The sequence below is a fragment of the Pseudopipra pipra genome, chromosome 9 (assembly GCF_036250125.1).
Source record: "Pseudopipra pipra isolate bDixPip1 chromosome 9, bDixPip1.hap1, whole genome shotgun sequence".
NCBI lineage: Eukaryota > Metazoa > Chordata > Aves > Passeriformes > Pipridae > Pseudopipra > Pseudopipra pipra.
Window position 1 is genome coordinate 19,319,488 of NC_087557.1, and position 142,317 is coordinate 19,461,804.

At 44.8% G+C, this 142,317-nt stretch overlaps 5 protein-coding genes and 1 long non-coding RNA gene across 16 annotated transcripts in view; 2 read left to right on the forward strand and 4 right to left on the reverse strand.

Annotated features, from left to right (window-relative positions):
- Positions 1-467: 467 nt before the first annotated feature.
- Positions 468-21,747, reverse strand: PGM1 (phosphoglucomutase 1). 2 transcript variants are annotated; one of them, XM_064664985.1, is made up of 11 exons: positions 21,431-21,747; positions 10,634-10,796; positions 10,251-10,397; positions 9,094-9,219; positions 8,074-8,264; positions 7,547-7,701; positions 7,004-7,119; positions 3,634-3,769; positions 1,945-2,128; positions 1,468-1,602; positions 468-711 (listed from the first exon to the last, which is right to left on the reverse strand). In XM_064664985.1, the coding sequence occupies exons 1-11, from the start codon at positions 21,674-21,676 to the stop codon at positions 622-624; spliced, it is 1,689 nt and encodes a 562-aa protein (XP_064521055.1). In that variant the 5' UTR covers positions 21,677-21,747; the 3' UTR covers positions 468-621. The 2 variants fall into 2 exon arrangements, with proteins under 2 accessions (XP_064521055.1, XP_064521054.1); XM_064664984.1 differs by lacking the exon at positions 21,431-21,747 and adding an exon at positions 13,180-13,527.
- A 777-nt stretch (positions 21,748-22,524) lies between these two features.
- EFCAB7 (EF-hand calcium binding domain 7) lies at positions 22,525-42,593 on the reverse strand. 4 transcript variants are annotated; one of them, XM_064664982.1, is made up of 17 exons: positions 42,500-42,593; positions 42,178-42,252; positions 39,951-40,138; positions 37,313-37,524; positions 37,110-37,196; positions 36,433-36,622; positions 35,655-35,779; positions 32,416-32,557; positions 31,307-31,416; positions 30,454-30,611; positions 30,115-30,248; positions 28,539-28,687; positions 26,681-26,890; positions 25,495-25,602; positions 24,405-24,470; positions 23,610-23,678; positions 22,525-22,976 (listed from the first exon to the last, which is right to left on the reverse strand). In XM_064664982.1, the coding sequence occupies exons 3-16, from the start codon at positions 40,135-40,137 to the stop codon at positions 23,670-23,672; spliced, it is 1,887 nt and encodes a 628-aa protein (XP_064521052.1). In that variant the 5' UTR covers position 40,138; positions 42,178-42,252; positions 42,500-42,593; the 3' UTR covers positions 22,525-22,976; positions 23,610-23,669. The 4 variants fall into 4 exon arrangements, with proteins under 4 accessions (XP_064521052.1, XP_064521051.1, XP_064521050.1 ...); XM_064664981.1 differs by having other exon boundaries at positions 24,174-24,470; XM_064664980.1 differs by lacking the exons at positions 22,525-22,976; positions 23,610-23,678 and having other exon boundaries at positions 23,726-24,470.
- On the forward strand, positions 42,578-65,861 carry ITGB3BP (integrin subunit beta 3 binding protein). Of its 7 annotated transcripts, none has more exons than XM_064664991.1 (9): positions 42,578-42,675; positions 46,680-46,722; positions 49,231-49,369; positions 52,034-52,106; positions 53,353-53,431; positions 54,189-54,282; positions 55,872-55,931; positions 62,424-62,559; positions 63,670-65,861. In XM_064664991.1, exons 1-8 carry the CDS (start codon positions 42,671-42,673, stop codon positions 62,546-62,548), a joined length of 618 nt encoding a protein of 205 aa, XP_064521061.1. In that variant the 5' UTR covers positions 42,578-42,670; the 3' UTR covers positions 62,549-62,559; positions 63,670-65,861. The 7 variants fall into 7 exon arrangements, with proteins under 7 accessions (XP_064521061.1, XP_064521062.1, XP_064521059.1 ...); XM_064664992.1 differs by having other exon boundaries at positions 52,037-52,106; XM_064664989.1 differs by lacking the exon at positions 42,578-42,675 and adding an exon at positions 43,151-43,801.
- Positions 65,862-66,391: 530 nt separating this feature from the next.
- ALG6 (ALG6 alpha-1,3-glucosyltransferase) lies at positions 66,392-84,037 on the reverse strand. The gene is made up of 15 exons (XM_064664994.1): positions 83,949-84,037; positions 81,649-81,760; positions 79,361-79,445; positions 77,503-77,592; positions 76,722-76,810; positions 74,873-74,955; positions 74,148-74,212; positions 72,076-72,261; positions 71,705-71,840; positions 69,619-69,704; positions 69,136-69,220; positions 67,983-68,053; positions 67,625-67,693; positions 67,030-67,228; positions 66,392-66,878 (listed from the first exon to the last, which is right to left on the reverse strand). Exons 2-15 carry the CDS (start codon positions 81,728-81,730, stop codon positions 66,681-66,683), a joined length of 1,524 nt encoding a protein of 507 aa, XP_064521064.1. The 5' UTR covers positions 81,731-81,760; positions 83,949-84,037; the 3' UTR covers positions 66,392-66,680.
- A 7,405-nt stretch (positions 84,038-91,442) lies between these two features.
- On the reverse strand, positions 91,443-93,697 carry FOXD3 (forkhead box D3). The gene has a single exon (XM_064664996.1). It carries the CDS (start codon positions 93,132-93,134, stop codon positions 91,923-91,925), a length of 1,212 nt encoding a protein of 403 aa, XP_064521066.1. The 5' UTR covers positions 93,135-93,697; the 3' UTR covers positions 91,443-91,922.
- Positions 93,698-120,083: 26,386 nt separating this feature from the next.
- Positions 120,084-142,317, forward strand: part of LOC135418559 (uncharacterized) — a 128,261-nt gene continuing 106,027 nt past the window's right edge. The window contains exons 1-3 of the long non-coding RNA XR_010432520.1: positions 120,084-120,300; positions 120,768-120,890; positions 124,210-124,250. This is a non-coding gene — a long non-coding RNA (uncharacterized LOC135418559). The remainder of the gene's footprint in view (positions 120,301-120,767; positions 120,891-124,209; positions 124,251-142,317) is intronic.

Genomic DNA, 142,317 nt, shown 5'->3' on the forward strand with positions numbered 1-142,317 from the left:
GCCAAACAAGCTCATCAAAACCATCTATTCGGGAGCTGCAATGTGGGCAAATAAAAGAGCCCTGAGCAGTGACTGTGGCCCATCACTTTAATACCCTGCAATGCTCATTTCTGCATGGAGGGTTTGTTGGGGGGTTTCTCACACAGAAGGCAAATGGAGATTCATTTTCATAACTGGTGTTTAAAAGGGAAAATCCACCTGAGTGAAAAATACTCAGCTTTAATACACAGCCATGGCTGATTAAAAGACTGTGTATTACCAAAAAGTATTTGTGCTTCTTTTCCAGGAAAGTTTTCACTACAGGAAAAAAAACTCTGAATATTGAAAAATGTAGACTTTTTGTTATTCCTAGTGGCCTTTGTTTATGGAAAAGCCAAGAGTCCATGTGCTGACCCAAAGGATGTCTAACGAGCACCACACACAACCCACGGGGACACAGAGAAGCAGCACAGCAACAGAACACGGGGTGCTGAGGGCTGGGGTTTATTATTGTCTATCCTTAGCAGCAAAACAGTGTTCTTAATTACAAGGATAAAATGAACATTCCTCTCTCAGTGACAGGTGGGACAAGGGGAGGTGGGCTGACCTCCTTCCCCGCGTGCATCCAGCGGCGGTGCCGCTCTATGTGATGACGGTGGGCCCGGTGCGGCCGGTCCGCTCGTGGAGCTGGGAGAGCTTCAGTGCAATGGAGATGAGAGGGGCCAACATCACCTGCAGGGAGGAGAGAGATGGCTCAGAACTACTGCAGCACATGGAGCTCTCACATGCCATGTCCAGCCTTCCCTTGTGGGCACCTGGGCTCAGCCCAAGACACCCAAAACTCAGCTCTGCTGACCAAAGGACTAGTTTGGTCTCACATGAGCTGTGGGACCAGTGAGAGGGATGCAGTGCTCAGAGAGGAATCCCAAGCTCAGCTCCAATGTTGCTGCTGCCACCCTCGCTGTGCCGTATCCCAAACTCTGTTGCACGATGGCAGAGGACAGGGAAATCCTGAGGTCAGTTTGTTCCTCTCAGAATGTGGGATTCTTAGTCTATTTGTCAATAGTGGCACAGCAAGTTGTGCACAAAGAGCTCACAGAGTGTTTACTGGTGAATATAGAATCACAGAATCTGCTGAGCTGGAAGGGACCCATCAGGATCATCAGTCCAACTCCTGGCCCTGCACAGACACCCCAACAATCCCCCCTGTCCCTGGGAGTATCATCCAAACACTCCCTGAGCTCTGGCAGCCTTGGTGCTGTGACCACTGCCCTGGGGAGCCTGTTCAGTGCCCAACCACCCTCTGGGGGAAGAATCTTTTCCTGATATCCATCCTCAACCTAAATATAAGAGGAGGAATCTTTTCCTCCCGTGCCTACAAGAGCACAGCAGCGTTTTTAAGCTGTAAAGAACACATATTGAACTCACTACAGAACAGGTCAGTGCCACCTTAAGTACAGCTGCATCCAGCTGGGATTCCACACCCACCTGTGGATCCTGATGGATCTTCTGTGCATCCTTCTCATAGCTGTCGATGTAGAGCCGCACGGTGGCTCCAGCGCTGCCGGTGCCGCTCAGCCGGAAGATGATCCGAGAGCCATCGGAGAAGATGAGCCGCAAGCCCTGGGCAGGGAGGAGAGAGGGAAGAGCCTCTCAGCTCTTGGGTATCCGAGGTATTTTCCATGAGAGCCAGTGTGGCTATGCCCAACCTGCACCATCCCTGTGCTCCTCCTCTTCAGGGAGCCACAGAAGGCTCTTTTGTTACTCTCTCCCCATTCCCACAGGGATTACTGTCCCTCCTACCCCACGCTGCAGAACTTGCCAGAGCTCCTGAACACAAAGCATGTTGCTGCTGGGAGGTTCCTACCTCAGCACATGCCTGGAAACAAGAGCCGCCACACACAACATTCCCAACCCATTGCTATTCCATAAAAATAGACACAAAGAAACCACTCCTGTGCCCACCTGGTTTTTGGAGACACTTCCATCCACAGGGTCGTTGTACTCAAAGTTATCAGCCTTCTCCACCGTGTAGGCCTTGTCCCCACACGACAGCTTCTTCCCCACGAAGGAGCGGTCGAACATCACCGCCTCCAAATCCTTCATCATTTTGTTGGCTGCGTCTGCATCCACCTCCTCATAGTCATACCTGCACCAGGCACCACCACAGGTCAGGGAGGGGAGGGTGCAGTGGGCACTGGTGGTTTGGGATGCCCTTTTTGACCTCTGCCTTCTGCCCTGAGGATCTCCTCTGCTCCCACACTGCAGGGGAGCACGGGAAGAAAAGGCACATAAAAAGCACCAGAACAGGTTGCCCAGAGAAGCTGTGGCTGCCCCATCCCTGGAAGTGTCCAAGGCCAGGTTGGATGGGGCTTGGAGCAACCTGGGCTAGTGGAAGGTGTCCCTGCCCATGGCAGGGGGTACAATGAGATGAGCTTTATGGTCTCTCTCAACCCAAACCAGTCTGGGATTCTGTGAAAAGAGAGGAGGGTCTGTGTGCAGCACTACAGCTCCATCCAACACAGACTCCTGGGATACACTGCAGCAGCTGGTGTCAGGAGATGGAAGCACAAAGTGCTGTCTCACACTGGGTGTGTTACAGATCCAGGGCCAGGCTCCAACTCCTGCCAGGAATTTGCTGTAATTCTGCCGACAGCATCTCAGCAGGCCCCTGACAGACACAGCTGAACACCCTCGTCTGCATCCCCTGCAACTGTGACTGCACCAGGACAACATCCCACTGCCAGCTTTGAGAGACAGCAGAGAGTGGCTGGAGCACAGAAGGGATCCTAGACTCTTTATGCCGAGTGCCAGTGGGATTTGTGCCACTTTATTTGCCAGCCCAGCTCTGCACTGAGTGTGCTCTGCAGACACCTTGAGTGCTAAAAGGCTGCCTTTTTATCCCAGACTTTGGCATTTCCCCCCAGGTCTCCATGCCTCAGGTGTGTGCTGCCTTTGTGGTGTGGGGAGAAAAAGAAGGAAGAAGAAAAAAATAAAAAGGAAAAGGCAAATTCTTTCATTTGGCAATTTGAGAGGGAATTTTCATGTAGGTCTTCCAAGCTGAAAGATTTCTGCCTAATGCTTTCACTCCAGGTGATATTCCCACCTCTGCTTGTGTGCAGGCTGGTTCTCACTCCTTCCCTTTCCATCTTCCATGTGTACTGCAGCTTAAATTAGAGTATTTTGGGACTGGACAGAAATTCATCCAGGTAAGTAACAGCCTGGGAGCTGGGCATTCCACAAGATACTGCTGTCACTGAAGGTATCACAAATTCACTGCTGATTTGGGCTCTCAAGAGCCCAACATACTGAACTGATGGCAAAAAAGACTTGAAAGGAAAAAATAATTTAAAAAAAACATTCTTTGCATGTATAAAATGTACAGCCTGGGCAGACTTTAATACCAGATTTATGTCTAGAATAACAACCCTAAGCTGGACACGGTGAAGGGTTCTAGTGAGTCCCATTCTGTGTAACCCAGGTGTGTTACAAACTGCTCGGGGAGTTTTAAATTACTGTGAGAGAAGCAGCAAGTGCCCCGGGGCAGGAGCAGCCCCACGGTGACACACCAGTGCCATCAGTGCTTTGGCTCTGACCTGGAGGGTTGGACACGGGACAGAAGGAAGTGTGAGGTGTTGGAAGCACTTTTCCCACCTGGTAAAGTAGTTCCTGCCGTACTTCTGCCAGTGGTCCTTCATGATGTCCTCCACGCTCTGCTTGCGGGTGGCCAGGATGGACAGCCAGGCCAGCACAGCCCACAGCCCGTCCTTCTCCCGGATGTGGTCGGAGCCTGTGGAGGGAACAGCACAAACACAGCTCCCACTCCTTTCACCTACCTTGTCTCCTCTCCTGCATCCATCTGGCAGCACTACAGGCTCCCAAATGGAAGGCATTCCCACAGCTCCATCCGGGCTGCATCATTAGAACGGGGCAGGATATCATCTGCTTTCAGCTACAGCCCAAGTAAAACATTCGGCCCCTTTCAACACACACACTCTCATTGTTCACAGATCCTCAACTCTGTTCCCAAGGAAGGAACGGGGAATGCACAGTAAAAAGGTCATCAAATAAAAAAAAAGGCAAATGCAGAGGAGCAGCTCAGGAAGAACATCAAGCTCCTGAGCAGCTGCCACGTTCTGTCTGCCAAGCAGCACACTGGGATCAGCACAAATCCTGGCCCAGCACCAGGACAAATGTCAGCCCTCCTGGGGAACCAAACCCCAGCAACTCTGGAATTAGCCCAGAACGGGGAGAGGAGCAGCAGGTCAGAGAGCACTGGCCATGGGGCTGGAAAATAGCAGGGCAAGGAGAGACTCCATCCACCTGTGGAGACCAGGAGAGCTCCCACACACCAGGCACAGAGAGGCTGGAAAAACCCTCTTTTGGATAGAGGAGGATTCACAGAACCACAGGACAGTTCAGGTTGGATGGGACCACAATGGGTCATCTGGTTTGACCTCCCTGCTCCAGCAGGGTCACCCCAGAGCACATGGCACAGGGTTGCATCCAGGTTTTTCACTATCTCCAGTAAGGGAGACTCTGCACCTTCTCTGGACAACCTGTTCAGTGCTTGGTCACCACACAGGGAAAAAGTTCTCCCTCATGTCCAGGTGGAAGTTCCTGTGCCTGTTTGTGCCTGTTGCCTCTCATTCCTGATTCCACCAAAGCTGGCACTGCACAGAGAGCAGGAAGCCACCGGAGCCCAGCTCAGCCTTGCTCTGGGAGCACAGCAGGGGGCTGGGAACACACAGGAAATCTGAGAGGGGCTGGACCTTACACAGCACCCTGAGCACCCAAATGAAATGGGATCAAATGGCCCAGAACACCCCCAACCCACCCTCAGGGCTCCTGCCTCGTCAGCTCATGCTATGCTCCACAGCTGCAAAGTTCTCGCCTTTCCACTCTGGAAAACATCCAAACAGGTATTAATGAATCCCAAGGAGCTAATGCAGAGAGCACTCCAGAGCTGCCATGTCACCCTCTCCAGGAGTGCCAGAGTGGGGATCCTCTGGGAAAGGGCTGGGGGCAGGGTATGGGTTAGGTGGAGCTTTGCACAAATCCCACTATTGTGGACGCAGCGATAAATTATCCCCGTGGTCCCTGAGGGAGGAGAGAGCTGGGCAGAGGTGATGGAGAGGAATGCTAAATAAACACCAGTCCCATGTGATGTATCAGCTTATGGCTGGAATAAAATACCCAAGGAAGCAAGCAGGAATTCTGTCATGTTGCATTACTCTAATTGCTCCTGGACTCCAGTCCCACCAGGTCACAGTTTGGTTCAATTTTTACTGGATCTATTTGGCTGCTCCTTCATCTCTCTCCCCTTCAACACTCACATTATGTCCAGCTCCAAACAACTCCTCATTAACTTCCTATCAGCCAACCTTCCTCACCCCTTTTCATTCCTTTTTCATTCCTAAGTGCATTTGCCAGGTGGACAAACACCCTTTGCACTGTGGGGGGAGCCCAGCACTCCCGGGCCCTTTCTGTCCCCCCAAACTGCTGCAGCCCTCAGCCACTTGGATTTGATGCTGTCTGGCCAAAATCCCAAACCTCTCCCTCAGCCCCTGCTGCAAATGGAATCAGTCACTTTTATTTGGGATGGAGTCACTTCCCTGCTGGGGGATGGAGAGAAACTGGGAGCTTGTTGCTCATACAACAGTTTTAGAGAGCTGCTCATCCCAGACCACATCCCATCAGCAGCTCCAGGAAGGTGGACAAGCATTTGCTGGTTTTTGGTTTGATTTATTTCCTGAAGCACCAGCGCCCTCTCATTAGCCAAGGTCCAGGATATAAACTCAGCACATGCTGAAATCACTCAGGCACTCCAAAATCTTTACTCACAATTTCCTTCAATATTTCTTTACAGAGATACCACGTTTCCTGAAATTCCCCTTTCCTTCCAACCTGAGGCCAAATCCAGTGTATCAGAATAGCATATGATTGCAAAAATATTGCCACTGAGGACTGCTCAGCCCCACAGCCCCCTGCTTTCACCCAGAGCCTGGGATCCCCTTCCTCAGGCACAGGGAAGCTGGGGGAATCCTTTCCTGTCAAGCTGTGCACCCCAGCTCCACAAAGCACTTCACCTCAGGCATTTGGGGATTTAAGGCACCCATGCACAGGTTAAGAGGTGGTTAAATGAAAAACACACAAGGTTTGAGGGTGAAATCATCCACCCTAAATTCCCTCAAGACCCTGTGCCTTGCATATCCCACCAGAGGTCCTTAGGGAAAACAAGATCTCAAAAGAATTCAGACCAGGTAAAACTCAGCCTTTGTGCAGGAATTAGGTGCCTTTTCCACTGTCAGGATGTTAATACCATGTGGTAGATGCCATGGGAGAGCTCAGAAACTGCTGAGGTCTCCCAGGAATTCTGAGTGTCCTGCACATGCTGCTCCAATGTGGAGCAAAACCTGCTCCCTTCAACTTCCCTGCACAAATAACAGTTCTGTGTCACGTGCACACCCCTAGAAATTCCTTGTGATGTTCACTTTGTTTCTCAGTAACCCAATAACTTGCTTAGACTGTTCAAAGGCAAGTGTTAATTTAAACTTTATAAATCATACCTTGTTTTCAGAACAGGAAAATGAGGGCCCTATTAAGCTCAGAGATTTAATAGTGACCTGAAACCTTCCCTAATAAAACTCCATGCTCCAAACCATATTTCTTTCCAGAAATGAAAACATTTAGAAGGCTTTCCTGGCCACCAAGAGTTGAAAAATACATTTAACATTGCACTTAATCCCCACAGACTCAGTGACCGGACTAGTAAAGAGGCCCTCAAACTTCCTGCATATCTCCACGTGCCTTCCTGAAGGACTGAGGGAGAACTGGCTCCTGCCTCACAAAACCTTCAGCACTGGTTTTTTCCACACTGATTCTTCCAAGCCTTTTTTCATATTTTATTATTTTAGAAGCATTAACAACTACAGATGAAAGAGAAATCCCAAGCTATAAAGAATAAAGAACTAACAGGAGGAACTAACACCATCCTGGGTGATCCCAGGAATTGCTGACTTACCAGTTCCAAAACTTTCCTCTCCACACAGAGACAGTTTGTTTGCATCCATCAGGTTTCCAAAGAACTTCCAGCCTGTTGGAGTCTCATACAGAGCGATCTTTGTAGCCTGGGCCACCCTGCAAAGGTAAGAAGGCCAAGTCACATCCCAGCTGGATTCCTGGTGCTCCCATGTGAGATGCTGCAGTATCAGCCTCTCCCTTGGGGTGACACTGCAGGCAGGGAATGCCACTGCTTTGGGGGTTTATCCTCTATTTTATCCCAGTGTAACATTTGGAAAATGGGTGAGATGTGCATTTAAAGAACAGATACAAACACACAGTTCTTCTAAAGCAACTTTAAGTTATGGATCTCCAAACATTTAACAAATTAGCACTATAAAATTTAAGGGAAAAAAAAGGGTGGGAAGGTCATTTGTTTGGACTTAGCTGTAGAGAAGAGAAAGAGCCAAGAGCACAGCCCAGCTCTGCTCCCCACTACAGAGATGTGTTAAATCCCAAGAAAGACACAGGGATCCCTTCCCCCTCCCACCTGAACAGCTGGTACCTGTCGAGGGCCCCGCTGGTGGGCATGCTCCGGGCAAATCCACGGACTCCAGTCTGCTGGAAGTACGGGATGCAGAGAATGTTGGCAGCGATGACGGCCACGGAGTCGGAGGGGTTCACGAAGAAGCCGTGTTTTCCCAGGATCATGTTGCGATCCTGAGGAGGACAAGAGGGGAACAGCTCTGCTCCCTGCTCAGCACAAGAGCTGCTCATAAACCCAACAGCTCCCAGGGATTTTCTGACTGCACTGGAATAAAAGCAGAGCTTTGAAACACCGGGATAGTGTTTCACCTTCCTGCTGGTTTTTCACAGCCTTTAAAGTTACTTAAATGCAGTTTGGGTTTCTTTATTGACACAGTAGCCAACTATTGCCCAGGTGACAAAATGCAGCAAGTGGTTCACTTCCATTCAAGACTACAGAGGGAGAGAAAAGAGCTTTGCCTTTGTCCTCTGCTTAAAATCAGCTGAGCATCAGTCTCCCACAGCTGATTAGAAGGCCAAAAAGTGACCAGAGATCAGCTCATTTACCCCATCTCCATCAAAGGCAGCTCCAAAGTCATACTCTCCCGTCTTCATGGTCTGGACCAGGTCGGCAGCGTAGGTTAAGTTGGGGTCAGGGTGGTGGCCCCCAAAGTCCTCCAGTGGGGTGCAGTTCACAGCTGAGTTTGCTGGGGCTCCCAGCTCCTCACACAGGATCTTTTTCACATAAGGGCCCACAACTGTCACAGCAAACATAGAGAGAAACAAGTTGTCTCTGCCCTTGGTCAGCTTTGCACCAGCCACATCACCACCCACCCCTGGGCTGCTCAGGCTGGGTCAGTTTGTGTGGGCTGGGGTCCTAAAGCACAGGAGCTCCCATAGGATGGTCAGTTTGTGTGGGCTGAGGTCCTAAAGCACAGGAGCTCCCATAGGATGGTCAGTTCGTGTGGTTTATGGTACTGAAGCACAGGAGCTCCATAGATCTCGAGACAAGAGGAACAAGGTGCCAAGAAAGCCAGGGTGCTCCCAATGACATCTGTGAAAGGGACTCACAAGTCTGGCCCATATATTAAATTATATAAATCAGTCTAATGGTCTCATTTTTGTACTCAAACCTCTAGGGGCACATCTTTGCCTAATTGCTGTGACCCCCATGGGACACTGACTGATGTGAAGTCAGGGCAGCTTTGATCACAGCTTCGTCCTCTGTCTCTCAAGTGCTGACTGACACATGTGAGCCCTCCAGCACACCCCAAACTCCACCAATACCTCTGCCCCGGGGCAATTCCCAAGCCCAAACATTTCACAGAACCCTAGAATGGTTTGTCTTGGAAGGGATCTCAAAGTTATCATCTCATTCCAACCCCCAAAATACAATATTTGACAAAAGAAAATAACATAAGGCATAAAAAGTTTGCTTGCAAGAAGAAAAATCCAGGATGCTACAAAACAAAAATCAAACTTACAAGTGATGGATACAAATTCCAGTAAAATCCCTCTCTCTGAAGGAGGTGGGAAAGCCCCTGGGACACCCAGCTCCCTAAAATGCCCCAAGCCCACCCGGGGTACCTCCATGCATGGCATCGATGCGGATCTTGAGGTGGTTTTTCCCTGAAAGCAGCTCCTTTAATGCACTGAAGTCAAAGATATTCCTCAGCATGTTGGCATAAGCTTCCACAGAGTCCACAATTTCCACTGGAAAAGAAAAGGGAGCAGAGAGCAACTCTCAGAGTCTGAAATCTTTGTTACAAAGTCCTTGTTGCTGTGCTGAGCATCCTCAGAGCACACGGCCAGGGCTCAGCACAAAGCCTTCCACATCCCACAGGATCAGCTGATAAAGATGGGAATAATGGTGTCAAATTAAGAATTTAATTACAGGTTCTCACTGCTAATCAGGTCACAGACAAATGGACCAACAAAATCCTTAAGGAAAATTCTGTTCCCAGCTATGACTCCCAAGAGGCTCAGTCCCACTTCTCTTGCCTGGAGAGAGGGATTAAGGGAAAAGGGGAATATATATATATATATATATATATAAAATCAGATCTTTAATTCCACCAAAGTCAATGGGAATTGTGAACTTAATAGTTCAAAAAAGCTGCACCTTTGCAGCCAACAGGCAATATAAAAACCCCATTAACATAACAATCCCACTACATAAATGGGGACTGAGAGAAACACCAACTTCTATCATCTTTTAATTTATTTTTTAATCAGCACAAGTCACCAGGAGATGGTAAAAAAATACTTTCAGTGTTTTTTCCAAAGTCTTTTTTTAATGCATTTTCATATTTTAGTGCTGACTGACAGAAATCACATATGAAATATAACAGTTTTCCCACTCACGGGGAGAGCTTTTATTTGTGAAACCATGGAAAAAATCAGTTACAAGATTAAGCACTATATTTTTAATTGAGAAAATGCAGTGTAACTGCAGAGGTGTCTGTTTTCAAGTACAAGTTTGCTTTGCAGACAAAACAGCCTTTGATTTTAGAGAAATTTGATGGATCGAGATTTTCCCACTGAAGTGGAAACTTTTGTAGAAACTGATCTACACAAGGTAAGATGCAGGGCAAACAAAAAAAAAATAAATAAATATCAGGATGCAGGAGCAATGTCTTTCTTGGATTATCCAATGGATGAGAAAGAGGGATCAGAATGGCCATGTCTGTCCTCAGACAAACCAAATTTCCTTGTCCTTTCCAAAAGGAAGAACACTTGTTTACCTGTAAAGGGTTTAAATTTGTTCTCCAAGTCAAACTGCTGCTTCCCAATGGTGCTCAAATCCACCTGGAGATCTGGGCAGATGGCATACTCCTCAATTTTCTTGCTGATTTGGAAAATTTTATCCGTGATGGCTTCAGGAGCAGGACCTGGGAGAGAAAATGGCCAAGGGGGAAGATGGTAAAAGAGGGATGTACTTCAGGAGTTCAGGAAAGACCCAGGGCTGGGAATCCCAGAGTTTGAGCATCCAGGTTTGCTCTGTTTAGGGAAACCCACTGCTCAGGGCACTGGATCTCTGTGATATTAAAGCAGAAGTTGGGTTCCTTGGGGTCAACATGAGAAACAACCAAACAAATTAAGCAAATCAGGGGCCAAGGGCCCTCACCTCCATTGGCAATGTTGAATTTGATGCCAAAGTCCCCGCTGGGCCCCCCAGGGTTGTGGCTGGCTGTCAGAATGATGCCCCCAATGGCCTTGATCTTCCGGATGATGCAGGACACGGCCGGGGTGGACAGGATCCCGTTCTGCCCGATGACCAAGCGCCCGATCTGGGGATGGAACAGCAAAACAAACTCCTGTGAGGCCCAAATCACAAATCCACCAAACCCCAAATGCCAGCAACAGGTAAACCAGAGCCCTGGAGGTGCGTGGATGGCAGAGGCACCCTTGTTCCTGGGAGGCCTCCAAGCTCTCCATGGTGCATCCAACCCCACGCTGTTGTGCCTTTGGAGCATTTTCCTTCAGGAATGCTGCAGCTCAGCTGGACATGGTGCACTGGAGGGCTGAGCTCTCCAGTTGTCCCTGTTTTTATGTTGTTTAGTTGTCTCTAAACAACACCAAAAACCAACCAACCCCTCTGGCTGTGGCCTCGAATTTTGGTTTCCAAACACACAATGGGACGGAGAGAAGGCAAAACAGCACAAAAATTGGACATCACGGCTGCTCCCATGGGACCAGCTGCAGGTTCTTCCAGTGAGTAACACACCTCCTTCCCATAAATTCAGTAAGCTCACTGAGATTGCATCCAGAGCAATGTGCTGAGCAATACAATCAGAATCCAGTTGCTGGAGTCCACGCAATAAAGTGGAGGATGAATTTCCCTGACAGAACACACTCCTCAACACAGCCCCCAAATGAGGTGACAGAGATTTAAAAACACACCAGAGTCTGCATCAGCTGAGATCAGAGAGAGAACAGAAAGAGAAAAGAGGAGGGATTCCATTCAAACACAAGATAAAGCAGGGATCAGGAGGAGTGTTCCCGACTTCAGGCCTGCGGTGGGAGCTGGGCCAAGGGCACGGGATGAGTGTGATTCCGGGCCCCTGGCACTGTCAGGTGCTAAGCCCCAGCCTCCTGCCCATCAGTTAGTGCATGGTACAGCTGTCAGAGACCAGCTGCTCAAAGATCTGCACTTCCAGCAAATAATGAGCATAAATATGAAACAGCAGTTTAGGACCCCAAGGTGAGGCCCTGCTCATGGGGGGAGCTCGTGGGACAGCAGCTCATGGTGGAGCCCTCCTGGGTTTTCATTTGAAGTGGCCCAACCTACACAGGGTTTGCTTTTCCCCATTCTCAGCCAAAGCCAGCTCTGCTTGATCTGTGCTTTAGTCACCAGCACACCTTGTCCTGTGCTTTATTCCGGCCTCCAAATTTTGCTCCTCCAGTTTCCCCAAAAACTCATGGGACCTCCAGGAAGCTCCTCTGCAAAACTTCACCTCTTGTTCCCCAGTTTCCCTTTGAGGGTCACATTCTGCAGCACCCCTGTGCTCTGCAGCAGCTCAAGGGATGCTGCAGAGGACTGGCAAAACAAGGGATTTTCCCTCCCACACCAGACAGGAGAGCTCCTGGTCCTCCCCACACACCTGAACTGCAGCTTTTCCTCCCCACAGTGAGGAAGGAAAGGAAGAAACACTTGTCTCCATACGAGCTGCTCTCTGATTTAGGGCCCTCCTTGGCTTCCAGAGGTTTTCAGCTGTCATTCCCCACCCATCCAATGCTCAATCCGTTGTGGTAACCACTGGAAAAGGTTGCTCATGGCAACAATGTGCTGAAAAATTTACACTTAATCCTTTTGGATTCTCTGGAATTTCTTCTGAGAAAAACCTAAGACTGGAGAAACACCTGGAATTCTCAAAACAGACCCACTTGGTGCAGCAATTTTGGGTTACAGCCCCTCAGAGCAATCCAGGCAACATTTCCACCCTGGTTTTACTGAGAGCCCACTAAGATGCACACAGGAAATAAAGAACACCTAAAATTCCCAAGATCCAGGTCTCTCGGAATAACAAGAGATCCAGGACAGACAGCAGAGCCTTTTCTTCTTAAAAAGCAAAAGAAAACAGATACAAAACCCCAAAGCCCAAGAGCCTTGCAGTGCATAAATCATGATCCACCACAAACAGACAAGCCTGTCCTGCTTCCAAAACACAGAATTCCAGCACAACTGAGATCCACATAAAGGTTGCCACTCACTTCCTCACCCTCATCTCAATTTTCAAAGGCTCCTGGAGTATTTATCACAACTTATATATGGTGAGAAAGAAACAACCATGTTTTACCTTTTCCTTTGCCACTCTGGTGGCTCTCCTTGTAACTTCATTTCTTAACAATATCAAGGGGTTATATTCTCATGGAAAGGCTACAAAATCCAAGTGCCAGCAGCCTGGGGCTGTCAAACCCCAAACCAAGAACACACAAACACCAAGCAGTATTTATTTTCCATTCTCCAGGTGTATTCTCTACCCAACTGCATCACTTAGAGTGAAATCAGTCATTTCTGTACTAGCAAACTGGTTTTCCATTAAAAACTTAACTCCTACAGTTGAATAAAGCCTTTGGGGAAATTAAATCTCAGAGTGACTAATTTATTAAGGTTTCCTGCATTTATCAGCCACACACCGACAGGAATTTAGGGATTTAACATTTACCAACCCCGTTGGCAGCAGCCATTTGGACAATCAGTTCCACTGCAGACTTATTGAGGTACCTCCCATCACCTCCAACGACCAGAGAAGATCCCTGGCGGTCTCTCAGGTCTATGGAAAAAAAGATACTCTGCAAGAAGTTCTGCAAATAGTTCGTCTTGGATTCAAAATAAAAGGTCTTCTTCCGTAATCCGCTGGTTCCCGGTTTCTGGTCATTGTAAGGGGCTGTTGGCACAGTTAGCACTGGCAGAGGAGCGTCTTCCATGTTCTTTTTTCATACAAATGCATTTAAAAAGCAAAATATGCCAAAATTAGTCCCCAGCCTTGGCCCACCTATTAGACAGGAGTTCAGGGAAGCCGCTGGACACCCAAAAATAGCCCCTTGACCCTTGAGCTGCCGCTGGTTTCTGTAACTGAAGACGCTTTCCCGCACTTGCTGGGGAGGATCAATGTCCCGGAGAACACACAATTCCACGCTGCTGGGAAAGGGTTTCTGTCTTCTTTACCATCTGCTGGTTCCCACAGGCACAGCTCCTGGCCATTCCCGAGCCCAGCAGTGTCAATCCATGTGGTTCTCCCTCAGGGAAGGGACAACAGGGAGGCGGGAGCAGCTCAGCTCCCGCTCGGGTGTTTTTGCCAGCCCAGCAGATCCACAGGGCAGTGCCAGGCCAGGCCAGCAGGCTGGGTCCCTGGGAGGCAACGTTCCAGAGGGATCCTGCTGGAGTTATTTAGCAAAGTCTGGTGAGTTAAAGGTCACTCTTAAAATGGAAGGGAGCGGATCCGTTACCTCCCGTTTGCTCACGCAGCTCCTGCCCTGACAACCCAACTTCTCCCTCCTCAAACACAGGGATGTTATCCACCAGGAACAGTGGGAAAAACCCAGAGAAGCTGAAAAGCTACAGGAGCAATAGGTTCAATTGAACACCCCCAGAAAATGTCAGTGAGATTAAAACCACAAAAAACCATCAAATGTTTTGGAAAACTGCATCCAGCAAAGATACTCATTTGGGAGCAGCTTAAACATGTCCAGGAGAGACTCAGACACCAAGAAACTCCTAAAGTCCCCACCCCTGGAAGTGTCCAAGGCCAGGCTGGATGGGAAAGGAGCACCCTGGTCTAGTGGGAGGTGTCCCTGCCCATGGCAGGGGTGGGATAAGGTGGGCTTTAAGGTCCCTCCCAACCCGAACTACGCTATGATTCTAAATCAGACTTTCCTCCAAACCGCTTCAGTAACACTCAGAGCCCTCTGTCTGAGCTGCTGGAAACAATGTATGGATGTTACTGGAGCAGTTAAAGCACAGACACTTTGTAACAACTCCATCTGTCCCTTATGACTGCCGGGGACAGGAGGTGTGTACTCAGCTGAACAGGGAGAATTCACAAGGGTGCTCGGAGACTCTTTCCTGAGGTGCCGAGTCTGTCATTGCTCCAGCCATTGATATATTTTCTTCCAACAGGTAAAGGGATCATAGAATCATAGAGGTTGGAAAAGCCCTCTGAGGTCACTGAGTCCAACCAGTCACCCAGACCCCACTAACCCATGGCCCCCAGATCCTGTTTTATGCATCACTACATTAAAATCCAGTTGCATAATTTGTATGAGCTGACACATCTTTTACACCCACAACGAGATTTCCTGGGATACAGAAACAACTGGGTTGTGTTTTATCCATCCTGAGACTCCCTTAATTCCTAGGCACAGGTTTCCCTCTAGTGGCACAGAAACCACAATCCAGCTCCCAAAATTACACCTGGCAGCAAAAGGCCTAAGCGAGCTCTTTCCCTTCTTATTCTCAAGATAAACTTGGTGCCCTGTGAAATGTCGTGGCATTAAGTGACAGGAGGAGGCACGGGCCACCTCCCAGCTCCTGTGACTGCACGTGGAATTACTGGCAGGGAAAAGGCCTATGAAAGGTTGGAATTTGTGTGTGCAATAAAGTACATGTGGACTGGACAGAGGAATCAAATTAGATTAAGCTGGAGAGGAGGGTGTTGGCCATTAGTGAAATGTTTGTGTACATAAAGTAAAACACATTCTGTCAAATGAAATATAAAATAGTGCATAGAAAGCTTAGGGACAAGAACAGCATAACAACAACCCTGGTTTTGAGGTGCTCACTTGCTCCCAGGGCTTTCCTGAAACATCTGCATCACTGCTGGGATAATCTAAATCACCACTAAGTGGCCAAGCAGGACTGGTCAGGGGTTGGGCATCACAGGCTGCCACAGGATTCAGAGGTAGAAAAGGTCACCAAAGGTTGATGCTGAGCACCTTTGGACTGAGGCAGGGTCATTAAATCCATGATCTGGGAGGCTTTGCTGGGATGGCTGTGATCATTACAGATCACTCACAGCTGGAAAGGAATTCAGGAATTCAGCAGGTCATCAGCTCCCTCCCCAGAACTGGATCAAATACACCCCAAAAGTTGATATAACTTGTTCTTGAAATCTTTTTCTCCAGGTAATGCCAGTGCATCACCAGCCTTGCAGCTGGAATTGTTTCCCTACAATCTGCTGGACATCTTCCTTGCAGTGGTTTAAGTCCTCCTGAGCTGACACAGCAAACAAATCATAATCCTCTTCCTGACAACTCCTCACACGCTTGAAGTCCTTTGGCTATAGACTCTGAGTGTCCTTTCTGCTACAGCAAACAACCCCAATCCCCTGGGCTTTTCCTTGTGGGCATGTTTCCCGGGTCTCTTGTTCCTGATGGAATTTAGGGATTGGTGAGGGCATCTCCCCCTCCCACTGCAGGCCAGGACATTTGTTAGCTTGGGTCCTTTTCCTGACCTGTACTTCAGACACACAAGAACTGAGTGAAAATAAATAACTAACTGCTCCACTCAGAGGGCAGATAAAGCCCAGGTACCCTCTGTGGGGCTGTGTTCAGCTGCAATTCTTCTTTTCCAGCTTTGCAGGAATTTCTGACAACAACTAGCTGCTGACAGGCATCATCTCCTTACACCCTTTTTCTGTGCTTAGTCCAAAAGACACAGAGTACAAAATCCCAGGCAGCAAATGGAGTAAAATCACTTCACACTTATTTGGTGACTTTCCTTTAGGACAGAATCCCATTCCCCTGACTCCTGCCCTCTGAAAAGCACAGTTCCCTGCACTGTCCATGCACTTTGGCCATAAGAGGGTGCCAAGAGCCCTGAAAAACCCCATTGACCAGCTGCCAAAACCTGGCACTGAGGACAACTCTGGTCCAGGCAGCCACTGTTGTGACATTTGGCAATGCCAGGACAACTGGAGCCCAAGTCAAATAAACAGACTGCAAGCCTGTTAATCATACAAGGAGTGCTGCTCCAACCGCACTGCACTTTGTCTCTATCAAGAGTTAATTAAAAAGCCAGGTTTGGAAGCTGCTGCAGAGATTATGGAGAGGCAAAAAACTATCTGGCACCATCTGCACAGCACATCCACACGAATCACTCCAGAATTAAGAGACACTGTTCTGTTCCTGCCCTGCATCCCAGTTAAAATGAGCAGACAAACTGGGTGGCACAGAAGGGGCCCAGCAGGGCTGGGAACGAAACCCCCATGTCCAGGTTTGTCCCAGGGAAGTCCACAGTAGTGACCAGGACTGAGAAACTTTGTGTTCAAAGGTCAGCCCTTCAAAGCACACCCAAAGCTGCATATTATTTCCAGTGTCCTGCCCCTGCACCAGGGAAAGGGCAGGGATTCCAGCTGGTTTGCCTCAAGCAGACCCAGGAATGCTCCAGGATTTCTGGCCCCAGCCTACTGATTTACAGCACCTATCCCTGAATCCTCTTAAAAACCTGAACCCCAAAAAAATCCCCTTAGGCAGGGATGACCCTACACAAACCATTCTCCTTAAAGGTTTTCCCAGGTAGAGATTATTTGACCTTCCCAAGGCAACACACTCCTTTCCTTAGCCTTAAGATCCCAAAATGCCTCTCAACATTTGATCTTATAATTCTTGCCCTGTCCCCATGAGGTCAGAGAATGATGTCACTTTGTTCCCTGCAGCCTCTCTGTGCTTCCCCATCCCTTGGCTCAGGTCATTCCCTCCTCACTGGCCCCACCTGTCCCTCCTCATAGAATCCCAGAATGGTTTGGGTTGGAAGGGACATTAAAGCTCATCTCATTCCAACCCCTCCAATGGACAGGGACATTATCCCAAGTTGCATCCAACCTGGCTTTGGACACTTCCAGGGATGGGGCAGCCACAGCTTCTCTGGGCAACCTGTGCCAGGCCCTCCCCACCCTCACAGGGAGAAACTCCTTCCCCCCAGAATGACCTCAGGCCATTCCTGTTGGTGTCTCCCCCAACCACACTGGATCCTCTCTGAGGGTGGTGCCCCAGGTCAGGACTTAAGTTCCTGGTGCGACTTTATTTCCTGGGTTTCATTTACACAGCCTGACCTTAAAATCTAGAAATGATGTTTTTCTGGATAACTGGATGATCCTGCCACCAGTCTTTGTCCTCTGCTCATCAGATCTGCTGCTTAGTGTGTTACTCTGCATCTTGTGCTATGAATATATAGTATGTACATATTACATTTCTTAGGACTTCTGCATTCTTCACACTTTTTACTGATATTTATGTTATTTATGTTTATTTTTAAAATATGTTCCAGCTCATCATTTGAAACATTAATCCATATATTGGCTAACTCAGACCCATGACAGGGTGGGCAGGACCCCCGACAGTGCATTCCTAGATCCCGATGAGCTTGGCCTTGGCATCACACACATGGAGAGTAGCTCTCCAGCCCAATTCCCATCCCAAACTTTGCCTTGACCAAGAGAAGGCTTTAGGCTCCATCCTGCTGCCCTGCCAGCCCAGCCACAGCTGAGGTGTCTGGTTATACAGAGTCATTGTCCCAGAGATTACAGCTAAATCCCTGTAGGATGAATTTCAACTCTGCCTGCTGGATTTGCAGAGATTAACTGCAAAGCACCTTAGCTCTGTCTCTGAGCTGGAGTTTCATTAGTGTAGAGTTTAAAATTCCAAAGAGGCACTGAAACTGGACAACCTGACACTGCCTTAATCACCTTCCACTATAAACTGGCATAAGCCAATTAACTTTACAGGCAGAAAGAGGCTAAGCTGGTGTAACAGCAGCCTGCAACCTGTAAGAGCTGCTGCAGCATTGGCTGCCTCCTAAAATCCACCATCATCTGCAGCCAGGAAATATCTGCAGTTCGTATTTATTTCCCTACTTCACATATCACACCTCAGTTCCCCCTTCTGCTTCTGAGAAAAACAGGAACATTGGAAAGCCCAGAAATTGAGGCTTTTCTTACCGGCTTGTAGGATCCAGCATCGCTGCATCTAGTTCTGGTACACAGGGATTGCTTTTGGGAATAACTTTCTGTATGATCACTTTATTTTGATATTTTTAACACCAGGAAAGATCTCAATAGGAACTGGAGGCTATGGCAGAACAACACAAAGGGAGCTCCAAAAGTAGAGCAGTGGCAAGTAAAGAGCATTTAAACACTTGGTTTCCCTGGATAACTGAGTGGGGAAAAAGGTAAAGAGCAGCCAAGCCAGGAAACCAAACTTCCTAGGGTAGAGAGCAGCATTTCTAATAAAATCCCTGTGTCCTGCAGCTGTAAAACAAAGCCAGGCAGCATTTAGCATGCAAAGCACTGCCTGGCATTCAAAACACCTTCCAGCTACTTTGCAGCACTTGGAAAACTGTTTAGTTAAGAAGGAACCAAGGGCACAGTAAATTTGTGGAATAGCAGGTGACAATGTCAGTGAATCAGCCTGGTGCTGGTTATATGATCAGATCTGGATTTACAGCTTCAGTTCTGTCATTTTTGGTTGTTTTTGAAATAAAGCTGTTGCACTGCCATCATTCTACTGACATGTAATGCTCCAACAGGAGTTTTCAAGCTTTTATTCATGTAATTAAGAGTCAGACTCACTATGTGGGAATCACATCCAGGGAACCTGGCACACAGACCAAAACAGAGCAGGGAGGCAACGCTGGATGCCAAACCCAACAACCTCTGTTGCAATTTACTTATATAAATGCAAACTTAAAAACAAGATAAACATTCCTTAATTCTACAACTCCAAACTGAGTTGCCAGTAAAATATAACTACTTAGTTACATATTAACCACTCCAGTTAGAGACAAAACTAAAACTCAGTTTAGCATCCTTTCTTTTTACTTGTAAAACTAACAATCATCAACTGTGGCCCTCAGGTCTGTCCTGTGTTTCCAGAGGATCATTCAGCCAAGTCTTAAGACCACATGGTTTTAAAGTATTCATCCAATCACCTCTTAATCCCTAGGACCAGAAATGCAGTTTTCCAGCACTCGTTTTCTCTGTATTTCTCAGCATTTCTCACACTGAGTCCTTCCCTGAGTCCTGGCTGCTGGAATCAGGAGATCTCCAAGAGCCCCAGCACTCAGACAAAACCAAAGGCTCCAGGAATGAGTCTCCATGTGCTGTTCCCTGTTCTATTGGACACTTTCTTACCAGTTAACAGCAGTTGTCCACCCTTCTCTTTGAAAGGCTGGCAACTTCCAGTTACTTCACATTTACTATGAAGAAACAGGATTTTCATAGATTCTTCCTTAACTACACTGTGGTAACCACTAGGAACTAATATTTACAGTTACAGGGAAAAACCACAAAGCAACCATCCCTTAACCATTCCAAAACAGGAAGGCAAGCACTAAAAAGATGTATTAAAATTTTATTAAAAACTACTATTTTCAGTCACCTCATTTCTTGAGGTTTTGCCCTTCTTAAATTTGGCAATACTTGCACTGCCTTATACCAAATGTAGCCAATAACTGTACATCAAGTTTTCAGTAGCTCTTTACTCTGTAGAGCACCCCTCTGTACCTCCTCTGGTTACTTATTCAGGCTTTACCTGCTGTCCCTTTATTAACCCACATATTCTTCCACATGTGTTCTTCCTCCACCTCCCATTTTCCCTGCCTTTTGAGCAAATTCTCTCCCAGCAATTTGAATTCATGTGGACAAAATGCTCCAAGGCAAACTGCTGTTGGCAAGGGCACCCCTTGGGACCCACTGCAGCTCTGGCAGCGAGCTCAGCTCTGCACGTACGTGAGTGTCTGCACACCCTCCCAGAACACCTCCTCACAGCCCAGCATGGCTCTGCCTCCAGGCCTTTCCTTACTCCTGGGATGGAGCTGAGGTGCAGATGATGGAGAACTCGGTGCTTGGAAAGCTGCCACATCCCGCCAGGCCCCGGCTGCACATCCAGAAACCTGCACAAACACTTTATCCCAGGGAACAAGTTTCCCATTCTGCTTATTCACAGTGATCCATAGGGATCCTGTCTGTGTGTGCTGTCGGGCATGAAAGCTGCATGTTCCAACTCCAACCCCTTCCTAGAACAGATAAATATACCAGTGTCTGCTGCTTTTCCATCAGGGAAGGCTGCACTATCCATCACTTCCAGAGGTGCACAGAGCAAGGCTGGTGCTGCTCAGGGAGGCTGGAATAGGGAACCACACATCACAAAAAAGCAGATTTCTACATAGCTTAAAACCCTTCCAAATAAACCAGTTATTTGCTTTCTTTGTGCCCTAAGAAGGCAGAGATCTCAAATTGCTAATTCTTTTCGTAAGTAGTCAGATCTTTAAGGTCATTGAGGCACTGGGAAGCTGAAATAGGGAACTCTAAGGTTTTACCCTATGTCCAACCCAGAGCACCAAGCATCCTTAGCCCACTCCCTCCTTCGTGGTCCATGAGGAAGAATGTTTGCTGCTGATGTTGGTGTCCCAAGAGAAGGGGATATTTTTCATTTGGAAAACACAAAATGTAGGAAAAAGCCTCCCTTTACAAACTCGGCTCCAGTGCAGCTCTCCCTGCCAACATCCCGGTCCCCGCCGGGCTTCCCTCGGGCTCCCCAAGTGACAGGACCAAGATGAAGCAACAGGGATGAAACTCCAGCACGGAGACACATCCCAGTGTCGTGGAAGGGAACGCCGCTCCCCTCCCAAACCTCACCACCTGCACGCTGTGCACTGGTTTGTGTTTCAGCTGGAAAACCCCCCGACGGCCCGAAGGAAGAAGGAATATGAGGAAAGTGGTGTTTGCCTCCTCCCTGGCCAATGTCCGCTCGCTCCCGCACGTCCCGCAAGGGGGGAAAGGCTGCCGGGGGGGTTCTCCTGCCTGCACCGCGAGCTGTGCCCACGGCAGCCTCGTCAGCTCATCTGTCACTCACCGAGTTACTTCCACGCCGCGGACACGCAAAGCGCCAGCGATTTCCGGGATCCCAGATCCCGGATCCTTACCCCGTTGGCGGCGGCGATGCGGACGATGAGCTGGATGGCGTCCCTCATGTAGAAGCGGCCGTCGCCCCCCACCACGAGCGTGGCTTCCTGGCGCTCTGCGGGCGGCACCGTGGCCAGGATGCTCTGGATGAAGTTCTCGGTGTAGTGGGCATTGCTCTGGAACACCGTGACCCGCTTGCGCAGCCCGCTGGTGCCCGGCTTCTGGTCGCCGTAGGGCTTGGTCTTCACGGTCTCGATCCGCACCATGGCCGGCGCCGGGAGAGTTCCGGGAGCCAGGGGGGCACCGGGCCGGACCGGCCCCGCCGCCAGCACCGCCCCGAGACCGCCCCTTAAAGGCACCACCCGCGCGGCCGCCCGGGCACACAGTGGAGAGAAGCCACAGCATCCTGCCCTGCCCTGCCCTGCCCTGCTGTGTCCTGTCCTGCTCCCAGAGGGTGCGGGTGCCGCGCTGCAGAGCTCTGGGTGTGCAGAGAGGAGCACTGAGCTCCCCTGTCCTGCCACAGCACTGAGCACCTCCGTGGGTGGGTGCTCTGCTTGGGCCAGGTGTCATGAATCACGGAATGGTTTAGGTTGGAAAAGATCTCTAAGGTGATGGAGTTCAACTGTTCCCCCAGCACTGCCAAGGCCACCACTAACCCATGTCCCCAAGTGCCACATCCACAGGGTTTTTAAATCCCTCCAGGGATGGGCATTTCACCATGGCCTCGGGCAGCCCCTTCCAAAGCCTAATCATCCTTTCTGTGAAGAAATTCTTCCTGATGTCCCACCTAACCCCCCCAGCACAACTTGAGATCATTTCCTCTTGTCCTGTCCCTTGTTCCCTTAGAGCAGAGCCCGACCCTCACCTGGCTCCACCCTCCTCTCAGGGAGTTGCAGAGAGTGAGAAGGTCCCCCCTGAGCCTCCTTTTCTCCAGCCTGAGCCCCCCCAGCTGCTCCTGGTGCTCCAGACCCTCCATGTCCCTACAGCTACCAGCAGGATGTCACCACAGGCCCTACAGGCAGGCCCTGGCCTCAACTGACCACCCCACGCAACCAGGACCCCCCCAAATACCCCCAGAAAGTTGGCCAGGGAAGGTCAGTGCTAGCAAACCCACGAAGCTGAACTTTGTTATTATAGCACCAGTTCTCAAAAGTAAGGTAATTCCAGAAATTAAAATTACAGGTGTTACAGACACTTTTTCTCTCAAATGTCTCCCCTTGAAGAAAATAAGCTGGTACCTATGTTCAGCCTTGAAAAGAGAAGCTGGAATGTTTTTCTGTCTTGGTGGCACCTGGACTTGAAGCAAACTGGAAAATAATCTGTAGATTCTGAGATCTCTATTCTCATCTCCTCCAGGGCAGGAAAGGCAGAGCCTGCCATGGAGAGCTTGCTCATGTTCCCCCTTTAAAATCTGGGTAATTAAACCCTTCCTAGCAGCAAGAGGATCAGAACATAAATGAGGTTCCCCTGTTGCTGTGCCATGTTTTTTACCTGCAGCAAAACCAAGTCTTTCCTGTGCAGTGATTTCTCCACTAAGCTCTTCCTTCAGCCTTAACCATTCCTTTCCTAAAATGCAGAGAGAGTTGCATATGAATTCCTACCACATCTAAAAAGACTGATTTGACAAACAAGAGAAATGCAAATAATGGGCTGCTCACTTCCTAGTGTCTGTTCTACAGAGAATGTGTCTCATTATTTCCTAACTCCTCCTTAGACACGTAGCTGGGAACTTCTGATTTACCCACACCTTGCCTGAGGCAGCATTTCAAGAACTCAGGCAGAGCTAGAAATCACCAAATATTTGTGTGGCCTCAACTTCTACTTCTTTTAGACAGTTCTGAAAATGAAAACCACATCTACTGTACTCGCTATGGGGAAAAAATGGAAAACTAAAGGATTACCAGGAAACCTGCCCTAGCACCAAGTGTGTAAATCAGAGCCCAGCTCTCCTTTTGGCACTGACATTTACTTGCCCAGTGTAAGATTACAGCAGAGGAACAGCAGAGTGCAGGAGTTATGGCAGATAAAAATAGCTTTGCAACACTCCTCGCTGCCCTTACACATGAGGTCACGTACATTTAACAGCTATTTTAAACTCAGACACTTTTTAAGCATCCAGTGGGCAGGGTCATCCTTTTTTTTCCCCACATTAACAGACATTTAGAGGAACCAGAAAAGTAAGATTAATATTTTTAGTACCTCAAAGCTGGTTTTCTTTGCTGTTGCAGCCTAAACTTGGTGCACTTCAGTCTCCTTATTTCAGCTACCCTGGAAATAATTAATTGTTGTTAACAGTCAAGAGCCCAAGACAAACCTTCATTTTCCTCACATGGTAATATTTCTTTACTGCATACAAAAAGGCAGACTTTATTTTACATAAAAGAGTACAAAATTAGGCAGTCATTACAGAAAAAGTGCAAGATGAGTATTATCAATGAGGGGAAAAAAGGAGAAAGAGGCAAAATAAAATCTTGAGCCTCATCCCTTTATCCTTCTCACACCAAAACCACGTCAGTGTTTAATTAGGAACCCACCAGACTCATTCACCAAAGTAAGTTTTTCCTCACTGAAGTAGTTCCAGCCTGTGCTGGGACTACAGTACATGTTATAGAAAATTACAGCATATTTAGGGAAACCAGCCTTTATAAAACACTATTATATTACAGCTGTCAGTTGTATTTCTACTGAACAGCACTAATTTTTATTGTGCCTCAGTGTTTTCATACCAATAATTTATTCTGTCAAGGATTTTACACACTTAACACTTATTCCATCCTAATCTATCACTGTACGTGTTTCTTCACAGCCTTTAGCAGAAATAAGTGATATCAGAAATATGTGATTCATTGGCTTTAACAAATCAAACTCTGCAGAGCACAAATGTATGGCAGCTTTTTGAGAAGGACGAGATTATAAATTGTCTGGAAGCTGCCAAAAACCACTCCTGGTTTGGTGTGACTGTTCCCAACTCTGTAACCAGAAGGTTTAACGGACAAGGGAGTGCACACAGTTATAAACCCACTCCTCCTGCTCGTTCAGGGGCACCACGTGCTGACAGACCTGGACAGGAGAGAGAAAACAGGTGAAACAGCTGGGTTTGGAGAACTGTCACCTCAGGTGCTGTGTAAGCAAAATGAACTGTTTCAGTGCTTGCACCACTAAATGATGAACATTCCTCATCCATATTGACGGCTGATAGGCAAAAATTACCATGGAATTTAATTACACGGCAGCAAAACATTCACAGGGCCACTGAACCCAGTACTGAATGAAGCCTAAATTACAACTAAAAAACACCTTAGAGGACCAACCTATGGATATCTAAAGTGTCAGCAGCAGTATTAGAATAGGCCCCAGCCCTGCCTGTGTCACGGGACTGTGCTGTTTACAATGGGTTTGAATCCACATGGGAAAGCTGGGAAACATAAAATAGCTTGGAAGCCTCTTCTTTTAAACAAAGGGACTGTACTTATAGAATAATAAAACCAGGATCTTATTCATAAATAAATGAAGGAAAACATCATCTGCATTTGTAATGCATTTTCACATTCTATCCCTTAGAACTCTCATTTAGAATTTTCACTACAGCCTGCCCAGCTCTGCAAGAAGGATCAGGAGATCAAAATGCCTCGTGGCTAAACATCCTTAAGCCAAGTTTAACAGAAGCAGCTGTCTGCAAATCACACTGTGCAGAAGGACTGCAATGCATTTATTGCTCTTTCTGGTTAGTGCATGCTTGGTCTGTCCCTCACAGGTATCAATGTCTCTGATTAAAATTTGCTAAAGTGAAAAATAAAAAGAAAACACAGCCTTAGAAAAGGATTATTAAAACTATTAGTAAATGGTAATGTATTGGATGGACAACTGAGACAGGCCCAAGTATGAAAAACTGAACTGTTATGGACTTTTATAACAAAACATCAAGAACTACATCTGATCTGCACTGGTCATGAAGATGCCACTCTCCACATGCTCCTTCTCATGATAAAAGATCTACAAAAGAAAACTATAAAGATGTCATATGATTTTCTTATTGCTTAGATTTTAAGTTGACTGAGCAATAAAAATTAAAAAAACCCCTTACCATCATGGATTTTGGTGCCACTTCTACAGCAAAAACTGTAAGTCCCCTGTTATTTAGGCAGTTCTTACTCTGCTCATTGTTGACATGAATAATCACTTTGTTTTCAGACTGTAAGTGAAAAAACATGAGGGAACCCATTAGTTTTCTGGTTAACTGTCTATTCTTCCTGTAAGGACTACACATCCCTCTGGCCTCCTCTGACTTTGCTATTTTACAGGACAGAAATGCTTTAAGGATACTTTTTGAAGAGTAACAGTTTCAAATGTACCTTTGCACCAACAGAGCCCAGATCTACTGCCAGAAATTGAAGACTCACTGAAATACCAGAGAGCATCCAGCTGTCTGAGTGCAGACCTCACCTCCTTCTCTGACATATTCCCAAACATATAAATAACTCTGGAACATCTACCCTAAAGGGCACATCTAAACCCAGAGTTCAGGGAGCCTAATATTAGTCCTCTAAGCCATTCCCTTTTGCATGTCTCTCCCTTTTAAAAATATACTTCTTGCTGTGATCTTTTCAGATTTAAAGCATCTTAAGTTCAGCATCTTACTGAGCTGTGTTTATTTACTCACAGTTCCTGGTACAAATGAGACTGAGAAGGAACAGCAGGTTCATTATGTTCTATGCAGAAAGGTTTAAAATCTCTGCTTCTCACCAACCACTTCTGCTTGCATTTACAATTCTTAGCTTGGATTAGTAATAATCTTGTCAGACTAACCAGTTAATAATTCATCCATAACACAATCAATGCAAATCACTGCTCTTTGACTTTCTTGTGGACACCGAAAATGCTAAATAGTGTAAATGCTGTACTCTTTGAACTTTCTGTGATTTTATTTCCTGTTCTTAGTGTTTGTTTTCTCATATTATGATGATATTGTGTCTCCAATTATTATCAAAATACTGAAAAATTGGAATGTGAACACAAAAATATTCAGATTCTATATGATATTTAGAACCGGTTGCCTCATTTTAATAAACTGTCCTTTCTGACACTGATGTTTAGAAGTCCGAGTCATATGTCAAAAGCAGCACATCAGGCACTGGGGTGTTTTTTTTATGAAATAGATACCAAAATGTGATATCAGAAAATGTAATTCTCAAATATGACAAACAGGAGGGAGGAAGAACTGTAACAATAGACATTCCCACAAAGTACCCCACAGAGGTCTCATGCCATACCTTATTTTCAATAACAGAAGTGATTCTCCTGCCTGATTTGTAGGTGTGCACCACAGTGTTCTCAGAGCCATCCAGTACTTTGGGCTCTCCTTTATTCACCACGGCCCTGCAAACAGCCCTGCTGAGCTGGGAGCCCCCTGCCTCCAGACACATGGCTTTAATTCGGGGTTTGCATCTCTCTGCATAGATGTCAATGACAAAGGGACAGGCCTGCAATGGAAAATAGGGGGGTTATCATCACCTGAGCTGTAGCTTTCCCCCTCACATTTTCATCCACAGCTCCTCAGTATTTTCATATCTGCTCTGAAGTAGAATTACCCAAATACACGTATGTCCCTGAATATCAAATATGCCAAACCTGAGAGCCGTGGCAGTATTTTAGAGGACAAATGACATTTTTCATGCCAGCCACAGTACACTCAATATCTAGTTTGGTGCCTTCAGCTCCAACACAGGAAACCCTTCCTTGGATAGCAAAATGCACAGGAATTAAGATGAAGTACAAATGTATTCCAGTGTCTGAAACAACCCTGACTCCTTTCCCTGTCACACTGTTGCTATTTGTGCCACTTCCCACAGATTTAATACACCTGCCCTGTTGCATCAAGCAATGTTACTCCTGGTGTAACAACCAGGAGTTTGCATTTTTTCAGATACAGTAACAGCACCTCAGTTCCTTCCAAATGCCTGCTGGAATCCACCAGGATTTCTCAAGTTCTGCCTTTAATTTGTTAGAGGCTCAATGCTCCCAAAACACCACTCTTGAATTGTTTGAAATCAAGGAATTAAAGTGTTAAGTGATAGACACAAGTTAACAGATGGAGATATTTAGATTAATGTTGTCCTTTGGAAAGCAAAGGCTGGAGCCATAAACCACAGCTGGTGTAAGGCACAAAACACCTGCCTGAAATTCCCAACTGGATAAAAACCTCCCCAAAATCCTCTTTCTTGGAGGATTGCTCCCTCTCGCGGCTGAAATGCAGAAAAACAGCTTTGCAGGGGCTCTGCCAACCACAGCTCGGAGGAAAAGGAGAAACTGCTCATCGTGAAATCACTCACCAGGATGCCAAGATTTTCACTGAGAGCTGGTATCTCTCATACTGACTGTTTTGGGGTCTGCATATATTTGTTTCACACAGATATTTTAAATATTTAATTATCTGTATATTTAATGTTTTCTTTAAGTTTTCATACATTTTTTCCTCTTCATTAAAAAGATCCTCTTTCTTGAGCGAGAACTATTAACACCAAAATTATTTCTGTAAAAATAAATTTAAAAAACGAAATAAAATAATAAAATAAAATATCTAAGTGTATATACACTTTAGAAAAAAATCCCTGGGCCTGTAAGTAAACAGTGTGTCACCCAAAGCCTCTTCATTAAAATTTTATGTTGAACACATTCAGACACTGTTGTGAAAGGCAACAATAACAGAAATAGTCATGTCTGAAAATTAGGAATTCTGAATCATGTGGAAAAAAACGATCCATTTTTGTTGTGGTTTGGGCCAGGAAAGTGGCTTTTTTAAGGAGAGCAAGTGCTGCATTTTCTGAGTTTGCTGAGAGGTCACAGTTTACCATCACTGTCTTATCACATCTCACCAGCAAGGGCAATGAACTCTTTCAATGGGTATAATCCAAAATTTCTTCCTCTACAACCCACAAAATCCTGTCTTTCTCTAAAGCAAAAAGAAAACTTCCTCTTTCAGCAATCCAAGTGCTATCCTAGGAAGCAGTGTAAATCCTGAATTCACCATGTTTGGAGTGGATCCCTGAGCTGCTGGAATCAGTTCATGGCAGACCCAAACAGTGCTGCAGTTAAACATGAGCAGTTGGTTTTGCTTTGTGTCCCTCATACCTCTGTCATTTCTAAGGCCTTGTTGTAGCCCAGGGACAACAGAGTGACCCAGAGGTCACTGGGATCCCCTTCCCGGTCCATGGCTTCCATGAGATTCAAATCCAGGAATCCTTGTCTCGTGAGTTCATTCTTCTTCATCTCAAAATTCTCTGTTTAAAGGAAATAGAAAGTATTCCTCAAAAGCCTGTTCTCTCTGCAAACACCCTTTATCCTTCCAAAGCCAACGTTTAAAAGATGGAGCCATTTTGCAACCTCGGGCTCTCCAATATTCTTTGGGAAGGACTGTCCTTGACCAGGCATGTGCTCTTTGCAGAGCTTCCCTGTGGATTTGGGATAATACCTAGAAACAGCTGGTCCCTTGGATAACCTGAAACACAAACAGTTCATATTGATTTTTTTCTTTATGCTAAAACTTTGTGGTTGAGTTTTGCAGAAAGGGGTATTTTAGGAACAGGAAATGAAAGTCAGCTGGAACCAGCACCCTTAGTGCTTGAGGTCCTTGATATGGAAATGATTTACTTAGTTCCTAAAAAGCAATAAAACTCCAGTAATCCTAACACCCCTCTCTAGGGAGAATATCATAGATATCACTCTAATGTCAGCAAACACATAATGGAAATGTCCTTGTGACAGAGAGTTTTAAAAATGGTTTTCTCATCTTCATAACAATGCTAAATCTTTACTATATATTATTAAAAAGGGATTACCAATTTAATAAATCTATCCAAGGGTACAGCTGCTGTAATAAATGGCTTGAACTTTGGTATCAGGATTTATGATATTTGTCTGAACCCTTTCAACTGATTAATGACCTGGTAAAACATTCACCAGATTCTCCTCTTTCCTCCCTTATTTATTGACACACATTTACCCCTCCTACTTGTGTGGAGATAAGTGCAGAGGCATCACCTGACAGAGTCCAAGTGTGGAAAAGTACAGGGATGAAACAGAGGAGAAAGTTAGAGAAAAGGATTTTATATGAGTTTTCCATCAATTAGGAAAAAATCCAATACCTTGGAGTGTTTTGGGGAGAAATGATGAGAAGGATTTGCCAGATCTAAAGTATCTCAGCCAGCATGTCACAGCCTACAAAGGAATTATGTCAAACATGACATGGGCTGATACACAGTGAGACACTGGCAATCCACAGCAACTCTGGATGCCATTTTATAGCACCACACACACTACTGAAATGAACCTCTCAACCCTTTGTGAGATAGGAAAGCAGCCCCAGCCTAATCTGCACAAAGGACAGGGATTAAACAAATACCTGTTACCGTTTCATTCACCACGGGATCCAGGATTAGAAAACCTGTAGTTTTTGGCAGCTACAAAACAATTAGGAATGGGAAGAACTTTCTCAGCAGAAGGTCAGTGGCACACACACCAGAATGAAGCAAAACAAAGGACAGGAGACTGGAAAAGGAAAAAAGAAAACAAAAGGAGAAGAGAACAACATCCACATGTGTTCTTGGAATAGGCTACAAAATACTCAGCTCTTCTATACTATACACGTACAACCTGGAAGTAGATTGATGGCCCTAATTAGTTTAATTAAGTACAGCAATGAACTTACCTTTACACACAGCCCATGCTTCCTCATCACACTTCTCTCCACTAGTTCTCAGCTCAAAGAAGTTGTATTCCTCCAGACTCAGGAGGCCATTCCCATCCAAATCTATTGTTTCAAATATATCCAATAAAGCAGCTCTGAAAGATTAAAAAAGGCAAAACTATTTCCAAAGGCTTCTGTTTGCTTTACTGGCTCATAATATTGTCAGGAACTGTTCAGTCCATTTGAGAATATCCTGTATAAAGAACACTTTAGGAAGATACAGCTTTCAAAAAGCCGCACTTTAGCTGGAGCACACCCTCTTAGAAAGTTTGGGAATTCCTGTTTGGGAATATGACTCACCTGAAGTCTTTGGTGAGAGCCAGCTCTCCATCTTCATCCCTATACACCAGTTTTGCTTCTCCAGTAACTTGTGTTCTCCCCTTCCTCAGCCTGCAGCCTGTTGTGAACGGGAGCAGCCAGTAATTCCCAGATCCAAGCTCCCCTTTCCAGCCAAACATCTGCTCTTGGAGGAACACAGGCAAGTTTGTCACTCACTTCTCAAATGATGCCTTCCTTTATTACCAGTAATATCCATACAAAAGTGATTAATCACTTGAAAACACTGGTAATGCTGGGTGCTTTCCTTAGAGATGCCATTTTAAAGATAAAAACACCTAGTGAATCTCTTACAATAAGATTTAAAGAAAACATACAGGACCAGAGATGAGGGGAGAAGGCAGAACTGAGTTAATGCTGGCATTTCTCCTCCCTTACTTCTGTCAGAGGATAAGAATATCCTGTGCTCTGTGAAGTTCAAAATTACATGTGGAAGGAGAAAGAAAATTAGAGGAAATTTTAACACATTTTGCCTTTGAAATTTTGGGTTTGAAGGCGCAGGAATAAAGTGAGTTTCTGAGAGTATCTGTAAATGTAACCAGCAACTCAGCAATACTTGCCAACATATCACACAATAACGTGGTTCTCACAAGAATTCCATTAAACTTCCATACATGTGGAATTGTGATTCTGTTACATCTTACTTTGCACAAGTGCTGTCAGTTTTGAAAGGGAACATGCATGGACAATGTGCTGCTTCTCTCTAATCTGACTAGCACAGCTTGAATTCCTTCCAATCACATGGGACTCACCCATATAATATCAACATACACACTAAATAACAAACAACCAGAACTGGAACACAACAATATCTGACCTCTTTGTTTTGTACTTCAGTAAAGCTCACAAGCTGTAGATTCTCTTGGGTTTCATTCTCCTTCAGAATAAATAAAGCTGTATCCACTGACAACCAGTGACAAGATCTTCCTAAAAAGAAAAGTATTCCACACATAAATGCTTAATGATGGCACAAAAGTGGTTTTCCTTGGACCTCAAAATAGATATATTCATGGTATTTATAATGTTGATCCCTGTTAGTGTAAAATGGAAATTAAGAATCCATTATATGATATTGGGATTTCCTTCCTATTTAGGCCAATCAGAGAAATTGTTCCAAGCCTTGTGATTGTCTTACAGATAATTATTCCTATTAATAGTTCTATCATTAGGAAGTATTGATAGAATAGCTCTATTATTAAGAGTCAAGAATACCAAAGAGTGGTTACACACCACACAAATTTGTTCAAAATGTGAAGACATTTTTCTCCTAAAAAGGTCATTGCTCTGCTGACATGGATCCTTTCCTTACACACCAGCATTGTGCCTTCCTCTCCACAAGAAAACACAGAGATAGTTCTATACACAGGACAATAATATTGGGCAAAAGTAGAATGTTTTTATACAAAAGATGAGGGTTTTTTTGGTTACAGACAATGTCTGGACAATCCTGCAGCAGAACCGTCTAAGGTACAGGTACAAAGGGTGCCATAAAAAACCCCAAAGTTCTGAGCAGAGCACCAAGACATCCTCGAATCTGTTAAATTACTCCAATCTGTCAGATTCACATCCCTTTTTCTCACTGAAGTCTGTTGATCAGCTTCCCATTTCAGCCAGGCAGTAACTGGAAAACGACTATTTTCCATCAATTATTTGCAGTGAAGTTTTTATTACCAGCTTCAGTCAGAATCAATCACCAACCTGTAGCACAACAGATGAGTCTAAACCAACTTTGGAATCTCATGGCTCCTGTTTTACAGGATTAGAAGAGAAATAATCTTCTTGGAGAGAAAACAATTCCAATGCAGCAACAAGACAAAGCCCCTTAGTAAACCACAAAGTGTTTGGAAAGCACTGACTGATCCCAGGTGGATCTAATGGTGGCTTTCACTCTTTTGAAGAGCAAAAATGAAATAAAAATACACTCACCTTCTACCTGGGGAACATTTAAAGGCTTGATGGTGACACAAACTGAGGACCTCTGAGGGAAGTGCACCCTGTACTTGTGACTGATGATTTCACCATCTTCTTCCAAGTAGAAGCAGCCTTTGGATTGTGCACACTGCCATTCCTGGGAACCCAGCGAGTATTAGATTTTATCTCTGATCAGGATAAAAGCACCTTCTCTGAAATATTGATTTTATTATTTAATAAATCCTGCACAAAATACACAAGATACAGCACTGACACCCTATTTTAAAAACAAGAATTATCTCAAATAGTCCTTTTTGTAGTCAATTTTTATTGCTTCGCTTGTGAAAATGCCTCAAAAACAGATTCCCCCAATGCTCAAACAGATAAAATCAAATTTGAATTGCCAGTGAATTCATGAAATTCTCTGAACTGTGTGATTTACCACCAAAAGGCTGGAATTTTGCTACATCCCTCAGGCCAACCAAGCAAGGAACACAACTGATTAGCTGAGCAATGAGGGATTATTTGCTCAGATAAATCACAAACACAAGTACTGGTCAAACAATGTGAATTTTCTTGACTTCTGTCAAAGCTGTTGGAAAGGCAAACTGAAAAGTGCTGTGTTTGTGAATAATAATAATGTTTCTAGAGATACCATGATTTTGCTGAAACAGCCCCGTGCTTCAATTATTTATTTTTTCTGAACAGCAGCTCCCAATTTTCAATTTCAAATATCATTAGAATGATACTTCTTTGGCAAAGAAAAAAAAAAAGATATAAAATAAATACAGACACACTGTATGCCTTGAGGAATGTGAGACATCCTTGATTTGCCTTCCCTGGTTTGGATTAATGGGTACTCAGGGACTCATGGATCTAAGAGCCTTAAGTTTTGCCACTGACTATTGTGGGAACAGGATCAGCTCCTCTATTCTAAACACCTGTCATTCATTCATTTTACATAGCTGGAAACTATCTTAATCTCAACTTATTTATTGTTATGTTCCTCCAAGATGTTGATCTAAAGGCAACAAGTATTTCATCCTTAAAACATGACACAGCTGAGGTAAGTGGGTGTTTGCTCATTTAGTCTCCCAGTTTAATACCTGACAGAACTGCTGGACAAAAAGTTGATCAAAGCTTTAGGAAATCAAATCCTGAACTGTTATTCTTGCAGAGAGCATAAGGTGGTGCTAAGTGCCCTAAATTATCCATGTCAAATTACAAATAGGCAAATTTGGGAAGATAAAAGATGATTTTCTGGTTTGATTTTACTATGTCACTTCAAAGCATAACAGAAGCTGTCAAATAACAGCCAAAGTGGGAAATGTTTGTGTTAGAAATGTTGATTGTATAGAAATTTAGGCACTACCTGCTGCTGGTCACTGCTACTGCAATTTAAGTTACTACTGAAATTGTCCACACACCGGTGCAGAATTCCAAATGAAAAACAGTGTTTGTGACAGGAATTGTTCCTGAGATTAAAGCAAAGAGCTCCATTTGCAGGACATGATCCACTCTCTTTTTTTCCTGATGTCTTTCAATCTTGACTAAAACCAACACCAAGAACACTCTGCAGAAATTTAACATCTCCATCAGTCTTTTCATGAACTGGGATTCAGCTGCAGTTGAAGCCCAACAGGTCAACACAATGTTTATGCACATCTGTAACTGGCTCGTTTTTTTCTCCCCAAATTTATTGATATGGCTTTGAACACATCCCAAAACTCCACTGAGAAAAAGAAAACACATGGAAGAATGCACTAGGAACACATTCCATGGTTTTTTAATTCAGACATTTACCGTATTTTCACTTCCAGTGTTCTCCTCTGTCAGAAATGTTACACTGGTTTTGGTCCAACTTCCTCATGGCAAGATTTTCTTACTGCCCCAAAACCACAGGTGAACAGCAGAGAAAAATAAATACATGTTTCTGAATAGAAGATGACTAAGAAGAATTTTTGGGTGCTACATTCTGATCCACACCACAGATGAATCCCTGGGTATTTATTTATTCACTGATTCTGACAGAGTTTGCATTGTGCAAAATAGAGTTTATAAAAATTAACAGTTCTAGTTCTACCTTTTCATGTTTATTGATTGGTTGCAGGCTTTGTATGATGCTAATCAATACTAACTGATATCTGCAGCTGCTTTGGTTTTTTCAGTCAGTTCTTACTGGCTTGTGCAAAGAAAGAAGAATCCAATCTCAGCTGAGTGTGTGCTGCTTTTGTACCCCACACATCAGGCTTGAACAAGGTGAAATTGCAGGTTAAATTGCATGGAGGTCCAGATACCAAAACAGACTGCAAAAAATTCCTCTGAGATGATGTTTTTAAATTTTCATATAGAACAAATGTCACTGTATAGCAATGTGGAAGATATAAAGGACTTCAGAGTTCAATAACAAATCCAGAGTTGTTATTTGAAACAAAAATGTAGCTCCTGAGAACAATCAGTTCAGTTTTCCAGCAGCAGTTACACTGTGTGGTCATAACCATTTTTTCCCTTTTATACAGGAGTCTCAAGGTGCACATTTTTAATGTATCTGAGCAGTTTCCAGTTAATGCTTTATATTTCTGCAGCTATTATTTTCTGGTGAAAGAAAACTAGTAAAGGTTCAGTCAGGAAAGGGAAAACAAAGAAAAAAGATCAATATTAACACTCTACAAATATTGACTTAGCAAAGTGACTTTGTTGTCTCTCTCCCACAGGAATTTATATTGAATGAGTGATTTATTCAAAAGAAAATACTGATAGAACATATTAGTTTAACTAAAAATCAATATTTTCAGGCTATAGCATATATTTAGAAAGTAATGCCCAACAAACTGAATATGCTCCCAGATCTGTTATTTATTTCCAATTACCTTTCATGTAAAGGTTTATGATACACAATCTTTCAGACTACTTAAGCATTTAAAGTTCTCACCAACCTAATAAATTATTAAACTTTAAATTTCTCAAGAAGTCATTAAAACGTTTTCTCCAACAGTGGTTTCATTTATAAAAAAACACACTTGGTTCTATTAAACCTTCACACCTGAAAAATTATTTTCAATAACTAGATGTCAGCAAAACCAACAGTATATAAAAATGTTAATAATAACACATATCAAACTCTCAGTAGTTTATAGCTGCCCTTGACAAACTATTAATAAAACATAAGAAGTCATTTTTCTCTGATTTTTAGCTTATTTAAAATGCAATAACATGTGTGCCTAGAGGAAAACAGCATAATTTCAGTGTGATACCTTCATTGTGTCGGGCTCAATTAGCTTTGTGCTCCTGTTGCTGCTGGAACCCACACTGACAGCGGGGCAAGTGGAAGCTCTGCCACTATGGGCTGATGAGGGCCTTGAAGGAGCTCTGCTGTCAGCTACAAACACAGATATTTAGTTACAATTACATTATTTCAACCCCCTCCTAGTGCTATTTATCATAAACCTGGTGTTTGTAAGCACACAGACAAACTGAGTCCCTTCATCACTGGTTTGTCAGAATGGTTTTTTGCCCAGAATTGAAGCGACTGCAACCAGCACAAATTCCATGCAATATTCCATACACTGCACCTCTGCAGTCTGTGGTCTTTTTCCAGTTTGGGAAGGTTTTAAAGAATCTTTGTAACTCCTGGAAGAACATTAAACTCCCCTATTGATTGTGCTGGAAGAGCAGCCTCGATAATTGAAACAAACACACATTTTATTGATAAATGTTTAAGGTTTCATCTCTGATCTGGGAAGGAAATAAATAACTTGTCTATGTTGCAACATCTGAGCATTCATTTTCTCTCTTCCCTCTGGGCTGTGTCACATGACAGCCAACAGAATTCACTCTTAGGAATCTGAGAGCTTATTCTTAGCAATTTGAGAACATATTCTGCTGAGATACTTATGTGATTGTCACTGTAGAAATTACACTAATCAATAACATCCTCACTAATCTGAGAAAAATTCAACAAAAACTCAACTGCTCATTGACCCAGAGCTTCACCTCCAACAGAAGAAAACTCCCAATGTGAAATACAAACACCTTTTGGTAGTTTGTGATCAGTTTTCTTGGAGATTCTGGGCGATGGTTTTGGCACTGGCAGTGGGATCCCTTCCGAGGAATTTTCAGCCTGATTCCCAAACTGCTGCTGCCTCAACCTACTGTCAACTTCCAGCCTCTCCCGGGCAGTCCTGCAGCTCTGCTCCCTGGTGCTCAGGTACAACTCACAAAACTGCAAGGAAAGAAAGGGAATCTGGTAAGTGAAACATTCTTTCTCATGGTTTTAAGGAGTAAAATTAACATCAATAAGGAAAGGACAGGTCAGCAGATGTGACGCATTTTCTATTCAAGCACAATTTTAATTTTCCTGACTCAGAACAACCACTCCAGTAACACAGTAAAGTGGAGCCATTCAACAAGGAGGTCCAAATATTGAATAAAAATTAAGTTTGCCTTTCAACCCAACAGATGATTTATATTTCTTTCTAGAAATCTGAAGACAGAATCCTTTGTTAAAAATCATATTAGTTTTCCTCCTATGAAACTATACTTATGCACAAATCTTTGTGAGCTGTTTATCCAGTTCACAATTTAGTCCCAGGCAATTTGGGATCCTGGGTAAGATCATCAGTAGACACATGGAGGTGGTGATATTGTGTTTGATCGAGTCAGTAACACCAAGTCAGTAACACAAAACCAAGGATCTCTGTTTGCCATACCTTGCTGTAATCAAGTTTGCCACTGCAGTTAAAATCAGCCTGTTTAGTAATTGCATTCACTTCATCCCAAGTCATTTTATCACCTCTCTGCAATAAAAAAAACAAACCAATCATTCTTATACTGTAGCATAGTTTTACCATCTCATTTCCAAAATCTCTACTAATGGTTAAAGATGGATAATTGAGTTTCCACTGCTACTTACTGTTGTAAGGATTTTATAGAGTTCATCATGTAGAATATATCCAGTTTTATCTGTGTCTATTTTTCCAAATGCTTCGAGCAGCTCAGTTTTTGTAACTGGCTTTTCTTGTTTTAAAATAGCACAAAAATCATCAAAATTCAGTGCAGTTGTTTGTGAAGTCCAATATTTATTAATGGTCTTCTGAGATGGATTTCTTCCAGCCTGTTGAAGTACTGAACAATATAACACAATATTAACTATATATTCCAGCTGTCAGTAAAGGAGTTTTCTCAAAACATTCTTGAATCATTTTCCATGTTCAGACCTTTTTTTTAAGCCAAATCACTCCAAGGGAAAAGTGGGTCTAAAGGACAGTCTTGGGTATAGTCTCAATCAAAATATGCACAAATTCAAAGACAAGTCTTCCCAAGTGACAAGTGTAAAATTCAGCCTATATCCTGTGCCTTAATATCAATAGCACATTATTTGTAAACCTGCACATTATTAGATCCTGTTTTACTAAAATCTGTCTTTCCACTTAGTTTGCCAAAAACTGAGATCTAGTGTAGAATTTATCTTAAACAATATTTTCTGTCCCATCTACACATTCAAGCTCATCAGTTCAAATTACACAACATGAAAGGAAAAATGATACCAACAGATACACATTAAAGCCAACAGCCAATCCCACACATGCAACCAGTGCCTTGGATCTCACACCTGGCATTCTTCAACATTAATTTCCCAGATCTAGTTTGCCTCTTCCAAGTCTTCACTGCAAACATCCTTTCATCAGTCCTCAGTGTGATGAAGGTATGATGTTAAATTGAAATTAAACTCAAATGAACAGTCTGTGTGAATCCAGAGGGATGCCTCTGTATCTTGCCATATAATCAAGTCTTTTAGGGAAGCACAAGAGATCCTTCATCTCCACCTGGGCTGACATTTGATTTTGAGCCAGCTGAGCACTGACCAGGCCTGTGCTGAGAACTGCCCAGGACCATCTGTGAAACGAGGTGGTGGCATCGTTACAATGCTCGGTGGGCAACTGTGTCACCATCAAAACAAACAAACAAAACCAGACACCTTTGTTGCTAATCTGCAGCTGAATGCCAAGGACTAAATAAAGATTTCTGCCCTGTCACCTCTGCAGGCAGCGCCAGGAGGACACAGCACAGTTTATATCTTCATCTGTGCCACGCTTGGGCACAAAGCAATTGTTTGGAGATTGCAGAGTCAAGGTCAGCCAAGGAAGGGCAGTCACTCTGTGTGGTTGTTTCTGTGGATAGCAGAGTTCCCTGGAATGTCAGCACAGCAAAGTATTTACTTACATTTAACAGATTATCCTTCTAATGTACAACTCTGTGTTTCTATATATCCAGGGAGATTAGCACTTGTCATACCGTACCTGCCTCCCAAGTCTGCATTTGTGAAAATTCAATTAGCCTGCACCTTTTATTTATATTTCTTTATGGACTGATTCTGCTAAATAACCTCAGTATTATTACAATGCACAGGAAATGAAGCTGCCACTTGTGAATAAGCAAAACTCCTAGTAATAAAATGTCACAGGGCCAATCTCTAAGTTCAATACTTGACAGTTTAGAGTATCAGCCAAACATCATGTAGCAAGAGATGTCTAAACATTAGCACATTTGAGAAATGCCAGAATTAAGATGCAATATAATTCTATAATTCTCAATGCTTACAAATTCTAACACAAGTTCTTAAATATTTCTGAAAAGACTGGGAGTCTGAGCGACTAATTGCCCTCTCAAAGTTAACCTTGAAACCAAAATGCCCAAACACTTGCTATGGAGCCGAGTGGCACGTGGATAGAGATGAAAGCCAAAGCATATATTAAAGAGATGACACTTGTTCACACCACCCCTACCTTAAAATCCAGATTATCCTAAGCTATCATTAGGATGTTATAAAGGCACTTTTATTACAGCTGAGGAAGCCTGGAGAGCACTAAGTCACATGCTGTAAGAATGTGCCTGCTGATGGGTAGGATTTCATGTACTGCTGTAGGGAAAGAAACTCCAACCAGTGTAACACACAAGTACAGTCAGATTCTACCAACAGCTTTATTTAGTGCAGCTGAAGCAGCCAGAGAGATTTCTTTCCTGCTGTACTGCTGACAGGAACAACTTTGACACAAATACAGTCTGGATTAAAAAATGAAAACTTTTAATTTCATTCTATGGAAGCATCCTAACTCAGCAGGAGTGGAAATACAGAGTAAGAATTCCTATGGAATACCAGTTATGGTGATTTTCTGTGCCAGGGCAATTGCCCAACCTAAACTGAACTGAGAGCACTCACACTGGTGATTTACAGAAAAAAAGTTCTGTCTGATATTCCCACTTCCATGAGTCATCCAACACCCAGCAACAAAGATTAAGGATTTGAGGAAAATGAAAAACTTTGAGGAACAGCAGTTCCTATAAACTTCGAAAAATCACTATGTGATATTTTACAACAGGAAAATGTCTTCAAAGATATTGAAATCTGAACCTTATCCAAAACTACTGTGAATTCCTTAAAACTATTACTGAGCCTATGCACTGGGATGCTCTCAGTGCTGAACTGCTTGTACACCACCCACTGTCCCCATCCCACACAACAGGTACAGGGAAAAGGATCAAATCATTACCTAGGCTGAGCTGTTCTCTGGATCTGATATTTTCCAAGCTGCTTTTCAGAACAGTCAGATAAGCTGCTCTGCAGTTCATGTAGAAGTTTGCTTCTTCTGTATGCTGGGACTTCTTCCCTTGGGAATATTCCGCCTGTGTGGCTTTCTGAGCGGAGAGGGAAGCGTTATTCCTGGGACTGCTGGCCATCCTGGGAAGGGCACAATTACAGTTAGAATTTGTTACCATTTCCCTGTTTGTCCTATGAAACACAGACTGGCACCAGTTATCCTAACATTCAGGTGATATCCTTCCCATTGCCTAAATCTGGGATGGGAATAACTGTCTACACTTGTAGGTAGCACCATGAGATCCACAAAAAAAAAAAAAAAAGCTTGAGCTCTACTTATTAACTCACAACTTATTCTTCATTGGCAGTAAAAAAGTTTAATTTTATGGTATTTTATTTTAATTTCAGACATCTGACATTACAATTATTATCTAATGTATGTTAGATAATAGAAATATTATATAATCATGTTTTTTGAAAGCATAAAAACACCTTCTCACGTTATCTGTGAAACAAGCCATTGCTATCCATGCTTTCTCTTCTTGCAGTTGTAACTCAATAAAACATATGGATAAAAGCAAAACTGGTCAAAGCCGTCACCCTCAGTCTTTCAAATATGCCAAGTCAAGCACACAGTTCTACTTCTAAGAGTTATCCAAATATAAATAATAAAAACAGATGTGCATAAAACTTTAAGAATATGCATAAAACTTTGAGCAACTTAGACTATATAATTGTTAATGAATTGAAAAAACCATGAAACTCGCTTTTTTCCTCAATTATTAAAGCAGTTCCAAGCAGTAACTGATGCTGTTTGCTCACCAATGGCCAGTAAATGGTAACAGCAGCTTTCTGCTTTTTCCAAGGGTGATTAAGGTTTTTAGAAGGCCACCACAGAGGGCCACTAAATCCTGTTTTGCTGTTGCTCTAACAGCCTCTCGTATTATTTTACCCAATGTTGACTTCAGAAAATATATTCCAGTATAATAAATGGAATATCTCAAGTTCAGCAACAAGACAACGACATCAGAGGGTCCCCTTCAGGACTCATTGGATTTTGACTCGGGAGGCCTAAATCACTTGCACCTTGGTGAGTTATACAGGGCTTTTACACTTGGGAAAGGAAGATAATAATCTCTTCTCATGGATGAAGTACCCTATTTGTAATACCCAGCCTGCCTGCCTGACACTTTAATATTACACAGGCACTAGAAAGACCCCACAGGGACCCCCTGCCACAGTCTGGCTCCTGCAAACGGGTATCACTATAATAAAGCACCAGTGTTACACACACAAAATGGAACTGGGGGGAAAGTCAAGAAGGAAAAGAAGAATAAATGTTAATTTTCCAGTAACTAGTTTGTAAAATGCGAACTCTCGTTTGTGCTCCTTGGACTTCCCATTGCTGAGATATTTCCTGTGTGGGCCACAGTTCTGCCAAGAAGTGCTACCAATCCACTGAGGGAAATCCAGGGAGCAATGGCTCAGTGACAGCACTGCCAGCAGCCCCATGGCTTGTGCTGGGACATTTTTACTGGATAAATGACACTTTAGACAAAATAGGTGGAGGGGAGCATTCTGGGCCAGGCTTTTAAACTGGGAGAGAGTAGGTTTAGATGGGATATTGGGATGAAATTGTTCCCTGTGAGGGTAGTGAGGCCCTGGCACAGGTTTCCCAGAGAAGCTGTGGCTGTCCCATTCCTGGAAGTGTTCCAGGCCAGGTTGGATGGGGCTTGGAGCAACCTGAGATAGTGGAAGGTGTCCCTGCCCATGGCAGGAGGTGGAATGGGATGGGTTTTAGGGTCCCTCCCAACCCAAACCAGTCCGTGATTCTATAGAACAGGAAGATGACACAAGAACTACTACCTTTGATTTTTGGTCGTATGATTCTAAGAGATAAAAAACATCTTCCAAACAGGAATTTAGTCACTGAATCACAGAACCCCAGAATCGCTGAGGTTGGAAAAGCCCTCCCAGCCCACCGTGTCCAACCTGTGCCCGATCCCCACCGTGTCACCCAGCTCAAAGCACCTGAGTGCCACGTCCAGTCCTTCCTTGGACACCTCCAGGGATGGGGACTCCACCACCTCCCTGGGAAGCCCCTTCCAATGCCTGAACACCCTTTAGGTGAAGAAATTATTCCAAATACACAAAGTCAGACCCCTCACGACAACACTGACCTTCAGGACCGAGGCTCATCCATAGAGCACGCACGCCTGCACTGGGAAGCTTCGCCCTGCTCCGGCCTCGCCCACCTGAAAAGAGGAAACTTTTACCTCATGGATCTCGTCACCTCCCTCACGGGTGGGCGCAGCCCCTTTCAAGGACTAAATTTACTCCCCACCGTAGAAAACATTACAGTCCCCTTCCCCCAGCGCATCTGAGGGGAACCAACAATCCTCCCTCCCTCCGCCCCCCCCCCCGGCGACCTCTGAGGGGACCCCTGAGGTGCGTTTGGCCGCCCCGAACCTCCCGCCCGAAGCTCCCCGGCCCGGCTCGTACCGCGCACGGCGGGGCCCGACGAGCCCAACTCGGCCCCGGCCTGGGCCCCGCAGCCCTGAGGGGCTCCCCCGCCCTGCTCCGGCCCGGCCCGCCCTCGGCGCCGTTTCCAGCCGGCGGCGTTTGGCGGGAGCACGGCGGGAGCTGCGAGAAGGCGGCGGGAGCGGCGGCGGGATGTCGTGGGTATCGAGGGGCGAGCGGAGCCTTTCTGCTCCCCTTTCCGCTCCGCTTTCCTCCCTTTTCCCTCTGCTCCCCTTTCCTCCTCTCTTCCTCTTCTTCCCTCTCCCCTTTCCCTCCGCTCCCCTCCCCTCACGGCGGCGGGGCGGATCCCGAGGGCGGGAAGCCGTGAGGGGAGCGCGGCTCCCGCCGAGCGGCGGCTCCCGAGCCCCTTCCCTGAGGGGAAAAGTGCGCCGAGGGTCGTCCGGGAGAGGGGAGGAGCGGCCGGGGACAGGGCGGGATTTGTTTCCAGAGGAAAACAGGGACCGGGGAATGCTTTCGATGGCGGTTCCCCTGGCGGGGTTGGGTGGGTGATGTTGCTGTGGGTGATGTTGCTGTGGGTGATGTTGCTGTGGGTGATGTTGCTGTGGGTGATGGTGATGTTGCTGTGGGTGATGGTGATGTTGCTGTGGGTGATACTCTCTGTGTTCTCTATTTCCGAAGGGGGCCGGGGTGACTCCTTTCAGTGGGGCCCAGCGACAGGACAAGGAGCAATGATCTTAGACGAAAACACAGAGAGTTTCACCTCAACACGAGGAAGAACAACTTCGCACTGAGGGTGGCAGAGCATAGGAACAGCTGCCCAGGCAGGGCATTGGAATCTCCCTCTCTGGTGACATTCCAAACCCACCTGGACTCGTTCCTGTGTCACCTGCTCCAGTTCTGGAATATCACCAGTGAGGGAGACTCCACACCTTCTCTGGGCAATCCCAATGCTCGGTTGCTGCACAAGAAAGAGTTTCTTCCACATGTTCAGGTGGAATTTCCTGGGCATCAGTTTCTGCCCGTTGCCTCTTGTCCCATTGCTGGGCACCCCCGAACAGAGCCTGGTCCATCCTCTGACCCCTCCCTTGAAGGGATTGGCAAAAAGCAGGTTTTAATATGGATTTATGAAAGTGTGACTTTAACAGAGTTCAGCAGCAAGGTTCACTCTATTACTGCATAGATGAAACATACACAAGAAAATAGGATCAGAATCCCTTTAGGATGATTTACATGGAGACGGGATGCAGAAGGGTCAGGTGTGCAAAGGATTTGGATACAAAAGATGCAGGTGCAAAAGGTGTTACCAACTTCAACAGCAGGAAGGTGAGGCCATAAGATCCGTGATGCCTCCATATAGGCTTGGGATATTATCCCAGTTTATAACTCCTTATGGATTTCAAAGGTAAATGTTAGAGCTACCAGAGGTTCCAACCTCTGCCAGTCCTGACCATGGGATTTGTAGTAGTCATGGCAGGATACAAAGGAAATACAAAGGAAATTTAACAATACACAAATTTTGATTTTTTTTTTGTTTGTTTATTGAAGTTGGCTTCTCTCACACTGAGTTTCACCACCATTTAAGCTGAACACAGGAAATTATAGGATTTTTTTCTGCTTTTCCAATTGAAAAGACATTTTCCCTGGCACTTTTGAAGGTGGAGCAATATGTAAAGAGCAGAGAGGTGCTTTGTTTTTTTCTCCAGTAAAAGTAGAACCTGAAGAGGAAGCAAACTGAAGTGGCCTCAAAATGCACTACAATAACCTCTAGGGCATTTTTAATGAAATAATATGATCAAATCCCTGATTCTTTATGGTTTTTTTGTGCATTAACCTTGGACATGGCTGTTGCTGTTGCATTCATTCATAAATTATAAAGGAGAGGAAGTGAAGTTCTTTAACCTGTTAAATATTATGGGCAAAATAATCATTTCAGGTTGGACAGCTGGCTGGAAACACGTGCTGTCATGCTCTGCATGGTCAAGAAAATAAATTAAGTCTAGTCAGGCTACAATTCAAGGGTAGAAAACTCAGACTGAGTTGTTAAATACTGTCACCTCATGTACCTCATCTTTCCGTCCCCTTTTCTTGTTCACAGTCTGACATTTGGTTCTGCACTGGAGCCAAAGTGAGGCTTTTCCAGCCATATAAAAAAGATAACCCAAACTAGAACGGCTGCTCTTCGTGTTGTTCCCTAAAATACTTCAGGAATTTTGTTTGCATGTATTGGTTCCTCACCTTTTGGAAGATCAGAGGGAAGACAGTTTGGCCAACAGGGTTTTCGTGTTGGGTGTGGGGATGAATTTGGTTTCAGAGTCCAAGGCAGGGAGCACAAATTTTAAATGATTTTGATGTAACTTCTCACATTATGGCATTGAAAAGACAAACATTAAAAACACAGCCACAAGCAGACAAGGCTGCTGTGTAGGATGGATTGGGAAACACAAGGAAAGGCTGTCTAAAGCTAAAATTGTGTCTTCCAATGTAATATTCCAGCCCTTTCCAATGTTTAAGTGCTTAGAATGAGGCTCCATCTTTGCCCCCATAATCTGGGGAGTTTGCAGGGGTTTTGGAGGCCAGCAGAGAGAAATTTGGGCTTCTCCGTTCCTGTCCACAATATTTGAGAGACTCCAAAGAACATACCATTGATCAGTCCACAACTTTCCCCCTAAGAAATTTTTCTCAATGTTTGTAATTTAATGGGATTTTCATTTAGTTTCTCATTTCTCTTCATCCTACAGCTGTGCTGAGTCCAGAGCCTGCTTTTTACTTTGCCTTTCAGTCATAAAATCTTCCATCATCACATGCCTTGGTACAACATGCAAATGCACTGGCCCCCAGAGCATCCTCTCCATTAATAAATAGGATATTTCCCTGCTGCCATGGGCTGGAAGGTGGAATGGAGTCAGGATTCCTTCAATATGGGTTTCTCTTTAAAAAAGAAATACATTGTAAAGAATTCCATCAAACTGTTACAGCTTTCACTGCCCCTTGGCCAGAATTTCATAGGCTTTTTTAATTTTAATGTTACCTGTTCCTTTGGCATTTTTAAGACAGAACGTTCTCTTCCCCTTTTTGAAATGGAGATGGCTGTAAAACAGTTTTCATGTAAGACCCTTACCTGAGTTACATATCAAAGATGTGCTTCCATTCCTATTGTCTTTAATTTACAGCAGCATAAATTTAAAAAGGGTATGTTTGGAATGAGGTCATCTTAATTCCTTACAAGGCAAAACGTTCTTTTCCAAGATGAAAACTGAACCAAGTTCTTGAAATATGATGTATATTGCAAATCCTGTTTAATTCAATATAATATATACATTTCTTGGGGACTGTTCTTACACAGATTTTTTTGTTTCTTGTTGTTTTATATCGTGGTTTAGACCAAGATTTAGGAACGTGCTTAAACACTTTCAGTTGTCTGTGGGAAAAATAGTCTTAATTTATGTTGACCTTTCTTTCCTTGGAGCATTTAGCCTGCCTTCAATAAAATTTTGATGACTGCTCTTTAGCAGACAGCTGTACCATATAAAGTATTATAAATATTCAGCTTTCCCCTTCCAGTGTTGCCATTAACAGCTGGGCATCCAGTTCAGCAGAGCAGATTTTGCAGAGAGAGCTTGGCATGTTCCTGAATCAGGAGAAGGAAGAAGGGAAGCAAATAGTTTCTTATGGTTTGGGGACCTGTAAAGACATAGAGCATCTGTTCCCCTGTTAAGTCATAGTCTGGCAGCACTGAATCATGTTAAGAGCTAAAATGATGGGAAAAACTACTTTTTTCTCCTTGGCTGTACCTGTATTTTAAATGGCTTTATGCATTATTTCAACTAATGGCAAAATCCTTTCAACCCTTGCTCACAAGGTATGTAAAAGAAAAGGCTTTTGTGGGTTTTTTGGTGTTTATATCTTGGGGAAAAAGCAAATACTCAGTGTGATTTCGCTTCAATGTCTTGATTTTTATCTCTATTATAAAATGGAGAATCAGGTTTTCTTATGCAAACACTTTATCCTTCTAAACAAACAATGTTCTTGGTACACAGTATTTTAATCAGTTAATAGATTTGCTTTGGATGACATTTGTTTTCCTGTGTAAATGTGAAACACAACAAAGGAAACTGTCTTTAAAAATATCAATTATAGATGTTTCTAAAAGAAATCTTTGTGTCTAGATACCATAAAACTTGTCCCTATTTTTCTCTTGCAGAGTTAAGAGAGCATTAAAGTTGGACACTGTCAAAAAAGATAATGTGAGTATTTTTTGGTGTATGGAACCATCTGTTTATATGTATCTATCTATCTATCTGTTTATATTTATATGTGTGTGTTTCTATAGATGTATATATATATTTATATGTGTATGTATCTGTGTGCAAAAATTATGTGTGTATAAACGTGCTGTTTCATTAGAGCTGCATTTATATTGTTACAGATTGGCTGTTGTCTGGGAGAATCCTAAGGCACAAAATTACTGCTGACAAATATTATAGTATAAAATTGATAGTATTTCATTTGTCACAGAACTGCCTGGTGTTAAGTAATGTACCTCTGCATGAATCACTTGAAAAATATGCACATTGTTATTGCCATCACTATTTACCCAAGAGCTGAATGAGTTAATATCCTTGGTGAAATAATTTATTAAAAATTAGCTCCATTATCCTGGGGAGCAAATGCTCTGCCCTGTAATTGGACATGGAACAATATGGAATTATGGCAATGCTGGAATCTGCATATTACAAACTGCAAAATTGAAATGAAAACATCAAAGGCATTTTCATGTCAGAGCTGTAATTACCTCCCTCAGCTAATCTGGCAGAATGAAACAATAAAGTACAAACAGTGCCATAAATTTCACCCCAGTTATCACAATGAAAATAAAATTGTACTGGTGCTATTATTTTTTGTAAATGCAGCTCCAGCGTCCTCCCAGTCCCAGCATGGTGGGACATATGTGGGTTTATTGTCTCTCCTACCACGGTGGGTGTTGCTGTAGAGGATTTTGGGAGGATGGCAGGCTTTAAAGGAAGGAAAATTTGGGAAAAGTACAGGGGGAAATAACTGCTCAGCAAACGAGCCCCCAGGAAATCTCCAGCTCTGTGCCATTGTGAAGAGATTTGCTCCTGTGCAGCACATCTTTGGAGGCCTCACTGGTGTTTAGCAAGGCAGAAATTCACAATTTTAAAAAATTTTTCTAGATATTTTTTTATAAATTTAAACAAAGGTGGCAAAATACCGCAGTGGCACTAAAAAAAAAATCATTAGCAATTTAATTAGCAGCTTAGTGTACCATTACCCAACTTGTTCTGCTCACAGTGCAGCTGTGAGTGTCATTGTGCATCTGTTTCTTAGGCTGTGGTAACATTTTTGTAGGTGAGTGGTCCAGCTGAAATTCCCTGGAATTCTTTTTCTGCCTTAAAGCAGATGAGCTAAAAGGAGTTATTGGATGGTTACCTGCATTCAGGTTTTGGGTAGCAAAAAGCTTCACAAAAGCCCATCTGAGTGATCAAAACTTTCAGTGGGAGCTCAGTGATGTGGGTTTACCCTGATTTTTAGTTCATACGGTGCCTCTAATGACATGTCAGAGATTTAAAGTGTGCCATAATTAAATAACTTCTTAGAAGGTAGGAAGGAACATGAAGTAGTAAACACACATTATTTGATTGAAGTATCTGTTTCATCTTTGCTGTTTCTACAGTTCATTCCCTATTTTTCAGGAGTCTGTCATTCCACCTCCTGGTTAAAATACCTATGAACTAAAGATCAAAAATCAGTGTTTTTAGATTTTGGAATGTTTGCATGATGTCATTAAAAAATTGCATAACTGGGGGAGAAATTCTTACTGCCAAATAAATACTGTCCTTGTAAGTACAGCAGTAACTTCCTCCAGGTAGTTGCTCACATGTGGATATGCTTATCCATATCCAGAGGTGGCTGCTGTTCAAGCAGGAAAAATATCCTGAAACTGTGAGCAGATTGGAGATTTGCTGACATGTAAGTGCCTAAATTGGCATTGATATTTAAATTAATATTTCATTTAAAGATCATTTGAAACATTTCTTTAACCTGCTTGGATGTGGGAAAACAGTGGCAACAGACTGAGCCTTTCCATCAGGTGTTGTGTCAGTACTGATAGACAAGAGCATAGATGGCTGATGTGAAATTATTTAGAGTATTTGAGACTAAAACAAGACAGAGGTGAGTGGGCAGCAAACTGAACATTTCAAAATGTGGTGCAAGTCACATTACTAATGACCAATACCAGTGCTGCCATTAGACATATTGAAATCCTAAACCAGACACAAAATTTGGGGTTTAAGGAACTTACTTGGGATTTTTTAAATTAACATTTGTGTAGATAATCATTAGAAATAACTATCTTTTGATGCAATTAAAATCTAAAAATAGTTGCTTATAGTTCTTACGTGTCTTAAATTCTTAATGCTGTAGGAAAAATAATATCAGGTTTAGGCTGCTTTAGAAAACCCAAACCAACCAACCAGGTGATACCTAAATCTCTGGAAAACACAGACTTTTTCTTTGTGGAAAAAGGAGCTTTTATTTTTTTAGAGTAAAACTAATATTAATGAGGAGGGGGAGTGATAGAGCAACCCACCACAACATACAACATGGGCTTCCAATTTATGGGAGTACATAAAGTTAGGAATTCCTGAGGAGAACCTCTTACCAGATGGTAAATGTTCAGAGAGATTTTATCAATGTTAATCTCGATATTTTTGTATTTTGCTGCATTTCAGCCATCTGATGCAACACCTCAGAAGGTCAGAAACAAAAATCTGAATTCTTACTCCCCAACAACAGGAACACGCCAGATGAGTCCCTTTTCATCCCCTGTGAGCCACAAGGAACAAAATCCCAGAAACACCCCAGCAAAAGGTTAGTTGAACATTCCCTCTTTCTTAATACAATATTTTCCTGATTATTGGCTTGATCTAGTAACTTGTCTCTCGTGTGCTATGTTTGTTTCCTTTTTCACCTTAAAAATTTTTAATGTCTTTTGGAAAAGCTGATGTTGACTTTTAAAGCTTGAATCTTTTCATTCTAAATCTTGGGAGTGTTTATGAAACAACTTGTTTATGAGGCAAGTTTTGCTTTCTGTTGCTCAGTATTAAAAATGTTTGGCTTTGACTCAGTAAAAAACTTCCACACTGGCATTTTTGTCAATAATTCCACTAATTCCCCTGGTTTGGCATGTTAGCAAAGTCCTTTTTTATTTTTCATGGTAAGGCACTTCAAGGCAATTTTTAATGAACATAATACTGAATGTCATTAGCTTTCAGAAAATATATACTTATTTTTATAATTATATTATTTCCAGTTCCCTTTAGGATTTACACCCCCTTAGTTCCACGGTCACAGTTTCTGGTGCAAGCTCCGAGTGCTCAAGAAGTGGGTTTTCAGTGGCCTGACGTGCTTTGATGGCTCTGTAGGTTGTGGGGGTGATCTCTCTAAGTGTCAGGGAGCCACAGGGAAGAAGTGATTGTGTGTCTCAACCAGTCATGGAAACCTCATGTATTGAAAGGACAGTCTTGCTTCCACAAAACTGGAGATTTACCAGCTGATATGTGTTTTATCTTTGTGGCCTTTTAGGAACTGTGTTGGGATTTGCAATGCAAGGCCTGCATTATGTACTTCCAGGTCTGGGATGGAGGCAGTAATCCTCTGTCTTTGTCTTGTGAGCAATTCCTCCTCTCAAACTAAGTGGCTTCTTCTTGATTCCTGAAAAGATGGTTATTTGGCATGGAGGGCATATCCATGCTCCCACTTCCTTCACATCCCAAAATCTTCAAGAGACATGTAATCAGCCCTTTAGGTACTGACTCCTGACATCTTAAAAGACTCTAAACAGTTTCTCTTTGGGATTATTTTCCTCTTCAACAAAGTTGCATTAAAACTGTGTCTTAAATGTTTCCACAAATACTCCTGGTTATGTGTTGCATTTTTTTCTTGGAATCCAAACTCACTGGTTTCCAACTTTCTTCTTGCTGTGAAAAGTAACTGTTCCAGTGAGCAGCTTCCTGACTGTTTATTAGGGAACTTATGTCCTTGGCATCTAAATTTATCTACTCTGTTTTCCTACAGAGAGAAAGGTATTTTCAAATATTTCCCGGGTCAGATTTCTCTGTCAGTCTCTGCTTTTATCAGCAGAAAGGAAATTTTATGTTTGAAGGCTTTAACTTCTATATCAAGATTTAGTAGTACTTGGTGGTAAATATGAATCTCTTCACCCTGTACAAAGAAACCTTTCCACGAGAAGAGTTGCCAGTAGTTGTTCTCCTTACCTTTGCAAAAGCTTTTAAAATTGCATATAATGATAGCAGTTAAAATTAAAAATCTGTAGCTCTCTAGATATGTTCTCTTGACTATCCTTATTACCTGCTTTAATGAACTGTTAATTTTCATGAGGACACACAAATGTTTAAATTACTACAACTTTTCAAACTTTCCCAGCCTCTCTGCACTTGAATCAGATAATGCCTTATCTCTCAGGTGAAAGTAGGATGGGGGCAAAATGTCTTGAATTAAAATGTATATTAGGATGTCAGTGGGAAAGGTGAACGTGTATTTCCAGCCTGATATTAAGGATGGACATAGGGGAACATTCCTTTTGCCTATAAAAAGCCTGATCACATGAGCAGAGCTGACATTTAGATGGATAATTACGCAGTAATGTAGCACTAACCAGCTCTTTTTTTCCTGTGTTCATATAGGTACAAAATGGTGTTATACAATTATTAAATCACAGGTTTCAGGGTGTCCTTTTAAACCCACAATCTCTGTTCTCCTTCTGAAAAAACACTTTTATTTTAAGAGCTGTGGTGCTTTAATAGATTCTAGATATCACCTTCGAGGTGTTACACTTAATTCAATATTCTTTTTTTCTGTGACCAATATGTAAGAAAACAACAGAACAAAAATTACTACAAAATTAAGTTCAAGTTCTATTGACTACTTAGATTTAAAATTGAGTCTCTGAGGGTCTTAACCTTCAGCTGCTGTACTGGAACAGCTTAAACTTGTATAGCACTTTGTCGTTCTGAGATATTTCTAAGTGTTTTACAAAATAAAAATTAAAAGTTGATTCATCCTTGAGTGCTGATACTTGTGTGTAATAATTCAAATTTAATAAGAAATCGAAGTGTTTAATGCTTAGTGTGGCCTCCCTTTTTTAGTCTGATGTCAGGAAGATTTATTACAGAGAGATGTGAAAAGCACCTCCTTCCACAGGGTGGGATCTGGGATTGCCAGAATTATCCCAACTTCCAGTTATTAATACTCTAATCCCAAGGTTTCCAGGAATATAAATGTAAAGTGAGTTGATGAGAGCTCAAGTTACAAAAGTGTAAATTGTAGTGAATTTAGTGTGGTTCATTCCAGAGGATCTGTCCTGCTTTCCAAGTGAGTTTGGGGGTTTTTTCCCCTCTTCCTAAAAGATCATTCTAAAATCAAGATTCATAGTAACACCTACTTCACCTGCTTCAAATAGAAAATATCTTATTTTTATCTTTATTGTTTCTTTTCTTCCTTCTGAACTCCGAGGAGGTGGGAGAGAGCAGAGCAATTCCCACACTGGATTATCCAGGAGAGGGCAGCCTCCAACAGAGCAGGATGGGTGAGTGCATCAAACGTGTTCACTTTGTCATGGGGGCAGTGATTTTTATTTCATATTTCACACAGAATTCAATTAATAGCCATTATTTTTAGTGCTTCTGATTGCACAGGATTAGATATTCAAAGGCACCGAATGGTTATAGGTGTAAATTAATGCAAAATCTTTTACAATTCTCGTCTTTTCTGTCACAATCTAATTTTAAGGTATAAATTTCCTGACATTAATGAACTTGGGGCAATCCCCAGTTAGTAAAGCACTTAAATAAACGTTTCAGGTGAGGTGTCTGATGGGCTGTTTTCCTAGATAGGCATTATTGAACTAAATGTCGTGTTTGAAGTTGTAGCTCTTCCTTTTGAACTCTCAATTGGGCTTTTTCCTTGTCATGGATGTTTCCCCCACCATGAGCTTGAAATTCCTTCCTTGTAGGACGGTGTTTTCTGAGTGATGGAGTTTGACAGAATTGTTTGGGTGACATGTTACGTAGTGAAAAATAAAATATTAAAATTATACCAGTGGCAAACTAAACTGACTAAAGGGCTTTTTTGGTGGTTCAGCAATTCCCTTGGGCAACTCATTTCTTGCTGACAGAACCCTGAACTACAGAACAATTGGAGTAATCAGAGCCGTCATTAACATGTAAATGTTTGCCTTCAGTAATTCAGTATATTTTTAAAAGCTTTGCAGAAGACCAGCAGTTACTGACCTGCCACTAAAAACATTTATAAACCAACACCTACACTTGATATTTATGTGAACTTCCAGACACTTGAGGTGGAAAATATATAGTCCAATACACTGCTATTATTGCTTTCTTTTCCCATATGGAAAGGTAGTTTTCTGCATTTCCATACTGTAGCTCTGTTCCTAAATCTGAGGGTTTTATGAGGATAATTCTCCCTTCTCTGAGAGGAAATAGTAAATAGATTATTTGATTTGCATCTTTAAATGGTTCAAAGAGAAAATACCCTAAACTATCATGGCAGGAATTTTTTTAATGTGCAAATCCTGAAGAAAATCCTCTGATACTGCTGAACCTGAGTTCCTATCCTTAAAATTAGGATATAGGGATTTTTGGTGGTTGGGATATGAATCCCAACCAAAGGCAGGTTGGTTTTGGTGTTACAGGTCACTGAGCTGCATCCAACCTGATTCCATTGGGAAGAAACTCTGGGAAACATTGCAAACATGGAATTTCAGTGAGTGGTGATTAGAGTAATTGGAATTGTTTTACTTTTTCTGGACCCAGGTTCCTGAAACTGCAGTCCCAAGTGAGAAGTTCATTGGCCAGAATTCTGAAAATAAGAGCAAATCTCACGAGCCTCCAGGTCTGCTTTACACTGATTTATCTTTTATCTGCTTTTAATACAGGATTTGAAATCAAAATTAAAATTTTATATGCAGCATTCAAATTTTAGGGAAGCAAATAAAAGACTTGAAGCCAGGCAGGTTTGACTTAGAAATCCAGAAAATGCAAAAAACCTCAGAACTTAGAAAAATTTTTTAAACTAGAAGAATTGCTTTTCCAAGTCCACCATTTTTAATTTGTATCACTCCTCCTTTTGTTCACAGATAAAAACATAGGTAGTTCTCAACTGTTATTTATAACTTGAAATATGAATTATTACTACATAGATTTTTGTGTCCTTAAAAGTGAAATATCCCTTTTTGATGAAGTGATGGTACTATTTAATTTACCACTAATATGTCATCATTTAATAGTTTGTTTAATGCATGTTAAAATGCAAATCACTCTTCTGTTTTATTCCCATTTTGTTTCATTTTTAATAAATGTAGCAGAAGGTTCATTGCTCTATATCAATAGCTGGGAAATAATTCAGTGTACTCAGAGTGCTGTAGTGATTTATTTTATATGATCTGACAAGGTTTTATTTACTAAAAAAAAGGCTTACGTTAATTTAAAATATTAATTTATTTGTTAGAATTTATTTGAAATATTTTAATTGAAATGTTTATTTGTGAGCAATTTCCAAAAGTTCGTTCTTTCAGGTGTTTTTGATAAGTTGTAGACAACTAGTAGTTTGGGAATGGGATTTACCAGTGTCTTTAATTGTTGTTTTCCAGGCTTTGGAGGGCAGCAGAGAGCTGGAAAATATCCTCGGTGTCTCAGACTCCTCTCGTGCCCTGAGTGCTGAAGTGCAGAAAACCCAAACACTGCGTAAGGAGGGTTTCCAATCTGTTTATCCCCTTTCTAACCACTGAACAGGGATCACTCCAGATGGTTCCCGGTGTTATAATGGAGTGTCACAGCCCAGGATTCTGTTTGGGTCAAGAAAAATGCTTTATATCTCCTCGTGCATCCAACAGGGACATAAAAGACAGGCAGCCCCGTGTCCTGCCTTTCCAACTGAATGGGGAGGGAAAACTTGGAAAAGCAACACCTTTTCTCATGTAAATAGTTAGATACTTAGTGGGTACTTAGCTGGGAATTAGGATAAACGTTTGCACTTGGATTGCTTTGCTTGTCTTCTCTTCTTCCGAGGAAATTGGTTTGTTTGTTTGCCTGGCAGGAGGATTAGGCTGATTGTAGATTTCCAGGCTTTAAAAATCGCTATTCATGTGTCTTTAAATGATGGACATTCCAGATGCTTATTGTGTTGGGATAAGGGCGCTTCCCAGATGGCACATCTGTAATACTTTGCCAAAGGAACCCGAAAAGCTGAAGTTTTTTCACTTATATGTGTCCATTTTTAGGAAACTCTTTATCCTTCCTCCAAGTCAGAGGTTCTGAAGTTCATTCCTCCTGCTCTTCCCAACCAGAAGGGGAGGATGTGATGGGGAAATAGTCTAATGAAAAAAAACAACCCAGTGTGGATATTTACAGGAGAAGACCAGAGATATTGGCTTCCAGGGATAAGAAATCAGGGTCACCTTTTCCAGGTCATTTACATTGTTCTTGGAGACTTCTCATGCCAGCCTCCAGCTGAGCAGGGAATATGAGCAATACCTGGATACAGCCAGTCCCTGTGTCCACTCTCCAGACAAACATGCAAAGGTGATAAAATAGTTTCTTAACCTGCACCAGAAATGCCAACAGACATCATTCTATAACCTGCCTCGTTGCTCTGTTTTCTGCCAAGTGTAAAAACACTGGAACCAGCTATAGGGAAGCAAAACCTGGAACTGCTCTGTTTGCAGTTGGAAGCAGGTGGACAGTAAAGCCAACAGGTGCTAGTGAATTCTTCTTCCCAGAGCATTGGAATTTATGCACACAATTCCAGCAGCTGCTCTTGTTTAAATTACCATTTCTTTCCTGAGGTTTAAATTACCATTTCTTTCCTGAATACACCTCAGAAAAGAAATACACATCCTTTTGCATGTGTATACACTGCACTGTTCCCTCTGTAATGGCAGAGCCTTTCTTATACAGAAGGAAAATCCCTGGAAACAGTCGGTGTTCCCTTCCCTGCTCTGGATAGGACAGTCCAACAGCCCAGAGGAGAGCTCAGAACTGCTGCTGACATTCTCTGTCTGTCCACTCTTTCTGTCAGCTCCTTGGGAAGGAATCCTCTTTTCCCCATCTCTCAATTAGGAACAAAGCACAGGAAACAATGGCAACAAAATGTGGTATGAGGCTGAAAGCACCACTTGTCAAAATTATCTGAATTTTGAAAACTTTTTGTTAATTTTTTAAAGCACAATTACATAGGTAAGGGCTTTTTTCCTTGAAGTGCATTGAAAGTGAAGAAGGCAGCAGAGGGATCATTTCCTTTGAAATCTCTGATTTGGGATTTATTTCTTCACTAGTGAGTCAAGCAGAAGAGCTGCAGCTGTTGAAAGCAAACCATAGAAAACTCCCTGCCCCAGGTGAGAAACTCCGTGTAACTCCCGTGTAACTCGTGTTTTGATTCCTTTTGGTTGATTCCTTCTTAGTTCTTTCCACTTGCAATAAGTTGGGTAACGTGGAGTTATAAAAAATTATGAGAATCAAATGTGTTTCCTCTGAAAACTTCCCACTACACAAATTTAGTATTTTCTGCTCTTTTCATTGTATTGGGTGTTTCTCCATGAAGTGGGTGGCATTTAATACCAGGTGGCCACTTTGGAGCCTTGGCAGGAAGGAGGGGACACACACAGGATTGGGGTTTTCTTTCACACACGGTAAAATCAACAACTTCCCCACTGATATTCTGATATTTCTGTTCTCTTCACACATTCTGTCTGAAAATACAGCAAAACCAGAATTTAAAGCAGTGATGGCATCTCTGCTGCTTCTTTTGTTTGGATCTGCTCAGGCCTAAATTCCCTCTGCTGTGGGGAATTCTCTTAAAGGAAAGAAAACTGCTTAAACTTAGGTTTCTTGGGCTCCAGTAGATTATCTCCAAATGTAAAGGAGTGACAACCCTTTGGAAGGAATTTGGCTCATTTGTGCAGTCTGCTCTTTCTGATTTACAGCTCCCTGTGTCCTCCTGTTCCAATGATCCTGGTGATGGGAATGCCATGGGCCAGTGCAGATTTAAACACTCGCTGCCTCCTTTGTGCCCTGCTCTTTAATACACATTTTTAGTTCCATCTTTGCTCTAAAAACCAGCCTCTAACACCAAACACATACCCAGTCTTGTTAGAGGAGAAATACTTTATGAAAGTGGGGTGGAAAATAGAATTCTGAGTTTAAGTTGACCAATTTTGATGTAGTTTCACTGTCAGTTTTGTTTTAACAAAGAATAAATTCAATTTTGCAATCTTGAAAATGCAGTTGTAGGAGAGGCAGAGAAGTGTGTGATCAAAGGAAAGCATTTGGAAATGTTTTCCTTTGCCTTTTAGTTTTGGATGTGGCTTTTTCAGAATTATTTTTAATTAGTTATGGCAAGGCTGAGAACTTATGACTGCTCAGTGGGTTGGTACCCAGGGAATGTCACATTATCATCACATGGTGAGGCATGAAATTTATTTACTTTACATAAACAACCTCCTCTTAAAACAACTCCATCCAGAACATTCCTGGCTCAATGGGCAGCCTTGTGTGGAGCTCAGTTTATCATTTTGGGTGACCAGCAGGAAAAAAGGGCAGCATTGTCTGGCCATGAGTGGAATTTACAGTAAACAAAATGTTTTGGAATAGAAAGTAAGCAAATGGTAAAACAACTGCCAAGAGATGAAATGGAGTCGGTGTGTCCCAGTCCCAACCATGCCCTGTGTATGCTGGGAATGGCTGTGTAGGTTGGGCTGTGCATATTTTAAAGGAAAGTTTAATAAATTGGGAGATTCCAAGAGTGAAGATAAGATTCCAAACAGGAAAGCTCTTTGGTTGGTTGTTACAAACTACACTAATACTTTGCTTCCCCAAACCAGTGACATAAATCATATCCGTGACTCCATCTGCTGTCCATGTGGGAAACAAGGGAGTGTTAGAGCAGATCAGATCTTGCAGTGTTGGGGAAAACTGTTTTCAGGCCACAATGAAATCCAAAATACTTTCTTTCCATGGTGTTGTTCATCCTGCCCAGCTCAGGGGGAAATACAGTCACCCCCCGAGTTTAGTTCTAAACATTCCCAACTTCTATCCTGGTTTTAGTACAAGGGACTGACTTTTGCACTCTTGGATCAGTAGTGGTGGCTTTCAAGGAGACTGGGTCAGGATCAACTGGACGGGTTTTCATTTAATGCCACTTGGAGTCACTACTGAAAGCAAAGCTGGAGAGATCAGGGATGAAGTAAAGCTGAGTTCCCGTTCACCAATCCAGTTTTTTGAAGACTGGATAGATGGGAAAACATAAATTCCATGGCAGAACTGCAACATACAGAAGCCTCCTTAATAAGCAGAGTTCCTTCTCCAGCCAGATAAAAAGGTAAAAATACAATGTTCCACTATTTATCCCAATTCATGTCAGTTTGAGTTTGGACTTTGGGTATCCTAGGACTAAACCCCTTGAGTCTGCTCTGCTGGTGGGTTGAAGGCAGTGAGGGTAAGTCACATTTACAATTTATTTTTTACATCATTCTCACATAAAGTAAAACAAATTTGTTGCTCTTCAGACATGCTTGGGGTCTGTCCCACCTATCCTTCCTCCTCCTCCTGCTCCTTTGGGATCTCCTGGGGAAAAGGGGAATACATCAGACTGCTGAGGTGAATTTTTCTGACTGTGAAACCTAAACTTAAAAAACATGGTTATTTTTCTCAGCCCAACTTTGGACTCACTTGCAGGGAAGAAATGTCATTATCCCTTTGCTGGGAAAAGTAAGTCTTGGGAACTTAAGTGAACTGAGTAGGTTCACAACTAAATTGATTCAGAAACTTGAGCTGCTTTCTAGTGTTCACATTGTGATTCAGATGCACAACAGCTCTAAAAGGAACAAAAATGATGCTGAAGGACTTGTTTTCAAACAGATTATTAGATGGAGACTTAGAGTTGTGTTTGCAAACATTGTTACTCAATGCTTAGGCCAGGTTTGGTGTTTTGCCTCTCATCCCAAATGTCTGCCCTGAGTTCACATCCCTGATGGTGCCATCTGTTCTCCTAACTTGTAATCCAATCCATGAGTTGTCCTCTTGGCCTGGTCAGAAAGGTTCTGAAACTAAAATAGGAATTGAATTAAAAAGTAATATTTTCTGAAAAAGCACACTCTAAAGCTTGATGTTCAACTGAGTTCAGCGAGCCCAGCCCCAGCCAGGCTGTGTAGGCAGAGATTAGGGAGAGGCTCAGCACACGTTCCAACTGGGAGATGATTCCTTGGAGCTGAAACCCTGTGAGTGTTGTGTCCTGTGTCTCTGGGACTCAGCTCCAAGAAATCAGAGCTTTGTGGTGCTGGAGGGATGTGGCCTCGTTCAGCTGCTCTTCCCTGGGGAAGGATATCTGAGTTGTGCTCCTGAGGCTTTTCCACCATCAACACAGAGCAAAGTTCTCTCTGTTCCTCACAAGTGTGGGATTGCCCCCAGAGGAGTGGGCTGCTTTGGATCCTGGGGATGAGAAACTGTTGTTGCTCAGGCTGAATTTGGCTGCACTCGTGCCTTGGTCTGTGCAGGTGGGTCTGGTTTAGTCTGGGACCAAGCAAGTCCCTCCCAGTCTAGAAAGGTAACAAAACCCACTCACCCAGTATCCAAAATCTGCAGTGGCAGCGCTTTTCCTAAGACAAGGAGGAGTCTTGTCCTGACAGAGGAGCTGGGGTGAGGTTTCCACTGCTCCTTCCCAGCAGGATTGGGAGCTGTTGGGTGCCCCCACCCCATAACAGTCCATATTTGAGAGTTCAGCCCGAGGTTTGAGGAGTCTCTCTGGGTGTGAGGAGGAGCTGGAAGGAAGGAGCAGGTTCCAGAGCTGCAGTGATGGAACATCCTGTACTATGCAGATAAAATATTAAGCCATTACCTGCTGTGGCAGATCCAGAAATGCACGTGAGACATATGAGTGTGGGTACATCCAGAACTGTCGCCCTGCATTTCAGATTTGGGTGGCAGCCCCATTTATTCAGAGATTTCCACTCATATTTACTCTCTATTTTCCTATTTACCTTCTTAGAGACACAACAGCTATTAATTTTTAATTCTAGTGGATCTAGTTGAGAGTATTAAGCTTAATGAAAAATTCAGAAGAATTGTAGTTCTTCCAACAGCTACATGTAGCAACTCCTACACGACAATAAATACTGCTTTGTCCCATGAATATAATTATTTTAAATAAAAAAGAAAAGAAACATTAGTTTGGACTCACTTAGTAGCAATTATATGTTTAAGAGGTGTAAATAACTTGCCATCCAGACATTACAAATATCCAGGTGCTCTGTATGTGCTGATGACAACAAAATTGAAAAGAAAGACTGTAATAATTCTGACTGGTTTTCTCTGCAGAAGATATTGATTATTTGTGTGTGGTGAGAGATTTGGAAAATTCAATTAAAGGAGTTGTGCAAAGGTTTCATAAATTTCCCGGGTACAGCGTGTACACAGACATTGCTGCCTATTAAATCAATGCAGCACTTCACAATATATTTTCTTTGAAACATAAAAATAAATAACATTTAAACAGTTCTGCTTACTACAGAAACAAATTTTATTTTCTGTGAAGCATTTAGTCATGTGCTATCACTGACTCATACACATTTGCCAGCTGTAACAAATTTTATAGACGTTTTCTCCAGAGACAGAGCTCATATACTATGAATTTTTAAATGAGCAAATGGTGAAGAAGGGATGTCAGCAATATAAAAATTGATCAGTTAAAAGATAAAAGCATAAGTAAAGAGATTTGTATGGTAGTCTTAATAGGTTTTATTAAATAAAAATACTATAAAAAGACAGTAATGAATAGACTGAAGGTTTTAACTGTGGTTGAGGTGGAGAAAAATTATTCTGGCACATTTAGTAGAAGATTGGTTTTATATCACTCGACAGGTGAACATTTTTTTTCTCTCTGCTTTTTAGATCTGTAAATGTTTTAGAGCAGTCAAACTTGGGGAAGAGTGGCAGGGGAACTAGGAGGGGGAAGGAAACTTGGGAAGATCCAGCCCTTTTAATGCTCTTGTGGGCCAGGAGGTGCCGTGTCCAAGGGCAGTGAGGGCTCTCCCAACCCTCCAGGAGCAGGGATGGGGTGATTCCAGCTCCTGCCTTACCCTGGGAACCCTAAAATTGGAGCTGAGGAGAGGAACAAGCTGGGCCTGCACCAGCCACCTCTTCTGCTGCAGCCCAGGTGCCTTCTGGCCCCTTCCACACGTCCCTTTTCCAGCTGCTCTGCTCACATCCATCCTCATCCAGGAGTTTTGTGAGTGTTCTCTTTGGTTTTATGTAGTTTGACTTATTCAGAAGCTCTGCATAGAAAGATATCGAGAGAGAGAGGGGTTGGGAGGGGTTGTCTGTGTTGTTGGGGTTTTTAAGAACAGCTCACTCTGAGGTGAGGCAGAGTTACATGGGATTTTGGGAAGGAATTCTTCCCTGTGAGGGTGGAGGCCCTGGCACAGGTTGCCCAGAGAAGCTGTGGCTGCCCCATCCCTGTAAGTGTCCAAGGCCAGGTTGGACAGGGCTTGGAGCAACCTGGGATAACAGATGTCCCTGCCCATGGCAGGGGGTGGAACTGGATGGCCTTTGAGGTCCCTTCCAACCCAACCCATTCTGGGATTCTGTGTTTGAAAAAAAAGCTGAGTTCATGATGTTTTATGTGAATCTGGGCAGCTTGTATTTTTTAGGACAGCTCAGTGTGGTGGCTGTGGCGTGTTTGGGTTCTCCACGTGCTGCACAGTCCAAATGCTGCAATCCATGATTGAAGGGAAATCAGTTCCATAAAGACTGAGTTAGGAATTGCATTTAGTACAAGTAAACCAGCTCATAATTCAGTCTGTTATTTTTTTCTGTTCCTTGTCATACAAGACTGGACAGTTTCCTGCTGGAAGCAATTGTGGTGTGGTTTTGCTGATAATTTGTGTGAACAAGTGGTGGTTATCAGGAATAATGCTGGAAGTGGGACCTGAGGCCAAGTTGGATTGGATGCCTTTTTATGGAGTGTGAGACCTGGCTTAGAACAGAGCCTGGGCTTGGTCTGGGTCAGCTGCTGGTGACGTTGCCAGCACCTCAAATCTGATCCATGGGCAGGTCTTGGTGTTACATCATGTCCTGGAACTGTGTGGGGAGAACTGAGGAGAACCTTCCCCAGCACCCCGTGGCTGGGGGGGTTTGGTGCCCCTCCCCAGCTGGGTTTCTGTGCACTGTAAGCTGCTCTGAACACCTGTCTGTTCTTCTTGGTGTGTTTATTACAGTTCTGAATTCTCTCCTCACCCTCGGTGGTGGTGGAATCAAAGCTCCTCGTGACACTCGGGATCCTGGGGGCAGAGCTGCTCATCTGCTGCAGGACCATTTGGCAGCCTTGGCACTCAGATGCACCTGCTTCCAGACCCTTTCCACGCATGTTCTCATTCCCTGAGTTCCTTTCTGCCCTTGCACTCTTCTCCTCTCCTTCTCCCAGCCACCTGCTCTGCCCTCATCCTGCCCTGCCCTCCTCGGCTGGGGGGCTCAGGTGCGGGGGCCTCCAGGGATGGTTGTTCCTCTCATGGAGTCCTTGGTTGGGTTCTGCTGAATATGGTCCTGATACATTTTTATTTATTCTTTTATTATTAATAGCAAAAAAGAAGCACCAGCTTCTAACACTTGTAGCACGTTCTGTTCTGCTTTGGTAATGTAACACTTGCACATCCACTCACAAGGGCAAGCTCTGAAATTACTGCTGAGACCCCATAACTGACTCCAAGGAAAAGGGCTCCTGGGTTTTAACCACTGCAGCAACTTACTTAACTTGTACTGGGGAGGGATTGTCACACATTCTGCCATAACACCCCTGTTTATCACACATCATGTTTATATTTGTTTCCCCTCCTCAGGGTACATCCAGACTGTTGGGAGCACCGAGTTCCTGAACTCACTCCTGGAACAAAGCAAGGAGCCCCTGGGCCTGCTCCCTGCCCTCCCCAGCACCCAGGCACTGGCCCAGAGACCAGGAATGTGACCAGGATACAGGTACTTGTTGTAAAGCATTTCCAGAGGGCTCTGGGATGTCCTGCAGGCACAGCTCAAGAGCCCAAGGGGATCAGTTTGTTCCTCCTTTGGCTCCTTGTCCTTGTGAGGGAAAAGCCCAGGTAGTGACAGACCTTGTCTGTCATCGTGTGTTACCTGAACAGGAGAAAACTGGTTTCATTAAGTCTAAAGATGAGAATACCCACAGATGATCTCAATTCCTGAACAGTGTGAGAACATTTCTCTTTGGGAAGCTGAAGTCTAATTCCCATAACTGAGGAGCATGGAAGCGCTGTATGGCCATAGGGCAGGGTTGAGCTCACACACCTGCACTTGGCTCCTCAATGAAGGAGGAGCAAAGTAACTGAGTAGCAAAAAGCCTTCTAAACCCTGCTTGACCACAATCTACCATTGCACTACTGCTTCCTGGCTGCTTATGCCAGACTTTTCTACTCCTTCCGAGCCAGTTCCCACTCCCAAGTCAGAGTCCTCGAGGGATGGCATCCCCAGCCCAGGAGAGCAGAGCCAGCATCCTCCTTTTTTCCAGTCAGCATAATTCCTGAGTCCTGCAGATGCAGAGTGGCCTTTCCATGGTACAGTAACACATTAAGTCTTACACTGGGTTATCAGCTTGTAGTAAAGTTGTGCTGGCAACTCCAAGGTTTCAGTTCACAGCTGGCTCAAAGTACTCAGGTCTACTGTGAGTTTATGTCCATGGACAGCAGAGTGTAGTCAGTGAGTATTTGCATAAGGCTTTGCACCTCATGCCCAAAAAATGACAATTTCCTGGTACTTTTTATCCCTTCCATGAGTGACCAGCTGTAAGGCCGTTTCTTATTGCTTAAAAAACCACAATTGTGGTGGCTAAATGATCTTTTAGCAATTATTCCTCAACTTTTTCTACAGAATGTCCTTAAACCATCCTAAAATGTTCCTGCAGTCCAGGGCAGACCAGCTGCTGCTCTGCATTGCATGGGGCTGTGTGTGTGTGTTTCTCACACAGTGAGGTTTGTCCTGGACATCAGACAGCCCTGAGCCTCCAAACACATCCCCTGAGTGATGATGCTGTTGTCTAATTGCTATTTATTTGAGCCATTCCTCATCTCCCCACAGGCATTATGTGAAAAATGCATTCCACATCACCCCAAACTTCTACATCTGCTGGACTGGACTTAAAAGGAGCGAAGAACTGAGTGTAAACCAATCTCCCCCCAGTCCCGGTGCGGGAGCGTCGCTGCCCAGGCAGGTGCAGTCACATAACATTCCTGGGGTCCATTTAAACTGAACAATGTGCACAACCACATCATCCCAATGGAAATAACCCACCATGCTGGGAGCTGGGGCTGCTGCTGCCGCCTGGGAAATCAACTGTAGGTTCTGCAGGTTCTTTTCTAACACGGGGTGGGCTCTAAAGCCAGAGGAAGCTTTGCAGTGCAAGGAATTATTCCATGTTTCAGCTGTTGAGAAACACTTTTCCTGTTGGTGCTGCCACACTTGGGAATGTTTGTCATCCACAACCAGGTTTCCTCTAAACTCAACCCAAGCCAAGGCCTCAGCTTCAAACTCAGCATTAACATACATGCTCTGGGAACATTTGCTTTTTAGGTCAACATTTTAGTTTAGTTTTGGTATTTAATGATGTAAGAGCAGAGTTGTTTTATATAAACCAGCTGCTTCTCTTTTTTCCACCCCTCCAGCCTAGGGAATCCCCAATATCCCAAATCCTTTCATTAGATTGGAAGAGTACAGTACAATGATCTATAACTTTCTTAAGTTCAACATAAACACCCACTTGAATGTCCTTTTTACTCCTGCAAAGTCCAGCTCCTCAAATAAACTGATTTTTATGACTAAAACTCTGAGCACTAAAATGATGAACATGTTCCACACGCTCAAGCTTTGGGAGTTTTTAGTTAATAAAAATGTTTTTGCACCTCACTACCTGTGCAGTCCAACTGGGAAAAACATTAGTAACTGGTGGAAGGGAATTGAGACAGTTTTTCTCCCTTCCACACCAGTCTCTGTCAGGCTCTCAGAGCTGTGGGTTGTTGTTCTGGGTGTAAGGGGCACCAGCCCGTTGCTCTGTAGCAGGAGGGGAGGACACTGAACCAGCGAGAGTTTATGTAACCTGACTGTAACCTCTGGAGCTGGAAATTAAATAATTATTGATCTGAGAAGAGCCTGGAACTGACTGTGCTGGTCTAAATCAAGCTGTTATGGGCAGTCTTGGGAGAACATAAAACTTGTACAGGAAATACCAGTGAAGGTGGTGATGGGCAATGAGTTACAGCATAACTTACACCATGGCAATTACTAAATCTGGTATTTAGTCATTTTTTAGGGAAATAAAGCTGTACATGAAGACTGTGCTGCACATGCCCCGCTCACATGCCTCAGCTATTTAGGCAGTTACTGTGGCTCTGACCTCCTGCTGTACCAGCTCTTGCCTCTGAAACAGCTGGGGCTGTTAAGAACCATTTCCAGTTCCACACAAGGTGGATCGGGTGACTCTCACTTTATCACCCCCCGAGGCCACCTCAAGGACAAAGAAAAGGGATACACTCAAAACTAATGTTTGGCTATGGGGGGAAGGACAGGCCTGGGCTCCTGCTGGACACACAGACCAGGCTCATTAAACCCTGAACTGCTTCTGCTTCCCTCCACCTTCATTTTCCTTGTCACCTTAGAGACCTCCAAGGCTGACAAACTTCAGGCAGCCTTTCCCCAGCCCTGCTGGGGGGGAGCCTGGTGGGTTTGGGATTTCACAGCCTCTGGAGACAAAGATTCCTATTTTTGTGTCCTGATACGCATCAATGCCACCCAGCCTACACTTCCAAAAAGAAAGGCTGTGCTGTGAGTTGCAGTCACCCCCACAGAAAATTCTGAATACTTGTGAAAATATTGAAGTTTGTTGGTTTGTAAGAATTTGCTGAACTGTGCTCACCTCCCATATCCTCAGAGTTACTACTCCAGAGCACCGTTTCCACTCTGTTGGAGCTGCCAGGAGCACAGTGTTGGCTCTGGGTACTTTTTCCACAACAAATAAGGCTGGAAAAACTGCATAAATACACTCAGCTCGGAGCCACTCCATTGACAGGGCTCATAACTGACACAGTTGGAAGTTCCCAGAACAGCTGATTCACACACTGACACTAATGGCAGTGACAGGCTGGAATGTGACAGCACAGCCAGGGCAGGGGGAAGCTTCTCAACAAGGATGGGGGGGCTTATTTTTAATATATACACATACATAGATACAGAAGAAAAACATAGACTGATTTCTAATTAAACCATACAACCCTAAATTGCTTTATGATTTATTTTCTTCCTCCATGCTTTGTTATGTTTATAATTACTCAATCAATATGCATTCTCTGAATTATTGGCAGTGGAGGCTGTGCTGCACCCAGGGAGAAATTGCAGAGTTGAGTTCAGTTTACGTCTGCAAATTGCTGTGCAAGGAGGGGGGTTGTTGTGGGTTTGGGGGTTTTTTCCCCCTCATACCTGGTTTCCAACTGCACTGCAGCACCTCAGCTTTTACTGCAGGAGAAACAAGAGGGTTTGGCTTTTCAGTCCTGTTGAAGAGAGAGCAGTTGAGTCCTAAGACTGCAGAGGTGTTAAAACCACTTAAAGCAGAGCTGCTGACCAACAGTGAAGGAAGAAATGTCACAGTGGAGGAAAGTTTGTGTCACAAAACAATTCAGCAACACCAATTCAGAGCTGCCAGTCCAGCGTTTTGACTTTACCTGCATGACTTCCTTATGCTTTTTATGCTGGGAAAGGAACAAACTCAATGCTACTTTTGCTAATACAGCAAATACAGGGTATTTTAGCATTAATTCAAAATTTGGTCCTTTATTAGGCATTTTAAGTTTACAAATGGTAACAAAAGTATGACACCTCTGAAGAAAACACACCAAATCATATTTCCAATGCTCTTCAACAGACTTCTCCTTTGAAACAGTCTTTGATTGTTTTGTGTTTGAATAAGCCAAACGTGTTTCCTGACTTTCCCTGGGTTCCAGCAGTTGTGTCCATCCCAAACAGGTTCCCCTGCAGCGCTGACAGCACTCACCAAACACACTCTGTTCTGCACAGTTCAGTCCTGGAGTTCCACAGGTAGATTAACTGATTTTCTTCTGGCTTTTGCTATTCTTGGAGTCCCAGAGTATCACAACATTAAAATACACCAGAAATAATAAGAAGTGTAAGCAGGAAACAATGGACACGGATATGGGGAATAAATCCGGGAGGCTCTGGGGAGGAGGCACTGCGGCACTCAGGAGAGACAGCACACCCATCAGGGACAGGGAAAGGAGGAACTGGAAGATAAGGAATGATGGATTAGGTGTTGGTGATGTAACACCTCAAACAGGTGAGCTGTTACTGCCTTGTTTGGGTGCTCTGTTACAGCCCCCCCTCCACTGACACTTCTGTGCTGCAACTCAGAGTTACAGCAATTAAATCACTTACCAGAATCCTGACAATCCTGGGAAAGGACTTAAACCAAGACACATATCCCTTCAGGGAAAGGGAGAATGCTTTGAGCTGCAGGTCCTCTGCTGAGGTCTTGTCCAGGATGGAGAAGGAGGCCAGGCAGGTGGCCAGGAATGCCGGCATGGTCACGGCGTAGGGCAGGAGCAGCCCGTCCCTCAGCAGGAGAGGCAACATGCTGGGAGCAGGATCATCCCAGCGTGAGGGCACAGATCCAGAGGTGTTCCAAAGAATGAGAAGAGGAAAACCAATAAATACATTTATCCTTACAGGAATTGGGGAAGAACATGGTGTTCAGAGAATCATAGAATGGTTTGGGTTGGGAGGGACCTTAAAGCTCTTCTTGTTCCACCCGCCTGCCACGGGCAGGGACACCTTCCACTGTCCCAAGCTGCTTCAACCTGGCCTTGGACACTTCTCTGGGCAACCCGTGCCAGGGCCTAACCACCCTCATAGGGAAGAATTTCTCCCCAGTATCCCATCTAACCCAAGTGGGAAGCCATTCCCCCTTGTCCTGTCCCTCCATCCCTTGTCCAAACTCCCTCTCCAACCATGTTAATAGTTTCCAACTCACCTGAAAGTTGATACGAGTAAAAACCACGTGGCCATAAAGGGGATTTCATTTATGATTAAGCAAACTGGGCTAGAACGAAAAGAGGAAAAACAGGGATCAGATCTTCCCTTGTCAAACACCCCTTCCAGGTCCATGTGGGACATGCACATGGAACAGCAGCACCAGTGACTGTCCCCTCAGCCAGAGTGACACAGGACAGACCAGCCAGGCTGTACTTCACACCTTCATTTCCAGGTTATTCAGAAAAGCAAATGTGCAGAGTGTTTAAAATTCAACATATTTGTAGGTTAAAGAGCAGCATGCAATAAGAGCTCAAGGAAAAGATCAAAATATATCCACAGGAATATAATTTACTTACACTGCCACCAGAAGAATGGATTTTTCATGGACTTGAAAGGAGAACAGGAAAAATGACAGGGCACAACTAACCTTAGGAAAGGAGATCAGAGCTGGATTAGTGTGTGACTGCAATGCAAAGCTCTGCTTTAGTGTCTCTGGCACAGACTCCACATGGAGGCAGGAGCTCAATGATCTGAGTTTTCTAATTAACTGCTGTATTTCCTCCAGTGCCATTTACAGGCACCAGAGCAGCTCCTGGAACCACCCACACGTGGGTGAAAACACTTGGTTTGAAAGTTGACCAGGATTAGTCAGAAAGCACTTCCTTCAGAGCTCTCACTCCTGCTCAGCTTCACCAAGAACATCTCCACCAAGGAAACACAATGTTCACCCACACAGGCACTGGAAAACCTCAGACATGGTAAGAATTGCCCACCCTTTTGACATAAAAATTTGCTCCTCATCATGAACAGTTAATACACCGGAGTAAATAAACTGGTTTGGATTTGTTTTTGCTCCCACCAAATAAAAAACACACTGAAAACAGCAACTAAATCTTAGAAAGTGTGACTTCTAGGCAGTGTTGTGATACACTCCCAAACATCGCTTACATAAATCAGAAACAGAAATTATCTTGTAACTCTCGAAACTTTTTAGCACCAGCTCCATAAAGTTTTTGATTTTTGCATAAGTCATGGCAATGTGCTTCAATTCAATGGTATGACTAAGGAAAGGCAAACATTTGGGATAATAGGATCATTTTATTTTCAAACCACTAATGAGCTCACAGTGTCCATTTGGGAACTTTTTAATTGAATTTCGCAGCCGATGCAATAAGAAAAACTAACACTTTGGTAGCTAAACAAAAAGAGGAGAAATCCCAACTCTATATGAGGCTTTAATGTGTCTGGAATCTTCTGAAGGCTCTTCGGAGGAAGTTGATAAAATAGAACATTAAACAAAGAAAATTGAGGCTAAAGTAAAAAGTCTGGGTTTAAAAGACAGGTCAGACCCCCTGGACACATGAAAGTAAAGCCCTTTTTAACCAGTTCCTTCAGCATTTCATGGCACACACCCCTCTGTGCTCTGCAGCAACTGCTGTTGGAGTGCTGGTCACACCCCAGTGCTGAGGGGTGGATGAAAACAAGGAGCAATCACAAACAAACACTTACCAAAGCAAATTTAAACCCTCTGAGGGAAGGCTGGACAGTGAGTTTGATACAGGCAGGAAGCAGGCTCAGGAATGTCACAGCAAAACTGGAGAGTTTTGTAAGAAAAACAGTTTAAATACATGAGCAACTACATCCATTAGTACTTCACTCTGCAGGCCTAGACTTGAATCCTTCACTTAGTTGAGAAACAGACCTGTGAGCTCTGACTTCTAAGAGCACTAAAAGGGGTAATCCTTTGAATTTGTAAATTTTAACTGTTTTAACCAGGAGGCTTAAATCACTATATGGACAAGCAGGGAATTCTTCAGTTCCTAACAGCACTTGGGGAAACCCTCATCACTCGAGAGAAAAGTACAGCATAGGAAAGAAAATGTATTTTCAATATTTTAAACACAACTTCTCATAGTTCTTTGAGAAAATTCACTCCTTTTGCAAAAAATAACGCAGATAAAAACTACCTAAAGCACTTAAGTTATGTCTTACCTGAGTTTGAGCTGAGTTTGAGGTGATACTACATTCTTTATCTTTATAAGGACACTTAGACTGCACCAAATATTGGCTACTTTATCCTGGAAGAAAATAAAAAGGTAATTAGTGATAATTATATTCTTTTAAACTTATGTTTGTGACAACAGTGGGGCTTGGGAGGTGGGGATTGTTGGGTTTCTACTATGAGAGTGCAAAAAACACTTGCAGATGTACATCATATTCTTAGATGTACTTGAGCTTATTCTGAATGGAAGTTTCAAGAGACTCAATTAAAACATGCTCTGAAATAACTGAGAAATTGTTCTCCAGCACACAGGACAACTACTTAACTCGTGAGGCCACATATTCTGTGAGAATATGGCTCTGACACCGTGTCCCTGAGCAAACAAACACTGGCACATGGGAGTCCCTTTCCAGGAGGACCCCGTGCTGGCCCCTCTCATTCATGCCTGGCTGTAGCCGTGCTCAGCGCCCGCCAGCACTGACAGAGTTAACCCCTAATAAATCAAGGAGTCTAAAGACATTAGCAGTTGTGCTAGGATCACTTTCCAAATTAAATCTGTAAGCACAGCTCGTGAAACTCATCCCCAAGCAGCTGCTGGAGGCACAGCTGTGTGGACAGAACACCACGGAGGCAGCAGCACCAACAACTGAGCCACCTCCCTCACGTGCTCGCCAGCAACACGGGATATGCCGAGGATTCCGAGGGGACACGGCTTTGGCAGCACCAGCAAACACCACTTCACAGCCAGCACCGTTCTACAGCCTCAGCAAGTGTTCCTGGGCTGCAAAGGGACACAAGGCAAAGAACCTGTCACACACGCCCCGGGCTGAGTTACTGGGCAGTGCTTACGTGGACAATTTCTCATTTTATCCGCATTAGCATCCAGCAATCACTGCCCTGAGCAGCCCAGGAAATATCTGGGCTAATATTAGACTAAAATCCTTCAGCTCTTTCGGACTCATTGGTTATTGTCATTTACAGACTGTATTTTTAAACTTGGTACTGAATAAAAAGTGTGGTGACCCAAACTATTTCTTCATAAATTCCAAATAATCTCCAAGAAAAAGGGTCATTTTTTTGGGGGGAGGGGGTGTCTGTGTGAGGAGGGGTCTTTTTTGGAGAGGTTGTTTGGTGTTTGTTTGTTGGGATTTTTAAATAAACTAGCAGAGAGCACATTAAGAACACTTCTGTACTGCTGCCTTTGGTACATCAACATTAACTTCTGAAGAAAAACATGCCAGCTGTGATATTATCTACATCTGAGAAAGACTGGAAGAATAATAAACATTAATTAAACTACATAAGTATTTGCTTTAATCCCTGTGACAACACAACCTGAAATTCAAAGCTTTATTTTATTGGTTAAGCTTGAAGGTGAGAATCTGCTGTATAAGAGTGTAATACTGACTTGTGCCCTAATTAAGCAAAAGAGCAGCAACAACTCCCTGTGAACTGGGAAATGGGAACCCTTTCTTTCATCCCAAAACTCCTGTGGCATTGCCACTAGATAAGGGAGGAATTGCTTTACTGGATTAAGGCTGCAGTAGTACTCAGCACTTGCCAGCATGCAATAGTCCATAGCCTTAGGAAAAGCAGAACTGGCCTAAAACTTTTGGAAAACATTGTGGAAATTGGCACAAGGTGGGTCAAAAAGGAAGTTCTGGGCTGTACCCACAAAATTGTTTTAAATCCTTTTTTTAAATACTTAATCCCACTGAAAAGAGCTGAGAAGAACGAAAGACAGGCTGAAGCTGTTCACTTTCAAGGTTACATCTTCTGACACTGTCAATTACTATGGAATCTATTTCAATGGAAAAATGTATGGATTGAAATATGGGTCTGATGATGGGATAAGTGTTGTCTACTGGTATAATATCCTGGAAGATGCCAGCTGAGCTGGGGTTAAACACTGGATTAAATAACTGGCAAGGACTGCCTGCTGAAGAAGCCTCTCGAATTACCCGTCCCGTGGTGTGTCTCCCCCATGAAATCCCTAAAGGTCACACTGAAGGTTTCTCAAGAGATCTAAGAATACAGGGCAGGGGCAGTGGGGTGGGGAGAAGAAAACATGCATGCCTCAAACAAGCCTCTGTCAATGGGAAAGAGTCTTCTGAGTACTTGCATGATTTGTTCCACGTCGGTGCCGAACGGGAGCCAGCAGGCAGCGAAGGACAGCACCACTGTCCCTGCCAGTTTGGTCAACAGCACCAACCTGGGCCCAAGAGAAGAAAAAAGCTCTCACTTCAGGAAAAGCAACCCAGCAGAAATACCTGCCTTAGATCTCAGCAGCACATACTCATTTTGCAGGAGAGGAAGATGTTACAAAAGTATCTTCCCCTACAGCTGAATTCAGGAATGCCCACATGCAGATTAGGAGAATCCCACTCTCCATGCCAGGCTGCCCAGGCGTATTCCTGAGAAAGACAGAACAGTTTAAAGCCACTTACCCCTTTCCTTTCAGTCCCTTCTTGAAGCACTTCCCCAGTAAATAGCAAAAAAAGGGCAGGGAATGGTAGAGCTCCATTTGCTTGTAGTTTAAGGCCAAGCAAAAGGCCACGGAGCCCAGGAGGTCCCAGTCATGGGACAAACAAAGGACACCCCACAAGGCAAAGCCGAGGCTCACTGAGTTGTATATGGTTTTTTATGTCAAGGACAAGACACACATCTCAGTTCTGCAAGTCAGTAATTAATGCCCTGAGGGACAGGCATAAATAGCTTGGAAAATTAGTTTTTCCAAGTTAGTTTTAAAAACACATTACCAGTTGTGACTATTTCGTTCACAGAGAGAAATAATTTTACTTCCGTTTAAAATGTAATTTTTGTATTTCTAAGGCTTGATTCAGAGCTTGCACAGGCAAATACGAGGACAAATTATGTGTGTGTTAATTACATATATAAAGTACATTCAGTCAACCAAGCTTTTGGTGACAGTACTATACAACATGCATCAGGGGAAACTTTCTTTCTGTATTTACATAATTAAGGACAAAGCTTTCACAAGCTTCTCCTCCCAGCTCACAAAAGATATGTGCAGAATATTCGAATATATCAGGGTTTAAATTATATGTAATTTAGTTCAAGGACTTCTGAGGTTCTTGTGATTCTATTACACTCACAGTGCACCCTCATCCATGACCAGTTCCCTTAACTGCTAATAATGCACAAACAATGAATAATAGTTACTAAATGCAATGTTGCTGCCTTATGACTTTGAAAACAGGTTCACAAGATCAGTAAATTTGGAACAGACTAAGCTATGCTTACTATTAAATTGCAACAAAATATTAGCTTTGTCTTTTACTTGGTGTTCTTAAAAAAATGAGATAAACCAATAGGGCACAGAATCCCAGAATGGTTTGCTTTGGGGGGGACTTTGAAGCTCATCTTGTTTCACCCCCTGCCATGGGCAGGGACATCTTCCACTAGACCAGGCTGCTCCAAGCCCCATCCAACCTGGCCTGGAACACTTCCAGGGATGGGGCAGCCACAGCTTCTCTGGGCAACCTGTGTCAGTGCCTCACCACCCTCACAGGGAAGGATTTCTCCCTAATATCTAATGTAACCCTGCCCTCTGGCAGTGGGAAGTCATTCCCCTTGTCCTGTCACTCCAGGCCTTTGTAAACAGTCCCTTGCATTTCTTGTATTGCCAGAAATGTCACAATACTTGGTTGCCCTCTGTCAGTGTAGGTATCTGTAGGACACATCCACATGGCCCATGTTGCTTTCAGCCCACTCCCACTTCCCACTCCCAGTCCTCAGGTGTATTTGACAGCTCATTGATTTCCCATCAGCAAACTCCCACCAAAAGGCCCTGATCTTGCAGCAGTTCAGATTAAGCAAATCTTTGCCTTCCTGGGAGCAGGGCACAGGGAGTGATGCTGTGCATGTAAGAGTGGCAGGGCTGGACCAGCCCCCAGAGGCTCTGCAGGACATCTCTGCTTCCACTGCATCCCCCAACATGAGGTCAGCTGACAGCATTTGCTTGTTCATGTACAAACCCAGTACAAAACCAGAATTCTTATTAAAACAGATCCCCTGTGAAGGTGTCTGCACCAACAGGGACCAGTCAGCCCTGGATTCACTTCACTGTGAAGCCAGGACAGAACAGCCCATTTTATAGAACTGAGCATTTCCCACAGCTACTCCTGGCACTCCTCTGCCACCCAAGCAGATCTGAGGTGATTCCCTCTCCAAACACAAATCACAGGAGCACAAGCCATCATTCTCTTCCCTGTCACAGCACCACTGGTGTTGTCTGCAATAAAGTGACTGACAGAAATATGAGCTGGAGGCACAGAAAGAATTATATTCATGTTTGGATTGATTTGTCCCAATATCAATAATTTTTATCTCAAATATGTCTCAGACTTACAGTTTCTTTGATATCTCTGCTTTGGGGTGGCAGAAGCCCCTCAGATGACTTTGTATGCAAGAATAACCTTGTGCCCAGCCAAAAAAAAGTGCTAAAAACAGTGTTACTCCATAAACACAAATTCATCTCAGTGCAGAACAAGGATACTGGAAGTGTCCGTGGTCAATAAGAATGAGGCCTGGATAAAGTAGGATACAGAGAGCACTAGAAACCTGGAAAGAAGGATCAAAAACGAGAGGGGACAAATGATTATTCCCAAATTAGACATTAGACAGAGGAACTTACACCTCTGCAGTACAAAAATATGTCCCTCCTTGGTGCACCCTATATGTAGGAATCTTATTCTGTACAAGTAATCATCTGTCAGTAACAATGTGAGGAATAAAAAAGGTTAAAAATTTTCCATAAATGAGAAAATATTGAATATTGTCTGTCCTTTGCAAACAGCTCAAAGATCACCCACACCCATCTGAAGCCTTAAACCACTCCAAAAACCAGGAGATTTATTTTTCCAAAATGTATTGAATCTACTGTGAGGAGTGTTCAAGAAAAAGCAGTTCTCAGATGCCCCTGTGCCACACCATAACCTTGCTTTTACTACTCAAGTAACAAATTCAGAAAGAAATATAATTCAGGAGTTCATGGCTACTAAACTTCAGAGCATCTTGTTATTGAAAGCATTAAAATAATTGCTGTAAGATAAAATAATGGCTTTTTTAATCTTTTTAACTGAAAAGCCTTTAATATGAGCTACACTGATTGTCAGCTTTACATGGGTTTTGGATGTTAATTAACTCAGTGTTACAGTTCTACCCTGTTGTAACAGTGTTTTCTTTGTTTAATTTACACATACACACACACCAGGTACTTGCCTTCTTTTTAGCAGATGTTTCTTTCAAGGAAGAACAATATAAAATAACTGCAGGAATATAAACCAGCAAATCAGCAACAAACACTGCAAAATAAAGATTAACTTTACATTAGAATCCTCCTAGGAGATGACATGGACAACATACAGGCAAGTGAGCATTAAAATATCAGAAAGTTCTTCATCAGAATAAACTGGGCAGTTCCACTTCAAAGGACAAAAAGAAACAGGTCCACAGAATTTGATCTTGTTAATGTGTGTAAGGCTCATTTCTGATGTCCCAAAGCTGCTGCTTCCACGTGTTCAGCTGTCCTGGCTCCTGGCACAGCCTCAGTCACACAGGGAGCACACTCTAGTTCCTCACATGCCAAAACCAGGGAGGCATTTGGGAATGCCCCAAAGAAATCGGCTCTGACTGGATCCAGGCAGGTTCTTTGATGGGACAGATACTCTGGGGGCACAACTAAGAAGCTCCAGATTGTAACAATCTCTGAGTGAATTAGTGATGTGGGTAAAGAGACTAAAACCAGTGATTTGGCTTTGATAACCTGCCTACAGCAAGTATTTGTAAGAGAGTTGACAAGAAAACAGAACCAGCAGGTTCCCCTGCCTGGGATTATGCCAAGCAGGTGAATTCTCCTTGAGCCTGAGAAAAACCTCAGATTATTTTAAAAAACCAGTTTCATAAAATGTGCAATGGTTCCAAAAGGGAAAGTGTACTTTGCCTCTTTTTAGCCAAGGTCTTTGGAAGAAAACGTTTCAATATCTCAGTTACCCAGTGATGAATTGTTTTGCCAGCTTAAGCCACAACTAAACAAATATACCCAAGGTGTTAGCAAAACAAATACACTGATGCTTCAAATAAAGCTGACATTGACCACTCTGAATTATTTTAATGCATTCTTCTAATGGCTACTGTTAAATAGTGTTTATCAGCTCTCTAGATCCATCAGTGGTTTGTCAAGTGAGTTGATTTCAAAATTAATAAAGACCATTTCAAGGGTAATTAAGTTCTAGTGATTTTTATTTTTTTTTCAATTCGATCAATTACCAGAGACCAGACTGAGAGGTTTGTGAAGTACAGAAAAGCTATTGATGAACAACAAATTCTGCTGTTGCAATCAGAAAGCATTTTGTGGAACTTGAGTGTTGGAGAAAGCAACACAGACTTAAAATGAAGGAAAACAGAAACAGGATAAGAAGAGTTCATTGGAGACATTGCTGTTTTCCTGATACAGTTACCAAATCAAGTTATTGACACATTTTCTCTGTACTTGTTACATCATTTTCTTTGTAGTGGCAGTTCAACATAATCAAAGAGTCAGAAGAGTGACTGCAGGAAAATGAAATTCAGAATAGATGTGGTAAAATAAATTTTTACTTTTTTGTTAACAGTAATAATATCAAATCTCTTTCCCTTTGAGATCAAGTATCCGCTCATAATAAAGATCTCCGAGACCTCAACTGGCTGTTAAGTCAGTGAATGCCAGTCTACATGTAAATTAATTTTAATATAAAAACCAAATTCGGCTAAAAATGAAAAGACTATATATCAGAATGGAAGGGAAAATAAGAATATTATTTTCAAAATTAAAAAATTAGCCTATGCTACAAAAAGTAGCTTTGTTTCAGAGTTTTTAATAAATCGGTTGGGTTGGAAACTTGTTTTTGTATTTTATATCACTATGGCAGAAGAGGAAGAACACAGGACTTTGGTTCATAAATGGACCTGCAAAACCACCTGAGTTAAAGAACTGAGAATAAACCAGAAAAAACAGAGAAGCTGCATATCAAAGATGTTAAATGAGTGAGCCAAAGGTGCAGGACCATGCTAAGGGATGTGATTTCCCTACCTGTTGTCCGCATGAACAGCTTGTGTGGCTGACTCTCGTAGCCCCGGGAGCTGTGCAGGGCAACCCAGTCAGGATTTATTAACTTGGCACTGGAAAACAAAGTACAGACACATCAAAATGCAGACAGTTCTCATTTCCCTTTACACTCCTCTCAGCAATAAAGATGACATGCACAGGAGCATATTCCAAGAGTCAAGATGAATGAGAAGAAATATTTCAAAGAGCAATAGTGATCAATGAGAGATCTTCCTCACCCCCAGATCAGTTTACACTATAAACTATTCCACAATTAAAAAAAATTAAAAAAACCTAATCTTTGGAAAAAGTAAAAAGGGAGTACAATATTTATTAGAACAAGATAACCACCTTCAGTCTGGTTCCACTGACTTTTAAAAAAACAATTGTAAATACCTTTCATACTTAAGTATTAAATATAAACCATTTACAGTTCACATAGATGCCCCACATAACTCTGCCTGTGCACTTTAACCTACATTCTTATTCCATAAGTCTCATTCCAACGGCAGTAAAGCCCTTGTGGAAAAAGTATTCCAATAACAGAATTCTATTTACATGATATCCAGTCATCAAATGACACTGGGGCTCTCCACACATGAGAGCTTTCCCGAGCAATGCACCCAATTCCTACAGCACTTTTTCCCTGGGCATCACTGATCCAGCAGTGGAAAGCTGAATATCCAAGCCACATCTAAAGCTCCTAAAATTTAGACCTGGCAAAAAGGAGAATGTAACACAGAAGTATTTGAAATCCTGAACTTACATGTAAGCACACACAAAACTGTGATAGGCTGTGAGAGGTGGATAATCAAGGCCCCAGTACAGGAGGTTGTTATCACTTGTGTTGAAGTACCTAGAAAAAATAAAATTAAATTTAAGTAAGTATCTACATTTCCAGCTTGGTTTTGGCCCAAGGAAAAGGCTGAATGCTAAATGTATTCAAAATCTAAAATAGAAGGTAGCAACTTGTGTATCTGTTTAATTTTACTGCAAATAAAGAAAATCTCGAGCAACAAAGTAACAGCAACAGTGACTCAGAGGTCACATATTTGTGGCTGCAGAACAGGTTTAGAAAAGCTGCTAAAGTTCATTTATCTGGAGCGGGAAAATCCTAGTTCTCCCTCAGAACTCAGGTGGACCACGTGCAAGAAAGGAAAAGGATTTTCCCATTTGTGATTCCATTGTGTCAGTATTTCTATGGAAGGCTGGCAGCACTTCAAATTGTCACCTCTTCCAAGTGAGAAACAGAGGGTTTTGTCCAAGGAAAAGTTACAACAATAAGGCATCAGATCCTTTTTATCTCCCGGTGAATTACTGATTACTCTACTCCAGCTGCCACAGGGCAAGCTCTTGGCTTTTCCAGTTTCTCTCTTCAAATGCAGCCAATTTTTGACATTTATTATAGTAAATGATATTTCTTGAATTCTTTATGAGCTGCCTGAAGTGTCTTATGAGCTGATGATAAATCACATTTCTTTGAGTTGCATCTCTGCTTCTCATCCTACAATTCAAGACCACTCATGCCAAGGCGGTGCAGATTCTTCAACAGAATGTAATGGTTTGCGACTTTTAGTGAACTTTAAAGTTTGGGGAGTTTATTTTTTTAATTTTACCTTACATAAACTCACAGTTTCAATAAAAACCCCAACCCCATATCCAGTAATATTTATCAAGAAAGCCTTCAGAGTTTTAATTAGCAGTAGGATAAGAACGTTCTTAAAGCAGCCTTTAATAAATAATGTCAAGACTCTAAAGAACAACATAAATAAGAATTATTTAAGTTCTAGAATGTAATCCCTTGCATAGATGTGCTTTTCCCAATGCCCAAGATTGAATATGACTTTGCTGTATTAGAGATTGAATTCCCAGACCAGAACCAATCAAAAAAACCCAAAACTTCCATTAAAAATATAAAATTACATAAATGATAAAAACAGAGAGCAAATACACCAGGACCAAGATGCCCACCTGGCAGCCCATCAGCTAAACCCAGCCTGCAACAGTTTCATCTGGCCCCTGGGAAGGCCTGGAAATAATGGCTGCTATAATTCCTAATTTTAAGTAGATATAGTTCAGTGTAGCAGAGTGGATCAAAGCTACCGACTCTATTATTATGGAATATCCCTTATCCCAGGTTTGGAAATAATAATACAGATACAACAGGATGATCTGAGGTCACTACACAGAGCCACCTGCAGATATTTACAGAAATACAATTGAATTAATATCCTATTCTGTCATATCAGTGTGTTCCCCAACAGCTGAGGCAAAATTACACCAAACACCACCACTGTCCCTGCTGGAAGATGACCTGGAATTCCAATATATTCCAGTTTGTGTTGTATCATATATATGGACTAAATAATTTTTACTGTTCCATGCATGATCTAAGGAATAACAGCAATAATGTAAAAAGAAATAAAATATTTGGAATAATTTTCCTTCTGTTTTAAGTGGTCTGTACAAATTAAGATCACTATCCTTACATCTACATTCCAGGCACTCACATCTAAAAAATCTAATAGGAAATGGGTGGGAACAAAGGACTCAGAGGTGTAAAACACAACCAACATTTCAGTACATTCACCCTTTGTAAGCTGAGCTCCACCAGCACCACCTACCACTGCCTGGTGGGTAAATTGTAAGTAATTTCTTGCCAGTGCCTCTGAGCTTCATAGTCTCCATACATAGGTGGTTTTCCTGCACCTACAAAAATAGGACAAAGCAGTCAGGAATTATTTGGTTTATACAGATTGCTTTCCCCCAGTTATGTATTGCATATTAATATACTACTGATTTTATTCTCCATTCCTCTATGGTATTGCAGAGCAAACAGACACTGCTATGCAGTCTCACAGGGAGGACAAAAAAAGGTATGTGTTCTTTTGGCTTTCTGGATATTTCTGCAATAAGCATTTATCAAGGCACTGTGCGGTGAAGAACTGCTTCCTCATCTGACAAAAAAAAAATCATTTCCAAGTGTAGATGAAAAATGGGGTACTTTCACTGATTTTGTGTGAACTACTGCACTTCCTTAGTCCATGTTCTCACCTGTGTTCCAGCCACGTTGTGGTACCTTACCATTAAAATCAACAACCAGCCTTTTTTCATGAGAAAAAAAGCTTTATCAATGCAAACACTTCAGTGTCTACTCAAATAATTCCCTCAAAGGAAGGTTAACTCTGATACTGGCAGCATGTTAAGCACCTTCACACAGTTTATTTACTTCTATTAACCTGCTTATTGAGAACAGAGACTGGACTGATTGTACTCCCAGTGAAATATTGACATGAGCCAGACAGAGATTTAAGGGTTTCTTTAAAATATAGGAAAGCCATCTATATTTCCTCACATGATCTATGTTTGTGGGAGTCCCACAAGCTCAGATATGTAGTATTTATTCCCAGAAAGTGGAAAGGACATATTATCTCTGCTAACTTATTCCTGGATGGTAGAGAGAATAGATTATCTCCACGATATGACACATTCAACCTAAAGTTTCCTAAATAAGTGAGGTCACTGGGGAACAGGAGTTTTATCAGTGTCAGTTCTGGAGCTATAAATCTAGTGGAACATAGAATCTGCCATAGGATTACTGAAATTCAAGATTTTAATCCAAAGTTTTATTATAAAAAGCCAAATACAGACTGGTCAGTTAATTTAAGAATGCATATTTAGCTTCCATCTATAGCAAGCACAGAGTATACAGACAAACTGGGTTAAAAATTAATAAAAATGCAATATTTTATTTTAAAAGGGTTGTTCCTTTTCCTATCCCAAAAGGAGTTACATGATCATTGTGTAGGAAATCAGATTAAAAAAAATGTTGTTCTAGTTTAGGTATTATTTTAGACTATCTTTCAAAGTCTTGATTGATTTGAAATTAAATCAAGTTTTAAAAATCCTGTTAGCAGTGGAATTGTAAATACTTGAAGTGCAAGAGAAATTCAGTGTTGTGTGGCAAAACACAGGGTGTTTTCTGCCTAGAGATGGGTAACAGAGCCTCAGTTACCTACAGATCTCTCAGAATGGCATTTTCAGAAAGCAAACTCAAACCAAACCAACTGGACATGCAACTCAGGTTCAAGCAAATTCCTTCACTTGAATGAAGCCCAGGAGTTACCAGTTCAATCACCAGAATACTCCTGAACAGCTCCAACCACTCAGGGGATGAGGCTCCAACTGACTCAACAGAAAACCAGAGCTGGACTAAACTGAGCTTGGGATACTTTTAACTGATGAAGGTTGAAAATAATGGTTCATTTTTTATTTTTTTTCCTCAGTTTGCAGAAAGCAAGCTCAGAGCAAGCTTATGCTAAATGGGAATGGCACTGAGAGGCTTGGAAAGAAACTTGCTAATTCTTTGCAAGTGTTCTGACATGGGGAGGAGAAAAACTCATCCATTAACAGGATACAGCTGTAGCTCAGGCTGTAAACAAGCTCAAGGAAGCACAGCTCCAAGGCAGAGTAATCCCTCACTCCACGTCACTTTTACACTGTCTTCATTAGCACTACTGTAGTTTTAAAACCATCATTTATATTTAGCTGTCTGATATCAAATTTAAAGGACAATAGTAAACAAATCTGCAGTTGGACTGCAATATTCTGCACATAAAGGCACAGGGAAGAACAGCCAGATGTTCAACCTAAAACACTGCTGACCACCACCACCCCTCAAAAAAAAAAAGTTTTGGTGTTTTTTCCCCAGTATTTTGTTCCAAGCAGCTGTGATGTTAATCATTGCACTCTTCAAAAAACAAGAGCAAGGAATTCTGAGGGAAATCAAGAGACACTAAAATATGATGACACTTTAAATAACACACCGTTTCCTATTTATGATTTCACATAAATAAAAAGTTGATTTTAATGTACCACGAGGCCCATAATTCAGCCTGTGAAGGTGCATTACCTGAGTAGGAGCCCAGTGACACAGCCCAGCGCACAGTCAGTGCCAGTAACACAGTAATTGTCATTAAGCTCCACTTCTCCATGGCTGGCCTTTGTAACAAGCCAAAAGGGACCTGAAAAAAGACCACAAACATTGCTACAATACCATCCAGGGGGTTGTTCCTTGGGGATTACTGCTAGTCCTGGTTAAGGCCACTTAGTTTCTCAGTTAAGAGCACCACTGCCAAATTAGGAAGAGTGTAGGTCTGGGATAGGCAGCACTGCTGGTTTAAAGGTATTACAAGTTATTTAAATGAGGGCTGATCTCCCAGCAAACTTAGTTGACCACACTAAGAATCCAGTAAAAATAAGAAACATTGCCAAATCTGTAAAAATTAAAGGCCACATGCATCAAACTCAGAAAGCAAAGAACAGGAAAATAATTATGTTGCCCTATGTAAAAAGAAAAAAAAAACAAAACAAGCCACTAACTAACTATAGAATATGCAAACTTTGACCCAAAGAAACAAAAATATTTTAGTCTGAATTAGAAGAAAAGTGAGGAAGAAACTAGTCCAGCCTTGATAGTGAGAGATGGGATGAGCCTGGGTACAAGTGGCACAGATTTTCCTTGCAGGAAAGGCATCATTTGACTTAAGAGAGTTTAATATACTTGTTCATGAGCAAAAAAAAAAAAAAAAGGCAACAACAACAACAAAACCACACAAAAACAACAACAACAACAAAAAAAACGCAAACCAAACAAAAAAAACCCCACAAACCAACCTCCTCACAGCAGCAGTACTAAGCTGCTGTTTTAGTAACAGACAAGCAACATCCAAGGCATATTTAGGTGATTCTGCTCAAACTACATCCATATTTATTTCCTATTCACAGAAAGCTGTGACCCAGCACCACCAAGGGAAAAGTTAATTAATAATATAAATCTGTGGCAGCAGTAGATCACCATCTATCCATAGAAAGGTGAACACTGACATTTGCATGTTTTCAATGTGCCTAAACCACAGGGGAGGCACTTTTATCTAAATAAAAGATAATGGGGTCGACTCTGTAGATCCTTTCACTCTAAGTGGACCCTTGTGCTTCCTAAATTTGGGTCTAACAGACCCAGGGTCCTATAAGAATTCCAAAATCAAGCATCACAAGCCTGGCCCTTCCCTTCTATAAAATACATCTGCCCTTCCCTTCCAGTTCATCAAAACATTTATTAATTAATTACACCTTTTTAATTTCCACATAACATCTACAGACTCCCCCATCTCTGTTCCTCTCATTTACTTCTGCCATTCCCTGTTTTTGGAATAACTTGTTTTTCTGAGATACTGAATTTCTTTCTCTCCCCTCAAAAGCGGTTCTTGAAATAATTCTTTCCTACTTATTTTTCAGCTTTAGTAATTATCTCACACCTCCTGAAACAAAAAGCCACGCTTTTATTAGAATCTAGAGCACAAATCTCTAGTTTCTGCTATCCTGTGAGCAACAATATTAAACAAGGAAGAGGTTTCAGGGGATGATAAAGCTGGTTTGGTCAGTCCCAAACTTTTCACCTTCTGCCTCTGCAGGAGCGACACTGAGGGTCTCTATAGTGAGATGCCACCTGGAAGCATATGGTGCAAATCACTCAAAAATCCCACTATCCTTCCACACTGCCCACGACGATAAATAACACCAACACAGACCACCCACTCCTGGCCACAGGGACGCTGACAGAACTCAGCCAGCGACGCACAGCCCTTAATACAACTTGCTTTAGATCAGCACACGTCTCAGCAGCGCCTTTCCCCTCCTCAGAAACGCGAACGCTGAATGAAGAACTTAATCTGTTGCAGCAATACCCGTCTGTGATCCTGCTGTTCCCCTCACCCTGGTCAGGAGGTGCTTTTACTCCTCACAGTCCTTCATCCCCCTCGTAACTCACTCACCCCGCTCTCAGATCCCACTCACACACCTCGCACCCCCCGGCCTCCTCAGAGACCCCCAGGATAAGCTGTCGCTGAGGGACTCACGGCCAGGGCTCCCTGCGAGTCCGCCCGAGCTGCTCCCACCCACCAGCGGACCCTGCTCCCCTCAGCCTCCAGCCCCCTGCTCCCCTCAGCCTCCAGCCCCCTGCTCCCCTCAGTCTCCAGCCCCCTGCTCCCCTCAGCCTCCAGCCCCCTTCACCCCTCAAGTCTCCAGCCCCCTTCACCCCTCAGCCCGCGCAGTCCCTTCACCCCTCAGCCCCCCTCGCCTCCCTCAGCGCCCTCATACCCCTCAGCCACCTCAACCGTGTCAGCCGCCCTGGCCTCCCTCAGCCCCGCTCACCGCCCCGCTCAGCCGGTCCCGTCCCGTCCGTTCCCGCCCTCGCTCCCTCCCCGGCCCGGCCGCCACGCGCGCTTCCGCCTGTGAGGCGCCTTCCGGGCGGGCTGTGCGCATGCGCGGGGCGGAAGCCTGGGAATCCTTCATGGATCCGCGGGGGGATGGAGAACTTCAACTCTGGGAGAGCTGGGGGTGTTCCCCTGGAGAGGAGAAGGCTCCGGGGAGACCTTAGAGCCCCTTCCAGTGCCTAAAGGGGCTCCAGGAGAGCAGGAGAGGGACTTTGGACAAGGGCCTGGAGGGACAGGACAAGGGGGAATGGTTTCCCACTGCCAGAGGGCAGGGTTAGATAGGATATTGGGAAGGAATTCTTGGCTGTGAGGGTGGTGAGGAGCTGGGGTGGAATTCCCAGAGAAGCTGTGGCTGCCCCATTCTTGGAAGTGTTCCAGGCCAGGTTGGACGGGGCTTGGAGCAACCTGGTCTAGAGGAAGGTGTCCCTGCCCATGGCAGGGGGTGGGACTGGATGAGCTTTAAGGTCCTTTCCAACCCAAACCATTCCATGATTCCATGGCACATGTAGTGCTCACATCTCCATGGCAGCAGCTCAGGCAAGTGGGGGATGCGCTACTGGGCATTGCTGATGAAAAGCACAGTCCTGGCACTTGGGAAGCCCAGCTTTTTGTTCAGGAAATGAATCTCAGTGTGGGTTCATTTTCACAGAAGGAAGGGAGCAGCTGGAAGACTTGTTCTTCAACACACCAGGTCACTGGGAAGAAGCTCCTCATCTCATCCTACCCCCTGCCTTGGGCAGGGACACCTTCCTCTAGACCAGGTTGCTCCAAGCCCGGTCCAACCTGGCCTTTCCTTCTGGCTGTGTGTCTGACTGAAACTGAATAGAAAACTGATTCTTTTTAAAACTAACACCACATACTGAGGTTTTCGTGTCCAGACCTTCCACATGAGCTGCCAGCAGTGCTCTCCTTGAACTGGAATCCCAGGACTGAAAGTTGTGATGGGTTTAAATACAACTGCTACTGAATGAAAGTGTGGTGAAGAAGTGTCTGATTACTTGTAAATGAAATGTTAAGGTAACCAGAGATAGGAAACAAATGATTTTTTTTTTTTAGAAGCACATGTTATTTTTAAAATAAATAAGCACTATGAATATAGTATTCCATAACACCAGAGATGGGTTTTCTTTCTTTATGTTCTTCCAGTGCAACAACATCTAGAATACTAATTTCCACTGTCACAACCATTTTTGAGTGTAAATTGCTTGGACATCCTGGTCCCTCCGACACCTGCCATAATTTCTGTCACTTGTGGTGTTACCTCAGGTGAGACAGCATGAAGAGACTGAAAGTCTGAGGTCTTAAACTGATAAAGGCAAAAATCACACCTCTTTGCTGTTTTACCGTGGTGTTTAGAGCCATAATCCTGTGGAAAATGGCAGATTATGCCCATCAAATTTTACACAGTTTATCTAATCTGTTGTACTCCATCACTTATACTGCTGCTAAGTAAAATGCTTCTATTGCAGGATATTGGTAGGATTTTAAGGGTTGTCTGGAGATCACAACTCTGTAAAATAAGCATAATCCTAAAAACTCATCAACCACAAGTAACTTGGAATATAGAGTTACACGTCCTGAACCCACTGTGGCTGGAGTTGGTTTATGACACTGAAAACACGCGATGCAAAGTGAATTCCCAACCTAAACCCGGCGAAGAATCACCAGGGCATATTCCTATTTCAGTCCTCCTCTCTTCTCTTTCTTTTCTTCTCCTTTCCTTCTCTTCCCTCCAGGATTTTCCATGCCCGGAATTGCCCAAACGGCGAGGCCGGGGAGCACAGCAGCGCTCTGCCACCCCCAGTCCGTGATCGTTGCCTATCGGCTCCTACCGCAAAAAAAGGAAGAAGTTTTTCTGTTTTATCTTGCAGGTTATTCCTAATTAGTTTCTGGAGCTGGAATGGGCGAGCAGGAGCCCATGGCCTCACATTCAAGTGCATTATTTCAATTAGCTGAGCGCTCTTTGTTGCAAGGTGAAATCATTCACTCCCCGGGAAAGCTTTTTTATTGAATGCTTTCTAAATACTTGCATTGGGCACGTCGCCTGGAATTGAGTCTCTGTCACTAGTGTTTCTGCGGTGACTTTGACCAGATCAATGACTGGAAAAGGCATTAAGGACACATTGATACCGCGGGGTAGGAGACGAGCGGGATTTGGTGCTCAGGAGTAAAGAGAAACCGATAATGAGCAGATAAACGGCTTTTCTTAACCCTTGGCGTTCTCGGGAGGCTTCGGCAGCTCCGCTGCCGCTTCTCCTCCACCCTGGCTCTCAGGCTTTATGTAAAGCCCAGCGGTGGCAAGGCAAATATCTCCCGGGTGTTCCATAAATTTGGAGTGAAATGCGGTCAGGATAATAAGAAAGTCTTTCCTGGGGCAGACTGAGGGAAGAGCCTGCGGCCATAAAAAGTTCCAGCTCGTCAAGGATTTCGTTTCTGAGCGGAGCCGTGATGCAGGAGCGAGCGGGGAAACAAACTCTGGAGACGTTTTCAATTGCAGATTCACAATCTGACCTTTTATGCCGACAGCAGAACATCAGCCGTGATTTAGCGGGCACAGAGCTGGGCGCTGGGAGCCACGCACCGACAGCACGCTGGAGCCTCGGCTCTTTCCTATCCTTTCTCGAGCAAAAACAGGAATAAACATTTTTGAAACCACTGCCGGGGAGATGGATTTGTTTTATTTTATTCCCCTGAAATACTAGGACTTAATAAAGTAACTAGAAATTATTGAGGGTTTGGGTGGTTTTCTTGAGTCCCCGCGATTCTCTGGGCGTTGGGGGACACGGAGCTTCCCCCGCCCGACCCGGGGACTCCCAGCCCGGGGGATGCTCCGAGCCTCGGTAAAGCAGAGCGAGACTTTCCATCCCTTCATGGAGAGGAGAGATTGGGCCGTTTTCCTGTGTCCCGGCTTTTCCCATTTTGCTGAACCTCGAGAAACCCGGGGTTTTATTGCACCTGGAGTTCAAGGACGCTCCCTCTCACACTTCGCCGTCTTAATAAAGTCGCGCAGTGCCTGCTTCCTCGGCTTGCTTACCAAATCCTGGATTAATAAAGTTTACTTAGTTATTTAAATAGATTAAATGTCGCATTTTAAATGGAAGGGGAAGGTTCTACCTTCCTGACCTATTTTTCATTTCTGATTTAGAAAAAGGCAAGATTAGCATGGATATTGCATTTTCAAGGACCTCGCCACTATTAAATAGACTGTTAAGTGCATTTTATGGCTGAAGAGTCTGTTCCCAGTTCAGTCTGGAAGACGTGCTAAGTTCATCTCTACCTGCTACATTGAACATTCACTGACTAAAATACTTCCTGTGGATGTAATACCTATGCTCTGCATCTTTTAAGTACATAACGCTTTATGTTTTAGCACTGGTAACACGTAATTCAATAAAAGCCCCCGAAATAGAAGTGTTGTCTCCCAAGAAAACTGCATGAGGGTGTTTGGCCAGTTGCAGCATTTCCCGGCTCGGGGAAAAGGCACGGCGGTGGGAAGAGAGACTTCGGGGAGGGATGACAGGGATGCTCGCGGCTCCGGGCGGGGGTTTAAGCGGGAGCGCATCAGTCGCCGCCCCGGGGAATGCCCGTTCCCGTGCCCAGATCCGCGGGGATGGGCAGCGCAACTTGCGCGTGGAGCTCGCTGTGATTTGTCACCGACAGCCTTCTAACACCAATAAAGTCCCCCTCAGAATGGCGAGGCTGTTTTTCTGCCTCCCGGGCCGAGTTGACCCCGCGGGGTCGGACCCCCGTGCGCCTCGGACACGAGGAAGAGTCCACAAAACTGCCCGAGCTGCCCCAGGAGGCAAAATCCCATCGAATTCCCTCGGGAACTGCCCCCCTGCCCCGCACCCGCAGGCGGGAGAAAAAATCTTCACCCCTGCAAAAGCAAGTCCTTGTGTCTTTCCCGGAGCGGGAGACTCCCGAGAGCCCAATGAAGGACGAGGGATGGCGCTTCCCAAAGCGAAATGTTGGCCCCCCCTTCCTTTATTTCTGGCCCAGGAGAGCCGCATCCCCAGAGTCGGAGGGAGCGCTGGGAGTCGGCCAGTGCTGCGATATGCGGGAGGTGGGCGGTTAAATGCCCCCGGTACAGCCGGCGCGGACCCAAACCAGTAACCCTCGAGGAACAGGGAACCGTATCCCAAAGGGGTTCGATGTCCCCAGTGGATGATTTTCTCCGGCCACCTCCCTGTGGGGCAGACCGAGAAGGAAGGTGTCCGATGGGCATCCCTCCCTTGGTGCCCCCGGAGCGCTCCCGACGGTGTTTCCTCCGGGAAACCGGGCCTTAGTTCTGCCGTCCCGCAGCTCCGGAGAGGGGTCTCCGACCGCTACCTCGCCGGGAACACGGCTGTGCCGAGCCAGGGGACTGGGGGCGGAGGGGGCTCCTTACAGAGGAACAACGTCCACGCGCGATAAATACACAGTGTCCGCAGAAGATCTTTCCTTGCCTTCTCCAACGCTCGCCGCAGCCTCTCAACACCCATTAGCCCCGTCAGCCCGTAACTTTGAGCCCCGCGCTCTGCCCGGGAACAGCCCGTGGTGCTATAAATAGACGGTGCTGGGAGACGGCAGAGCGGAGTGGGGGGGAAAAGGGGGCGCAACTCCCGCGGCCGCGCAGGGAAAGGCGAGAGTTCCTCGGGAGCCTAGGAAATGGCCCTGAAGAGCCCATCTCGTCCCTTTTTCAACCAACGTGATGGTTTAGAGGATTAGGGCCAGATCCTATCGCACATTCCTTCCCCGGACGGAGGGAGCGGCGGGGTCGTAATTGCAATAAACAAGGGGGGAAAGTGTCAGCGGAGTGGAGGTGGCTCTGGGTAAACTCTCTGGGCTGCGAGGAGGGTCATTTTCGCGGTGTTTCGGATCTAGTTACTTCCAACACACCCCAGGGACCGACGTGACACGACTTACACTAATGGGCATCTGTCACCGGCCGTGTCAAGTTGTGCCATATGCATCGGACAAGTTCGTGGAAGGGAAAAGCAGAGAAAGAACAAGGAAAAGAGTTTCTGTGGTCTGGCTGAGGCCCGTGGCTGAGGAAAGTTCGCCAGGACATGGTGCTCCCGTTTGCCCCCGGCCCGCCGCTCCCAGTCCGGCTGCGGAGGCTGCGCCCACTCCTCTGGGCAGCACCGTGCGGGAAAGCCGCTCCCGTCCCGGCTGCAAACCCTCCCCTATATGGGGACCGCTTTCTGGCACCCCCGGGACCGCCGAGCCCCGCCGGTAGCTTTGTGCCCATTCGGTGCCGTCCCGGAGGCGGCTGCAGACATCGGGAGTGCTCCCATACCCCTGAAGTGCTCCCGGTTCCCCGGGGTGCTCCCGGCCCCGGGGGCTGTGGGGCTGATCCCAACCCCGAGTGATGCTCCGGGCTCCGGGGGATGCGGGATGCTCCCGGTCCCGGGGGGGCGCGTCCATTCCCGCGGGTGCAGCGGGACCTGCCGCGCCCCCCGCAGGCCCCGGTGCGCCACTGCAGCCCCGCGGCCACCGGGAGCCTCCCCCGCCCGCACGGACCCGCTGCCTCTCTCGGCCCCGCGGCTGCGGGACCCGGCGGCTCCCGCGGGGAGGGGGCGGCTGGGCGGGGGTCTCACCGCGGTCCTTCCCCAGCCCCGCGCCCTCCCGGTGCTGCCCGGCCCCGGCGGCCGCCGCCGCCGTCGCCCCTTCCCGGGGAAAGGCTTCTCCTGGCAGCCGATGTCCTCGACGATCGAGGGAAGACTGGGGGAGAGAGAGGACTGAGGGAACGGAGCTAGAAGCGGTTCCCGATGGGAGGCAGCGGGAGGAAAGTTGCCGATGCCGCCGCCGCCGCCGCGCAGATGCCGAGCCGAGGTATTGCTGCTATGTGGGGAAATATGAGCGAGTAATTTTATAAGTAACAAAGGCTGGGGAATGGAATGAGCCCCTGTTATCCGGTGTCCTCTGGAAGCCCTGGATCAGCAGCTTCTTGAGCCTTACAGTGACTCCGGGCAGAGGCTCCTTCCTTTTTTCCCAGGGGATCCGCTAAATATAGAAACCCCCTCAATCGCACAGATCACCCACCATTTGCTGTTTGTGTAAAACCGATTACCCAGACACAACTGTGAAACAACCCGCTTCTCTGACACCGCCACGCACCGCCACATTCCGCTCCGCGGGGTTCCGCGGGGCCGTGGGTGCCCGTGCAGGGCCCCGCGTGTCCCCGCTCTCTCCAGGTTCTCCCTGTCCCTGGCAGATGATTAGCGAGTCCTTATTTATAAAGTTCAAACGATCTCATCACCGGGGCTGCTCGGTTTATTTTAGTCTATGTATGCGGAGGTATAAATATTTACTTAGGAAGAAATAATATTTACTGCTTACCAGGAAAGCAAGGACACTTTTATTTATATATTTATTTTAAATTCGCGGCTGCCAGCGGGTTTTTGGAAGGGAAATAAGCGCCTGGTCCAGCTTCTCCCGCAGCCGAGCCTGCCGCATCCCGCATCCCGCCTGCATTTCACGCCGCCGATTTTCCTAACAAAGACAACGAATTATTTGGGCGGAAAAGCAAAATCCACGGTGGTTTTCAAAGGTGACAAAAAATGTCACGTTGTAAGAAGAAGATAATGAAGTAGCAAACACTGTCAGTGCACGGGAGAGACCGAGATCTCTCCAGGCTAAACACCACAAAGCGCTGCTTTAAATATTATGACGCTACATATTAATTCTCTCTCTTTTTTTTTCCTCTTGGCCGGCTCTTTACTTTAGCCCCGAAAATATACTTGAATCTATTTTTTTTTTTAATTTTCGCAGCTGCCGTTAAAGCAGAGTTTTTAGGAATTAGCTGGGAAAGGCCAGTTCCTTCCCGCGGGAAGAGCCGCTGCATTAACAGCGATAATTTTCCTGATCGAAACGAAAGATCCGCGCTCGGACACCGCACGGGCACGACTTGAATATATATTTTTTTTTCATATAAAATAAATAATAAACATTGCTTAAACTGACCCAACGTGTTTTATGCAAAATAATTTCCCTTATAATTAGCCCCGAACGCCGACCCAAAGCGTACCAATTCCGGCTGGGAATTCCACAGCGTCGAGATGCGGAGCCGAAGTCAGGCCGAGAAAAATGTATATATTTAGGGAAACATCACGGCGCGGTGGAGGGAGCCTCGGATCTGCAGGGGAAGGTTTGATTTTGGAAGAATCGGTGTGATGTTGGCCCCGCCGCGGCGGCTGCTCCGGTAACAAGCAGGGCTGGTGGCTTTCGCTGCGCGGCCGCGCAAAGCACATCCCGAGCGGCGGGAGATTCCTTGGGAAACCCGCCCGCACCGCCCCGCGCTGCGACCTGCGGAACCCAAACCTCCGCGGGGATGGAGAACCGCAGCTCCGCGGCCGCGCCCCGCGCTGTTCTCCCCCCTCCGCGATTCTCCGCGGCCGCGCATCCCGTCCTGCGAGCGGGGGGTCACAGAGGAGCCGCTCACACAGAGAGGGGCAGAGCATTTTAAAAATTTATTTACAAAGTTGTGTACAACACGAAGGGATAACATTTAGAATACATATATTCATTCATATATAAACAGACTTCTATAATAGAATGACAGCGTTTTTCCTCCTTTTTTTTTTCTCCAAAATTCTCTTTTTTTTTTTGTTCGTTCGTTTAATACTTAAAATTTCCCCCGCTTATTTTTTTGTACAATTTCGTTTTCTCGTTTGTTCGTTTATTTCGGATAAAACAGCTCGGAGCGCCGGAACCTTCAAAAAAAGTGAAAGTTCTCAGCTCCTTAATCGCGACCGTCATTTCGCCTCTTTAGAAAAATAAAAACCCCGAAAGCAACGTCAGTGATTTTTGATACAAATATGTACAAGCGGCGGTGGCCGGTGCCCGCTGCCGCCCCGAGCCCCAGCGGCCGCGGAGCCCCGAGGGGGCGGCCGGAGCCCTCCGGGGCGATGCCCGGGGCTACCGCCCGGGGCTACTGCGCCGGCCACTTGGCCTGCACGGCGGCGGCGGGGGCTGCGGGCTGCAGGAACTGCCCCGCGATGATGTTGGTAGGCACGCTGAGGATGGGGGCGATGGCCGCGGTGGTCCTGGCCAGCGCCAGCGGCTGGTGGGCCATCAGGGCCGACTGCACGGTGACGGGCGGCCGCAGGAAAGTCTGTGCGCTGGCGGCCGAGCTGGCGGCCGGGACGCCGATGATGTTCTCGATGCTGAAGGACGGGCGGCTGCTGGGCTCCGACTTGACGATGGAGCCGGCGGCGCCCAGGCTGTTGAGCTGCAGCTGGAGGCTAGGGCTGAGCTGGGAGTTGAAGGCTTTGCGGCTGAGCTCGCTGGACGGCAGCAGCGGCACGGCGGGCGGCAGCATGGGCCCCACCGGAGGGATGTAGGGGTACTGCAGCGCGGCCGCGGCCGCCGCGGGGTGCGTGTAGGCGCCGGGGTGCAGCCCGTAGGGGCGGCCATAGGGGCCGGCCAGGCCGTAGGCACCGAAGCCCTGCATCATGAGAGCCGTCTGGTCCCGCAGGTGTTCCTGCTGGTGCCTCTTGAAGCGCTTCCTGCGGCGGAGGAAGCTGCCGTTGTCGAACATGTCCTCGGACTGCGGGTCCAGCGTCCAGTAGTTGCCCTTGCCCGGGTTGCCGGGCTCCCGGGGGATCTTGACGAAGCAGTCGTTGAGTGAGAGGTTGTGGCGGATGCTGTTCTGCCAGGCGGGGAACTTCTCCCGGTAGTAGGGGAAGCGATTGCTGATGAACTCGCAGATGCCGCTGAGCGTCAGCTTCTTCTGCGGGCTCTGTAGGATGGCCATGGTGATGAGGGCGATGTACGAGTAGGGCGGCTTCACCAGGCTGCTCTTGGGCTTGCTCTGCCCCGCCGCCCCGCCGCCGCCGCCGCTCGCCCCCTCCTCGCCGCCCCCCTTGCCGCCCTCGGCCGCGCCGCCGGGGGCCGCCCCAGCCGGGCTCCCGCTGCCGCTGCTGCCGCTCTCCGCGCCCGCGCCCGGCTCCGCGGGCAGCGCCAGCTCCGCCGCTTCGTCCAGCGGCAGGCGCGGCAGGGCGGCGGGGCTGCCGGCCTCGCCCTCGCTGTCCTTGCCCGGCCCGTCGTCGCCCTCGCCCACCACGTCGATATCCACATCCTCGGCCGCCGGGACGGCGGGGCCGGACATGTCGCTGGCGCTGCCGCCGCCCGACAGGGTCATCCCCGCTCGGCGGGGCGGCGGCGGCGGGGCCTCCCGACCGCACCGGGGTCCCCCCGCGCCCCGCTCCCGCCGCGGCTTCGACCGGCCCCGGGGGTTACACCCGAGCGGGCATGGGGCCGTCCCCGCGGGGCATGGGGCGGCCGCGCCCGCCGCTCTCCCGTGCGCGGGGCTGCGCTGGCCGCCGGGTCACCTCCCGCCGCCGGGCATCGGGGCTCAGGCGGCCGCTCCGCTGGGTCCCGCCCGCCGCGCTGCGCGCCCGCCGCGCATGGGGCCGCTCCGCGGGCCGCCGCCGCTCCACCGCTCCGCTCCGCGGCCGCGCCGCGCACCGCTCCGCCGCCCTCCGCGCTGGATGGATGGGGGGTTTTTTTCCTTCCCTCTTTCCTCCTCTCCTCTGGGTTGTTTTTTTTTTGCTGGTTGTTTTTTTTTTCCCCCCCTCGGCGGAGGGAGGGGACGGAGCTCCCAGCGGCCGGGCGGGGCGGGGGCAGGAGGCCGGGGGTCGCGGGGCCTCGCTCGCCACTTTGGCAGCGCGGCGGTCCCGACTGCCTGATAGATTACTTTCCCGTTAAAGATATACTCGGAGGCGGCTCCACGTGACCGCCTGACGTCAGGCGCCCCGCTGTGAAGTCATGCAAAACTCGAGTTGTTTCATGGACTGTCAACAAAGACCAGCGGCGGCTCCGCTCCGCCCGCCCCGACGGTCCCCGACGGCACCGGGACCCTCCGGCCCCCGCGGACGAGTTGCCGCACCGGGGGCTCGTCGCCGCCTCCGCCGCTCTCGGTGCGCCGGGCCCGGAGCCGCCGCTCTCGGTGCGCTCGGCAGCGCAGGCTCGGCGGATGCGCCGCCGTCATAGCGCTTAAAAGCACCAAGTTTGGGCTCAGAAACCACTTTTCTGTGGTTTTCTAATTTTTTTTAATTTTTTTTTTTTTCTAGCAGCACACCACCAGCTGGGAACGGAAGATCAGAGAATGGCTACTGATTAATCTATTAGCTTAGTTGCAGAGAGAAATAAAAAAGACGTAAAATAACAAAGGGAAACTATAAATAAAGACCCTTTTAGCCGGTTTCTTTTTTTTTTCTCCTTTTTTTTTTAATTTTTATTTTCCTTTTTTTTCCTTTCTTTTTTCTTTCTTTTTTTTTTTTTTTTTTTTTTTTTTTCCAGAGGTATTAACGACTTAATCATTGCGGGCCTTAGCGTAAGAAAAAGTAGGAAATGAGGGAGTGTGTGTGAATGTGAGGACCGTATTGCCGCGGCCCCAGGTAAGCCCCGGCCCGGGGAGAAGCGCCCGGCGGGGCGGGAGGGGGCTCGACTGCCCACCCCTGCTCCGGTGCGGACCCCCGCCCGGGCCCTCGGCCACGGGTGGCTCACGGTGTTTGGCTTTTTAATCCGTCCCGCCGAGCCTTTTGCTCCTGTAGTTCTCCCACGTGCTGTCCGATTTCGGTGAATGCAATTAAATTAGAAAAATGTCCCAGGAGCGAACGATTTCCTACGAGCGGCGCTGGCTTAGGGAAGGCAATTCCCTCCCTTCCCCCAAAATCCATCGGAGTCTCGCTAAGGTCGATGTCCCGGCCTCTCCCAGAGCCTCGACGGATCGCTGCGGGCGGGCCCGACCCCGCAGAAGGGGCCGCGGGGAGGATGGGGGGGACTTTCAGACTGGTTTCCCCCTGCGCTCCGTTTTGCCGCGTTTCCCAGTGGATGTCCGCGCCCCGTGGACCATGACCCTGGGCTCCGCACCCGCGCACCGCCCTCTCCCACACACAGACTCACATACCCACAGCAGCACTCGCACACTCCCGTTATGTGTCCCCCCCGTCTCACCGCAAAGGCTCTCCCAGGGAAAAAGGAGAAAAACCCCCAACTCCGCAGCCCCCCGTTCCATTTGTTGCGCTGTTCTTCGACACAATAAAAGTCAAATTAATTGATTCATACCATTAATTACGGTGCTTAGCGTGAAAAGAAACGTTTCCCCTCGATTAGGGCTCTATTGTGCTAATCCCGTGTTCAATCACGGCTGCCGGCTGAGCGGGGCCGCCCCGCTCCGCGCCTTTCCGCGCCCCTCCGCGGTCGCTGTTGCGGCTCCAGGCCTTCATCTGGTGAAGTTTCGGGCAGTATTTTGGAGCCCACCCCGTTAGAAAGTATTTAGGAGCCCATCCAGCCGGAGTGGGGAGGGAGAAAATCTTTTCTAAAAATCGGGAAAGTTTTCCCCAAATATCTCGGGAGCGCCCTAACCCATCGAAGTTCAAGGGCTGAAGGGGAGCGGGAGCAGGAACTGCGTCCTGCAAAGCGATAAAATAATTAAAGCAGCTTCTGTGGAGGTGGAAACCCACAATAGTGACACGGCCAGAAATAGAAAGTGGGCGCCCATATAGACAGATAGATTTAGCAACAGGAGAAAAACAAACTGTATCGTCTGGATCGATACGGAGTCAAATAGAGACACGGCAGAGCAGCGTGGAAAGGGAGGATGGAATAAGTTATGATAGAGACGGAGAAATTAATTACAACTCAATTTGATTCTAATATGGCAAAGCAAGACACTGGCTGCGAAGCGAGTTAAAAATAAATCCAGAGGCTGAGCCTCGGGGGTGGGGGGGATTGAGGAGGAAAGGCAGGGCTGGGGCAATTTCTGCTTCTGTAATCGTTTTAAAGGAAGGAGAAACCAAAGGTGTCCCCTTTCAACTCCTTAAGCCTATTACTTTCACTAATGAGTTATATAAATCGTTGACCTGACCTGGATTAAACCAGCATTGTCGTTCGGTACAAACGTGCGGGGGTAAAGGGGCTCGCAGAAGAGGGGCCGCGGGTGAGAAATCCCTGTAAAATAAACATATCCAAGGGGAGGGACACGACAGGGACACACAGACATCCCCCGACCGGGGCTGGGACCGGGGAAGGGGTCGGTGCTGGTCGAGTGGCGGCGCCTGGACCCCCCCTCCAGCCAACCTTTTCGCTAAAGATGCAGATTATCATATATATATCTTTTTCTCCCCTATTTTTTTAGGCCTCTATCTGGACAGGTTTGATTTCCTTTTTTCTTTTCTTTTTTTCTTCTTCTTCTTTTTTTTTTTTTTTTTTTTTTTTTTTTTAAATTGTAATAAATCGCCCGTAAACCCGGCAGATCTCAGTGTAAAACGAAATTGGTCATGTTTCCAAAACGGCTTCGGATTTATTTGTATTGAAAATGTATAAACATTCATTCCGTAAAAGGCAACACGTTTAATTAACGATGAGAGAGCAGTTAGGGGCAGAAAGCTAGTAAAATTGTGTGATAAATTTATGGCATTGTTAGCGTGCTTTTAATTATGGCTATTATGTTAATTATTTCACATTAGCATGGAGTTATCAGCAGCATGTCAGATTTAATCAAAACGAGCCTTTCTCTCGAAAATTGTGCTTTTCACTCGCCGCGAGGAGAACGGGGGGTCCCGAGACGAAGTCGCTCCCCCCCCCCTTCTTTATTTATTTAAAAATAAATAAATGAAGGCTTTTAAAAAGAGACTTCCCATTGAAAAGAGTGGCTGGACGTGATCCGGGCTGGTGCAGGCGGCAGATCCCTTTAGGCTACAGCGAGCAGCGCAGGGAGACTGAGGAGAGAAGCGACGCTCTTGTTTTTTAGGAATTCACCATTTTCACCCCCTCCGGAGAAGGCATTTTATCATTTTGGATCATTCTGTCAAACAATATGATGTTGCTCATTTTTATCTGTCCCGTTTTACAAAGCCCCCGTTCACACTGCTGGCCAGGACAACGCGCCTCAGTACAAAAGAATAAAAGAGACAAGCCGGGAGGATATGGGATCGCTGCATGGATCAAAAAGGAGGGAAGAGGAGGAGGTGTGTGAGTGTGAGTGTGTGTGCGTGTGTGTGCGCGGAGGGGCTCGCAGCGGGCCGGGACCCTCTCCCTGCTCGGCGCTGCGGGGCTGCTCCCGCACACGCTCCGCAGCCCCCGCGACCGCCCCCCGGCCGGGCCGGTGATGCCGGGGGAGGCGACCCGCCGCTCCCCCAGGTGCTTCCGAGCTCAAATAAAAATAATTAAAAATATATAAAGGCAAAGGAAAATTAAAATCGCCGGTTGGACAGCGGCGGAGTTTTGGGGGGCTCCGTCCGCACCGAGGTGCGGAGCTGCCCCCGCCCCGCCGGCGGCCCCGCGCCCGCGGAGATCTGCGGGGATCGCTCCGCACCGCCCCGCGCAGCCCGCCCGGCCCTGCCCGCGCCCCCTCCTCCGGCCGGCCCCACTCCCCCTTCCCCACGGGAGCGGGGGGCTGCGACCACGGCAGCTGCTGGCTTATTTTTAGAGCATTTCCATTCCTCCGGTTAATTTTAGATCGATCCATTATTTAGCCCCAGTTCGCCTTTAGGGAAACCCAAGCTGGGGGCGGCCGGCGCTCCGCGGCCGCGGGACTTTCCGCCGTGCGGGGGAAAGACAACTTCGGGGACCCCCCCGAGCCCTCTGGGCTGCCGCAGGGCCGAGGCGCCGTTCCCCGCGGAACCCGCGCTGCCCCCCATCCCCGCGGCCCCCCGCGCTGTTTGCGCGCTGCCCTTCCCGCTGAGCTCGCATTTCATCCAGGCGCAGATTTTCCACGTTCCGAGGCCTTTCCTCCTGGGAGAGGCACCCCCAAATACACACACGCCCCTCTCCCCCGCGCCCCTCCGAGCCAGGCGGAGACGCCGGGGCTGCCCCGCGGCCCCGGTCCCGCTCCCCGCCCGGCCCCGGGAGACCGCGGGCGGGCGCGGGGAGGCACAAACCACCTCCCCTGGGCCCCCCCGCAGGGATGCGGTTGTCTATGCGGGTATATGTGCCCGCACACTCTCCCTCCGGGCAGCCCTCGCCGTCGGGGCCGGACAGCGCTGCAGCCCCGCACTGTGTCCGTCCTCCCACCGCCCCTACGGTTTCACCCCGAGCTTCTCCCCGCTCCGGATCTAAACGCCAGCCAAACACCGTGTTTATGGAACAACACGAATCGCCTCGAATTTGGAGTTAATTTTGCTGTAGGTGCGTCTCGGCCCTGGTCATTGCCTCCTCGCTCCTGCCTCTCCCCTGGGAGCCGGGAGGGTGCAGGTGGAGAGGCATAGCAGTGCTGGCTCCGCTGGGCTCGCAGGGAAACATCCCTGTGTTGGACACAGGCAGGAAAACATCCCGGGGAGTTGGCAAAAGCAGGTGGCAGCGCTCAGGTGTCCCCATGAGGAATTCTCTTGGGACTCACAAAACAAAATCAAAATGGTCAGAAGAGTGGAGCCTGGTACAGCTCAGAGATTCGGGTGCTTTACAAAGCAGGGAGAGAGCAAAATTAACCAAATAAGGTAAAATACAGAATTACTATTGGGCAAATTGGGGTGTGTGAGCAAAGGAGTTCTGCTGCCTTTTGGGCAAGACGGCTGCAAAGTTAGCTGAGACCTGATTTGGAAAAAAACCCAACACAAAGCGTATGGCAACTGTTCAATCAAAATTCGTTTATTCTTCAGATTTTCATTTTGCAAATCCCCACTCTAAATAAATGGATATTTATCCCCAATTTCGCCTGCAAGCACCCGCACCCACTCTGCAGTCCCATGCAGCCCTGGCATCCAGCAGTGTTGATTCCTGGAAGGGCCCCGCTCATGTCCCCAGTCATCCCATAAAAATGGCTAAAACTCATCCTCTAAACACCCTGCCACATCCCTGTCCCTCCTATATCGTGAGGCATAATAAATACAGAGGAACAAAAAGCAGATGCAAAAAATCCTTTAAATTTGATTTATTCGAATTCCTGGAGGAATAGGATGGGGGCAAAAGGGTGACCCTGGCCCAGGTTCTGGGGTGCTCTGGTGGGAGGCACATGGATGTGACATGGACACCCTCCAGCTCACGCTCCAGGGAATGGCTGGTCAGGGAAGGGATGTGCTTGGGCCATCTTGCTTCTTCAAAACCTGCAGATTCCTCCATGTATGGATGGAGAGGGGACACTCAGTGGGTTCCGGAAGGAATATTCATTTTATATGAAAAGGCCTCTAATTGTCTGAATAAATCAGCATGATGTAATTTTTTTCCCTCCACCTATGCATGGCTCAAAGGGATGGTGCAAGTGGTGCTATGGGGTAAACATGGGGACATGCCTCAAAAAGGGGGAATGCAACCCAAAAAGAAGGGACACCACTCAAGATGAGGATCCACTGAGAGGCAGCAGTGGCATCTCGTTTCAAATCGCTGCCCTGTGTGTTTTTACACCGACGACTTCGCAGGTAGGCAGAAGGTGTGAGGAAGGCACAGCAGGTTTTTTTTTCTCAGTTATTCCCCTTGCCATTGAGATGCAAATGAAGAAGCTAAGAGGATTTCCAGGGATGTGAGGGAAATCCCTTTGCTGAAAGCAGCACGGCTGGGAGCCCTCAGTGTGCTGGGCCACTCCCCTTCCCAGTGTGGAGCAAACTTAGTTCTTAACTCACAGACACTCCCGTGAGATTTCCCACATCGTGGGATCCTCGAGCTCATCCAGAATTTAATTTTATTAATCAGCACAGCCAGGGTGTGGGTGGGAGCCGGCTCCCCCTCCACGGGCTCTCCTGCTTCCCAAGGCTTCATTTGTTTGTTTTTTCCAGGATAGTTTTGTGAGCCTTTCCTCCGGCTCGTGTACAACACCCTGGATTCCCTTTACTGAGCAGGGAAAGACAAGCACTGAGTTATCGCTGTTGTTAATAAAACTACTCTGCTAATATTTTTCCCCAACACATGGAATATTATTGATGGATCAGGGCTGGAGCCCCTCCAGAGGCACAGGGCCCATGTATCACCCCAGCTCCACGTGCACCCTCCAAATGGGGCCTTGGTGGGGCGTAAGTGGTGCACAGGCCTTTTATGGGCCTTCTGCAGAACAGTGAATTTTACCCAAAATGCAGGTTAAAACCCATGTTAGGTATTAATGTAATCAGGTCCATAATCTCTCTATCAAAAACTCCCCAAGCACCTCTTCACCTCCTAAACCAGGTAGCTCCTTGACTGGAGAGTGCTGTAACATATTTTAGGGGACTCCTTGCTTATTTTTGGTAAAGAAATTATGCATTGCTGAGCATCTTCAAGTCCTGGTTTAGGGCAGAGCAAGGGGAGTCACCGAAAGGCTATCCTGACCTGCCACATATCTGTGCCAGTCCAACACTTTCTCCTTCCAACATTCTAAACACAGAACTGTGTTATCACAATTTTCCTATGAAAGGTGGGTGATTCCACAAACTTCTTAGAAGCAGAACTACCAGCATCAGTCTGCTTTTTTTTTAACCTCCAAAATCTATTTTTTTCAGGCCAAAATATAGATATATATTTAATTTTTTTGGGCAACACTGACCCCTTCCATCAGAGCTGCTGCTGTTCCCCACAAAGCTCTGTCAGTTTGCCCATTAGGATATTTCTGTGAATTCCATTTAGATACTTCACCTTATTAGAGGCATTTTATTAAACATTTTATTAAAGTCTTTTAATGCCTTCCAGGGCACGTTGTAAAACCCTACTGATTTCAGAAGCTTCTTTGAGGGATCACAGGCAGCACAGAGCCCAGTTCATGTCTAGGACAGAATGGATAAAATCAGGGAGGGTTTTCATTTTGACAAAAATCTTTAAAGGATGGTATTTCCTATTGAAAGGGGAGGATGTGAAAAGCAGTATTTATTCCTTAAACCGCATCAGTATTATTTTTTTGTTGTATTTCATGCTTTTGACCAGATAAGAGAGATTTCCAAGAGGAATTCCAGCTAAGGAGGCAATGAAACAGTGTATTGAGCTGGTCAGGCAGTATTTACAGTCTGTAAATAAAGCTTATTTAGGGGCTCTTGTTAAAATATTCCATGATAGATGAGTTCACAGGCATTTTAAACTGGATTCTAAGCAACTGGGCAGAGAGAAAATATGTCTGTGGGACTGTGAAACATTTATCTGTGCAGAAGGAGAGGGGGAAAAAAAACCCAGGAATGATCTATCATAAGGGAGGAAAGCTGCACCTCAGCATTTGCCAAAATGTCTTAATTGCTTTGTAAACTCATCTAAATAAATAAAATGTGGAAGGCTGTCGCAGCTCTCTGCTAAGGCACGGAGATAAAAATTCTATTCCTGCCCAGGGCTGGGCTTATTCCTGTTTTGGGACTGTCTACTGCTAGTGCAGTAGTTTAGGAAGTTGTCACAGGGCTTGGAGCAGGTCATAGTGGTGTGGAGTGATCCCTGCACCAGCCCTTGGCCATAGACAGGAGCCACTTGGGCATCTTTTGGCTCCACTGGAAACTCACACCCCTTGTGGCTCCTCTTTACTCATTTTTTTTACTGCTGCCTGCATGTTCTACTGGTGAAAATGGCTGTGATACTTGTAGATCCTTCCCTTTGAGGACTTGCACAGCACAGGTGTGAGAGGGCTCCTTCTGGTTCCTTAGGTTTATTTAAATTTTCCAGTTTGTGGCTTTCCTCCTCAGAATCCAAATGAGATCATCGCTCGGGGCACATGGACATTCTCATCAATCTCATGATTCTTGTGATAGAAATGATCCTCCCCCTCTGCCCCCCTCAGGTGAGACCCCACCTGCAGAGCTGCCTCAGCTCTGGGGAACAACATCAGAAGGACATGAATGAGTCTGGAGGAGGCCATGGAGATGCTCTGAGGGCTGGAGTCCCTCTGCTCTGGAGACAGGCTGGGAGAGCTGGGGGTGTTCACCTGGAGATGAGAAGGCTCCAGGGAGACCTTAGAGCCCCTTCCAGTGCCTAAAGGCTCATAGCATTTAAATCATATAAATTAATGGGACTTAAATATGTGCTTCAGGTTAACAATATCCTAATGCTGAACTAGAGTTTCATTTTCCAGATAAGTCTCGTTGAAATTTGTAAGGTAAATATTTGTCTTCATATATATGAAATGTCTTCCTTCCTTCCTTTCTCCTGATAGATTTTACCATTTTATTTTTGTTTCTAGTGAACCTCGATGTGGAGCAGTGGTCATTCCTGCTCTGGAGCCTCAGCACACGCAGCTCCTGAGTGACTCCAGTGGCTGTTGAGGTGCTGGTTGGTGTTAACACACTCTGCTCACGGAGAGGAGGAGGCTCATGGCTGAGACAGTCATACTATCCTGCTGCTTTGGCTTTTATTAACTAATTAATTTGGCTCCTAATAACTAATGGCCCAGTTCTGCACTCCTCATGCATGTAGAAAAGGACATTTTCTCATAAAGCTGTGCTGGATCTCAAACAACTTTACTCCTGTCTTGCTTCCACTGCAGTAATTATTTGCATGAGTTTTTCCTCAAGTTGGGAAGGATTTTTCAGGCAGTAGCTGTGGGCAGGACATATGTCCAGCATAGCTATAGCAAACATGTCTTGCATGATTTACATGTTTCTTATGTGTGTGAAATGTAATATACTTGTATGTTTTGGAGCCATGTATTTAGATATGATCTCAGATAAATATGTTCATATCATATAGCACTGAGATACTTATTTTCACTTAGGACTGCTTGCATCAAGGACTTCTTTCTGTGCTTGGTAGGGTCAGTAGCAGCCTTGTTATTGGATTCACTGGATCATTATTAGGTTCAAATTTTCCCTTCAAATTCAGTCGTCCGTTTGAAATAAAAACATGTAAACAACGCAACCATTATATTTAAGGCAAATGTTAGCGTTAAATATGGATCCAATGGCAAAAAGATTTATGCCTGCCTGTACAAGACCCGATAATCCCTTGAAAGAGGAACAATGTTATATTTTCTATCTCCCTCTGACATTTCAGTAGCCAGTCACTAGGGTCTTATCCCTTCGCAGAATGACGTGGAACAGGTTGAGCTGCAGCTCTTGCCCGGGTGAATCATGCTTCTCGTCATAAAAAACTTCATGCAACTCTCTGGCAGAAGTACCTGGACAGAAATCTCTCCTTTAATTTACGTTTCTCTCACATTGCTTCCCTGAATTCCTGAAGCTGAGAAGGAGGAAGAGGCAGGAAGAGGAACGTCCTGATTCCGAGCAAGGTATGAATCTGAAAACGGACAAGTTAATTCTTCTTAAGTTTCCTAATTCATGAAGATAAATAAATAAATGCTAATATAGAAGTAAAAAACACACAGTGCCTGACAGGAGAGCAGCATTTTAATGGCATAACTCGTGAACAATCTTGCTGAAAGGTCTCTGTGCTTGCTGCCTGTTAGTGCCTGACTGTGCTTCTGTGCTCCAGCGTTTGCTCCTGTTTTCTTCTGCTGAAGTTTATAGATCCAACTTTAAAAAAAGGGGGAGTGTTTCCATAACTGCAGTAAATTCCACTCCAGCCCCGTGCCTTGCTGTTTAACAGGAATCAGATGAGAGCTTCATATTTAGTTTAATAAACCGTAATTTCTGCCAAAGGTAACTGTCACCTTCTGTTTCATTCTGCACGTTTATTTTTCAAGCACCAGAGCTGACCTCCGAACTCAATCTGCACTTGCCTATTGATGCATAAATATCTGTAATATCACAGTAAATTAAATTCAGTTTTAAAGGGTTTCTATTTAACAATCTGTCAGAACTTTCACAGCGTTTGATTTCTAGTTTCCTCTGTCCACTGACAGGTTTATCTCAGTATGGCTTGATTAATGAAACCTTTTATTTGGAGTAAGCACACCTATTATTACCATAATCTCTTAATGCTTGCTTAGGCAACATTGTACTCTGACAGCAGGGCTCCAAAAACTTCCAGCCCCTTCACTCCTGGCAGCAGGATTTGGGGGCTGGAGAAGGGACACCAGTGTCTTGTCCTGCACTCTTGAGGGTGCTTCAAAATCAAGCAGTTTCCCAGTTTAGCAGGTTTGGAAATGTATTTTCACATAAACTGGTGTTAAACATGCCTTATTACAAAGTATTTTCACCTAAGATTAACAACTGTACATTTAATTTGTGGTTAGTCTTTCCTAAGGAGGAAATGGGTGTTCTCAAAATGAGTTCTTAAGGAGGATTTGTTGAATTTGGGGGAAAAAAATATAGCATAGCCTAGAAAAGTTCGTATAGATTTGGATATCAGAGCTGTTGTATTCTATTGCCTGGTTTTCCTGTCATAGGCCCTGAGAAAATCACTTGATGCCTCTGTGCTCTAATCCCACCCGTCTGTGCTGTAATCCCATCTCACTGATGGTGTAATAGAGCAAACAGAGTTACACCACACAAGTGGCAGAGTGAAACCGCTCCAGATGAGAGACAGACAGGGCAAAATATTCCAAATTTTCTCTGCTGAGTGGGAATAATGCTCATTTACTGCACAGGAGGAAATTGAATTCCTGATTCCCCCACATTGCCGCTGTGTCTGTGGACGGCTCTGCAGCAGCCACTGGGATGAAAAATGAGGTGCCTTGATGCCCTTACTTGATGCAGGACAGAAGCAAGGAAATAACCAGCAAGTTGCATCCCTGGATTAGGAAAAGATGTGATTTTCACCCCTGAGAGAGCTTTACTTTTAGACAAGTTAAGGAGAACTGCAACTTTCCCAGGGTTTCCTGAGGATTTTGCTCCTTCCCAGCTTGTACAGGTGGAGGGTGAACTTCCAGCCCATGGAGAGCAAGGGGAGCTCTGACACTGACTTGGGAGTTTGATTCCATTCTTATTCTTGTTTACAGCTGGGGTTTGGGCTTTTTCCAAGTTACTCCTCACTGGAAGTTCTTAGTTATAACCTGGTTGTCAGACTCTGTCAGGTTCTGAAAGTGAAGACCCCACCTCCCAGCCTGAGCACCTAAAGAGATTGAAGAACTGGGGTGGGCTCTGATGTTTGGGTTGTCTCCAACTTTCCAGGAACACTGTTTGCTTTTAGCTCTTCAGGACTTCCAAGAGACTGTCTAATTGAAATCCACACCCCACTGAATTTTGGGATAAAGTTCCCACCAGCATCAGTAAAATTGAGATTGCTGAGCATGCCAACATAAGGTCACACATGGAAAATGTCACATGTGATATGTCACTTCAAACGATCACAAATACCTTTTATGCAGATATATCAAGAACTTGCATGCCAGCATCATTGAAGATCAGAATGATTTTTAAGGTGATTTGTGAACCTGTTTCTTCAGGAAGAAAATATTCCAAGAATTTTATTGCATTAAGACATTAATCAGTATCAGGGAATATATATTCTCAGTTCTGCATTAAGATCCAGAGAGGCCCTGTCATTCCTCAAAAAACAATTTACAAATGAGGATTGTATCTGTCAGTGTGCACATACAGAGAGAACACACAGAAGCACATACAGCCCTTTGCACGTATATACTCAATCACAGAATATTTTCATGGTATAAAAAAGTGGAGAAATTCATTAGAAGCAAATTGTGTATTTTCCATCAATAAATGCAATATGGTTTGGTGGCCCTGCACACAGCAAGTGTTTCTGCAGCACCAGGAGCTACACTTTCAATAGGCAAATGCTTCAGATTGTCATAAAAGTGTTTATTTGCTCCAAAGCACAGACTCTGCTTGTGCAATCCTCCTTGTGGAATTATTATAATTCTCTGACACGTCGCAGACTTTTTTGGGTTATTTCACACTCTGCTTTTTAACCTTCAACAACAAATATTGTTGTATCATGAAGACAGCAAATCCAAACAATTACATATGTAGTCCAAAGGCATACACAAGAAAATCAATATTTGACATCTTTGCAACTCCCTCCTTGGAGCAGCGCTCAATAGCTCTTATTCATTATACACTTATATCTCTTTCACATTCGCCTTTGTCACCAGAAACCCATTTTTTTTTCTCCTTTGACTTCCACATAACTTCTTTGCCCTGTACTTTTACAGATGCCTTCTGGCTATAAATACTAATGAAATCTCTTTGCTTAATTCAATTTTGCTGGTACACTTACAGTTATGACCTAACTTTCCCACGAGAGAGACTGATTGAACATTCCAATACCTTATGGATGGGAGCAAACACTCCACAGAACTGGACTGACAATTTCCATAATTATAGAATTCACAGCCTAATGACCTTAAAAAACAATAAAAAGATCTCTTGTTAATTCCATTTCTGTTACTGACATTCAAGATATTTCATTTTTCACAGGACAACAAATTTACTTTTTATTTTCAAAAGAGCAGTCTATCCTTTTACCCTAGATTAAATTTTCTGAATATTGAAGGATTTCATTGAATATTTAGCATTTCTTTGTCTTTTAAAAGTTAGAATATTTATGATCCTTAGAATGCTCCTGACTGATTTATAGCAATCAATTATAAGAGTGCGTTTTCAAATAGCCCTTTTAAAAATGAAGAATAGAATAATTAAAAAGATCAGAAGTCCTCCCTTGCATATAATTATTTCATTATTTCATTACAGTGCAGAAATTGTTTTTGCTGACTGCGAACAATTTTAATTGAGCCAAAGCTGTATTAATATACGATAGCAAGCAGTTCTTCCTAAGAAATAAGATCACTAATTGCCTAAATTTTTATTCAGCACAGTGAGCCTTAAAAGCCACATTGTAATATAACCCTAATCAGTAGGTACAGAGGATCCTTTTTGCCATGGTGGAGACATTCCCAAAGCATAACCTTGCAGCTCATTTATTCCTTCAACAGGCTTATTGCTGCATGAAACATTTGTTTGGGTGCTGATTTGTGGCAGGCTGAGAGCAGAGGGCTTTGTGCCAGCCTGGCCCTGCTCCAACAAGGCTGACTGTGCCATCTATGGCCACCTTGTCCCTGTGTTTTGGTGGGTACCCACAAAACTTCCCTACGCTGCTTTTGTTCCTCACATTCCATTGCCTGGCTCTCTCCAGCTGCTCCAGGGTTTCTATCAGTGCAATGGTGAGAAAGAGAAACCACCTGGGAGAATTTAAAAGCAGGAGCCTGATTTTGGCACCTTAACCACCATGTGGGTGAAGTCTTACCTTATTATAAGGATTTGGAGAGCTTTAGCTGTTGCTGAAAGGTCTAAACTGTACACACCCCACCCTGGGTCTGCATCCCCAGCTTTCCAAGGATGTTTGCTACAGGCTGGGTTTTGGGTGGGCTTGCTTTGACCAGGAGACCTGTTCTCAGTCTGCCCATGCTGCTGTTTAACCTCTGTGCTGGAGGGACACCCCCAGGTTGGTGTCTACCTAACAAACCCGAGGCAGCTCCAGGCACTGGGAGGAAACTCCAGAGGAACAGATGGAATGCTGTGCACTTCAACTGGGATGTAAATATATTTCACTGCCACTGGTGCCACCTCTCTGCACGGAAGGATTTGGCTTGCCCTGAGGACTTTCCCTATCACCTTCCAAAAACCACCCCTGTGCTAGCTGGACTGAAACCCCTTTGGCCCTGTGGGATGTGCCAAATTATTGTCAGCTTTGCAAACACACACTGGTCCCTTGGCCATGACGGTCCTTCCTGGTGCTTCCCACAAGGACTTGCAGGAAGGGGGTTTGGGCTGTCCCTGGCAGGGGCTCTGTAGGAGGCTGTAGGGGCATGGCTATAGGGGCAAGAGCTGTTCTTTTTTCCCAAGCCCTCCCCATCCTCTGAGGTGTAATATTCCAGTGTGCCAGGTAGTCCGTTGTTGTGTTCAGCTCCTAAGCTGAGCTCAACATCCCAGTTGATATAGACCAAGAAACACTTGGTGAGGTTGGCTCAGAGTCCTTTAACTTCACCTGAGACAGTTTTTTGGAAGGAAGCAAAGTCTTTTTAATAAATAATAACACCTTAGCCAGCGATGCAGGCAGATGGCTCGTGACAGCTCCTGCCTGAGGTCTCTGAGCTCCACAAGAGGAGCAAGCCCATGCCAGAGGCAGAGCAGTGCCTGGAAGTGCAGACGTGTTGTTATCAGGGAATGGTTGCTGCAGGGGAAGTCTGGAGTTTGTCTGATGTCCACGTCCCTCCTGTCACAGCACAGTCCCTTCTGAGGTGCTGGGGGAAGTTGCAAATGGGGTTTGTGAATAAGGCTCTTTGTCAGTGCTCAGCTCTGCCCCCTCCTCTCAAAGTCTGGATGAAGCCCATCCAAACAAGAAAAGTGGAAATTAAAGATAGAATCCTGGTCCAATGCATCAGCCTTAATATAGTGTCTGCATGGGTGAGGAAAGACTTATAATTACCTCCAAGTGAGACTGGAATCTTCCTCCTGAGTTTGCAACTTTTCAGTCCCACTGTGAAGCCTAAAACTCAGTTTTGGTGCCAAATTAACATTGTTGCATTAAAATAAGAACAGAGGAAGTCCCAGTACCAATAACAGCAGGCAGCACTCAGGCACAGCCGCAGTAAGGATTGCCTGGCAGCAGATGTGATGTATCCCTCTGCTATTCCATAGTGGCAGCCCTCAGGTACATGGTTATAATTCCTGTGAGAGGCAGGCTCTGGAGATGACAGACTGAATAGTTACCATCTATCATGAAAAATTTTCAAGGATGAGTTAATGATTTTGTGCAATTTCCAGACCAGTTAGCAGAAGCCTGGGAGCCTGGAAGCTGATGTTTCCCTGGGCTGCAGCTCACCAGGAACAAGTAACTGTTTTCTCCTCGTGCCTCAGTTTCCATATTATAAAATAAGTAAAGATCCTGCCTTTCCTGTGAAATGATTTAAATCTATTTCAGAAAAGTGCTGTATAGGAAATACTTCAGAGCAGGAAAGGGGAGTTTTAATCAACCCAACTTTTCTTGCAGTAAAACCAGTGCTAAAATTAGTCCTGAGTTAACCCTTTTGTTTTTACTGAACAGATGCATCCTATGTTTGCCTGAAGGAGGTGGATGGTGTAAGACAGGGAATTTGCCTTTCTTTCTCAGTGACTTTGGTGTCTGATATCTGTGCCCAAGTGGATACACAGGTATTTACATTTGAAGCATCCCATTACAGATCCCATAACTCAGCACTGTTCCCTGCAGTGCAGGATGCAGCTAAAATTTGGTTTTGGCACCCAAATGAGATATACACAGTGATCCAAGCTATTGATGCTGTAAAACAGGCCACTTTGTGTCCTCTGGCACAGTTTGTGCACAGGACATGGTCATGCAGACTGTCCCAGGGGACACTGATTAATGTAGGATTGAACTGGGACTATCTTCTTCTGCTGGTGGAGGGGGGAAATATTGTAAACTCCTTCTGCTTGTTCTGCTGTTGTGTGCATGGTTTTTGAGCATGTGAAAAGGTTTTGCACCTTCCCAGGTGAACTCTGCCCTGCCGTGGGTTCCCTGAGGAAAGCCATTGCAAACAACAACTCCACCAAGTTGGTTCCATTGAATCATGGAATGGTCTGGTTTGTAAGGGACCTTAAACCTTATCTCATTCAACAGCCTGCCATGGGCAGGGACACCTTCCACTAGACCAGGTTGCTCCAAGCCCCATCCAGCCTGGCCTTGAACACTTCCAGGGATGGGGCATCCTCCTCTGCAGAGGTCTGAAGCTTAGTTTCCCAGCCCATAAGAAACTGCTCACAGTCTGCTCTTCCAGATGTCAGCTGAAAAGCTAAAAAGTTGAGAAAGATCCTGAGTGATTCCACAGTCCTTCTCACTGGAGCTGCTGGTACCCTGTTCCCTGGGCACAGCCCTGCAAGGCTGGTCCTCACAGTGCTCCAGGACTCTGACAAGGAGAGGAGGCTCCAGCTGTGCCCAGACACATTTCTGCAGCACTGACCCTTGGCTCACAGCTCTGTTCTTTGAAAACTTTGGCACTTTTACTATAGTGAGTCCTCTTGGTGCTTCCTCAGTGCCCAGGGTAATCCCTAAGGGGTTTGTTCCCTCGCAGCCCCAGGACATCTGTGCTGGCAGCGTGTGCTACAAAGGATTTTTGCTGCCATCTGTGTCCTTTGTGCCTGCTCACAGTTTGTCCCCCTGTGCCCAGCAAGATGGAAAAGGTTATTTGTCTTAAGAACATTTTCTTCTTCTCTCTCTTTGTTGTGCACCAGCATCAACAAGCAATTTGCTCTTTCTGGCATAATTCATTCATATTTGAGCCTTAATTGTCCCTCCCTATGCTGGCTGCTGCTTGCCTGGCTATTCCCAGCCTTTCCCTGGGGTGTTCCATCGAAACAGGGTCAGCCTTTGGCTGCCAAGTGGTAGCTGTTGTGCTGCTCATGTCCTCCATGAGAACAGGGACTGCTCCCAGGGTGGTGCTCGGTGTGAGCTGGGATGGGGAGAGCTCCAAGCAGATGCTTTGGGGCAGTTTCAGATGTTCCTGCCTCCAAGACAGCTGTGGTGCTGGGAGGCTGCCCAGACATGTGGGACTTGGCTGAGCTAAGAAGTGGAGACCATCCTCTGTGCTGCTCCAGCTAGGCTGCCATCAGTACCCAAAAAAGCACAGTTAAGGCTAAACTCATAAACTTATACAAGACACGGGACAATCACTAATAAAATACCCAACCCAAGCCCTTCCCCCTTTCACCAGGGTGACATGAGGCTTAATTAGTTAGCACTTTAAGGTGCTTAGATAGTCCATTGATGGGAAATCATAACTTATCTCCATTGCATCCAAAATTTTGCAAGGGAGAGAAGACCTAGCAGGGGGGTGTCAGTTCCTGGAAGTGATTCTGATAGCAGTTCTCCCTGGCTTTATATTCCAGAGGGACCATATTCCTGGTCCTGCCCTCACCTCCATCCCTGCAGTGGAGCCATTAGGAAGGGACTATATCCCTCAACACTGCCAAATATGCAGAGTTGCCTGGCCTGGGTGCCTCTGGGAGGATTTTGGGCATCTGAGTGGTGCAGAGTGTGGCAGGGCTGGCACAGAGATGCACCATGTCTTGCCCTGTAATCTTCCTCTCTCTGATATCCAAGAAATTGTAGGAGGATTTAAATCTCAGGAGTTCCCAGAGGGATTTGGTGATTCACCCTGAACTCCCTGTGCAGCTGGTCTGTGCTGCAAAGTCATTTCTACACCCACCACCTTGCCAGCACCACACACACACACACACACACACTCACTGCACCTCTGATGGCAAAAGCCAGAACGTATCGCTTAGAAAGGCTCCAAAAACCCCACTTTTCTTTTATAATAATATTTCCACAGGCCAAGCAATTGATGGCTGGAGTAGAGGAAAACATACATCTTTGCTTCCAAGTAATAGGCTGCAGATTTGCAAGACTAAATCCTTTTAAAAACCGAGAATCACATCCATTTAGTCCGTAAAAGAAAAAGAAGTCTAATTTGATAACATTATACATAAAGCGTTTTCTTGACTTAGATATATTTTAGGCATGCTGGTTATATAATACAGAACAAGCAGGGGGAAAGGACTTGATCACATTCAGATGATACTAAATTATCTTATGACACAGGCTGTATCTTTTTTACAACAGAAAATGGAAACAACTGTGTCCTTGACCTTCAAAAAGGAATTGACTTCCCTAGCTTAACTATTCAAACAAACAACTGTGTACTCTCTTCAATTCCTGTGATAATTTTGATTTACTGTAAATGACTGAATTTAATGAACTAAATTATGCTATTTAAATGCATTTTGTGAATGGTATTGTAGTTTGTTACTAAGCATTATGTCTATGCTAAAGTGTGCTGTAAATGATATGATATGGAACATATGTGCTGTATTCATAATTTAACTGTTGCTATGGAGTGCCTTCTTCAATAGGCTCCTTTGAAAAACGAGTTCTTTATTTACCTGGTGAAATGAAGGTGATTTCTCAGCAAACCTCTAGGTCTCACTGACCTTGACAGAATTACAGTGCTAATATTTTCACATGGATGAACTGTTCTTCAATAATTTTTCCAAAATAGGTGGCACAAATAGGTTTTCTGTTAATGCTGGGACATATTGCATGTTTTCTAATCTCACTTTTCTTTTTGTTTGAACAAATGTTTATTACAGCTATTGCAGAATGACTCCCATCCTCGTTAGTGATAACAGGTTTCTGAGTTCAGAGCTGGATCTCAGGGTCTTGGACAGGATTCCCAGCGATGCCTGGAGCCTGATGTTGCAGGAACAGCCAGTATCCACCTTCTGTGTCCGGCCATGTGATGCAACGTGTGTTATGCTCCTGTTGCTGAAACCCTTTGTATATTTGAATTTCTCTGTTTGCGCTGATTTTTCGTATTGGACTCAACCACTAAAATCCATGGGGATTTTTTGTGGGTTTTCTTTTGTTGGTTGGTTGATTTGGGGTTTGGTTTTTGTTTGTTTGTTTGCTTGGGTTTTTTGTTTGTTTGTTTTTTAAATGCTGCTGCTGGCCCTGCAATTTTTGTTACTGTAATGGTTGTGTTGTGGGAACAGGGATGCGAGTTTGCCTGTTTCTCACCTCCTGAGCAACCTGTCCACGGTAGGGTGGAGCAAGATGAGCTTTAAGGTCCCTCCCAGCTCAAACCAGTCTGTGATTCTATGGTTCTATGATGTCCCTCTCAGTGCCTCCAAGAGCAATAACCATTTTCCCTCGCAGGGGCATCGGGACCATGCTCAGGTCTGCACAGACACAGCCTGACCCTTGTGCAGATCCAGCCTGATATTCTGCAGAGGCTCTGAAATGTGAGCTCTTCTCATTAGTGAGGCACTTCTCACTAGTGAGTCCTGCCCCTTTTGCAGCTTTGTTATGAGATGACAAAATCACCCCACTACTGGGGAAAGCACCCTATCAACTATGAATCAGCTGCAAAACCCCAAGTTGTTGCTCCAGAAATTCAACAGGTACTTTGGCAAGTTGGTGCTAAATACACCAGAAATGTTCCATATGATAATGTAACTTATTTAAAGGGAAAAGGTTACCTAAGTAAATGCCTAGGATAGTTAAGGCCACACATTTGACTCATATTTTGCTGATATGGGGGGTTTTTTTGCACTTAAAGCCAGATTCATCAGAGCTAAAACTGCAAATTCTCTTTAGCCTCACACATTTTTACCTTTGACACCTCTGTGCTAGTCAGGGTCACAAATTAAGGATGTTCTATGTAAAATAATATGTAAGAATAATTCTAGTGCTTTCAGAAAATTATATGAAACTGAGTAAAGCCTCTAGAATTCATTGGTTACTTTTAAATTTGGAGACTCGCTTCACATTTTTCTTATTCTCTTCTTCTTTCCAAAAGAGAAAATGTTAATACTTTCTGAGGCTAAATAACAATGCAAGAAAATTCTGGCAACAACAGGGAAGGATTTTTATAACATCTTGCAGCATATCAGTCGTCATACAGTGTGCATTTAATGGGTCAAATAAGGACACTCTTGATGAAACATTGAGCCATATATAATACCACCTTTTAACTAATTTGAACGTTCACAATAAATTATGGCTGCATTTCATAACTGTTCATCAACCAGCAGTTCCCAAGGAGAACAGCTGAATTTTCTGAACATTGATTCTTTTGGAAAACCTGGATGGTACTGACTGTAGGATGTGTGTTATCATTGCAAACAAATGTAGCAAATACCGTAAGATTTTTTTTTAATAGCCATATTTTCAACAGCACATATCACTGGTGGCATTTTTATATGTACAAAGGCTCCTCCTGGAGGTCAGTTGTGTTTTCAGATGCCCTGCTCCACACTCAGGTGGGATTTTGCAGACCAGCCTGGGTTCCTGCCTGTGCCAGAAAATGTACTTGAAAACCAAACTGCCAAAAATATAAAATCAAACAGATGTGGTGTGTGTGGTTAAAAAAGCCTCTTGCTAAAAAGTCCGTTCCAAAATGTTTCCTAACCATGTGGAAATGGGTCTGTTGGTTTGGATGTGTCTATAGAGGGAGAAAAACTTGAGGATGATTTCGTATTTTTACTTTCTCTTGAAAAAATAAACAAGCATCTGCTGAAGGAAGATCAAACAGCAAAGGCCCCCTCAAAAAGGAGATAACACTTCCCGAGGCCTGTCTAAAGTGGGTACCCCTGGCATCTCCTGCTGTGGGGAGTTTGAGCACATAGCCAGTGTGTCCAGGAGCTCGAGCTTCAGCTCAGGTCATCATCACCTTCTGGGAGGCTTCAGCAAAGGCAGCGCTGAGGGCAGATGGCACCCCTACCCACCTTCCCTGCCATGAGAGGAATTCCTTCTCTAGCACTTTGTTGGCTTTTTTTTATTTTGGGTGAATCAACTGCAATCCAAAACAATGTGCAGGCAGTGGATAACACCTCATGAGCCAGGAATCGGCATGGCATGAGCAGCCTGCCCCGGGTACCTGCTCTGCATTGTGCACTGTAATTGTGGGAGAGAGAAGGAGCTATTTTTCAGCAAGTGGCTATTGGATACTCCCCGTGCTGCATATCAACAACCAGATCTTGACCCAGAAATGTCAGTCCCTGCTCAGAGCAGACAAGGAAGCATAATTAGAGATGCTCTGGCAACGTATTTTAGCACCGACGGTGACAATGTTTAAATTTTTAATCAGGCATGTAACATAAAAAGCACATAACATGAAATGTGAAAAGAAAATTGGCAAATACCAACGTGCTGTTTGACACTTTATTTCACTGAAGGAAGTGAACATCAATAAACATTATTTATCATAAATGACAGAGAGGAAGGCATGTTTCTAATAAAAACCTTCCCATTGCAAGGGGTGAATCTCATAAAAACACCCTGATAGTACTGTAAAAACCATGCTGGGCCAGACCACAAAAGGAAACACAGGGACCTTTACTGGGAATCTGTGATGTGCACCCAAATGTGTTCTCATGACATCTGGCTTTGGGGGGCAGAGGGATCCCCTCAGGGTGCAAGGACCCTCCTTCATCTGCTACGTCCAGATATGGCACAGCTCTGAGCCCTATGGAGGATGACACAAATGTACCTGTATGTGTGATACAGCAAAAATCCTCCCAGGTTGGAGGTTCAACCCTTCAAGAACTGCATCCCACGGCAAGTTTTGCTCAGTGCTGGCAAACACTGAGCTCACTAGTCAGATATTTCTAGCTGAAATATTAGAGACAAGCTGAAGAGATGGGGTGGGGTGCAGATGAGTCCCATGTACTGAACCAAGGTGAGAACGGGGAACTGTTGTGTGACCCCCTCTCTCCAAAGCTCTTACAGTCTTTTCCTGTTTTAGCAGAGCCTTTCAACATCAATGTCTCCATAAACTGCACTTTCTCCTGCTTAAACCCTGTCCCTCCCACCGGTGGATGTGGGCTCTGCTGGGTGAGGCCCTGTGGTGTTTGGAGCCTGGAGAAGCACTGAGCTGGCTTTACAGGGCTAGATGAATGCACTCAAAATTCCTGGAGGGGAGTACGCCAAAGTTAGAAAAAGTCTGATTTAGGGCTATTCTGGTCACTTCCATTTGTCTCTGTCTGTGCCTGAATAGAGAGTCAGTCTCCAGCTGCATGATTCCAGCTTCTGCAACAAGAAAGTACAGACTTAGGGGCAACAACTCCTTCATGCAGTTTGTGCTGTGGCAAACACTGTGATTGCTTCTGAAGCCCAGGTGAACATGTGTGCACACTCTGCTCACTTCTGAGTGTCTGGAGCTCCTCTCTGCCTTCTCCAGCTGCAGCACTCCCTTTCCTGCCGCTTGAAAATCCCCTTCTCTTCCCGCTCTGGTCCTTGATATCTGAATCCCTGATGCACATTCCTGTGTTTGACACCTCACTGCCAGGTCTGACTCTGTACTAGGGTTATGTTTCCTTCATCTGTGCTGCTGGGATGTTGTGAGGAAGAGCTGAGAACACAGGGAGGAGAGTGGTCTGAGGCAGGAGGGAGCCTGAGAAGTCTTGCTCAATGCCAAAGCTGCAGGCTGCTCTTCCCTTCCTTGCTCCGATGGGATCATGGTTGCCTGGTTGATGGGAGCTGTGAGGAGATTTCCATGTGAATAAGACAGAGTCTTTGGAGGGTGTAGTTGACAAACTCTAAGGCCTCTGAGTAAGTTTTTTATGAACTTCACCAAATCCAGATAGAGTCAGTAGTTCATTCCCGAAAGCAACGGAAGTCTCCCAGCCAAATTTTAAGTACAAACCATACTGGAGTGACATGTCCTCAATGAGATGGTCATGAGATTCCTTTTAATGTGGGCAAAAGAAAATATTTTGCCTTTTCCTTGTTTTAAGGAAGACGTGAATCTTTTTTTTCCCTTCATTTCCCTCCCCCCTCAGTTTGAGTCAATCATCATGGGACATTTCATCTCATATGGGTGAAGGCTGGCAAAGATAGGGGCAACTGAGAGCAGATTTACAGAATGGGAAGTGTCAGACAAGCTGAACCATAGGCACTGATCTTCCCCACTTTTCATGGAATTAATAATAAAGCTTTTCATGAGAGCCTGCCTGGGTTAACTCCTGGATGATCACAAGCCTCCACGTTACTAATAATAGCATCATGGCTAAAATATCTCCATGTTTACTGAGTTTCATATTCTAATATTGTGGCTCCGTTTTGCCCTGCTTTTTCTCTTTTGTTTTCCATTCCCGTCATGCTGTTACACTAATATTTTCCATCTTTGTTCCAAGGGCTGCCATCATTAGCTGCTGCACCACGTGAACATTTGTGTCTCTCCATCAGATTTGTGAGGAGGCTGCTATGGCATGGCCAACTCTCGTGGCAGTGTTTCCAGAGAGCAGATGGTGACAGCTCAGCGCTGTCACCCGAGGCAGCTGGGGTGAGTTCCCTCTCTTGGAAGCATGGTCTGTGACCATGGCATGACTGGAACTGGTTAGAATTTGGGCAAAGAAAGAGGAAATTCATTTTTTTCTAAAGATAAGTAGTTCTGCATTTATTTTAAATTGAGGCAACTGATAAAATGCTGTTGTCAGCCCTCACCATCCAGCAGGAGTAGCTGTTTCTATTGTCTAGAGGCATCACTGCACTACCCCAAGTTAAGTTCCACCACACAGTGCTTACCCTATGACAAAGAGTAAATCTGTGTCATGGAAGGAAACAAGAGAGTTTGCAACTGGATTGTTAGTCCTTCTTTACACCCCATATGTTTGGTCAAGCACAGTTTCTGCTGGACCAAAATCACTGCTAAAACACAGGAATAAATGTTTATCCCAGCTCTCCACCAATTTTTGAAGCACTAGACACACCTCTTCAGACCAGATCCCTACATTTGATTTCATGGGGATGTAGATACTGAAGGATTTGGGTCTTAATCCCTGCTCCATTTTCTCAGCTGAAAGACAGGAGTAATATTTCTCTGCCATACAGCAGTCTCACAGTGAGTGATTATTTCATATTTGTAGAGTACTTTGGGAAGAATGTGCTCCATATTGCTGATATTATTAACTTTTGGAGCCCAAGATGGAACAGTGAAGTGCGTCTGTGCTGTGCAGTTCTGCTGATCTTGAAACCTGAGGAATATTTTGAAATTCTGTCAGGAGAAACTCGTAGAAACAAAAAGAAATCCTTCCTCACAGCAAGAATTTGGGGAAATAATGAAGGGCCATCAGTACACAGTCCATCTTGTTGCAAAATGAATGTGTTTCCAGCCCACATCAAAGCTCTATTTCCTTCTCTTGTCAGATGATTTTGTGGGAGTGTTGCAGGGGGCTGGAGCGTGTCGGGGTGACTGAGTCAACTTGTAGAAAGGACTTACTCAGACAGCAGACGTGCAAGTAGAGGTCAGGGTTAGCATGGACAGGGCACAGGGTCTGGTGAGTGGGTGAGAGATTCAGAACAATAAATAGATGTACTGTAGGACAGGAATCCAAACGTGTCTTGGGCTACATCAAAAGAAGTGTGATCAGCAGGTCAAAGGAGGAGATTTCCTTCTTCAATCCTGCTCTGGAGCACTGAGTCCAGCTCTGGGCTCCCCAGCATAGCAGGGATGGGGAGCTGCTGGAGCCAGTCCAGAGGAGGCCATGAAGATGCTCCCTGGGTTGGAACAACTTTGCTCTGGAGACAGGCTGGGAGAGTTCGGGGTGTTCAGTCTGGAGAAGAGAAGGCTCCAGGGAGACCTGAGAGTCCATTCCAGCGCCTACACGGGCTCCAAGAAAGCTGGAGAGGGACTTTGGACAAGGGCTTGGAGGGACAGGACAAGTGGGAATGGCTTTCCAATGCCAGAGGACAAGGATATTGTGAAGGAATTCTTCCCTGTGAGGGTGACGAGGGCCTGACACAGGCTGCCCAGAGAAGTTCTGGTTATCCCATCCCTGGAAGTGTTCAAGGCCAGGTTGGAGAGGGCGTGGAGCAACCAGGTCCAGTGGAAGGCATGCCCTGGATTATGGGGCCTTCATTTTGATCCCTGACCCTGTCTTGCTGCTCAGAGATCTGAATATCTGGAGAACAACTGGTCTTGCCATGAACAACTGAGGCAAAGAATGCATTAAATATCTCAGCCTTTTCCTCATCCTTTCTCACTATGTCTTTTTCCTGCCAGGAAACCGTTAGGTATCGAGGCACTGAATTTAAAACTTTCATTTCTGTTTGCAATGGAAATCGTGACCTGGCTCACTTCGAGGCGTTCAATATGAAGGCTGGGGTTTTTTTCCTTTTCTTGTTTTTATATAATTTCTGATGATTTCCTCTTGCCTTGTGCTATTTTAAGATGTTTAACTTAGTAGCTCCAGAAGAACCATTCACAAATAGTGTTGATCTGTGTTTTGAAAGTTTAACATACACTATCCAATGCACATTTACATACACCATCGGAATCCGGCATTTGGGAAATTAAAACAACAAAACTTGATTGCATATCATGATTTCATATTTTGCAGATGTTAATATTTAATCATATGCAGAGCCATTTAGCTTAAGTGCATTAATGTAACTCATTTAAAAGAGGCCAGTAATTGTCCTATTAACTCCCAGCCTGGATGTTATCCATGCTGCCCTGCTGGTAAGGCCAGAGGGAGAGTCTCCTATTGGCACCCACAGAGATTGCTCTGATCTGTTGAAAATCCTGTTAAAATCTAATTACTTAGGAGAATAGGCCAGGGAATATCTAATGAGCTTCAGGAAACCCACTGAAAGAAATTCTCTTTTAATACAGACTGAAACATCTTCTGTGTTTCAATTACAGTGGTACCACATGAACATAATTACACTTGTATAGAACGGGACTTGTCTTTGTTATTTTAATTACATATCACTAGATTTTTCTTAGTCATGGAGAAAAATAATTTGATTCCCCATAAAGGTTAAATGTTGATGAAAAGCTGAGTGTTAAAATAAATGTAATCTTTGTTTATGATAATTTCTTCTTTGTTTTGTGAGGAAATGTTAGTAAAAGCAGGTCACTGAGGGAAGCTGACCAACCAAACACATGCTGGGGAAGCCTGGGGAAGGTGGAGACGTTGTTGTACCGATGAGAAAGATTTCAGAGAAGTCTCTGCCAGCATGAAATTTGGCCTTACTTTTGTTATGGTAATTGAACTGTGGACATTAAGCTCACAATAAAATCTCATAGCAGCAAAACAGACTCCTTGTACCAACAGGGGGGACTATTTGCAATTTCTTCCGCTTACAGCCTCTTAATTTTTTTTAATTTGAAAATTCCAGTGCTGACGTGACCACGATTATCACTGATGGCTTTTTGCAGTGACACAAAGGGTGCTGTTTCTGCCCAAGTCACTGGAACAGGCTCCCCAGGGCAGTGGTCATGGCTCCAAAGCCGACAGAGCTCAAGGAGCCTTTGGACAATGCTCTCAGGCACAGGGTGGGATTGTTGAGTTGTCCCATGCAGGGAAAGGAGTTTGACTTGATGACCCTTGTGGGTCCCTTTCCATTCAAGATATGCTATGATTTTAAACTCATGGACCTGCATGGCTTCACTTTGTCAGGAAAAGCAGAGCATGGGACTGCTCGTGGATTTGGCCCCTTTGTTGTGGCTGATCCGGATAGCCCAGAGCACTGCTGCCACTGTAACTGGGCTGTTTGTGGAGAATCCACTGAATTTAATGGGACAAAACCTTGAGAAGATGGTGTAGACACAGAGGAGGCAGGATGTCTGCCTGAAGGAACAAGTTGGGCAGCAGAGGTTCCATCCCAAGGAATGTTACCCCGAGTTATTTCTGCCTCAGCACATGGTCAGACTGCTCCCAAGGTACGGATGGCACTGAAGCCAGTGACAGAGGAGGTACTGGAGAACCCCTCCAACACCCCAGCCCTGGGTCACTCACACTGCTGTGAGGCAGCAGGAGGCGGGAAAATGGGAGGGTGGGAAAACAGGAAGGTGGGAAAGTGTGAAGGTGGGAAAACAAGTCCTTCACAGGCGATCTCAAGCTGCCATGAGTCTGCTCTGACCCTGTCCGTGTGAAAACATGACCAGCGGGACACTGGCGCACAGCCCGGCTGCCCTGAGGGGAGGAGGAAGGCTGAGGGGCACTGAGGGGAGGCGGGCGCCATGTTGGGTGCCTGAGGGTCCGTGAGGGGACAGCCGGCCATGGCCGCTCCAGGTGGGTTTGCCCAGCCTGTGTCAGGCAGTGCTGAAGGGGTGTAAATGGACCCCGGCTGCATGTGCAGGTTCACACAGTAATGCAGGTTCATACACCTCAGGGAGCTGAGATGCTCTGGGATTTAAATACGGAGGGCTGACTGTGTGGTCACAGCGTGAGGCACAAGGGTGCGAGGGGAGATCCTCCTCCTCCTCAGAAGTGATACAAAGCTACAAAGAGAAGTAATATAGACTAACATCTGCTGTCCACCACTCCTAACTCCCACCCAGAGCTTTATCCTGTGAGGAAACTATTGCAGTTGCTTTGATGGAGAGTCAGGATTGTGGAATAGCTTTAAAAGCATGGAAGAGGCTGTGATGAGCAGCAGTAGCTTTCGAGGCTACTGTGACTTCACAGAAAGTTGGTCTGAAGTTTTCACAATGAGGGATTTGGATAACAAAACCTTGATTTTGTTTTCCTTGTTTCAGGTTCTGCACAACCTCAGATTTGTGCTGATGTTTTTACTTCAGAGCTGATCCTAATGTCTTTCTTTTGAAGCATTTTAATATCAGAAGTGTTCGAATGGCAGACCGAGAAAAGCTGGTACACAGGTAGTGTACACAATTCTTATCTGATATATAGCTCTATATTTTAATTTCCTTAGGTTTTTTTTTTTTTAATCACAGTATACATTTTACAACCATGACTCTCTTGCTCTGAAAATAATTTAATACTACAACACAACTACAGAAATGAGGACTGATGGAAACATTACCAAACTCCATTCTGGATGATTCCCGTAGAATTCCTAATGAAGGCAATGTAACCATGTTTTCTTAAGAAAAGGGCTGAATATGAAGGGTTAGAGAATAACTGATAGAGCCACAGGCTTTATAAATTTGATATATTTAAAAAGATTTTCTTTGAATTTTAAGCGATAAATCTTTGTCCAACACTTTGTAAACATATTTACTGTGTTCATTCCAGCTATCAAATACAGCTGAGTGGGATCACATATATTATATTTGGTATTACTGAAAGTGAGGTATTCAGTACTTCATTTGACTGCATCTAGGAAAAAATGTGCTTCTTCAAGCTGAACTCCCACTCATCTGCCTGGAATTTGAAGGCCAAGTGCCTTGGAAGTCCCAAATAAAATCTATCTGTAATATTTCTCACTGTATCTCTTTAAGTACTTTTTATACTGTTAGGACCCCCATTTGGCAAGGAGAAGGAAATCGGATCAGGGAAAAATATTGAGATATGGCTGAACTGTAAATTCTATAACAGCAATTGATCCAGGCTTTGATTTTGCCCTTTATAAATCACAAAAGTGGATCTAGATTTGGAATGAATCATTCTGAAATTCTGAGGCTCAGTTTGGTGTGGAATTAGAGAGTCCTCAAAAATCTAACCTAGGCCCTTGGGTAGGAAAACCCTTGGAGGCAGTCCTGGCACAGCTTGAGTCAGAGTGAGAGCTAAAGAACCAGAGGAACCTCCCGGGCACTGCAGTCACATTCACTGAGTGATTATAGTTTAAACTTCTACAGGCTCTTTCCTGAATCTTATCCTTAACAGATGTCACTTAAAAAGGCATTATTCTACCTACAGAATGTGCAAAGGAACTTGGAGACTGTAGAGACTTTGGGAAAGATGAAACTCATTGACAAGAGGGGAAAAAAAAGGTCAAAAGTGTAAAGGAGGGAGGAAAATGGCTGCTGTGAAAGACAGTTAAAACCACTGGAAATGTTTCCACCCCCACCCAGCATCCTGGCTCCAGTTCTGTGTCAGTCATTTCTTTGGAAAAAGAGCCAGTCAGAGTACATTCCTGCTCAAGCCCCAGCGAGTGCGTTATAAAAATGGAGAGTAGCATGTAAATCATTCATGGGGACGGGGAAATAAATAACCCTTTATGCCCATATAAATACTTATCAGATGTTCATAAGGGGAATTTACATGGAGTTTTATTCAGTACTGTCAGCCATTCCTCTGTCTTCCATCATTCCTGCCGTGAAGACAATTCAAAACATGGTGGTGGAGAGAGCAGCCTCTCCACCAGTTGATCTGCAGCACATCATGTAGAAAGCTCTGAACTTGCCCTTGGTACTGCTGTTATTTTTATTATGGCTCTTAGCAGAGTGAGATCATTCTTCCTGGTTTGCCTCCCAAGAAATAATGGGAAGCAGTATGTTTAGCCAGTGGATTGATTCAGTGATCTATTACTCTAATCCTGACTCTGCCAATCATCTACGGGGTGACTGCAGGCGAATCACGTCAGTTCTTTGTGCCTCTGTTTCCTCTCTGACCTCCTGCTTGTCTTGTTTATTTGGACTGTAAGTTATTGGGGGCAAGGGCTGCCTCTTGCTGTTTATGTGTACGTACCATGGCTGGTGCCCTGGGACCTCTGCTACAGCTTCATCTCCAAGTGGTGCTGCATGTAAATAATAACATTCAGCTCCTCCTCTGGAGGTCACAGAAAGAGACCGTATAAACTGTTGTATAAACAAAGTTGTATAAACTGGTGGCAAGCTGCAAGGACGTGAGGAAGAGCCCCTGATGTGAGCTCTTTTGCTGAGTGCTAAACAAGCACAGAGCAGAAAGGTATTCCCTGCCCCACAGATCATGATGTAAGGCCACTTTGGCCATCACAAGCTGTCCTGAGCACTCGGTGCCTGGATGTACAACTTTCAGACACTCAGGGACTGAGTCAAATGCAATCATGAGGCAGATCCACTCTATGTGGCCAATGGAAACTAAGGGGCCTTACTTGGCCCAAAATTAGCCCAAATTACGTGATGCTTTATTGCATCTACTGTGAACAAAGGATACTGCTGCGGAGCTCCTGCAGGCCAGCTGGAAAACTGTGGCAACCCAGCCTTGGGTTGTTCAGCTGAGCCCTCAGTTTATGGTTATATTTTCTAGAAGGACTAGGTTGAAAATTCTTTTGGTTTTTGGGGACTCCATGTAATGGCAGGATTCATACCTGTCAACAGGGGTGCACCAGAAATGTTTGTCATCTGTGGCAATACTACCCCTTCCCAAGGACCCTTTTAGCCATCATTTTCATTTCGAAGCCCCTCTTTTAGGTGCAGGAGTGAAACCAGAATTGGGTAAGTTTTGGTTATATTTGTCATTGCTTTGCTAGAATATTCTTTATGGATATCTTGGAAAATTTGTTAATTTTTTTTTTATATATGGCTTTTTTTTTTTTTTTTGATAGTCCCGATGCTTTTCCCAAGACACCTCAGACATCAGATTCTGGAAATCTCTTAAAGTGTCTGTTCCGTTCTGGTGGAGGTCAGGCATGGTGATAGGCTGTGAGTCCCATGATGGAGCCAGGATTGTGTTTGCTCATGCCTGGCTGATTCCTCTCCAGTCCCTGGAGAATCTAAAACACTAAAGTATGATCCTACATAGTGCTCCACCACTTTAGCATGTTGCTTTGTTTATGCAGTCAGCATCATCTTTCAGAGACGCCTTTTAATTCTTAAGTGTAACCTAATAGTTAAGATCCATTTTGGTTTTTTAATCATCCAATTCAGTACCGGTTACTGGTGATTCTGAAAACAAAATTTGACCCATCAGATGGGAACAAATAACAACTCGTGCCCCTTCCTTAAAAATGAAATAAGAATATTGAAATGGTAGACATTGTATGATATTTTCCTAATGGGATGATTTATTAAAATTGGAGCTAGGGATGTTCAGAGGCAAAGGAAGCTTCTGAAATCATAGGGTGTAAGTATATTATAGAGCAATAATTTGGGTAATGTTATAAACCTGCTGAATGGAAATTTATGGAAGCAGATCCTACTAGTTTTAATGGGAGTAACATGCATAAATCCTTGTGCAAGAAGATTAAACTAAACTCTGCAGTTTTAATTATTGGTGACATCACTTTTTTATTTGTTACATGTCCTGCCTGTTAAGGGAGCCTTGGTACAACTGCTGGCCCACTCTTCAGGCAACTGGTGAGTAAAGGTTTGTGAGAGCAGCTAATGCCTCCCTTCTTTTGAGTCACCTCCAAATTGTGTGTTCATTTTATTATCCATCCTCTGTGAGTCTTGTTCACAGCCTGTATTTGTAATATTAAAAATATACTCCAAAAATTAGACTGGAAAAAATACTGCAAAATGAGCTAAAGCTGCAGTGAACTGACCTGTCTATACAGTGTTGTTGCCTATTGCTGCAGCACCTGGAATTGTACAAGAGGCAATACCAGCTCACAAGGTGTTGCCCACCCTTGGCTGACAAAAAAGGAGCAACCCAGAGTGTAAAACTAGGCTAGTTCTGTATTTCAAGAAAATAATGTAGGGAAACATCCTCAGTTTGCATAAATCAGAAATATTCCATTGAAAAACTTCAGTCAGCTTATTACTTCACTTGAATTTTATGGGGCTACACTTCTTTCTGTCAGATGACAGCCTGCCCCTTCTCAATTGCCAGAGACTGACAATAGTTGAAAGCTAAAACATCTCTACTCCATGTATATATACATATATACTACAAAAATATTCTGTAAAGCAGACATAGAGTCAAACACTTTGAAAGAACTGGCTTGAAAGCTAAAACCAATCTAAGCCTGAAATCCAAACTCTGATTAAATTTTAAATGTTTGATAAATAGCTTTTAAATTAATTGTGTATGTATATGTCTATGTGTGCATTTTATTTCTTGATATGTTTTTTTATAATATCTTTGCCTAATATATGAAATAATTCTTACCTTTTTTCTGAAATCTGTGTATTTTCAATTTTAGTTTAAGTCTTGCAGAAAAGTAAATCAGCTGGAAACATAAATATAAAATACTGCAGTTAAATATAAAAAAATGAAGTACCTTGAATCAAAAATAGTAAGATCAATGCTCTGAAATTAGGAGAGGCTAATCAAAGTAAAAGTAACTGTGACTAAGCACTAGGAAAATATAAAGGGATTGACATATGCAGTAATAGGGCAATTAAATCCTCAGCTTTTTCACTGTGATGATTTTATAGCATCTTCTTACTGCTGCCAGTTTGGAAGCTGCCAGCAAATATTTTCTTAATTGCAAAAGGAGACAATATGTGTCCCACTGTTTCATTCACAACATTTGATTAAGTTAAAGAGGCTGCACTTCTATTCGAGAGAACAAAGAGTTGGAGATGGAAATAGCAAAGACACATTGTGCATTTGAAAAAAGATCCCAGGAACAAATGATTAACCAGAAATTTTACAGGAAAAAAAAAAGTCTACTTGTCTTGACAGAATAGCCTGATCCCGTAATAAACCCTCCCAAAGTCAACAGTTCATAAAGTCTTTTGTTCTAGTAAAAGGGTCTTTAATTTTTAACACAAACTCACACTTTGGTATGCATGAGCTTAAGTAAAATTAGAAGACATGTATATAATAGGATTTAATGGATTATCATCTGCATTTTCCAAAGATGTCAGCTTCTCTCGGCTCTGATGGAGTAGCACTTAATGTAAATTTAATTTGAAGTGATGTATGGAGGGCTTGAGGTGGTACTCTGTGATTCCCTAACTGCCTGGAGAGGCTCTGTGGGTAGCATCTGGATTTGGCTGCTCCACATGCCCAGCAGCATCTACTAACTAGGATTAATGAGGTGGCCTGTTCACCAGTGATCCAAAGGAGGTATGCTACATTTACTCCCAACAATATGAATAGGAGGGCCAGTTTCCTTTGGGGGCACACTGTTTGATGAAACTTAATGATGGTCTCCAGATTAGGTGTAATAAATATACTGTATAGAAAGCACTTTTGCTTTGTCAGATTTAAATGTTATTTAATCATAAAATGGTGTTTGGCTTAGCAGGGCTGAGTTAAAGCTCATAATGGCCTTGGATGACATCTTTAAAGCTAATATTTTGCCTAAGTTGGGAAATAAAGTACCAACTTAGAAGATCTAGTATTTACCTTTGAGATAATTTTTTTTTGCTTATTTGGGGGAGAGAGGGAGGAAATCTCTGCTTGCTTGCAAAGTTATGAGATGGTCTTAAAAAATATCTTTGCTCTTACCTCGCTGTGTTTATGTAGAAATCAACAGCTATTAACTTTCAGGCAAAACTTCTCTGTGTGGTCTCAGCCTCATTTATGCGTCAGAATTGTATTTTGCCTTTGTGTCTAACTGAGCATTGAATGAATTCTCAGCTAATTTCAAATTCCCTTTGTCATCATGGTTTTCAGCCAAAAGTCTATAATAAATGGTCAGAAGATGAGCTGAGACTGAATGAATAGTGAGTGGTATTCATCAGCCAAACATAGAGTCCAGATCCAATTATATGTATTCATTAAGTGATAATGATATCATGGTCTTTAACTAGGAAGAAAAGAGTGTAATTGAATAATAACAGTTGTACAATCCCAGCGGAACACACTTTCCATCCCAGCACAGCGACCCTCGGGGATGATGCAGAATTGATGGAATTCTATTACTCTTTGATAGATTTATTATGAAGGGCTGAGTGGACTTGCTACTCCACTTTGTCACTCACACTAATCAGTATCGTAAGGCCCCGAGCGTGCAGGCTTTTGTATCCCTTTGACAAAGACAAGGTTAGGGGAGGATGACAGACACCCAGACCTTTACAAACCCATACCACAAAATGAAATGGGCCAGCTGAGCTCTGAGCTGGGACAGAATTTTAATTTGTTTATCAATGGCTCACATGTGCAACACCATAAGGATATTTGTCAGAGGAGTAACACTGAAGCTAAACTCTTTTGTTTGGCAAGTGGAGCTTGGAAAAATATTTATTGAACTGTAAAAAACAGGGTAAATGAAAGGAAGGTGAAAAGTCTAAATGGAGTGGAAAATAACTTGCATTACTGTGCATAAAGTATGAGGAGGATGGGTATCTTTGTCTATTTTTGTTTGTTTCTGTTGAAGGAAATTTACTCACAAACTACGGTCTGATCTCTTGTTGATTTAGATTCTGGGGGGGACTCAGACAAAACAGTAGTGGGCGAAATGAATTTCAAGTGTTGTTTTTTATTGTTGTTTATTTATAAGATGCTTCCACTTCAGGCAGATGGATTGCTCTTGTGCTTTTCCACTACTAAAAAACCAGCAAAGTAAATAAAATACCCTGGCCTTAAAAGCTGGAACTTGTAAATACAGTCTTGGATTTCTAAAAACAATCTTGTATGTGTTCAAGCGTGGCTGTTTCCCCTATCCATCGTTCCCATTCAAATGCAGGCAATGGGCTCTGTCAGCATGGTCAGTAGCTATCAGAGCCCGCTGGAGTCAGGCAAACAGACAATTTGTTGTGCTTCTGATCCGAGCAGGAGCTGCAACCAGCATTGGCATAAACAAGGCAGTGCACAGGAGCCTGCTGCCAGGGTTTGTTTTTTGTCAGTGTTGGTGAATGATAGATATTTCCATCCTTTTCTTCTCTCTGAATTGCTTTTCTCTTTCTTTTCTTAGCGTGGCATTTTGCATTCTAAGAGGCACTTGACAATTCAGTGTCTGGGTTCAGTGTCCCTGTCCATAAAAACAAATGTGAGCAGTGCTGTGTCCTGAGTGGATTTGCCATGGCAGTGCCTCTGTCCCCGCTTGGGATTTGTGTGGAGGCAGCACAGCCAGCTGTGACTGCAGTAGCAACTGGCTGGGCTGGCGTGTGGACAAAGCAGGAGCAGGGATACCAGTGACCAGAGCAGAAAACATTTAGGAGAACATGAGTTTCCCACATTTTGTGCTGTGGATTCTCTCTAGGGCTTTTCTCCCACCAAAGCTCTTTTTTGTCTCTCCAGAGGTGCAGTTGTGGGGATGTGGAGCTTGGTGGCCCAGCTGGGTACCTCTAAAAGGCAAACTGAAGGTGCATCTGGAGCATGGGAAGACCTGCCCATGCTGATTGTTATCTTGCCAACAAAATCAGTGAAGGGAAGATGACCCAGGTTTTACCATATGTGGCAATCACAGCACAGAGTCGCTGGCTGGCTGGTGCTTGGGGCTGGTGCCCAGTCAGAAGCCTGGTAGTGTATCAGCACTAAGTGTTTTATGTTTTGTCTCGCTTCTTTCCCCTGTATAAGTAATTTTGAGGCCTGGCAGAGGACTCTTGCTCTCTTCCAGAACCAGCCACATCCATAAACTCTGTGCTTACTGGGGTGCAGTGGATTTATTTGGTTAAGGTACCAGGGAGTGAGTGAATATTTCAGAATTGAAAATGATTGTCTGCACTGCAAATCAGACCTGCCATGACAACAGCCCTTCCCTTGCATGGCATAGTCCTGTGTGTCTGTCTGAGTTGGGTGGAAGTGGCTTTCCCATGCAGGTATTTTTTTCACTTCTTCACCTTGCACAGCCATGGGAGTGATGAACAGATGGCAGCATTTTGCATCTGTTTTGCAAGAGGAAGCCCTGAAAATCAGGTTTCTTTTCAGTGCCATGAGCTGTGGTGACAGCATGGGATGTCAAAGCCTGTGTTCCCTTGCAGCCTCTCCCAGGGGCTGGCACAGCTGCCTGGGAACACCCACTTCCTACCCTGCCCCACTTTACTCCTCTTCCTCCACACATGGTGATCAACAGGTGCAATCAGGTGGAAGAGGCCGTGCACCAGCAGCGTTCCCACAAGGATGCATTCCTGCAGAACAGATGTCACTGCAGCTTCTGCTGCCTGCCCCGGTAAACCCAAAGTGTCTGCCCAAAAACCTGACCACCCTGCAGGAAGGACAGTATCTCCCAGACAGATGGGCACAAGCCTGGGCAGGCCAGGGACCACCTGTGAGCAGGAAATACACTGGAGCTGGGAGTGTCACAGTGTCCTTCACTCCCAACACCTTCACCACAGTGAAAGAGCAATCCACCCTAGAGGGAAGTTAACTCTTCACAGCAAGAAGAAGACAGCACAGAGCCAGGCAGAAGGGCTACCTGGAAGAAGTGTTTGAATGATGTCAACACTCCTGCTGCAGCCAATGCAGAGGAATAAATATGGAAAAGGCCAGAATAAACATCTGCAGTGTAGCAGAACGAATCGTGTTTCTGTGAGCAAAGTTAGCGTAGTGAGAAGAGGTGTGCACAGAGCAGACTTTGATAGAGGACAAGAGGAGAATAATTTGAATAGAAAATACAGTGTTAAAGCTGTTGTCAGTTCACAGCTGAATCCATTCACTGCAATACTTCTTGTACTGTTTCAAACACTGAAGTATTTTTGAATTTAAAAAAAATTATTATTTACTAAATAAAAAAAGGTCTGGAATAAGAAAGTGCAACTTATGATAAATAAAAAGGCCAACGGTGCCATAAAAATGTTTTAAATGAAATCTGCAGTACATCAACTAGGAAAGGAAGGTATTCCAAAAAGGAAGACTTGACAGGAAGATCATTTTCCATGAAGAAACACTGCATGTGTGTTTGTTATATTTTGATCCACTGTGTTGGCAGAGAAGAGACAAACACTTGAAACTCATTATCTGAGTAGAATCTGTGTATTGCAGGGTGGGGATCACAAGCCAGAAAGCTCATTCCTGCTCTGTGCTGCCAGGAAGAGGCAATGGACTGAGTCTCTTGGCACTTCCATCCCCTGAGGTCAGTGGAGCTTCCCTCTGGAACTGAAGGCAGAATGAGCCCCCCTGGATTTTCAGAGGTTTCCATCACGGCAGCATTCACCTCTCAATACAGATGTGGTGAATAAGCACACCAGTGGGGGCTGGGTGTTCTTTCAGGGCAGATATCAAAATAATGATTTTATGTTGACCAGATATTTTGTTATGGATGATATCAAGCTCCTCGTGAAGCGAGGATTCATCTTCTTAGGAGAGTGCAGCTGTAAGGAACATTCTGTTCCTTTGGGATCTCCACAGGGCTGTAACCAAAGTTACATGGCTGGTCCAGAGTCCTGTGCTGCAGCTGAGTGAGGTGGATGTCTGCAGTTCTGCCAGTAAAACGGTGTGGAACCTGTTCCTGTGTGTGTCCTGGGATTTACTTCCCAGCAGACAGTACAGTGTACACTAGCTGACTTATCTGTGAACCATGGAAACATTTTGAAAAGGTAAAGCAGACAGTACACTGAAGAATCATTTGTCACAAGTAATTGCAGGCAGTCAGAAAGAGCAGGGAGAGTATATGAATCATGACGTAAAAACAGTGAAGGGCAGGCATTTAGTCTGGTCTGTGGCTATAAGAGCAGTGACACAGGTTAGTCCTGGCATGATATACAAATGTTATGTGCAGAGGGACAAGTACAATGAATAAAGAATTCCCCTTTTCTCATTATCTCATGCAGCAGAGAGGTTTTTTACTTCACACATAACTCATAACTTTTAGTAGGCAGGAGATGGCTACATTGAATTAGTGGGAACATTTTGTTTCCTGAATTTAAATATTCTCCCTGTGACAATTTATTTCTGGTGTAAAACTCTGGTAGGATGCACAGAGACAGAGAAATGAGCCCAGGCAGCCATTTCAGCTGGGGCTGCTACCACAGACCCACCACCACCAAAGCACCAGCCAGAGCCTGGCAGCTGCACTGGGATAATCCTGACAGACCTCGGGCATCAGGGAGAAGTATCCATCAGGTTTGGCAATTTCCTTGGCTAAACACAGGAGAAGAGCTCTAAATAAGGAGCATTAGGGAAAATATAGTGAAAGAATTAGAAGCAACACGCTTTTTAAAAACTTTTGTTTCACAAAGGGGTGTTTCCATTCTGAAATATTAAAAATAACAAAATCCATATAAACCTAGATAAGGAGAGAGGTGCATTTGGATCTAGAGTGAAACCTATGACTGGAAAAGGAACAGCTGAGAACTCATGTACGACGCTATTGCTTATGAATTTGTTATAAAGGGAGATAACAGTGGGAACTTCGTGTGTCTGCTTCAGGAATTTATTATTTATGGGCAAACACATGCATGATACATAATAACTTTGAGTTGTTCTGTAATTCTCTTCACTCAGACATCTCAAAATGATCTGTAAATGTGGGCAGAATTATTAGCTCCATTTTAGAGGAAGAGGAATTCAGACCACGCAATTGGCCAGCAGTTGTCCATGAGGCAGGGCTGGATTGAAGAGCAAATGTAGCACCCCAGAGTTTCAGTGCAGAACTGGACAAAAGATGTGTGCATGTGGGATAAATTTGATTTCTCCCACTTCAGTTTCACATCAAAGTAAGTAACTCCAAGTGTTGAGCCTTCTGATTCACAAGCCCATTTGTTTTAGTCAAAGCAGTTGAAAAGGTTATCACCACTATTTCTCCCCCATAAACTGGTGACAAACAATTTTCAACCTAAAATACCTGTATAATCATGTGAATAACAAAAATATTTTTGAAGTAGCCACAACCTATCAAAAATAAACGGTATTGGGTTGTGGAATAAGAAATTAATGGCTGAGCTTGATCATGGAGCAGTCCATCAACATTCCCTTCTCTGCTGACAGCCAGTTGTCCTGTGATTCATGAGCATCCCAAGCTGAAAGTTCTCATTTTCGAATGAAACTGGGAGGGATAAAAGTTTCCAGAAAGTTGAAATATCCTGGTTTGACATTTTCAGAGCAAAAAGTGGAAATTTCAAATGTTGAAATTACTTTTCATTTCAAATATCCAAATTCTGTATTATATTTGAATGTTGTTAAGAGATAAAAAGGTCAAATTCTAAAAGGCCATGTTAGAATTATTGTTTCAATTTTGCACTGAAACTATTTCCCATGTTGTGCAAATTTTCCCTCATTGAAAATTTCAGGTTTCATTTCTGATCATAACAAAGAAAAATGTTCAAACTTCAAAATCCTCTGCTCAGCTCTTCTCTCTCTTTCCTCAGAATGGCCCTCAGCCTGACTCATGGGAAGGCCAGTGGGAGGAGGAGTTTTTAGGAACCAGTGTTCTTAAACCAAGCCATGAATTGGCTTTTTTTTGAATTCATAAACAGAATTGATGAATCAGAACTCTTTGTTGATGGATAAAATATTAAATGAATTCTAAGCTTCTTCAAAACCAAAAAAACCCTTTCCCATTTTTCCTCAAGTCTGTTTTTCTGGATACCTCTGTATAGAGTCAAAAAAATTTAGGAGATGAGAAGGTTTGTAGAAGTATTTATGTTTATTTTCTAAAGCTGAACGTCTGTTTTACTCTAATTACCAGGCTTCCACTTCCAGGCTTGAGGTTACAGACATCTGTTCCTACGGTTTCCCCTCCTTCCCATTTTGTCTGCAGTTTGCTGTCATCTCACCTGGCCTCTCTTATGAAATGTGTATTTTTCTGGCTCTGATCTTTGCTGTAATTGGGTTATTCACTAGGTTATTTTTCTCTTGGGTTACTGTGGTAGGGCAAATCTGCAGAAGACCCAAACTCTGAACTTCAGTGGAACTGAAATCTCAGCTTCCTCTGGGGCTGAATTCTATACATTTGCTAACCCATTAGATTTTTTCCTTCTGATCCATCTCGTGTTTCTCTTTGTTAAGAAGTTGTAGTGGCCCCCTTTGAAGTGAGAGATCAAGCTTAAAATCTTACTGGTTTACAAGTGAAAAGAGAGCTTTGGAACGAAACATCTTTTTCAGCCTTAACAATAGCATCACTGCCAGCAACTCTATAACAAGGACTGTTATACTCCCACTCCTACTTAGTGGCAGAAATTGGTGTGTTTTATGTTGCTGCTCAGACATTTCCATTCATCTCTGCCTTGCCTTTAATGGCCCAATCTGTACGGCTCTCGTTAGGCAGTGTTTACACTCAGGGGCCGTTTGGGCGGAACGATTTCTCACCTGAGCTCTGCACAGCCTCTGCTCTGCTCGGGGTTTGTGCTCTGATTCCCTTTGGGGCTCAGTGTGGCTGTGGGTGGCATGGTGTTTTAAGATACTGGTGTGTCTAAGAGTTGAGTGCCGTTGTGACCGAGGGTAGAGCCCAGCACAGTGTGACTGTACCCTGTCACTTGTGTGGTGCCACACTCCCAGTGTAGACTTTTCCCTCCAGCACTGGTTTTGAGAGAGTTCTGTGGGTCATCCAGACAGTGCATGCCACACAAATACACGGAGGTTTTTCTGGCTGTGAGATCATCCCTCTTTTGCAGGACTCTAGGAAAAGGTTGGGAAGATAGATGGAAGGAAAGAAAGGATGGAAAAAGGCTCCCTGAGCATATTAAAATGTTTTTCCCCCCCCCCCAAGACTGCCAAACACTCCTTCATCTTCATCTGTGGAGTTTTCCAGCCTCAGATAACAGTGAACAAACAAGTTAATATTTTTATTGCTAACAAACAGCACATCAGAGATGGCTTTTGTACACAATCAGAACACAGTGACTTACTTACCAAAAGGTGGCTGAATAAGCACCTGCAACATGAAAGAACCCCAATAACTGTAACAATTGAGCAACAGAGACCATTTTATTTCAGTTAAAATCTTGGTGAACAGCTGTGAATTCAAAACGTTTTGGGTTTAGATTTTATTTGATGTTGTTTATTTTTTTGGAGGGGAAGTACCTTAGCTAGTTTTTTGATTATACTTGGTTTAAATTGTGCATCTCATCTGCTAGTTTCATGTAAATTTAATAGGAGTTATAGAATAATTAGATACTAAAGGAATATTAGGAATATTTTTAAATTTAACAGTGATACTACAAACTGATAAACATGCTCTTAATAATCAATTTGTCTTTAATCACAGGGGTTTTGTGAAATTTATGTTAAACCTTATTCAGATATAATTTAAACTGAATTAAAGGGATACTCGAGTATCTATTACTGTAGAACAGCAATTGTCTTGCCAACATGTTCTGGGGAACAGACTGGCCTTTGCTACATCTATGTTGAGCAGTTTCCATGGAGAAGGACAAAAAAAGGGGCAAGGACCGAACAAGTCAAACAGCCAGTCGAAGGCAAACTAGCAAGAATCTCACCACTTCCCTTCGAACAGGCAGGATGGCCAGACACGGTCCTTGGCTCTCCCCTCACGCGTGGCAGATAACGGCAGTCACTGTAGGCCTCGGCTCCAGATAAGCCCAACCGAAACAGGGACCCACCGTTCTCGAACCTCGCCGGAGAGGAAAGAGGGCGAACTCTCTTATCAATGCCTTATTTATACCCTGGGTTACGTAAAGGAATAGCATGGAATACTTCCTTGGTCACCTTCCTAGTTCCTTCCTGGTTACAAGCTGGTTTCCAGGAAGGCCTAGACTGAAACCATCACATTCTCCACCCCTTATTCCATACTATTTCTTTACGTAACACCTGTATATTGTGTTTGTCTCTATCCCGTACATATACACATATATATATATAGTCCATGTTTATTTTTTCTCGAAGGTTGTCGTCTGTCATTGAAGATCAGCACCACCAGCAACTCGATTTGTGTTCTTGGCCCTTTCGTCATAATCACAGTTCCGGTTTAGGGCTGGCTCATTGGTTTGGGCTGTGTCATCATCGGCCATCCTTAGATTCTCGTATCAGCTTTGTTTGGGTCTCTCTTTTTTCCGTCTGGTGTCTGGTCTCCTGTAAAATACAACTCAAGGCACAGAATTAGTTTTTTCCCAGGCTTAGGTTTCCTTGAGGCACACATTGGACCTCTCCATCCTTCCTCATAACCCACCAAGTATATCCAGGCCCTTGAGCAAAGACAATCCCACGAATGGGTTTGTCTTGGCCTGAGGGAGGAGTGATCCAAACGGCCTTACCTAACATACCTTTTAGATGGATTGCTGGAACTTTGTCTCCATCTACAGTGTGGAGGGACTCTGCTTGGGCAGGACCAGCTCGGTTGACAGAGCCTCGGGTGTTGACTAGCCAGGTGGCCTTGGCTAAATTCTTGTCCCAATTTTTGTAAGTTCCCCCACCTAGTGCCTTTAGAGTCGTCTTTAACAGTCCATTACACCTTTCTACTTTTCCTGCAGCAGGTGCATGATATGGAATGTGATATACCCATTCAATACCATGCTCCTGTGCCCAAGTGGCCACTAGACTGTTTTTGAAATGAGTCCCGTTGTCTGACTCAATTCGCTCTGGAGTGCCATGTCTCCACAGGACCTGCTTCTCAAGGCCTAGGATGGTGTTTCGGGCTGTTGCATGCGGTACCGAATATGTTTCTAACCATCCGGTGGTTGCTTCCACCATGGTAAGCACATAGCGTTTACCTTGGTGGGTCTGTGGCAATGTGATGTAATCAATCTGCCAGGCCTCTCCATACTTATACTTCTCCCAACGTCCACCATACCACAGGGGCTTCAGTCTTTTCGCCTGCTTAATAGCGGCACAGGTCTCGCAATCATGGATAACTTCAGAAATTATATCCATGGTTAAATCCACCCCTCGGTCTCGTGCCCATCTGTGAGTGGCATCTCGGCCTTGATGACCGGAAGCATCATGGGCCCATCGAGCCAGAAACAGCTCTCCCTTCTGCTGCCAGTCTAGGTCTACTTGTGACACCCCTATCTGTGCAGCTCGGTCCGCTTCTCTGTTGTTATTATGTTCTTCATTAGCTTGCTTCTTGGACACATGGGCATCTACATGGTGGACTCTCACATTCAGACTCTTCGCTCTGGCAGCGATGTCCTGCCACAAGTCAGCAGCCCAGATGGGTTTTCCTCCACGCCTCCAGTTCATCTTCTTCCATCGGTCTAACCATCCCCATAGAGCATTGGCTATCATCCACGAGTCTGTGTAGAGGTAGAGTCTCGGCCATCCTTCTCGTTCGGCGATGTCCAGGGCCAATTGGACGGCTTTGAGCTCTGCAAATTGACTCGACCCGCCTTGACCCTCAGTAGCTTCTGCCACTCGTCGGGTGGGACTCCAAACGGCTGCTTTCCACTTCCGGTTCCTTCCTACAATACGGCAAGAACCATCAGTGAAAAGGGCATAACACCTTTCTTCATCTGGCAGCTGATCAAATGGCGGAGCTTCTTCAGCTCGGCTCACTGGCTCTTCTTCTTCTTCTGCCAGACTGAAGTTCCCACCTTCAGGCCAATTTGTGATAACCTCCAGAATTCCAGGGCGATTTGAGCTTCCCAATCGTACACGCTGCGTAATCAAGGCTATCCACTTGCTCCATGTGGCATCAGTGGCATGATGCGTAGGGGGTACCTTCCCTTTGAACATCCAGCTCAAGACTGGTAATCGGGGTGCCAGGAAGAGCTGTGCTTCAGTACCAATTACCTCTGTAGCTGCTCGTATACCTTCATACGCCGCTAAGATTTCCTTTTCCACAGGGGTGTAATTAGCCTCAGAACCTCTGTAGCTTCGGCTCCAGAAACCCAGTGGTCGCCCTCGTGTCTCGCCAGGCACCTTTTGCCAGAGGCTCCAGGAGGGACCTTTATCTCCAGCTGCAGAGTAGAGTACATTCTTTACATCTGGTCCCGTTCTAACTGGTCCAAGAGCCACGGCATGTGCAATTTCTTGCTTGATCTGCCTGAAAGCTTGTTGTTGCTCAGGACCCCACTGGAAGTTGTTCTTTTTACGGGTCACAAAGTAAAGAGGGCTCACAATCTGACTGTATTCTGGGATATGCATCCTCCAGAAACCTATTGCTCCCAGAAAAGCTTGGGTTTCTTTCTTGTTTGTGGGGGGAGCCATTGCTACAATCTTGTTGATTATGTCTGTTGGTATCTGGCGTCGTCCATCTTGCCATTTCACCCCTAGGAATTGGATCTCTCGGGCAGGTCCCTTGACTTTGCTCTTCTTGATAGCGAAACCGGCCTCGAGGAGAATCTGGATGATCGTCTGTCCTTTTTTGAAAACTTCTTCTGCTGTATCCCCCCATACAATGATGTCATCGATGTACTGGATGTGTTCGGGAGCCTTACCCTTCTCTAGTGTGGCCTGGATCAGTCCATGGCAGATGGTTGGACTGTGTTTCCACCCCTGGGGCAGTCGATTCCAGGTGTATTGAATGCCCCTCCAGGTGAAAGCAAACTGTGGCCTGCACTCTGCCGCTAAGGGAATGGAGAAAAACGCGTTGGCTATGTCGATGGTGGCGTACCACTTTGCTGTCTTGGACTCCAACTCGTATTGGAGCTCCAACATATCTGGCACGGCAGCACTCAACGGTGGCGTAACTTCATTTAAGCCACGATAGTCCACAGTCAGTCTCCACTCTCCATCGGATTTACGCACAGGCCAGATGGGGCTGTTGAAGGGTGAATGGGTTCTGCTGACCACCCCTTGGCTCTCCAACTTCCGGATCATTTTGTGGATAGGGATCACAGCATCTCGGTTTGTCCGATACTGCCGTCTGTGCACAGTTGTTGTGGCTATTGGCACTTCTTGATCTTTAACTTGCAGTAATCCTACAATGGAAGGGTCTTCTGAGAGGCCAGGAAGGGCAGACAATTGCTTGGACTCCTCTTCAATCACCGAGGCTATACCAAAAGCCCACCGGTACCCTTTCGGGTCCTTGAAGTATCCTCTCCTTAAGTAGTCCATACCAAGGATGCTAGGGGCTTCTGGCCCCGTCACAATGGGACGCTTTTCCCATTGGTCTCCCGTCAAGCTCATGTCTGCCTCTACCACTGACAATTCTTGAGACCCTCCGGTCACTCCAGAAATAGTAACAGTCTCGGTACTCTTATACTCCGAAGGCATTACAGTACACTGGGCTCCAGTATCTATCAAGGCCTGGTATCTCTGAGGATCCGATGTGCCAGGCCATCGAACCCACACAGCCCAGTAAACTCGGTTATCTTCTTGGTCCCTCTCCTTCTCCTGGCAGAAGGCAGGGCCCCTCTACTGGTCTTGATCAGAGCATTCGTCGTCAGAGTTTGACTTTGACTTCTTAGACTTTTTACCGTTGTCGAAGCGGACCTCCATCTTCTCGTGTTTCGGCGATCGCAGTTTCTTTTCTAAGAAATCTCCGTCTACTACATAGACAACTTTCTTGTCAGTCTTCTTTCGCTTCAGCTCCCTCACTCTAGCTTCAAGCTTAAAAGTGGGTTCACCATCCCACTTCTTCATGTTTTCTCCTTTACTACGAAGGTATGCCCATAGTTGGTTACGTGGCCAACGCTTAGAGTTCTCTTTCCTTTGACTTGTGAATGACAGGGACCGTGAGCGAGATCGAGACCAGGATCGAGGTCTAGGCCGAGGTCGTCTTTGTCGGTCCCGCCATGATCTTCCCATTGGCCTTTCCTGGTAATCTCTATACCTTCTGTCCTCTCTTTCTCTAAGGTCGTCCTCATATCTGGAATATTCATAATCTCTCTCCATTCTTTCCCTATCATAGGGGTGTCGGTATAGAGGGTCGAAGGGGTCTTCCAGATTTTCCTCTATGCTCCTCATCCAAGCACACATGGTGTCCACACTTGGTTCATCCATCTTTGGATGATATGCGGTTATCAAGCAATACCTATATGGTTTAGGGGCACCTTGAATTACCTTCTTCCACATTGGTTGTGTGCAAGGAACATTCTCGGGAACTTGGATGTCATAATATTCTGGATCAGAGTAGACAATTTCCTGCATGGCCAATTCCCGCAGGTATTGGATGCCTTCTTCCGCAGTCCTCCACCTTCTCGAAGAACTCTTGAGGGACTCCTTAAACGGGTATTTCGCCCTCACAGCATGAAGAATTCGGAGCCAAAGACTGGATGCCGTTTTCTCCCTTCCCATTTCTTGTTCTATCTTAGGGTCTCGGGCAATGGATCCCAGTTGTCGTGCTTCATCACCTTCAATTATGTGACTATCAGCTCCCTTGTCCCAGCATCGCACCAGCCAGGCGAGGATTTGTTCACCAGGCAAGCGCATATAATCTCTCCGTAAATCTCTAAGCTCTCTTGTGGTCAGTGATTGTATAATTTCGCTTTCTCGCATTATTTCTTGTCCATCTCTCCCACGTAGAATCTTTTCTACCTCCCTCTTTACTCTTCCGCTCTTACGTGGAACCGCTCCTGCCTCCTCCCTGTATCTCTCACGTGGAGATGGAGACTGGGCATGCCATGGGGATAAGCTTCTATGTTGTTCATGGCGTGGAGATGGACTTCTACGCCGTTCATACCGTGGGGACGGACTCCTACGTCGTTCACGCCGCGGAGATGAACTTCTACGTCGTTCACGCCGTGGAGATGGACTTCTACGTCGTTCACGCCGTGGAGATGGACTTCTACGTCGTTCACGCCGTGGAGATGGACTTCTACGTCGTTCACGATACCCAGCCGGTGGAGGTAGCGAGTAGTCTCTCGGGTGCCAAGATAAGGGCTTCTTCCAATCATCCACACCTCCAAGAGAAGGTTGGGTCTGGAGGGGTAGAGATAATTCCCCCTCCAATTGAGGGGGATGCTTTGGCTCCTTCTTTGTGTCCTTTGTAACACTGAATTTGTAGTCAGGATATAAATCATCAAGCGACAATATACCACCGGCCATTTGTGCTGTTGCTTTCTTTTCTCTTGGTGCTGTTCTGTATTCCTTTGGGCGTGCCCCTAGTTCTTTTGGACGTGCTCCTTCCCGTGTAGCCGTTTCTTCCTCTCTGGTAGCTGCTTCTTCTCTTCCAATCGCTCCTTCCTCAGTCACAACCACTTCTTCCTCTCTCGCAGTCGCGCCTTCATCACTTGCTGTTGCTCCTTCTCCCATTGCTGCCGCTCCTTCGTTCACTACGTCCTCTGTTCCTTCTTCTTCTTCTTCTCTTTCTTCTGTGCGTTCTGGTTGCGGAGATGGGTCCGTAAGTTCCTCGATCTCCCTTACCCACGTCTTCTTCTTCTTTATAGGGGCAATGATGATCTTCCGGTTCTTAGCTTGAGTCCCGGTTCTAGTGGACTTAGTAGAAATGTCATTGACTTCAAGTTGTGTTTGGACCCCAACTTCTGTGGACCTAATAGGGACATCACTGGTTTCAAGTGGCGTGGTTTGGGTCTCTGTGTCGACCTTAGCCCTCTGAAGGTGGTCTATGGCAGCTCGATAAGCATTAGCCAGGCCCCAGCACAAAGCGGAGAATTGCATATTCGGATCTTTGTAGGAAAAACACCCTTCTGCCAAACAGTGGGCCATCTCACCAGAATCAAACATTTGTTCTGGTGTGAACTCCCAATTAATGGGGGGTGACACACGTCCTACTAATCTACCGAAATCTCCCCAAGCTCCATGCCACCCGGGGACTGGCCTGTCTGCAGCCCTTTCCAAAGTTCCAGCGAATCCCTTTGAGGTGTGATCTTTCCTACAAGAGGGAGAGCAACGGAACCCCATTCTTCCAAGTTTAAGGAGCACTTCCAGTACCTTTATCAATGACAGTACTGTTGCAATAAGATTTATATAGTAATTAGAGCCGATTTTAACCATGGGGATCTCCTTTACCAAACCTTCGATGTCAAAATTAAAGGATGGAAGCAATTCGTTCCATCCATCCTCAAGGTCTGGACGTCTCCCTATAGAGTAGCCTAACACAGGTGTAAAGACGGCTAGAATTATAAGACAAATTAATGAAATAGCCATTGCTTTTTGTTATTATTTCTTCTTGATCCCAAAACAAACTTTTGTTTTATATAAACAAAGTTTCCTTGGCTGTTTTCCCAGACTCTGGCAGTGTTCCCAGACCTGTTCCCAAAACAATAGATTGGCTTGCAAAACAACACCGAGCTTAGCTGTCTTCCTAGAAAATGTTTATCAAAACAAGCCAAACTTAACCAAAATATCCCACTTCTGACACCAAAAATGTTGTACAAGTTTCGAGCTGGCTTCCTGCCAAGTCCCCCGAAACTTGACAACAAGGACCCGCCTCCCAGAGAGGGAAAAGAAGAAAAACCAAGCAGCCAAAGCTATAGCAAAAAATATGTATATATATATATATGTATATTTATATATAAGACAGATACACGAAAGGGGAATACCACACACCAGGGCGGGAAGGGGGGGGGGGGAGGGAAAAAAAAGGAGAAGGACAAAAAAAGGGGCAAGGACCGAACAAGTCAAACAGCCAGTCGAAGGCAAACTAGCAAGAATCTCACCACTTCCCTTCGAACAGGCAGGATGGCCAGACACGGTCCTTGGCTCTCCCCTCACGCGTGGCAGATAACGGCAGTCACTGTAGGCCTCGGCTCCAGATAAGCCCAACCGAAACAGGGACCCACCGTTCTCGAACCTCGCCGGAGAGGAAAGAGGGCGAACTCTCTTATCAATGCCTTATTTATACCCTGGGTTACGTAAAGGAATAGCATGGAATACTTCCTTGGTCACCTTCCTAGTTCCTTCCTGGTTACAAGCTGGTTTCCAGGAAGGCCTAGACTGAAACCATCACAAGTTCTCTGCTCACCATGGCCTTTAAGTGGCTTTATAATGCAAATAAATAATAATATTAGCAAGAAACTAAGGGCCAAACCTATTTCTGGCTCTATTTCTATGTTGTCACTCTGGATCTAGATATGCCTTTTTCATGGCATGATTGTTTTCTGGTAAAATGGTAAGGTGAAACTGCAGTGGATTTATTGATTTTATTTGATTTCCATGAGAGATCTAGCACCTCCTCATGTAAAAGACAAAGTCCCATGAAGAGAAGCAAAACCAAGCTCTGTTCCTGTTGATCAGCTTCTTGGGGATTTGGTATTATTTTTTCCATTAAGAGTCTGAATACCAAACATCAGTTCATAAACTCTCTGTAGCTCCAAGTGTGAAGTCCATGAACAATTTCCTACTGACTTTAGTTAAAAACTTGAAGGATGGGGCCCAGTTATTAGGGAGCTATTGCCATGCTTGTGAGAGGTAGCAAGGTACAGCACAGGATTTCTCAGCCATCCAAAGGGGCACAAAAGACAGTCAAGGAGATCTGAAAACCGAAAACGTTATTATAGTCTGAGGAAAAACCTCCTCTTATCCTTCTATTCTCTCATCCCTCATGCTTTAGTATTCCCTGTCAGCTTTGTAAATACATGGCCAGGTACATGACCCTGACCCACTGTTGTTACCTTTGGTACAGGTGTATCTTCCTGGTATGTTTTTATGTAGCATAAGCCTCACCAAGCCAGAATAGCTGAGAATGATTAATCATGTGTGGTTATCCCTCTAATATAACTTCACCTTGCAGCCAGCAATAAAATCTCTTGGCATAGACTCAAGGCATTGGGATGATTTTAAGAATCACTGGATCTGAATTCCTATGTATTTGTGTAAGTCATCTCAGGGTCAGAAGGGCTGCTCCAACTG

Coding starts and splice junctions, on each gene's coding strand:
- PGM1 (XM_064664984.1), bottom strand. CDS start 13,437: ATGGAAGACGCTCCTCTGCCAGTGCTAACTGTGCCAACAGCCCCTTAC. Junction 9,220..10,250: donor CAAATTTAAACCCTTTACAG/GTAAACAAGTGT, acceptor TTTCTTTTCCAG/TGGAAATTGTGGACTCTGTG. Junction 8,265..9,093: donor CATCGATGCCATGCATGGAG/GTACCCCGGGTG, acceptor TTGCTGTGACAG/TTGTGGGCCCTTATGTGAAA.
- EFCAB7 (XM_064664982.1), bottom strand. CDS start 40,137: ATGGCCAGCAGTCCCAGGAATAACGCTTCCCTCTCCGCTCAGAAAGCC. Junction 36,623..37,109: donor GCAAACTTGATTACAGCAAG/GTATGGCAAACA, acceptor CTTTCCTTGCAG/TTTTGTGAGTTGTACCTGAG. Junction 24,471..25,494: donor TGGCACCAAAATCCATGATG/GTAAGGGGTTTT, acceptor TCTCCTGTCCAG/GTCTGTCAGCACGTGGTGCC.
- ITGB3BP (XM_064664987.1), top strand. CDS start 43,822: ATGCCTCCATATAGGCTTGGGATATTATCCCAGTTTATAACTCCTTAT. Junction 52,107..53,352: donor CCTCCAACAGAGCAGGATGG/GTGAGTGCATCA, acceptor TTCTGGACCCAG/GTTCCTGAAACTGCAGTCCC. Junction 53,432..54,188: donor CAAATCTCACGAGCCTCCAG/GTCTGCTTTACA, acceptor GTTGTTTTCCAG/GCTTTGGAGGGCAGCAGAGA.
- ALG6 (XM_064664994.1), bottom strand. CDS start 81,730: ATGGAGAAGTGGAGCTTAATGACAATTACTGTGTTACTGGCACTGACT. Junction 72,262..74,147: donor ATTGACCACGGACACTTCCA/GTATCCTTGTTC, acceptor ATAAAAAACCAT/ATACAACTCAGTGAGCCTCG. Junction 68,054..69,135: donor GAGGGTTTAAATTTGCTTTG/GTAAGTGTTTGT, acceptor TCCTTTCCTAAG/GTTAGTTGTGCCCTGTCATT.
- FOXD3 (XM_064664996.1), bottom strand. CDS start 93,134: ATGACCCTGTCGGGCGGCGGCAGCGCCAGCGACATGTCCGGCCCCGCC.